We start from the raw sequence: 144,179 nt of genomic DNA, 5'->3' as shown, positions 1-144,179 counted from the left end.
CTGGACCAGTTCTCAGTCTCACCTTTATGAAAACAGCGTCCCCTCCTTGCTCTGGGTACGCAGCCTCTCTGCACCCAGCTACCCTGGAGAAGCCAAGGCCAGACCGAAAGTCCGTACCCAGGAAAACCAGTTAAGAGCCCCAGCTCAGCTCCCAGGTGCAAGTCATCATGGATGCTCTGACCCAGTTGAGTCCCCAGGTGACTCCAGCCTCAGCTGACATCACATGGAGTAAAGAAACTGCCCAGCTGAGCCCAGTCAACTCAGGCCGGTGGGAGAGTAAAATGACTTGTTTTAAGCCACTACGTTTTGGGTGGTTTCTTTTTCTTTTTTGGCCATGCTGCAAAGCTTGCTGGATCTCAGTTCCCTGATCAGGGATTGAACCCGGGCCCTCGGCAGTGAAAGTGCTGAGTCCTAACCACTGGACTGCCAGGGAAGTCCTGGGGTGGTTTCTTCACTCAGTAATATACAGTAAAAATGCTTCTCATCCACATTTCAATTCACTGCAGGCAGTCTTGCTTCAGCCACTCACACACCCACGAACCTGTTCTGGTAAAGTTCATAATTTAACAAATCATTGGGAAACACGATAGACACTTCCCATTCTCGCCTTACTGAAATTCCTGCTGCATTTCACTACTGACCACTCCTTGTTAAAAACAAACAAACAAAAAAAACGGGTAATACTTTCACGTGGCTCACAAACTAGAAAGTTTAAAATTGTCACCAGCAAGAAGTCTCCTCTCAGGTTGTTTCCACACCTGGCCAGTTCCACCCCCATCTCTGTCGCCAATGGGTAAAAACCATCTGTATTTTATTAGATATCTTTCTAGAGTTTCTGTATATACATACAAATATAAGATGTTTCTCCTCTTCCCACTTTTTAAACAAAACATGCACCTTACACACACTAGTCCACCCCCTTGCTTTTCCCCACATTAGCAAAATACCTTGGGGACTTTTACGTGGAGGGAACTCGATTTTTAAATCTTATTCTTTAAGAAAAAAGAAAATTTTCTACCATATGGCTATTTCCAGATTAAAATTCTGTTTGTCCCACTAAAGGATTTCTAGACCGCCTACACAAAGGTAAGAGATTTTAGAACCTAGGTGGCTCTTTCCTCTCTAGATGCATAAATGGCCCCCCAAAACACCATTTCTAACAGAGGCCTGCCCTTACAAGGGGAAAAAATAAGCAAAATCAGATCATAATGGATTTTTCCTATTTCATCTTGTAGGGTACGGCGTTTTTGATTGTCATGTAGGTACCTGACCTTAAGCTTCTGATAGCTGAAGCATCTACTTCAAAGTCATCTATCTTGAATATACACAGTGCCAGAAACACGACTGGATGAAGTCAGGCCCCCCTGCATCCGTGAAGTTCCCCTTTTCGAAAGCCCTGGGTGACCTAGATAACTGAGCACTTGAGTGACCTCGCTTTTCCACCCGTAAAGGCAGAACCCAAGTTTGCTCTCTTTCTCTCCCCACGACCTTGCCGTGTGGCCCTGGGATGTGTCCTTGTGACCCTCCAGGACCTGTGAGTCATGAATCTTGTTTTGCCAAAGTTCCCTGATGGCTGTTGAGGTGCCTTTGGTAACCATAACGAGAACCACGAGGGTTGGGCTGGCCACGCCATCACAAGATGGGCTGCAGCCAATGGAGTGTCTGTGGGGCTCCCACAGGTGGCACGGGACAAGGTGAGTGCCCCGGGCATTTCTGGGCCACAGCACCGTCACTGATGGGCTGAGACACGAAACACACCTCCGCCAAACACATATTCCAATCTCAGAGTGAAAACAGACCCATGCTTGTACTGGAAGAGACACGGAGACAAAAATAGAGGAAAGAATGGGAACCGCAACACACAAATCACCTCCACGTGTGACGAGGCCAAGAGTCTCTTCCTCTGTCTCACGACAGTATCGTAGACTCAGATCACGCGGAAATGAAACGTTCCCCTGACACTGACGCAGGCCGCACCCCGCTTCGGTGAGAAGAAGGAAGGTCCTGTTCAGTGAATGCTGTTACAAGTTGAGGTTCATGCGGGTAAAAGCACAATTATTAGATTCTTACCCTACCCTACAGCAGAACACTCAAAATTTCAAATGGAAAGGAAGTTACACAGGCCGTAGAAGAATAAGAAATTGTACTTAAGGTTTTGAGATGTCTAGGTCTTTTTAAGCAAAACATAAAACCAGGGAAAATATTGGCAGATTTTGTACATAAAAACTGAAATCTCCTATAAGACAGAAGCCATCATAAACAAGTTAATTATGAGCACACCATAGACAGAAACACATGTGACAAAGAAGGCGTGTACATAACATACATGCTGTTCCATAGCAATAAAAAAGACTACCAATTCAAAAGAAGAGTGGGCAAACAATATGGAAGGACAATTCACAGAAAAAAATACAAATAACCAATAAAGATCTGAAGATACGTTCAACTGAAATAATCAAGTAAATATAAAAGGGAAAAAAATGAAAAGATTTACACTGTTTAGTGTAAGAATATGAAGAAATATGTGCTCCCATACCTTGCTGTTGGGATTAAACTGACACAGGTTTTTTGGAACACGATTCAGTAGTATCCATCAGAATTTAAAACGGGTGTCCTCTTTAACCTAACAGTTTTACACCTAGGAATCTCTCTTACATGTGTACATCCGTAAAAAGGTCTAAAAGTACTTGGGGCTGTTCCTTAACCTCTCTGAGCCTGATCCTTCGATGGTAAAATATTTATTATAATATGTGTACCTCATTTGGTTGTTAAGTGAGATAAATCAACACATGGCCTGGTACACAATAAATGTCAGTAAATGTTATATATTGATACTACGATTGTCAGCATTACCGTCTCATGTTATTTTCGTGTACCTATCAATGATTACAGATTATCGACAAAAATGTCCATCAATGGAGAAATACATATTAAGAAGTAGCATGCACACATACATATGTACACACATGAAATCTCCAAGACATGCAAGCAAAATAATACATGTTTAGATTATTTCCATTTATGTAACAATTTGTGTGTGTGTGTGTGTGTGTGTGTGTGTGTGTGTGTGTGTGTGTAAAGGGGAAGAGAAAGAATAAATGTGTGTTTTTTAAGGGTCTAAAAAGATACGAAACTGTTATTAATGCCTGAAGTATTGGAACAAAGGGAAAAAGTGAAGAGACACTTACACTTTTTTACTCTAGGTCATTCTGTATTGTTTGAATTTTGACCTTTCTCAACAGCCAGTAGAAGCTGCAATGTTCCCTCCAAAACCCGTGAACTTGAGTCATCTGAAACCGTTAACAGCTGGACCATATGCCTTCGGTCAACTCTGACCAATGTGGTCACCTAGCTCTTCAGATTAGACACGAGAGAAGATGATTTACCATCTAGATTTTGCACACCATTCTAGCTCTTCAGATTAGGCACGAGAGAAGATGATTTACCATCTAGATTTTGCACACCATTCTAGCTCTTCAGATTAGACACGAGAGAAGATGATTTACCATCTAGATTTTGCACACCATTTAGGATGTCAGAGATTTATATCTAATTTTTTAAAATGGGGACTTATGATGAGCTTAAGGTTTTTGGAGAATCATCTTATTGCTAACAATGGCAGATTAACGAGGCTTTTCGGAGCAAAATTATTTCATCCCACTCTGATCAAGGAACTCTTCATTTGAGAAACCTGTAACACTTTTATATTCTTCTATTAATACAAGTTATTAATAATACGCTGACATAATAGAATTCTCTTAAAAGATCTTCTGTTGTAAAGATAGTTCTTTCAGCCCAGGGACTCCTGTCAGTGAATCAAAGCCCGCGCCCCACTCCTGTGAGCACTGCCAGGGGGCCAGGCTGGCTGGAAAATATCTCACTACAGCTTCTGCCTTATTTGAAATATTCACTATCAAAAGTCTTGTCAATCGGGATACCACTTACATCCTAAAAGAGACCAACGCCTAGGTAGCTCCTCTCCACTGTTCCCCTACTAAATGAAATTATAGCTTTCTCCTTCTAATTCAAGATAAGAAAAATAGCTAAATCGAAGCCATCGTTCAAATTGATAAAAACAGAAAAAGTATAGGAAAAGAAAATTCCACCAAAACAATTCTCTGGAAGTGATATTAAATTCTACCCCAGAAGTAAATGGGTTTGATATGACTTCAGAAATTTCACCTGGCACAATATAGATGTTACAAAACCATTAAAAGCAAATTGTCATTAATTGATTACGTCTATTTGCCAAGCTCTGTGCTACACGGTTATAGATATCTCATTTGCAACTCAGACAATTCCTTACCCCATTTTATGGATGAGGACTCAGAATCTTCAGAAAATTAAGTACTTCCCCCAAAATCTAGCACAGGTCTCACTCCCAGGTCCCAGTTCTTAGCTGTTACAAGTGTCACCATTCTTTCACTGAAAGTGGCTGATGAATTTAAAAACACCTGCCATCAGAATCTAGTAAAAATAACCTACAGTATTGTTTATAATTTTATTTTGTTAATATTTGTCAAGAAATAAATCTATGTACATTTTACCCCTAAAGAAATATTTATAGCTTTAAATTAATCCATTTCATTCACTACAAGGCTAGAATTAGTACTAAAACAACTCAGCCTTAATTTCATAAAAGTTTAAAATGAATGTGGCAATGACTTCTTTTCTTCTTTTAATGTTTACTGAATGAAACACGTATTTTAAAATAAGCAAACTCTGCTACTATATATAAAATAGATAACCAACAAGGACCTACTGTACAGCACAGGGAACTATACTCAATACTTTGTAATAACCTATAAGGGAAAAGAATCTGACAGATATATATATCTGAATCACTGTGCTATACACCTGAAACTAATACAACATTGTAAATCAACTATACTTCAATAAAAAATTAATTAAAAAATTTTTTAATTAAAAAAAATAAGCAAACTCGAGTGTTCACAAGGTATATATGCATCTAAAATATTTTTAAACACTTCTTCAGGGCTTCCCTGGTGGCGCAGCGGTTGGAAGTCTGCCTGCCGATGCAGGGGATACGGGTTCGTGCCCCGGTCCGGGAAGATCCCACATGCCGCAGAGCGGCTAGGCCCGTGAGCCATGGCTGCTGAGCCTGCGCGTCCGGAGCCTATGCTCCGCAACGGGAGAGGCCACAGCAGTGAGAGGCCCGCGTACCGCAAAAAAAAAAAAAAAAACCCACTTCTTCAAAAACTATCTGAATGCATTTACATAAAGCAGATCAATTCCATAAGCATAATAATAATTAGGAACTTTTCAGAGCCAAAAATGCTTTGTAACTATGAACATGTACAGCCTATGAGGTAACCAACGTTTTTAAAACCTGTTTTTAAAAACATTTTTCACTAGCTATGCTCATACCTAACTTTTGCTATCACACTGTTAGTTCATACTACCTAGTACAGATAGTATGAACTCTTCTGCAAAAAAAAAAAAAAAATCCTCAAATTTTGAACTTTCTGAAATTTTAATTTCCATTTTTAAAATGTGATACATTTTTAAAAATTTTATTTATTTATTTGTTTTTAGTTTTGGCTGTATTGGGTCTTCGTTGCTGTGCGAGGGCTTTCTCTAGTTCCGGAGAGCGGGGGCCACTCCTTGTTGTGGTGCATGGGCTTCTCATTGCGGTAGCTTCTCTTGTTGTGGAGCACGGGCTCTAGGCACACGGGCTCAGTAGCTGTGGTACTCGGGCTCAGTAGTTGCGGCTTGCTCTAGAGCACAGGCTCAGTAGTTGTGGCGCAAGGGCCCAGTTGCTCTGCGGCATGTGGGATCTCCCCGGACCAGGGCTCGAACCCATGTCCCCTGCACTGGCAGAAGGATTCTTAACCACTGCACCACTAGGGAAGCCCCTAAAATGTGATACATCTTTAATGCTACAAAATCAGTTTCTATATAAATTATCCCATATATGTTGATTTTGGAACTGAAACAAAAAAGTAATACCTAATCTTAGAGCAAATCCTTATGCATACAAGTCACAAAGTTGTAGCTTTGAAAAAAAAATTTGATGCTCAAATATCAACATTCTCCCAGATGAAAACTAAGTCATTTTTTTCTTCTTGAGTACATTTAATGTAAATTAATCTTTCCATTTCCTCAGTTCTTAAGATTAATTTCTGTTGTAAAGGTTTTAATAAAGTTCAGTTAGAGTATACTCAATAAAACTAGCTTCTGAACGTACACATCTAGCCACAAATCTATTTTAGTCAACTGATGATTAAGTCATAAATCACTCAGGCAAATTATAATTACTTTCTGTTGTGCATATTTCTCAAAAACAGAAACATATACGTTTTTCACAATCCTGAATATATTCCTAAGAGGCGTGTGTGTGTGTGTGTGTGTGTGTGTGTGTGTGTGTTTAGGTTATTGACCAAAAAACAAAAGACTAGAAGTTCTGTTCAATGAACAATACTATTGAACTAAAATCATTTAGCATAGTTTTTTTGTTTTTTTTTTTTTTTTTTTGCGGTACGCGGGCCTCTCACTTCTGTGGCCTCTCCCGTTGCAGAGCACAGGCTCTGGACGCACAGGCTCAGCGGCCATGGCTCACGGGTCCAGCGGCTCCGCGGCATGTGGGATCTTCCCGGACCGGGGCACGAATCCGTGTCCCCTGCATCAGCAGGCGGACTCTCAACCACTGCGCCACCAGGGAAGCCCTAGCATAGTTTTTTTTTTTTTTTTTTTTTTTTTTTTTTTTTTTTTAAACATCTTTATTGGGGTATAATTGCTTTACAATGGTGTGTTAGTTTCTGATTTACAACAAAGTGAATCAGCTATACATATACATATGTTCCCATATGTCTTCCCTCTTGCGTCTCCCTCCCTCCCACTCTCCCCATCCCACCCTTCAGGCTGTCACAAAGCACCGAGCTAATATCCCTGTGCCTTGCGGCTGCTTCCCCCCAGCTATCTACCTTACTACGTTTGTTAGTGTGTATATGTCCATGACTCTCTCTCGCCCTGTCAAAACTCACCCTTCCACCTCCCCATATCCTTAAGTCCGTTCTCCAGTAGGTCTGCGTCTTTATTCCTATCTTACCCTAGGTTCTTCATGACATTTTTTTCCCTTAAATTCCATAATATATGTGTTAGCATACGGTATTTGTCTTTTTCTTTCTGACTTACTTCACTCTGTAATGACAGATTCTAGGTCTATCCATCTCATTACAAATAGCTCAATTTCATTTCTTTTTAAGGCTGAGTATATTCCATTGTTATATGTGCCACATCTTCTTTAATCCATTCATCCGATGATGGGCGCTTAGGTTGTTTCCATGTCCTGGCTATTGTAAATAGAGCTGCAATGAACATTTTGGTACATGACTCTCTTTGAATTTTGGTTTTCCTCAGGGTATATGCCAAGTAGTGGGATTGCTGGGTCATATGGTAATTCTATTTGTAGTTTTTTAAGGAACCTCCATAATGTTCTCCACAGTGGCTGAACCAATTCACATTCCCACAGCAGTGCAAGAGTGTCCCCTTTTCTCCACACCCTCTCCAGCATTTATTGTTTCTTGATTTTTTGATGATGGCCATTCTGACTGGTGTGAGATGATATCTCATTGTAGTTTTGATTTGCATTTCTCTAATGATTAATGATGTTGAGCATTCTTTCATGTGTTTGTTGGCATTCTGTATATCTTCTTTGGAGAAATGTCTATTTAGGTCTTCTGCCCATTTTTGGATGGGTGTTTGTTTGTATTTTTGTTATTGAGCTGCATGAGCTGCTTGTAAATTTGGAGATTAATCCTTTGTCAGTTGCTTCATTTGCAAATGTTTTCTCCCATTCTGAGGGTTGTCTTTTGGTCTTGGTTATGGTTTCCTTTGCTGTGCAAAAGCTTTGAAGTTTCATTAGGTCCCATTTGTTTATTTTTGTTTTTATTTCCATTACTCTAGGAGGTGGGTCAGAAAGGATCTTGCTGTGATTTATGTCATAGAGTGTTCTTCCTATGTTTTCTTCTAAGAGTTTGATAGTTTCTGGCCTTACATTTAGGTCTTTAATCCATTTTGAGCTTATTTTTGTGTATGGTGTTAGGGAGTGATCTAATCTCATACTTTTACATGTACCTGTCCAGTTTTCCCAGCACCATTTATTGAAGAGGCTGTCCTTTCTCCACTGTACATTCCTGCCTCCTTTATCAAAGATAAGGTGTCCATATGTGCGTGTGTTTATCTCTGGGCTTTCTATCCTGTTCCACTGATCTATCTTTCTGTTTTTGTGCCAGTACCATACTGTCTTGATTACTGTTGCTTTGTAATATAGTCTGAAGTCAGGGAGCCTTATTCCTCCAGCTCCTTTTTTCGTTCTAAAGATTGCTTTGGCTATTCGGGGTCTTTTGTGTTTCCATACAAATTGCGAAATTTTTTGTTCTAGTTCTGTGAAAAATGCCAGTGGTAGTTTGATAGGGATTGCATTGAATCTGTAGATTGCTTTGGGTAGTAGAGTCATTTTCACAATGTTGATTCTTCCCATCCAAGAACATGGTATATCTCTCCATCTATTTGTATCATCTTTAATTTCTTTCATCAGTGTCTTATAATTTTCTGCATACAGGTCTTTCGTATCCTTAGGTAGGTTTATTCCTAGATATTTTATTCTTTTGTTGCAATGGTAAATGGGAGTGTTTTCTTGATTTCACTTTCAGATTTTTCATCATTAGTATATAGGAATGCCAGAGATTTCTGTGCATTAATTTTGTATCCTGCTACTTTACCAAATTCATTGATTAGCTCTAGTAGTTTTCTGGTAGCATCTTTAGGATTCTCTATGTATAGTATCATGTCATCTGCAAACAGTGACAGCTTTACTTCTTCTTTTCCGATTTGGATTCCTTTTATTTCCTTTTCTTCTCTGATTGCTGTGGCTAAAACTTCCAAAACTATGTTGAATAAGAGTGGTGAGAGTGGGCAACCTTGTCTTGTTCCTGATTTTAGTGGAAATGCTTTCAGTTTTTCACCATTGAGGATGATGTTTGCTGTGGGCTTGTCATATATGGCTTTTATTATGTTTAGGAAAGTTCCCTCTATGCCTACTTTCTGGAGGGTTTTTATCATAAATGGGTGTTGAATTTTGTCGAAAGCTTTCTCTGCATCTATTGAGATGATCATATGGTTTTTCTCCTTCAATTTGTTAATATAGTTTATCACATTGATAGATTTGCGTATATTGAAGAATCCTTGCATTCCTGGAATAAACCCCACTTGATCATGGTGTATGACCCTTTTAATGTGCTGTTGGATTCTGTTTGCTAGTATTTTGTTGAGGATTTTTGCATCTATGTTCATCAGTGATATTGGCCTGTAGTTTTCTTTCTTTGTGACATCCTTGTCTGGTTTTGGTATCAAGGTGATGGTGGCTTCGTAGAAGGAATTTGGGAGTGTTCCTCCCTCTGCTATATTTTGGAAGAGTTTGAGAAGGATAGGTGTTAGCTCTTCTCTAAACGTTTGATAGAATTCACCTGTGAAGCCATCTGGTCCTGGGCTTTTGTTTGTTGGAAGGTTTTTAATCACAGTTTCAATTTCAGTGCTTGTGATTGGTCTGTTCATATTTTCTATTTCTTCCTGATTCAGTCTTGGCAGGTTGTGCATTTCTAAGAATTTGTCCATTTCTTCCAGATTGTCCATTTTATTGGCATAGAGTTGCTTGTAGTAATCTCTCATGATTTTTTTTATTTCTGCAGTGTCAGTTGTTACTTCTCCTTTTTCATTTCTAATTCTATTGATTTGAGTCTTCTCCCTTTTTTTCTTGATGAGTCTGGCTAGTGGTTTATCTATTTTGTTTATCTTCTCAAAGAACCAGCTTTTAGTTTTATTGATCTTTGCTATTGTTTCCTTCATTTCTTTTTCATTTATTTCTGATCTGATTTTTATGATTTCTTTCCTTCTGCTAGCTTTGGGGTTTTTTTGTTCTTCTTTCTCTAATTGCTTGAGGTGCAAGGTTAGGTTGTTTATTCGAGATGTTTCCTGCTTCTTAAGGTGGGCTTGTATTGCTATAAACTTCCCCCTTAGAACTGCTTTTGCTGCATCCCATAGGTTTTGGGTCGTTGTGTCTCCATTGTCATTTGTTTCTAGGTATTTTTTTATTTCCTCTTTGATTTCTTCAGTGATCACTTCATTATTAAGTAGTGTATTGTTTAGCCTCCATGTGTTTGTATTTTTTACAGATCTTTTCCTGTAATTGATATCTAGTCTCATGGCGTTGTGGTCGGAAAAGATACTTGATACAATTTCAGTTTTCTTAAATTTACCAAGGCTTGATTTGTGACCCAAGATATGATCTATCCTGGAGAATGTTCCATGAGCACTTGAGAAAAATGTGTATTCTGTTGTTTTTGGATGGAGTGTCCTATAAATATCAATTAAGTCCATCTTGTTTAATGTATCATTTAAAGCTTGTGTTTCCTTATTTATTTTCATTTTGGATGATCTGTCCATGGGTGAAAGTGGGGTGTTAAAGTCCCCTACTATGAATGTGTTACTGTTGATCTCCCCTTTTATGGTTGTTAGTATTTGCCTTATGTATTGAGGTGCTCCTATGTTGGGTGCATAAATATTTACAATTGTTATATCTTCTTCTTGGATCGATCCCTTGATCATTATGTAGTGTCCTTCTTTGTCCCTTTTAATAGTCCTTATTTTAAAGTCTATTTTGTCTGATATGAGAATTGCTACTCCAGCTTTCTTTTGGTTTCCATTTGCATGGAATATCTTTTTCCATCCCCTTACTTTCAGTCTGTATGTGTCTCTAGTTCTGAAGTGGGTCTCTTGTAGACAGCATATATAAGGGTCTTGTTTTTGTATCCATTCAGCCAATCTGTGTCTTTGGTGGGAGCATTTAGTCCATTTACATTTAAGGTAATTATTGATATGTATGTTCCTATTTCCATTTTATATATTGTTTTGGGTTCGCTACTATAGGTCATTTCCTTCTCTTGTGTTTCGTGTCTAGAGAAGTTCCTTTAGCATTTGTTGTAAAGCTGGTTTGGTGGTGCTGAACTCTCTCAGCTTTTGCTTGTCTGTAAAGGTTTTAATTTCTCCATCAAATGTGAATGAGATCCTTGCTGGGTAGAGTAGTCTTGGTTTCAGGCTATTCTCCTTCATCACTTTCAGTATGTCCTGCCACTCCCTTCTGGCTTGTAGGGTTTCTGCTGAGAGGTCCGCTGTTAACCTTATGGGGATTCCCTTGTGTGTTATTTGTTGTTTTTCCCTTGCTGCTTTTAATATGCTTTCTTTGTATTTAATTTTTGACAGTTTGATTAATATGTGTCTTGGCGTGTTTCTCCTTGTATTTATCCTGTATGGGACCCTCTGTGCTTCCTGGACTTGATTAACTATTTCCTTTCCCATATTAGGGAAGTTTTCAACTATAATCTCTTCAAATATTTTCTCAGTCCCTTTCTTTCTTTCTTCTTCTTCTGGAACCCCTATAATTCGAATGTTGGTGCGTTTCATGTTGTCCCAGAGGTCTCTGAGACTGTCCTCAGTTCTTTTCATTCTTTTTTCTTTATTCTGCTCTGCAGTAGTTATTTCCACTACTTTATCTTCCAGGTCACTTATCCGTTCTTCTGCCTCAGTTATTCTGCTATTGATCCTATCTAGAGTGATTTTAATTTCATTTATTGCATTGTTCATCGTTGCTTGTTTCATCTTTAGTTCTTGTAGGTCCTTGTTAACTGTTTCTTGCATTTTGTCCATTCTACTTCCAAGATTTCGGATCATCCTTACTATCATTATTCTGAATTCTTTTTCAGGTAGATTGCCTATTTCCTCTTCATTTGTTAGGTCTGGTGGGTTTTTATCTTGCTCCTTCATCTGCTGTGTGTTTTTCTGTCTTCTCATTTTGCTTATCTTACTGTGTTTGGGGTCTCCTTTTTGCAGGCTGCAGGTTCGTAGTTCCCGTTGTTTTTGATGTCTGTCTCCAGTGGCTAAGGTTGTTTCAGTGGGTTGTGTAGGCTTCCTGGTGGAGGGGACTAGTGCCTGTGTTGTGCTGGATGAGGCTGGATCTTGTCTCTCTAGTGGGCAGGTTCACGTCTGGTGGTGTGTTTTGGGGTGTCTGTGGCCTTATTATGATTTTAGGCAGCCTCTCTGCTAATGGGTGGGGTTGTGTTCCTGTTTTGCTAGTTGTTTGGCATAGGTTGTCCAGCACTGTGGCTTGCTGGTCGTTGAGTGAAGCTGGGTGCTGGTGTTAAGATGGAGGTCTCTGGGAGATTTCCGCTGTTTAATATTATGTGGAGCTGGGAGGTCTCTTGTTGACCAGTGACCTGAAGTTGGCTCTCCTACCTCAGAGGCAGAGCCCTGACTCCTGGCTGGAGCACCAAGAGCCTTTCATCCACACGGCTCAGAATAAAAGGGAGAAAAAGTAGAGAGAATTAGTAGAAGTATGAGTAAAGAAAGAAGGAAAGGAGGAAAGGAAGGAAGGAAGAAAGAAGCAAAGAAGGAAAGAAAGGAGGGAGGGAGGGAGGGAGGGAGGAAGGAAGGAAGGATGGAAAGAAGGAAAAAAAGACAGAAAGAAAGATGATACAGTAAAAATAAAATAAAGTATAATATAGTTATTGAATTAAAAAATATTTAGAAAAAAAAAAAGGGACGGATAGAACCTTAGGACAAATGTTGGAAGCAAAGCTATACAGAGAAAATCTTACACAGAAGCATACACATACACCTTCACAAAAAGAGGTAAAGGGGGAAAAATCATAAATCCTGCTCCCTGAGACCACCTCCTCAATTTGGGGTGATTCGTTGTCTAAAGGAGGGAGGGAAGGAAGGAAAGAAAGAAAGAACGAAGGTAAAGTATAATAAAGTTATTACAATTAAACTTAATTATTAAGAAAAAGAATTTTTAAAAAAAAGTCATGGACGGATAGAGCCCTAGGACAAATGGTGGAAGCAAGAGTATACAGACTAGATGTCACACAGGAGCATACACGTACACCTTCACAAAAAGAGGAAAAGGGAAAAAAATCATAGATCTCGCTCCTAAATTCCACCTCTTCAATTTGGGATCATTCCTTGTCTATTCAGGTATTCCACAGATGCAGGGTATATCAAGTTGATTGTGGAGCTTTAATCCGCTGCTTCTGTGGCTGCTGGGAGAGATTTCCCTTTCTCTTCTTTGTTTTCACAGCTCACAGGAGCTCAGCTTTGGATTTGGCCCTGCCTCTGCGTGTAGGTCGCTGGAGGGCGTCTGTTTTTTCGCTCAGCCAGGACGGGGTTAAAGGAGCCGCTGATTCGGGGCCTCCGGCTCACTCAGGCCGGGGGTTGGGGGATGGGGGTAGGAGGGGCACTACGTGCGGGGCGGGCCTGCAGCTGCAGAGGCAGCGTGACGTTGCGGCAGAGGCCGGCGTGACGTTGCACCAGCCTGAGACCCGCCGTGCGTACTCCCGGGGAAGTTGTCCCTGGATCCCGGGAACCTGGCAGTGGCGGGCTGCACAGGCTCCGCGGAAGAGGGGTGTGGAGAGTGACCTGTGCTCGCACACAGGCCCCTTGGTGGCGGCAGCAGCAGCCTTAGCGTCTCCCGCCCGTCTCTGGGGTCCGCGGTTTTAGCCGCGGCTCGCGCCCGTCTCTGGGGTTCGCGCTTCCCGCCGCGGCTCGCGCCCGTCTCGGGGGCTCGCGCCCTCAGCCGCGGCTCGCGCCCGTCTCTGGGGTTTGCGCTCTCAGCCGCGGCTCGCGCCCGTCTCGGGGGCTCGCGCCCTCAGCCGCGGCTCGCGCCCGTCTCTGGGGTTTGCGCTCTCAGCCGCGGCTCGCGCCCGTCTCGGGGGCTCGCGCCCTCAGCTGCGGCTCGCGCCCGTCTCTGGGGTTCGCGCTTTTAGCCGCGGCTCGCGCCCGTCTCTGGAGTTCCTTTAAGCAGCGCTCTTAGACCCCTCTCCTCGCGCACCAGGAGACAAAGAGGGAAGAAAAAGTCTCTTGCCTCTTCGGCCGGTGCAGGCTTTTCCCCGAACTCCCTCCCGGCTAGTCGTGGTGCACTAACCCCTTCAGGCTATGTTCAAGCCGCCAACCCCAGTCCTCTCCCTGAGCTCCGTCCAAAACCAAAACCCGAGCCTCAGCTCGCAGCCCCGCCCGCCCCGGTGGGTGAGCAGCAAGCCTTCGGGCTGGTGAGTGCCGGTCGGCACCGATCGTCTGTTCAGGAATCTCCCCGCTTTGCCCTCCGCACCCGTCGCTGTGCACTACTCCGCGGTCCCGAAACTCCCCCCTCTGCCTCCCGCAGTCTCCGCCCGCGGAGGGGCTTCCTAGTGTGTGGAAACTTTTCCTCCTTCACAGCTCCCTCCCACTGGTGCAGGTGCCGTCCTTATTCTTTTGTCTCTGTTTTTTCTTTTGCCCTACCCAGTTACGTGGGGAGTTTCTTGCCTTTTGGGAGGTCTGAGGTCTTCTGCCAGCCTTCAGTAGGAGTTCTGTAGGAGTTGTTCCACGTGTGGATGTATTTCTGGTGTATCCGTGGGGAGGAAGGCGATCTCCGCGTCTTACTCTTCCGCCATCTTCCCCATTTCAATCCCTAGCATAGTTTTTAACTACTGAAACTATGATGTCCATTTATTTCATATCATTAAATTCAGTACAAGAAAAAAACCTGATTATTGCTCTGGATTTTACTACTGTTCTCTGTCTTATTGCCCTACACTACTTAAGTGAATGGACAGATCAATTACATGGCTATAAAATAACATATGCTTTAAAGAGCACATACAAAATGTCTTACTACTTCACCCTATGCAAATATCGAGTTTTTCATTTGTATAAACTTAAAGCTATGGTGTTCATTTTGGTTAGAGACAATAGAACATGGAATGCTGATTTTTTTCTGTTTTATTAAGTACACGGAATATGGCATTTGTAAGAAGTCACCTCCCTCCGCCCCCTGATATTTCTCTGTGGCAGTGTTTCTTAAAGGGGTGGTGGAAACTCAACTGCCTGCATCAAACTACCTAGCACCTTGCTAGAAATGTAGATTCCTCAGCCCTACAGCCACTGATGCAAAGCCTCCAAGGGAGAGACTCTGGGGTCCTAGGATCACTCTTATAAAAGCTGTGATCTGAAATCCATTTGTCTAGTCGTTATCCTAAAAAGTAAAACCCACAAAGTGTTAAGTGGATTTAAGAACAACTGCATTTAAAAATATAGGGGTAAGACACTATCCTAAATCAAAAAATAAAATGTATTTTTATTTTTCTATTGGAGTATAGTTGATTTACAGTGTTGTGTTAGTTTCAGGTGTACAGCAAAGTGATGCAGTTATACATACACATATATCCACTTTTTTAGATTCTTTTCCCATATAGGCATTACAGGGTATCGGGTCTTCATTGCTGCGCGCAGGTTTTCTCTAGTTGCGTCGAGTGGGGGCTACTCTTCGTTGCGGTGCGTGGGCTTCTCACTGCGGTGGCTTCTCTTGTTGCGGAGCACAGGCTCCAGGCGTGCGGGCTTCAGTAGTTGTGGCACACGAGTTTAGCTGCTCCGCGGCATGTGGGATCCTCCTGGACCAGGGCTCGAACCCGTGTCCCCTGCACCAGCAGGAGATTCTTTAACCACTGCACCACCAGGGAAGCCCTCAAGGTCTATTTGATTCAAGCCTGACTTGCCTACGCAAAGGAACGCTTTTGGGAGATTTTCAAAAGAAAATGTTGTCACAGCAGACAAGTGCAAAGGACTTCCAAATACTCTCTTTTTAAAATGAAACTACCATTTAAGCACTTTATTTTCTACACAAAAGACAGCTTAGAATTTGTTGAAATAAAAGATCCTGAAGATAAGCTAAATCTAGGGGCTTCCCTGGTGGCGCAGCGGTTGAGAATCTGCCTGCTAATGCAGAGGACACGGGTTCGAGCCCTGGTCTGGGAGGATCCCACATGCCGCAGAGCAACTAGGCCCGTGAGCCACAACTACTGAGCCTGCGCGTCTGAAGCCTGTGCTCCGCAACAAGACGTCATGATAGTGAGAGGCCCGCGCACCGCGACGAAGAGTGGCCCCTGCTTGCCACAACTAGAGAAAGCCTTCGCACAGAAACGAAGACCCAATACAGCAAAAATAAATTAGTTAATAAACTCCGACCCCCAACATCTTCTTTAAAAAAAAAGAAAAAAGATAAACTAAGTCTAAAGTTTCGGCATGCACTGAGTATATTAATATAGTCCCTGAATAGTTTGACGTATTTCATTTTTATTAAAGTTGATCACAATTCCTACTTCAAGATATTCCATCACTTAAGGGAAAAGAAAAGAATTACAGCTGCTGGTAGGGAGTACAAGTTGAATTAATGCAAATTTTAGGGAAAGGATTGAAAATATTTTTCATAAGACAGGTATCTAACAAGATAAATATGTGAGCTTCTTATACTATGTTACCAAAAGGAAAAAGTCCCTGAAAATTTCTTCCGTATAAGAATTCAAGATGAAAACGATCAAAGCCATGTAAATGCAGAATGAACATCAGCGTTTTTGAGAATCCGTAATCTAATCCTGCAAAGGAAATATTAAAAATGTAACATAATAAGAGAAATAGCACCTTTTTAAAAATCAAGTTATCTAAAATGTAAGTTTGCAAAACTATGCTGCACTACAAATCTCCACATGAAATCATTTGAAAAGGAGGTAGTAACACAAAACAAGCAATTCTGAAAAGTGTAAAGTTACATGCTGATTGTAAAGGCAAAGAATACAGAACAATTAAAGCCAAAATCACACCTACATATCTATAGCAGGCCAAAAGTTCCTTTTCTTTTAAAGGCACACATTTAATAGTGTCTCTAAAACAGGCCAGGAAAGCAGCATACCTTAATATAAGGGGGAAATTTTTTAAGGACATTTTTAAGAGTTAAAACATTTTTAGAACTAAAGCATTATTAGATTTTCTTCAGTGTATCTTTCTATTCAACCCGTGGACAGAAGCTTTACCGTAAGATTTTTGCTATTCAGTGGAATTCAGAATAAAATGAAGTCTATTTCAGATCATACCCTAAAACATTTTGTTACCTAAGTACCACAAAGGGATTGTCACAAGATGATTTTTTATTAGATGATTCCACGGTATAGAGCAGCCTTTTTCAGCCAGAGTTCTGAATGTAACAGACACAGTGTTACCATCAGATTCAACGTTATTATGTTTTTTTTACAAGTGAGGCCAAGTATATACATACATTCTTTCTTTCTAATCCCTTAAAATCCTTACAATTGAAAAGCTTGACCTTGAGTAGTTAATTCAAATAAAAATAAACTTGCTTAGGAGTATAATTTCAGTGGCCTAAACATATTTCCAAAGAATATTTTCCAACTGTGACACCTACTTGAATATTTTGGGCTTTTTATATGACTACTTTATCTAGATCAAAAGATTTACCATAGCAAACTATGTCTATGCTTCCAAAAACTGTTATTAATCAAAAATGCTACCTTATAACTTGAGAGAAATAGACCTTGGGTTCAAGAAATGCTAATACATTATTAACAGTTATTATAATTCTGTATTTAGTTTCATTTATAAATATCACGTAAATATCACTGGCAGGCATCATAATATTAAATCATTAAACTAATTTCTAAATATTGATTTCAAGAGCTTTGAACATATGCTGCAAAAAAAATTTAGTAAAACTTATTTTTAGTTCAAAAACTAACAAAAGTTTTTTTTTCCAGGTAATACACCCAATTATTTTTTTTTATGATCATCACCTACCCAGGAGTCGATAATAAATACTTGCATAGTTCTTGGAGAAAACGGACCTGGCACAATCTGAAGACAAATATTGGCAAATACCACGTGTCCCAAGTTATAGTTTAAGAAATAACACAATCCTCAGTATTTCATGAAGCTGTTTATTCTTATTATTAAAACTTGGACTCAAGTAATCCTGGTTATTCTGGAAAAGGCACCTTGTTGTAGGGATCATTTAATCATCCTTTTCGACAATCACCTCTCCGTGAAGCACCTTTCTTCTCTGACGTAACATATGAAAGTAGAGTTGTGGAAACACTTAATTGAAAAAAGAAAACAGAGAAGGTAAGCTATGGTTGGAAATCTTTTATACTTGAAACCTCTTAAACATGGCGGCCTTTGAAAGCAAGCACATCATATACAGTTGCTACTACCCCCCTAGTATTTACAGGGCTCAGGGCCACATACCATATGCCTAAATATTTTAATGCCATCAACTGTCAGTCTTTTCAGCAAACTTAAATATTTTGATAAATATCTCTTCATAATGACCTGGAAGGCCATGTCTGAATTTAGAATTCTATAACTCTTCGGAACACCGTGCCGGAACAGTGCTGCACAAGGAAAGCTGCCCCACCTGGCCCCTTCTCTCCATTCCATCGGCTGTCCTGTACCATGAGGGGTCTCGTGAACATCTGTGTGGATGTCCAAGGCCACACAGCCCAGCTGCATCCACCCCCCTCACAAACAGCTGCCCCCTGATCTCAGGGATGTGTACACAGGTAACGGTGCTATAACCCCCAGGAGAACAGACTGGGCAAGAGAGCTATGCAGTCTAGATGCGCGCTCAGTGCCCTCTGGGTTGCAAATTCCATGGTCCCGGGTTTCCAGGATGTGATCTGAAGGACGGGGGTCCTGTGTGGAGTGGTGACCAGCAGTGAGCCAGGACACAGCCCTCTATCTAAAACTGGGCCCAGAGCAAAAGCCCCTCTTGGCTGGGCGTAAGGGTAGTCTGGTACACACACACAAATATATATGTATTGGGTCAGTTAGACAAATGGTCATCCACCCTGTCAAATCTGGAGAATTATTTTGAGCCAATCTGAACCAGTACTTTAAATTATAGGGTAAACGTTGGTGCACAAACAAATTAACATCAGCTACAAACAGTACAAGTATACAAATATCTCTGAAAACGATGAACAGAACAGCCACAACTAAAGAACCTAATGACAAAACAAGCTTTGAATATCTTGCTTAGGCAACTGTGGGTAACTACTTCTTGAACTTAGCTCAAATGGAGCCAACATGCATAAAAGATTTTATTTTTTTATTTAGGTATCCAACCTTCATTAATGTAACCATCATATTATACCTAAGGGCCTAAATATATTCAGGCCATATAGACTTAAAGCTAACTGACCGATTTTTGCAAATACTTCTATAACATCTTGAGTAGTTTAGTAGAAGTATGGGCTTGAGTTCAAACCTTGATCTTATTCACTAGCTGAGCGATTTTTAAAGCAATTCTCTTAACCTCTCTAATCTCTAATGGCCCCATTGATAAATGGGAACTAAAAGGACTTCTTTTGAGCACTAAGTGCTCAAAATGTATGTTTATACTTGTAATTAGCAAAGGATTTAATAAGCAAAGTATAATTAGTTGCTATTACTACTAATACTAATAATGAGGTGGAAAACACCCCCCTGGCTGGCTGATCCTCCAGCAGTTGGGGCTCTCAGGTAACCGACAGCCTCCTAAACTGAGAAGCAGCTACTGGCAAAGGCTGGTCTTCACAGGACACCTGAAAATGCAGTCACAAGTTACTGGTTTGATGGTTTCAAACCATGATCTCTTGGGCCCTGGGTTTCCACAGAGATGCCTCAGTGGCTGTGAGGAAAAAAAGGCAACCCAAGACCTGAACCTGTAACTATGATAGGACAGGTCTGGCTCTGCTCCAGACCTCCAACATTCACTAGATGTTGCGCAAAGCAGGGGAAGAAACAAGTGTCATAGGCACACCACCCGCGAGCCCTCCTGAACTGGCCCTGGTGGATAATCGGAGGAGAGTCAGGCTGAGATGGGAGAAGATAAGGGGAATAAAATCACTATATGACCATCAAGGCAATTTTGATTTTGGAAAAACTTAAAAGTTGGAGGTCCCAAGGAAGTGGCCACATTTTATGTTCATCCTCTTTAGATGAAATATTTCATATTACGTCAATGTCGATTTTAGATTCTATAAACATTTCTCATTTCTCTTTCCGCCCCGCGCTGACCCGGAGTCTCTAACTTTATTGAGGGGGGCAAACAACACCTTTGCTTTATCTTCATATTTCCTGCTAGTGATTATCAAAATCTGACCTAAAAATATACCACTTTGTATTTAAATGAAATGAATAGAGTCTCACCAATGCATTGCACCTATTGAAAGGTAAGGAGAAATTAGTGGAAAGACTGAGTTATTCAAAATATTTTAAGAAAAGCAGCTTTTTTATTATTTTCTAGTACACAGGGCAACACACAGAAGGCTAACAAGTACTCCTGGATGATCTTTCCAAGTATGTGTTTAATGAATAGAAATGACCTCAGATTTTCTTGGATAAAATGTTCATGTTCAGATACATAATTTCTAAATGCTTTCAAAGAGTTCACTGCAGGCTTTATCTTTTCTTTAAAAACATAAATCATACTAAGCTTATTTTTAAGTGATTTTGAGAAGGCAATCATTTGTGTGTTAATTTACTTACCTTTTTTTCTCACAACTCACCCTTCAGTTATTTCACATTATGAATACATGTGGCACTGAACGGAGGTTTTGATGCATTTTTAAGACACTAATTTTCCTTGTTTATTAATCTGGCATCTCATGACATCTTTTGAAAAACTTTGACAGCATATGCTAAATCAAAGTATACTACTAATAGAGACATACTTACATGGTATATACGAGGCCATGGTTATAAGAAGAAAATAATAGTAGTCAAAAGAGACATTGTATTTATTGGGAAGTCTTATTGAGAACATTCCTGTTTTCTTCACATATGGTAATGCAGCGTATATTGTAAGAAGTTCACCAGCAACTCCAACAGGATATAAGATGATAAAAAAATTGTATCTGGAGAAAGAAAAACCTGACAATTATTTTCTAGAATAATTATTGGATTTTATATCATGATTCTTTTGCTACTACTTTATTTAAGCTTAAAAGTTCTCCTTTCTATACATACTTATATTAACCTCACGTAACAAGGTTAAGTTTTTTTCACTTTAATCATTTGCTTATTAATTATCATCTTTTTTTTTCTTATAGTAGTTTCCATTTTCATGGCAAGATCTTAATAAAGTAAGAAGTCAACTTACTTTACAGGACTGAAATAACAATACATTTTAAAGTCAGTGACTGATTGATGCAGTTTTTTAAGTATAATAAAGTATACAAGTACTATAACTATTATAGTGTATTGTAAAGTAAATGTAAGCATTGTAAAAGTAACTGCTTTGACATCTGGAATCATACTGATTTTTTTTCCCCTGCAGTTAGTCATTTGTTGATCAAATGCTGTGTTTTTTTAAAAAGACCAGTTATGATCCTAATTTTATATCTAAATCTTGAAATTGCCAAAGTCGTTGTTTGGAGACATTTGGAAAACGCTTTGTGGTTACTAATTAAAAGAATGACTATTTTAGAAAACTGATAAAACCACCTGAAGCGTCAGTAACTACTAACAAACATACTGCCTAAAACTGTTTTCAAGACAAAACAAGGAAGACAGGCCGTTTCCTGAATTTGCACATTAAAGGAACAGTCAGCTTGCTTAAAAGAGAGCTGAGAGAGTTCTAGTCAAAATCCAAGTCACAGTTTGTTCATTTGGATTGCGGAGCATCCTCCAACACAGAGCGGGCCCAGCATCACTTCCGCCTACAGTTAGAGGAACACTGCACAAGTGTCCACTAGTGCACCCGCAGGACAGCCTCAAGCGCCCAAGGTAATGACATTTCTTAAGAGTTTCCTTATTCCTATGTGCCAAGGATATGCAAGGACAAGAGGGGACAGAGGGGGGCAGAATTATTTGCCAAAATAGACGAACTGGTAAAGAAAGAAAATGATCCTTCTACTGTCCCTCTGTGTCCCCTCCTTGCCTTGTGCATGCCACCTGCTTCCTCACCAGCCTGGGGTAGTTATGTGTGTATCATTTAAATCAATTTTTTCCAACCTCGATTTTCTACCTCAATTTAAAAGTACATAACTGAGCATTTTATATTCCTTTCTTGAGTAAGACATTCAAGCCTCTTAAATTTTTTTTTTAACTTTATGTGACTCTCAGATAATTTTTTTGGGGGGTAAGATTGTTCTTTATTTTATTTATTTATTTTTTTTTTGCTGTACGCGGGCCTCTCGCTGTTGCAGCCTCTCCCATTGCGGAGCACAGGCTCCGGACGCGCAGGCTCAGCGGCCATGGCTCACGGGCCCAGCCGCTCCGCGGCATGTGGGATCTTCCCGGACCGGGGCACGAACCCGTGTCCCCTGAATCAGCAGGCGGACTCCCAACCACTGCACCACCAGGGAAGCCCAAGATTGTTCTTTAACTGAAAAAATATCACACTAAGTATAAACTAGGTTAAAGCCTTAAAGACGTGATTGTTTTTAATGAAATGGGAAAAAATTACACAATTTGACTTTACTTGCACTTTGAAAAGGCTCTATGTCACCAACTCTCTAAGTTCTGATGGCAGCATGACAGATTTAACTGCTTATTCAGAAAGAGACATGATGTTTCCTTACAGATTCCCAATTGTCATCAAAAATTTTCTGAAGGAACTGCATTTTTGAAATTAAAATGGAAATCAATATGAAAACATAACATTATGCATTTATCTATTCAGTGGGTTTTTCTAGGAACATGTCTGACAGATAAATAGAATCAAAGTATATTCAAACCATCACAGCAGGGCAACTCTATAAATAAGAAGCCATTTTTAAGCTTTACTTGAGAATAGCTTCAACACTGGAACATAAATATAAATGTTATTTTAGGTTATTTAATGGGGTTGGCAAATATACAGCTGGTTGGGATCTTTAAGATTTTTGACATGAAACATAATTATTCACGATTATGCTTAACTGACGTGATGTGTTATGTTAACATGTGCATTTCAAAGTTGAAAGATTTTATAGTAACCTGTTTAACATTAAGGCAATTGACAAAGGATTTCTAACAGCAAATTTAAACATGCAATGGTAGAGTTTGGAACTTTTCCAGAAATTCAAGACATGCAAATGCATTCTAAAAGGCGGGCAAAGCATTAGAGACCATTATCTCCCGCAAACAAATTTTATAAATACAGCAAATAAAAAGAGACTATATTATGAATTAGTATTTTCAAAGGTGCTAGAAGTCTGAAAGACGGAGGTCATTCAAAATGGCATGAGATGCATTCTGGGATTAGAATCCAGCTACATTCCAAACTGCCAATTTTGCCAAACGCTTATAAATGGTAGTGCAACCTTCTTATGACAGACGAAACGTTTAAGCTCCAACTATAATTTTGAAGTATTTTGTCATATTCAAAATGGTAAGCCACAAATATCTAAAAAAGAGCTAGAGAATATAAAAACGTTTGAAAGGGTATATAGTATAATTAAGAGTGATAATCCTTTGTGGGGGAATATAGACAATTTAAAAGGTTTTTATTCTTTTAGGTTATTTATATATACTAATTTATTATATTTGAACATGTATAATATGAGTTATTAAAAAAGGAGTAATTAATAAAAAATGTTAGGCCTTTTGTATAAGGGGAGCAAAAACAAGTCTGACACTAGTTATGAATTACCTTTATAAGCTAGCTATGGATTAATACAAATATCAGAGTTTTAAAAAATAATGGAAATATGGATATTACATTGTTTTTAATATCACAAAGCATATTTATAGCATCAGAAAACTGGGAATAATCTAAATTCTAGCAATATAGAACCGAGTCAGTCATACTATGGAATATTATGCAGCATTAAGAGTTAGAGAGCTAGATCTAAATGGATCTGTACTGACTTAAAAAAAGATCTCCAATATGTAAACAAAAATCAAGTATCGTATCCTATTTATGTTTTGTTTGTTTTTTTTAAAGAAGATGTTGGGGGTAGGAGTTTATTAATTAATTTATTTATTTTTGCTGTTGTTGGGTCTTTGTTTCTGTGCGAGGGCTTTCTCTAGTTGTGGCAAGCGGGGGCCACTCTTCATCGCGGTGCGCAGGCCTCTATCGCGGCCTCTCTTGTTGCGGAGCACAGGCTCCAGACGCGCAGGCTCAGTAGTTGTGGCTCACGGGCCTAGTTGCTCCGCGGCATGTGGGATCCTCCCAGACCAGGGCTCGAACCCATGTCCCCTGCATTAGCAGGCAGATTCTCAACCACTGCGCCACCAGGGAAGCCCCTATTTATGTTTTTAAAAACTCACATCTGTGTGTTCACATTGCTGTTATTAAGAAAAAGTCTGATGGTAAACTCCCAACTTTCTCTCTCCAAGGAAAGCGAGTGGGGCTCACGTAGGAGTACAAACAGGAACTTTCCATGTTTATTCTATATACTAAAACTATTTGAGAGTTTTTCACAGTGAAAGCATATTACTTTTGTAGCTTAATAAAAATTTTAACGAATGAAAATACTGTCAAATTCTTGTATTCTACCTATGTGGGATACATATCTATCTCCCTATCTCCCTATCTTATCTATCTATCTTATCTATCGTATCTATCTATCTAATTTACCTATCTACATAGACATATATGGGATAGACGTTTCTTAACCCAACTGCTCCCCTGCATTTCTTACCACCTGGCATTTCTCACACCTGTTAGTTGTTGTATTTTCTGTTCCTTCCATCTTGAGAGGACAGAGATTTTGTTGCACTCACACCTGCACCTCAGGTATGCAGAAGGTACACAGCATATGTTATTGTTATTATTGTTATTTCAACTCTAAGTGCAACATGGAGAATGAAATGAACAAATCTATGCTGGTTTGTGATTTGTTCTCCAAAGGGCACAAATAATAAGTTGTTTTTATAATAACTTTGTAAAATACCAGCTGCTCAAAGAACGCATACTTTAAAAAGGACGGAACATCTTCTGCTTTAAAAACTGTTGCTTTGGGAGGGCTATGTTTAGAACCCTTGAAATATAAATTTTGTCCTCATAACAAACAATACAATTTCAAATAAGGGTGACTTTTTTGTTTGTTTGTTTGTTGTTGTTCTGGCCGTGCCATGCAGCATGTAGGATCTGATCTTAGTTCCCCGAGTTCCCTGACTGGGGATCAAACCCGTGCCCCCTGCAATGGAAGCAAGGAGTCTTAACCACTGGACCGCCAGGGAAGTCTCTAAGGGTGACTTTTTAAAATGTCTGTCTACTTTATACACACACAAAATGTCTGTCTACTTTATACACACACAAAAAAGTTGACATTGTATATATAAGATACTAAAACTTGTGGATACTAGGTGGACTATTAAAGTAATTTAAATCAATAACTGATTGATGTAAGGGCCACTTTTAGCAATTACAAGAACAGTATGTATTTAATTCAATGAAAGTCTGTCGTGTTAAAATAATTTCTATGCACTGGAGGTTTCAAATAATTTCTTTAATATGCATCTTGTTACTAAAGCTTGCCTATTTTTAAAGTTTATTTTTAGTGTTTTAGCTTATTTTCCTAACTTTGTTTTGTAGAATAAAAACTTTGTGAGTTGTCAAAAAAAAATTTAAGTCAATCAAACAAAATGCCATATTTTTGGCCAAGAGTTGATTTAATGTAATTCCAAAGATGTATATCTTGCTTTCAAGGAAAAATGAAAGACCGATTCAGAGGCTAAGGACACTAACGTAGTTTGTCTGGCATTGCTTTCACTCAAGATATATGTTAATATGATTGTTGCCCGGTCATTAAATTAAGCCTTTAGAATGCAAGTTGTAACACTGCTGATTTCAAAAGCAGCAGCCTCCTGGCAACACAGGGCTAAGACACACATTTTAATTCTCTGTTAGCTCAGCACACAAAACACGCATGCGCAGGACCGAGAGCAACTAAACTGCAAGACATCGTCGCCACCTGGCCCATTTAACGAAGTATGGCAAGTGGTCGAGAAGACTGAATGTGTAGAAGGAATAGCGAGTGATCTCTGTCACCGTCCACGCGACCAGAAAAAGCACCACACTCTCCTCATTCTGGATCTGCAGAATTACAGAGAAAGCCACAGCGTTGTTTAACCTTGAACTTCTTTCTCCACGAAGATATTTTCTGTTTATTATTTAGTACGTGCCTTTTATTATAACGGAGAGCTAGGGTTAGACAGATGCAATACAGAAAATGCAATGCAGTCACCATTAATAAGTCTTTACAGACACACGATTTAAATGTGCTCTAAGCACAGGAATGGTCAAATTTCTATTGGGTTCTCTGTCTCACCCTTCTACTCCAGCCAATAACTCAACCATCCCAGGACAACATCAGCCCCTCAAAACCAGTATGGAACAATCTGACCCTCGGACTTTCTGTTGGTCGTCAAATCACACCCATCCTACTGCAGCACTAACTCCCGAATCTGCCCACTCACTGCAGCCCTGCTACCACGGTGTCAAGTTAGGACCTGATCACCTCTCATGCAGAATGCTGTCACAGCCCCCTATGCAGTGTCCACTTCAGAGGTGGACGTTTTCTCTTAAAAGCAAAACACAGAAGCAAACCAACAGAAACAAAATTGGAAGGTGCTAGTCCTGGGATCTAAAAGCTTCATGGCTTCCCCACTGCTTAACAGGAGGAAAGGGTAAAACCCCTCCCACCTGAGCGTGATGTTCAAGGATCTTTACAGCTGGAGCTCAGAAATCTCGACTTCTTGTGCAACGACTCAACCCCACCCCCAGCTCTCTCTGGGGACACAAAATTTGTATTATTTCCAGAAAATGCTCTGAATGTGTCTTAACATGCGCCATTCCCTCTAATTATCAATAGGATGCTCCTCCCTTTTCATTTTTTTATAAATGTATTTATTTATTTTTGGCTGCGTTGGGTCTTCGTTGCGGTGTGCGGGCTTCTCATCGCGGTGGCCTCTCTTGTTTGCAGAGCACGGGCTCTAGGTGCACGGGCTTCAGTTAGTTGTGGCCCACAGGCTCCAGAGCGCAGGCTCAGTAAGTTGTGGGCCCACGCGCTCAGTAGTTGTGGCCCGCGGGCTCCAGAGCGCAGGCTCAGTAGTTGTGGCGCACGGGCTTAGTTGCTCCGCGGCATGTGGGATCTTCCCAGACCAGGGTTCGAACCCGTGTCCCCTGCATTGGCAGGCGGATTCTTAACCACTGTGCCACCAGGGAAGTCCCTGAATGCTCCTCCCTTTATCAATACTTCCCATGGAAAACCCTTTCTCACCTTTAAGATCCAGCTAACCACCACGGCCTCTGGAAAACTTGTCCCAAACCCCTCCTCTCACCCTGAGCAGTTACATGCTCCCCTTCCTTGTTCTCACAGTACTGTGTTCATATCTGTATTATAACACTTGCCAATTTCTATCAGGATTTGTCTGCCAAACGCTTGTATATCTACAGCACTCAGCTGATACACTCCTTCCTCGGGGAAGCCTTCCTTCACTCCTTAAGTCAGGCCAAGTCTGCCGGTTACTGCAATCCACACTGGCCTCTTGTTTCAAAGCACTAACACTAGTAAAATCAAACAATTATTTCTGCAACAACTTGTGTACCATCTCTCCCAATTCCAGGCTCCATGAGGCGGGAACCATACGTGTATTGTAAATAGCCAGATTCCCGGCACAGAGTCAGGAACAGAATAGGCACGTAATTCATACTTGTTGAATGACTCAACATCTGTAGGGCTGCCCCCTACTCCCCGATGGTCAGTACCCCTGACAGCTGAGACTGACTTATTCATTTCTGTAAATCCCGAAGTAAGCACAGTGCCAGGGGTACAGAATGCACTCAATACACGCTGGTTGAATTAGTTAAAGATGGGTGGAAAGATGCCCATGGGATACCACTGTAGGAGAAGATTAAATAGTAAAATCAAGGAAGAGATTTTCTGCAGTATAAAAAAGAGGCGGAAGAGATAAATTGGAAGACTGGGATGGACACATACATACCACTATATATAAAATAGATAACTAATAAGGATCTACTGTATAGCACAGGGAACTCTACCCAATACTCTGTAATGGCCTATATGGGAAAAGAATCTTAAAAAAAAAAGAGTGGATAGGGACTTCCCTGCTGGTGCAGTGGTTAAGAATCGTCTGCCAATGCAGGGGACATGGGTTGCAGCCCTGGTCCGGGAAGATTCCACATGCCATGAAGCAACTAAGCCCATGCACCACAACTACTGAGCCGGCGCTCTAGAGCCTGCGAGCCACAACTACTGAGCCCATGCGCCACAACTACTGAAGCCTGCGCTTCTAGAGCCTGTGCTCTGTAACAAGAGAAGTCACCGCAATGAGAAGCCCGTGCACTGCAACAAAGAGTAGCCCCCACTTGCTGCAACTAGAGAAAGCCCGCGCGCAGCAACGAAGACACAACGCAGCCTAAAATAAAAAAAATTTTTTTAATTGGAAAACCCCAATTTATATGGCTATAAAAATGCCAATTTTTGGTTTTGCTGGTGTTTCAAAGCCATTCTACGAACACACTAAGTCAATGTACAATCACACTTACATCCAAACCCAACCTTTCTTTGGCCAAGGGTTCTGCTTCCTGAAATACAGTTAATACTTTGGATTCCTATTAATAAGAAAGCTTTCCTGCAGGCTCAAGTAGACGAAGTGTTGTGTCACTTACTGGTTTTATACTGTGAGTAACGAGCCACACCATAAAGATTCTTGAACTCACTTGGACCCCAGCCACAAGCACAGAAGTAGGCACAATTCCTTAAAGAAAAAAACAAGTCAACCACTGCCCGAAATGCAATCTATGTCAAACATAAAAATTAAATCAAAAACTCACCAATTAAACAGTGGACTATCTGTAAGCAAACACACAAAAAAATCACATGTCAATAACATACAACATAAAATAAATTCCTGTCATCGTTAATTTTAAATGCATCTGTAGGGAGTAAATAATCAGCAAAATAAGACTAATTTTGCTCAACTGATGTATTTTCAAATAAATATGGCAGTGATAGATAAACAGCGACATTGAAAACTTACCTCAAGCAAGGCAAATGTCTGGAAAAATTTAAGTGTCTTCTGAATACTTCTATATAAACCTTTGTGTGTTCCTTTTTCCATATAAAAACGTACCATGGCAATAGCTAGTACCAGCCACCTAGAGAAAGTAAAAGCATTTTATAAAATTCTATCACAACGAATTCCACTGAATCCTTAAGGAAATGTCATAATTTATACAGTAATAACATGTATGTGTTATTATGCTCTCAGTTCATTATTCTATTTTAAAAACCCATAGGAAGAAATGACAAACATCGTTTTTACATTGACTCTTCAAGGGAATAAAGAGAACATACTCGAAATCAACTACATACAAATGTCAAACACTGTGCATTGTATTTTTGGTCTCAGCAGATAAACTGACGGACGGAAGGAATAGGTTTCTGTACCAAAAATGAAGTTATTATAAAGCATTTAATAATTATATAAAAATTTGAGGTAAAAAGCTGTGTGTGTATAAATATGTATTTTATACAAATATATAGTATATATTTATATGTAATTATACGTAAAAATCTTGATTGAGGGGCTTCCCTGGTGGCGCAGTGGTTGAGAGTCCACCTGCCGATGCAGGGGACATGGGTTCGTGCCCCGGTCTGGGAGGATCCCACATGCCGCGGAGCGGCTGGGCCCGTGAGCGTTGGCCGCTGGGCCTGCGTGTCCGGAGCCTGTGCTCCGCAACGGGAGAGGCCACAGCAGTGAGAGGCCCGCATACCACAAAAAAAAAAAAAAAAAAAAAAAAAAAAAAAAAATCTTGATTGAGAATCATTAATTAACATTTTTATCATTTTCTCTAAATAAAAACAATTGTGGTGCCACAGAAGGGACACATATAGAAGGTCAGACATAAGCCTGCTTTTAAACAGTGTGTTTTAAAACTAGTGGTTACCAAGGGGGAGAGAGCAGGGGTAGGGGCAAGACAGGAGTTAAGAGATACAAACTAGTATGTATAAAATCAATAAGCAACTAGGATATATTGTACAGCACAGGGAAATATAGCCATTGTTTCCTAATAACTTCAAATAGAGTATATTCTACAAAAATACTGAATCTCTATGTTGCACACCTGAATCAAACTATACTTCAATTGAAGAAAAAGTTTGTTTTCGAAAAAGAAAAAATACATATGTCCCCTTCCCCCTTTTAACTTACACTTGTACATTAAATATAGTTGCTGTGAATTAATGGCACTTAAAAACACAAGCTACACCTGTGGAGACCGGCTTTGCCACCCGGGTACTCAATCTCCAAGAGTCACTGATGAGAGGTAATGTTTTTTTCCAGTTTCCTTTGCAATTACAAAAGCACTTTGAAGTTTAAAAAAGTTGCGTCACCTGTAACTTTTAAAAATCCTTAATAATACACCCATGGAAATGAATCGCTACCCCAGGCTTTTGAAAACAGTGGTCTCCAAACTGTCTAGTTAAATGGATTTATGAACTATAAAATTTATAATAATTTTATACAGTTTTAACTTTTTAATTAAAGAGAACTCAATAAAATAGACAAATGGCTTAAAGGTGCCTGCAAAGAAACGACGGACTGAGTGGGGTGAAAATGGAGACTCAATCAAACAGCAAGAAAATGGCAGAGAGGCATTTCAGCCCCGGGAATCTCTTCTCCTCAGCGCACAATGAGGTTAAAAACGATGACCTTGGGCTTCCCTGGTGGCGCAGTGGTGGAGAGTCCGCCTGCTGATGCAGGGGACACGGGTTCGTGCCCCGGTCCGGGAGGATCCCACATGCCGCGGAGCAGCTGGGCTCGTGAGCCATGGCCGCTGAGCCTGCGCGTCCGGAGCCTGTGCTCCGCAACGGGAGAGGCCACAACAGTGAGAGGCCCGCGTACCGAAAAAAAAAAAAGAAAGAAAAAAACAATGACCTTTAGTGAGATATGACAAGGAATCAGGCAAGTGCCAGAAACTACCACAAAGACTTTTGAAATGTACAAGTATTAAGGATAATAACAACAATGATAATAAGTACACTTTCAGAGTGCTTTCAATGTTCCAGACACTGTCCTTATATGCATATTTAATATATTAATATTCATCCTCACATACCCCATGAGGTAGCGACTACTACTATCCCATTTCACTGCTGTGGAAAATAGGCAGAAAGGGCCCTACAGCCAGTCAGCTGGACCTCAACTCACCATTCATCTCACAGTCTATGCTCTTGAACTACTCTGCTGTACTGGTCTGGCTCTAAGCATATACTGTGCCTTGGGATATTAGCTAATCATAATAATTCATGTATTTAAATTGTAAGTAATTTTTAAAGTTATACAGAATGTTATGCTCAAATATTTTAACTGATAGTAGTACGCGATCAAGAAAGTTTGAAAGCCACTCTTTTATACGAAACAATCACCATGCATGAGATATCTTGCGGACTTACCCTAAGGCTCAGAGGTAAGTTAATGGTGGAGGTCTCCTAACCCTCACTGCTCTTCCCTTTCTACTGCACCATGGCTTTACTGGATTCACCTCACGCTTCCATCCCGCATTAGAGCCAACACTCAACCCTGTGCTGGGCTAATCTGAGTGTGCTTAATCTGGATAAGTGTTTTAGGTAACCTTCCAGGTTTAAAACATTCTGATTTCATTATCCTCAATTCCAAGTGCTTACTTACACTACTTCTAACAAGAAAACAAAAAGCTTAATGTTTTCATTCACATTTTCCCATATACTTGTCTTTTAGACAAATCCATATCAGATTTTTACCAAAGACCGATTTAAGAGGTAACTGTTAACCTATCAAAGAATTCATCAAAAGATTAATTTAGATGGCAAGTTTTCTACATTTTTAAAGGCATGATATAAAAATCCATGCTTTTTAACAGTATAACAAATTTTACTGTTGTCCCATAGGTGGCAGTATTGTACCAAGTAGCACAGTATAACAATACTATCCCCACTCACCTGTTGGAAATAAAAGAAATTAACACTCCGGGGTTAGAAAGGACCATGGAACTATCTATACTAACCTCTCATCTGTTTTTTGGTAAATATGGCCAGGAACTCATCTGAACTAACCCGTGCTCACTTCCTAAGTGCCCCCCCCGCCAATCACAAAGGGTGAGACTCAAAGTCTCTCTTGAGGGCCCTACATTCAGCTAACGTTGGGCTTTCCTATATCTGTCAGTTTAGTAAACTGTAATTTTAAAAAATTCCCAAAGCAACAGGAAGTGTCTACAATTAGGAATTCTTTTTTGGGCAGGTTTTTTAAAAAATCATGCTACAGCTAATGATTGCCTAAATATGAACCCAAATAGACACTTTCAGTCCTTGACAAAACACTCTCTTTGGAAAATATAAACATGTGTTTCCGCATGTAGAAGGTTTCTCACTTGCTTAATTCATTTATTTCATTCATTCATCTTCAGGATCAATACAGGACAGGTACTGTGCTAGGTGCTGGGGAATTGGGATAACAGGACATAGTTCTGGCCTCAAGGAAACCTTAAGTTACTAAGTGGAGACAGAACACTGCAAGCAACGAAAGGAGATGTGGCATAACTTCCTAAACACCTTCTAACACTCACTAAATGCCTTCTTCTCATGCCACTATGGCTACAATTACCCTGAAAAATCTTACTGAAGGTGGGGCTCTTTCTTCTAGCTGCCTCCTGGTGCTTCTTTTTCTCCTCAGATTTCTTGGAGACCACCTGCTTTTTGAAGAACTTGGTTATCTACACCTATACTTTTTTTTCTTAATTTCAACACTGCTTTAAAATTTTTTTACAACTTCAAACATATACAAAGGTATAGAGAATGAGTGGTACGATGAACCCCCATTTGCCCACTGCCCTGCTTCAATCAGTATCATCTTATTGACAGTCTTGTTTCATCCAAACCTCTATTCACTTCTTTCCCCACAAGCCTTCCTCCCTGATTATTGTGAATCAAATCTCATACATCCTATAATATGACTCATAAATGCTTAATTATGTATCTCTAAAAGGTTTATTTTTCATAAACATAACCAAAACACCACTACCCATGTGAAGAATTGAACAATAACTTCTTCTATCACAAAACTTAGAGTCAAGATACAAATGTCCTTAACTGTCTTATAATTTTTTAAAATCATGATTGAAATAAGATTCATACATTGCAATTAGTTGCTATGTGTTTTATGACTTTTAAATCTATAGGTTTCACCTCCTTCCATCCATCCTCATCTCTCCTCCCCTCTTTCTCGTGAAATTTATCTGTTGAAGACCCTGAGTGGTTCCTTCAGAGTTACCCGCAGTCTGGGTTTTGCTAACTGGATACCCCCATGTCATTTATTATGTTCTTCTGGCCTCCGTATTTCCTGTGAGTGCATAGTTAGTTCTAAAGGATTGATCAGACAGATTCACGTTCAAGGTTAATTTCTCCGTTGTGTTGTGTACTTCCCCAGGGAGCCCAAAATTTCTGGCTGTCCCTCTTCGTTGTGATGTTAGCACCGATGGTCATTATCCACATCCATTATCTCGGCAGTTACTGAGAAAGGATGATGTTCTGATTTTACCGCGTCTTCTTTTGCGGTACGCGGGCCTCTCACTGTTGTGGCCTCTCCCGTTGCGGAGCACAGGCTCTGGACGCGCAGGCTCAGCGGCCACGGCTCACGGGCCCGGCCGCTGCGCGGCATGTGGGATCTTCCCGGACCGGGGCACGAACCCGTGTCCCTGGCATCGGCAGGCGGACTCTCAACCACTGCGCCACCAGGGAAGCCCCGAAGATGATCTTTGACGTTCATACAATCCATACTTCTGTGTGGTGTTCACTGACAACTCTAAACTTCCTTTCCTAGACTACATGCAGACTCGTTTAGTAGCCAACATGTGTTTCAATTTATCACACATAAGGCTCTCATGCCAACAGAGTTAAGCTGAAAGGTTCATAAAAGAAAAAAAACCAGATAAACTGGACTTCGGTACGATTAGGACCTTCTGCTCTTTGAGAGACATTGTGAAGAGAATGAAAAAGCAAGCCATACCTGATAGAAAATATTTACAAATCACATATCTGATAAAGGACTTGTATCCAGACTATATAAAGAACTTGCAAAATTCAATACCTGAACATCTAACAACAAACCCATAAAAAATGGGCAAAAGATTTAAACAGACCCTATACCAAAAAAAGGTACACAACTGGTAAGTAAACCCATGAAAAGATGCTCAGGGTCATTAGTCACTAGGGAAATGCAAATTAAAATCACAGTAACACAATACACCACTTAGAAGGTATAAAATTATGACGACTGACCACACCAAGTGCCGATGAGGATGTGTGGCAACTGGAAAGCTCATTCACTGCCCGTGGGGATGTACTGTACAACCACTCTGAAAAAAGCTTGGCAGTTTTATAAGAAATCAGCAGTGTGACTACCCTATGACCCAGCCATGCTACTCATAGGTATTTACCCAAGGACAATGAAAGTGTGTCCACACAAGACTTGCATACAGATGCTCACCACGTCATCTGTCATAGCCCCAAACTGCAAAGAACCCAAACGTCCATCCACAGATGAAGGATAAACAAGTTGTGGCAGGTTCATACATGGATCCACCTACCTCAGGAATAAAATATATGTCTATTACTCAACACTTCAAGAAATGTACGTGCCTGAACCTTGGGTTTGGTGCTCTGCTAATGCAGACTATGTACACTGTGAGGATATCTTAAATAGCTTCTTTCTGCATGACGTGCATTTTTAAATTCACCACTAGGGGTAGGAATTATCCTTTCTAAACACCCACTGTGTGTCCAGCACCCTGCCGATCACTTCATATCCACTATTTCTTAATTCCTTGTAATAACCTAGCAAAGTAGTTGCTTTGCTACCCTGACCGATGAGAAAACCCAGGGTCAGAGAGGTTATGGAACTTACCTAAGGTCACCCAGCTAAAAAGGAGTGAAAACATAACCTTCAATGAACACCTTCCTGTACTGTTTACAGGTGAAAATCCAAACATGTTAGCGAGGCATGTAAGGCCTGTGCAGTGAGCCAGGCTCCCCATCCATCTTCCTTTCCCAGCCTACATTGCAGGCCTGCTTGCTGTCACCCCAACCGCACGTCAGCATGAATTGTTCCCTAACTCCTGCTCTTTCCTCATCCCCGCCGCTCAGTTGGAATGTGATGGTCCCCCTCCTCCGCCCAAAGCTTCCTCTGATCCTCCCTACCTGTCTGACTTGACACCTCTGCGGAACACTTACTTCATCCTGTCTTTTATTGCAATCTACAAATGCCCCAGGTAGCACTTCTACAAGGACAGGGCCTAAAATATTTAGCTTTTGTCTCTCGCTTGACCTAGGATAATGCACTAACACATGTGGGCTTCAAAAGTGTTTGTAGCAAAGCAAAAGAATTAAAAGAGAGAGAGAGAGAAACGCTCACTTTCCTAGTCAAGCATCTGTTGTGAGCAAGTACAATAAAAATCCTCACACCCTTTAAATTACATTATTACTTAATTAATTACATCCTGTAGTTCTACTCCAGGAATTCATCTTAAACAACTAATTCAAGAGAAACAAATTAAAGTAAAACATCATTAGAGGCATGATTTAGTCCATTACTGTACCTTAACTCTATTCCCTCTTATGTAACCACGAAAGAGTGTAATTATGAAAACTACGTAGAAATATTTGGTGAAACAGTGAGTGAAAACAGAATGTCCTACACAGCAGATACTGTAACTACAATACCCTCTAATGTGCATTCAGTCACTCAACAAATATTTCTTGAGTGCTTCACGGAGCTGACACTGTTACAGGACGACACAGACAATAAGCAACAGGACCAATCAGTAGAATTCATTGTACAGTTATACGGTAATAAGTACGATAGAGAAAAATTAAGTAGGCAAGGGGGATAAGGAGTGTTTGTGTGCGGTTTTTGCTATTTGAACGAAGATAGCCACGAAGGCCTCCCTGAGAATGGAGATTTGAGTAAAAATCTGAAGGAAGTAACTCACGTGAGCGTTAACAAGGAAAAATGAAAGGCCATGCTACGCTTATAGAATTAGGCAAGTTCTTTCCTACATTTATGTAAAATTTTATTTCTTAAATATTATTTTGATTGTTTTCAAGACGATTACAAAAAAATTAATAAACCCTCCAAAGTTCTGCTAAAAGAGGAAAACAGAACAAGCAAATGAACAAAAAGAACCTTTGCATTAGCAGATGTAAACTAGTATATATAGAGGATGGATAAACAACAGGGTCCCTCTGCCCCAGCCCTCCAATTAAATCGGGAGGCTTTCTTGCATCTCATGCCTATTTCCAGAATTAAGCTCACTTGGAATATCTACCCTCTACATATGCAAATCCTATCCCTTCTTCAAATCTCAACACCTTTAGAAAGCCTCCAAAGGGTTAATTATATGGATTATTCCATTTCCGTTCCCCTTGCCTTTTTTTTTTTTTACATCTTTATTGGAGTATAATTGCTTTACAATGGTGTGTTAGTTTCTGCTTTATAACAAAGTGAATCAGTTATACATATACATATGTTCCCGTATCTCTTCCCTCTTGCATCTCCCTCCCTCCCACCCTCCCTATCCCACCCTTTGGCAAGGGACCTTCTCAACACAGGCAGGGAGACAAACAAGTTTTGGGGAAGCAGTAATTTGCTGAGCCAGGGGGGAAGGTTAGGAATGAAGTGTGAGAACACAGCTGAGAGAACATTTAATTCTACTGCAGGTCGGGTAAGAGACCCAGAAAACTGCAGAGGTGGCTTGGCTAGAAGTCACAGCAGAAACACGGGGATTATTACCCAAAGAATGAGCAGCCTGAGCAAAGATGGAGAGAGCCATGAAAATAAAACTGCATGGTGTCTGAGGGCATAGTTACAGTAGACTTCAAAAGCAATAAAACTGGAAAGAGGAAATCAGGGAGATATTGCAAAGGGCCTTGAACGACAGACAGCCTAAATCCCTCCCACAACAGTAGAGGCAATGGTGGGGGGGGTGGTCACCGAAGGCTTTAAACTGGAGTTATGCATTGAGTTTCATTTTTTGAAAAGGTAACTCAGCCTTCAAAAGGGAGAGTGGCCTGGAAAGGAAAGGGACAAGACCAGTTAATAAATGGTAGGCATCCCCGGAGTGTTTACTAACTGGATGAGACTAGCACAGAGGACAGAGGATATTTTCAGCCTCCAGGGTATCTAAAGGCTGCAGCACACAGTGGGTACTCCATTGTTCTACAGTAGCTTTGATTCTATTAGTTTTCCCTTTCAAGATTATAAAATTTAGTAAAGTGGAAAGAAGTAGCACAGCTCTGGATTCAGACTGTGCCGAAATCCAAGTCTGACACTTGCTGGTTTGGGGAACTTGAGCAAGCGACTTCACCTATTTGTGCCTCGGTTTTCTAGTCTATCAAATGTAATATCATGCACCCCTCACAGGACTGCAGAGGACCGGAAATGACATACTACACCTAGAGTGACCGACACAGTGCCTAGCGCACAGCGAATCCTCAATAGATAGCAATATTTTCATTAACTGTATTTGGTATTAAGCACATAATAAGTACTCAGTACTGTGTCAAATCATTTATTAAATCTTTATCAATCACATTTTTCTATAAGCCCTAGAGAAAGTTAAAGGTGTTAAACGTTTCCCCAGATTTGTATAGATTAATAATACTTCATGTAATAACGGGAAAATAACTTTTTTAAACGGCAACGCCATTGAGAAACGCAAGAGCATTTTCCCAGCCGGTTTTGAAAAGCGGTCGACACAAGTCACTGTGACAGCTCTTTGCAGAGAGACAGTCATTGTGTAACCTTAATTTGTAAGTCGTACTGAAAGCCACAAATAAAAGTACGGGTATCAGTCATGGAGCCAACAAGATGCTGGACACGAGTGCTATGCTCCGATCCGGCAGGGTTTTTAGAAAACCGTCCCAAGTAAGAAGCTCTCGGGAGCACTATTACTTAAAAAACAAAACAAAACAACAGCAAAAAACCCCGTAGCGACACGAACAGTTAGGAACACTCTGCCCAACCATCGGCGGCACGAGGACGCACTCCAGGGGCTGGCGGCCGAGGACTCAGGTCTGGGCCTCCGGCCAGACGGCTCCGGGCTCCGGGGTGGCGGGACCCCGGCGTTTCTCCAGCTGCAGCAGCAGCGGCGCCCGCGGCGGCCGGGCCGGAGCCGCCTCCCCGGCGGGGCGGCCCCGCATTCCTGCCCGGGTCTATACTTAACCTCCGGCCCGCGCCCCGCGGCCGCAGCGCACGCCGTGCACCGTATTAGGCAATGCCCCGCGAGCAGGGCCCCGGCGCCCCTGGCCCCCCCGACCACGCTCCATTCAAGCCCGGCGGCGGCTGCAACGCCCCTCCCCCACGGCCCCGCGCTGCGCGCCGCCCCCGCGCCGCGACCACCCCGCCTCCGGGCGCGCCCCGCGGCCCGCCGGCACCCGGAGCGCGGAACGCCAAGGGGCGGCGGCGCGAGGAGGGCCCCTCGGGGCGCACGTACCCCGCGGTCATGGCGATGTTGTAGAAGGTGAGCCAAGCGGTGGCCAGCAAGCCCCGGCGCGTCCTCTTGCCCGCGGTCTCCCTCTCCTCGCCGGCCTCCGAGGCGCCGCCGTTGGTGCCGTCCTCCTCGCTGGACGCCATGGCGGCCGCGCAGCCGGGGGACGTGGACGAGAGGGGCAGGGGAGCGGGAGGGGTCCGGCCGAGCGCGCCGCTGAAGCGCCGCCGCCCGCTGCCGCCGCCGCCTCCGTCAGGCGCCCCATGTGCCGCGCGCAGGAGCCTCGGCGCCGCCAGCCCGGCCGCCCGCAGGGGGAGGAGAGGGCGTCCCGGGCCACCGCCCCGCCCCCGGCCCGCGGGAGCGCGCGCCGCGCGGGGACCCGGCCGCCGGTCCTGGGCGAGGGGGCGCGCGGGGGTCCCGGGAGCCCCTGGGTGCGAGCTCAAGCTCTGCTCTCGGGGAAACCCATCCGCCTCGCCAGCTGGGGGAGCCTCCTCTTGGAGACAGCCCGAGCGTCTTGGCGCAGACTACGGGCGCCTTGCTAGTTAGTGCCTTGAGCCGAAACGCACCTGGACTTGGCGTGGCCCTGCCCCGCCCAGACTTCTGTAAGATTGTTTCTGGAGGTGGAGAGAGGCCGTGGGATCCTCCCGCCAAAGACTCATTCTTCAGAGCTTCTGGGGAGGAAGCGCCCACTTTTCACCCTGTTTCACTTTTCCCAGCCGGCGGAGCAGGCATGGGGCGGGGGGTGGAATAGGAGTGCCCCACCTGCGTGGATTCCACTGGAGCCAGCGTTCTGTGGGCGTTCATTGCACTGCAGCGCGGGATGCTGGATGTTAGAGGGAAACTGGAGGAAATAGGACGTGACAAGATACGAAAGGAGAAAAGTTTGCGCAGACAGAGGCAACCTACGGATGGAAAGCTAGCAAGAGCCCTTCCCTCAAGAAACGTAGTATCCCACTGTTATGCGCTCTGTGTCTCCTTTTTTAAAAATCTTCTTCCAGATACACATGCTTTCTCCTAACAGTTATTTCCTCTTTCCCCTTAAAGCACACACTTAGAAGGCAGGCTCTGGAGTCAGATGACTGGAATTCAAACCGCAAATTCCAGGCTCCACCAGTCTTATTAGATGTGTGAACTTGGGCAACTAAATCTCTCTATGCCTCAATTTCCTCAATGGGAATAATTTTAAAACCTACCTCGTGGGGTTGTTGTGAGATTTAAGTGAAATCCATGTAAACCACTTACAGGCCTGAAACAGTTTGAGTCACCCCAAATCAGTGTGTGAGCGCCATTCGGGCAACTCGGATCTCTGGTGATCCAGTGAAAGAAATTCTGTGCAGAACAAGGGAAGCGATCTTCTTGTTAGGTCGTCCTCCGGGAACCTGATTCTGGCCCTGGGCTGGAGACCACCCCCGAAAGACCACGGAGACGAAAGTTGGACCTGGTCCACGCGGATCCTGATCTGGGCTCTGGGCATCACCCCCAGACGGCACTACCAGCCTGATCTGAGAAACTTAGATAATTTTGAGGAGTGTGTTAACAATGGGAGATGGGGAAGTCTGAGGTGTGCCTGGGGAAGGAATACTGGCTGAAAAGTGTTCAAATTTCATGAAAACTATGAACTACTGTTTTTAAAGACATTTACATTGGAAAAAGAAGTACAACTATTTGCAAGTGACAACATTGTGTTATTAGAAAAGCCTAATGAATCCACAAAAAAGCTACTGGAACTAGTTGCAGGATACAAGGCCAATGTAACAAAAAATCAATCCTTTCATACATTCGAGAAATGAACAACTGGAAATTGAAATTTAGAGTAAAACTATCTCATGCTTATCAGCATCCCAAACCATGAAATATAGAGGGATAAATTTAACAAAACGTGCAAGACCCGTACACTGAACACTATAAATCACTGTCAAGAGAAAGTGAAGACCTAAGTAAATAGCTATTCTGTGTTCGTGAATTGGAAGACTCAAGTTGTTCAACTGTTAGTTCTCTCCAAATCCCAGCAGAATATTTTTTAATTTGACAAGATAACTCTAAAATTGACACAGAAATGTGTAGTAAGAATGACGTTGGAACACATACATATCTGTTTTCAACAGTATAAAACTACAGTTTACAGGACAGTGGGGTAGGCATAAGTATAGACATATAGATCAGTGAATCGAGTCCAGACCCCCATACATATGGTCAACTGGTTTTCAACAAAGATGCGAAGTTTAAAGTCTTTTCAACAAAAGGTGCTGAAACAACTAGATATCCACATTAAAAGAAAAAAAAAAGAAACTTGATCCTTACCTTACACTATAGACAAGTATTAATTTGATATGGATCATAGACCTAAATATAAAAGCTAAAACTCTAAAACTTCTAGAAGAAAACAGCAGAATCTTTGTGACCTTGGGGAAGGCAAAGCTTTCTTAGATACAGTGACCTAGAACAAAGCATTTATCATAAAAGTAAAGACAGATGGAACTTCATCAAAATGTAAAACTTCTGTTATCCAAAGACACCATTAAAAAAGTGAAAATATTCACAATACATATATCTAACAAGGAACTTGTATCCAGGATATATAAAGAATTCTTATAACTCAATAATATAATAATTTTTTTAAAAAAAGAGCAAAAAATTTGAATAGACATGTCACAAAGAAGATATGGAAATAGTAGTGCATGGAAAGATGCTCGATCTTTTTAGTCATTAGGGAAATGCAAATTAAACCCACAATGAGACATCACTACATCTAATATTTTTAAATGTTGGCAAGGATGTGGAGCAATTGGCATTCTCATACATGGCTCAAGAGAATACTACTTAGGACAAAAATTCGGCAGTTTCTTAAAAAGATCAACATACACCTGCTTACCGTATGACCCAGTAACTTCATTCCTAGGTATTTAACCAAGAGAACGAAAATAGGTCCATACAAAGACTTGGACACCAACGTTCATAGCAGTTTTATTTTATTTTATTTTTGCGGTATGCGGGCCTCTCACTGCTGTGGCCTCTCCCGTTGCGGAGCACGGGCTCAGCGGCCATGGCTCACGAGCCCAGCGGCTCTGCGGCATATGGGATCTTCTCGGACCGGGGCACAAACCCGTGTCCCCTGTATCGGCAGGCGGACTCTCAACCACTGCGCCACCAGGGAAGCCCATAGCGGTTTTATTCATAGTCGCCCCAAACTGAAAATAATCCATGTCCATCAACATGTGAATGGATAAACAAATGGTAGTATGTTCATACAATGGAATATGACTCAGCAATGAAAAGGAACAAACTACTGAACATGTAACATGAATGAATCTAATAAACTCTATGATGAGCAAAAGCAGAAAGATTACGTAGTATATGATTTCATTTATATGAAACTAGAAAAGGAAAATCTAATATACAGTGACAAGAAACAGTAAAGTTGTTGCCTGGTGCTGGGGATGTGTGCAAAGAGAACAGGCTGGGAATAGACACAGGAATCCTTGCAGAATAATGTAAGTGTTCTATTTGTTGATTGTGGTGTTACACAGGTGAATACACCTGTCAAAGTTCACCACACTAAACACATAAAGCAGATGCATTTTATGTATATAAATTATTAGAGTCAATTTTAGTGTCATGCATAATAAATATTTTAAAGTGTAAAATTTACAATATTGATTTGTTTAGCATAAAACCCAAATTTTGTGGCAGAATGGGTTTGTATATTACAGTTAATAGTTTCTCCTCCAATTATTTCTTTAAAACATTGAATATGACATGAGATGTAACATTTTCAGAGTGGCTATATTTTTTAACAACGTTGAATATAACATTTTGGGGAAAAAACTTTGAAATATCCTAAGAGTAAATTACATGGCAACAGACTTCTAAAACTGTCCCTTTAAAAAGTAAATAATTTACTGTATACTACGTACCAATAGGGGGAACCAAAATGAAAAATGGGGCCTGTCCTCAAAAGACCCACAGTGCTTTTTAGTGGATAAGAAACTCACACAAATGTATTCCAAGATAATGTCAGAAACATACCACCTTTCATATGCCAGGCACTTCCACTGATTTAATCCATACAACAATCTTTACAGATAGGTATTATTATCCACATTTTCAAATGAGGCAGTTGAACTCTGGAGGGATTAAGAAACTTGCCTGAGGTCAGAAGCTAATAAGTAGAGATTTTGATGCTCTTCCTGACACCGAAGTCCGTCTTCTATCATCAGATGCAGAGTAAAAGAAATTTGAAAAGTGAATCGCAGAGTGCTATGGGAATAACTTGTCTGGGGGCTCAAAATCACTTTTGAATACTTGAAGAATGAGTATGATTCCAACAGACAGATTGCAGGAGGATCTTACCGGCTGAGGGCTCACCATGAACATGGGGGTGGGAAAAACAAAGAAGCTTGAGGATAAGTGAGTTGTGCACTTTGACTAAATCTTAAAAGTATCAAGCGAGACTAGAAACACGTTGAGAACCACTCTATTTTGAAAGGCAGGAGTGAATTTCTGAAGACTTGAGAGAAGGAAAATCATACTGAAGAAGCCTCTTTCCCAAGGTTAATCTGGCAGCAGTGAACTGAATGCAGAAGGCATGAGGGATGCAGGAAATGAGATGAGTTTCAGTCTGAGAGAGAAATGATATAGCCCAGAGCTAGGTTGGTGGTCAACTTCAGCATGAAGAGGGGAATGAATAAGGAAATAGCTTGAGACACAGCAGAGTCCCAAAAAAAAGGGTTTCATTTGCTTATTTGTTGAAGCGAAGGGGCAATAAGATATGAAGAGGCTGATTGTCTGTGAAATAGGCTATTTCATGAAGCAAGATCTCTGTGGTTGTGAGAGGGTTAGCGATTAAGAACACAGATGGAACAGTTAGGTTTCAAAAAGAGAAAGGACCCTTCTTTCTCAGACAGGCATGAAGGAAGTGGAGATGGAGGTATTTTGAGGCAGGGAAAAGAAAGTTGAGGTGGGAGCCTGCTTGAAAGCAAGGTGTCCCCAAAGCAAAAAAGATTTGGAATAGCTTTCTACATATAACATTGTTTCACTTTTCAAAACATCTTTTATCAATCTACAGATTAGCCCTTGTCTTTAGGGTAAAAATGGATTAGTTAGCTTGGCTTCAGAGCTGTCTACTATAACCTGAACCCAGGGGAGCCAATCAAACATTTATCTCTTAGGAAGTGCCTGTCACCAAAATACTCTGACCCAGCTAAGAAGGTCTGTCCATTGTCTGTAAACTGATCTGGCTAACTTTTAATCCAAACTTCCGTTCTTTTCTCCCTACCCAAACTGCTATTTTCCCATTCCTGTTTGTGTAAGTCTCATTCACTCTTCAAGGCTACATTCAGTACCAGTGTTTTCAAGTGGCTTTCACTGATTGCTTCAGCTCATACTGGATCCTTATTCTTCCACAGAATTAGTTTGTACTGATAATGTGTCATTCATTTTAGCAGCTAATTATATATTGTCTTCTGCTTTTACTTAACACACTTGTGTGTGTTTTGGCTGTGGGGAAGAATTGCATACCACTGATCATGAACTGTATTTTTTTTTTTTTTTTGCGGTATGCGGGCCTCTCACTGCCGTGGCCTCTCCCGTTGAGGAGCACAGGCTCTGGATGCGCAGGCTCAGCGGCCATGGCTCACGGGCCCAGCCGCTCCGCGGCATGTGGGATCTTCCCGGACCGGGGCATGAACCCGTGTCCCCTGCATCGGCAGGCGGACTCTCAACCACTGCGCCACCAGGGAAGCCCCAGTAATTCACTCTTTTATTGCTGGGAAGTATTCTATTGTATGGATATACCACAGTTTGTTTATCCGTTCACCACATAATTTATCTACTCATGCTTAGATATTTGTTTTTTTTTCCAGTTACAAATAAAGCATCTATGAACATTTGTTGACAAGTCTTTGTTCGGATCTATGCTTTCATTTTTCTTAGGTAAATACTTAGGAGTGGAATGACTGGCTTGCGTGGTTGGTATATGCCTAACTTTTTAAGAAACTGCCAAAATGGGCTTCCCTGGTGGTGCAGTGGTTAAGTATCCACCTGCCAATGCAGGGGACACGGGTTCGAGCCCTGGTCCGGGAAGATCCCACATGCCGCAGAGCAACTAGGCCTGTGAGCCACAACTACTCAGCCTGCGCGTCTGGAGCCTGTGTTTCCAACAAGAGAGGCCGCGATAGTGAGAGGCCCGCGTACCACGACGGAGAGTGGCCCCCGCTTGCCGCAACTAGAGAAAGCTCTTGCACAGAAACGAAGACCCAGCACAGCCAAAAATAAATTAATTAATTTAAAAAATAAATAAATAATAATAAAAACTGCCAAAGTGTTTTCCAAAGGGGTTGTACCATTCTACATTCCCACCAGCCATGTAGGAGACTTTCAGTGGCTCTGCATCCTGGCCAACACTTGGTGTGGTCAGTCTTTGAAATTTTATATTAATGTATTCTAATTGCTGTGTTGTGCTATCTCATTGTGGTTTTAATTTTCATTTCCCTAATGACTAATGGGCTGATCTTCTTTTCATGTGCTTGTTTGTCAATTGGGTATTTTCTTTGCTTTAGAGACTATTCAGATCTCTTGCCCATTTTCTTAGTGGTACAATCGTGTTCTTATTGTTTCGAGAGTACTTTATATATTCTGGATACAAGTCCTTTATCAGATATATCATGGGCACATATTTTCTCCCAGTTTGTGAGTTGCTTTTGTTTTGATGAAGTCCTATTTACTAATTTTTTTCTTTGATAGATTATGTCTTTGATGTCATATCTAAAACTCTTGCCTAACCCAAGGTCACAAAATATTTTGTGCAGTTTTCTTGTGGAAGATTAATAGTTTGGAGTTCTACATTCAGGCCTATAATCCATTTTGAGTTAATTTTTGTGTATGGTATGAAATATAGATTGAAATTCATATTTTTGCTTATAGATATCCAAGTGTTCCAGTATCATTTGTTGAAAACCTATCCTTTTTCTGCTGAATTGCCTTTGTATGTTTGTCAAAAATCAGATGTCCATATATGTATGGATGTATTTCTCAAATGTCTGTTTTGTTCCATTGATTGATTTGTCTGTCCTTATACCAATACCATACTGTCTTGATTATCATAGCTTTAAAACAAATCTTGAAATCAGAGTTAATGATTTGTGTTGGTGACAGTGTTAGTGACCGTGTTAGTAATGTTAGTGATATAATGTGATATGTAATGCGTGTTTTTAAGCATATAGTGATAAAACTTAACTAGGCTTCATGTGGTTATTTCAACAGGATAAGAACAATGATATAATTAATGGGAAGTGATGTCAGTAACTGAAGAGAAAAAAACAATTAAAAATTTTAACCAGTTTTTCTATTTGTAAGTATCACAATAGGAATGAATATGAGAGAGAAGAAAGCTGGTAGATTCAAGAAGAGAGTATTTATAAAATGCAGCTGAAGTGAATAAGGGAGGCTGAAAGCAAATACAAAGAGAACGAGAACTGAAACGTTAAGAGTGAGAAACCTCTAAACACAGAGGTACTAATCTAGAAAATGATAAACTGAGCACTGTATTTTGGGAGGAATGTTGGATTAATTTAATTTTTTATTGATGTGAAAACTGAGGCACAGTGATGTCATTACCTAGAGCTTACTAGCATCTCCTCTAAAATAGAATCAATCCTACAAATGTGGTTCTAGGCAGAAAGTTGAAGGTCCAACCTTTGTGAGTAAAATCCTTCTGTTCTATAGTCATATTATTATAAGTAAGAAATTCATTCTCGAAGAACAATTTCATACCTTACAAAATTGATAATGAAAACGAAATGAAAGATACACATATGCTATTATAAACATTAATTATGTTAGACTAAACACAATATAAAAAGTGTATTTTAAGTGCTCCTTTGTGGAACATTTGCTACATAGGCATAGGCACAGATATAGCAAGGAAGCTTTAGAATGAAGCTGCCTTTTTCCTTCTTACATATTTCCTTACAGTAAGCGCATTCATTTTTCACTGTGCCCAGAAATTTTGAGCTACCTTCATAATTGGAGTCATCTGTTTTGAAAATCTGTGGCTTCTTTTAACATACCTGGAAGCCTCTGTAAAGTCTTTGAATGCTAAATGCTGGGGAGAAGCAGATTCCTTGGTGACGTCTTCATTTTCAAAGATCCTTCATGATACACCAGCTGCAAACTGAGTCAGTGGAATCACCATAAACCCTCACCAACTGTTGAGTATTGCTAATCCAGTTACCCAGTCATTAGCAGTTATTAGGTTAAAGAAGATGTATAATCTTTATAATAAGCAAGGGGTCAAAAGTGGAAGTCAAGAGTTGAGCTATAATAAATCAAGGGAGTTTATATTTATTATAAAACTATCTTTTGTTGTGAAAAGGCTATTTATAGACCCTTGCATTTTACAGATTGGTCTGACCTGCTCAAAAAAAAACCATGTTAAACCATGTTAGTCAGAAGAAGCAGTTGTTTTAGAATTATTTATTAGGAGAGCCTGGGGAGGTGGGGCAAGCTTTCTGTGGAACGACCTGAGGGTGTGGTTTTCAAACATTTTTACCTTCACTCATATTTTTAAGTGATTGTCTAAAAATATTTCATCAAAACTATAAATTGTTGCAAAGGATATTCTTGTTGGTGATTTTTAAACTGCTTTATTGAGGTATAATTGACATAAACTAATCTGTACATATTTAAAATGTACAATTTGATAAGCATTGACATATATATATCCATGAAACTACTACCACCACTATCAAAATAATGAAGATATACCATCAACCCATCCCTTCCCAATTTCCTCATGCCCCTTGGTCATCTCCAGTGAATCCATCTAGACCCAAAGTTAATTTTGTTAAAGGATTTCAACAAGAAATCACATATCTTTAATAGAAATAGAGCTATTCAAGTTAACTGTTTCTGTCCTGAGCTTCAGTAGTTTGTGCAGTTGAAGGAGTTTGCCATTTCCTTTAAGTTATCTAATTTATAGTTATAGAGTTGGCCATAATACTCCCTTATTATCTTTTTAATATCTGTAGCATCTGTAGTGATGTCACTTCTCTCATTCCTGAAATTTGTAATTTGTATCTTTTCTCTCTTTTTTCCCTCATCAGTCCGACTAAGTTTTATCAATTTTATTTATTGCCTTTTATTTTCCCCTATTGTTTTTCTGTTTCCTTTTTCATTGCTTTCCTCTCTGATGTTTACTGCTTCCCTTCTTCTGCTTTCTTTGGGTTTCATTTGCAATTTTTTCTAGATTCTTAAAACAAAAGCTGAGACAATTGATTTGAGACCTTTTTTTTCCAGTATATATGCTATATTATAAATATCCCTCTAAATACTGCTATAACTGCTTCGCATAAATTCTGATATGTTGTATTTTCAATATCATTCCATTCACAATACTTCTTATTTTTCATTTTTATTTCTCTTCTGACCAATGGGTTATTTAGAAGTGGTACTTAGTTTCCAAATATTTGGGGACTTTTAAATATTCTTCTGTAATTTATTTTAATTCTATTGTACTCAGAAAGCATACTTTGTATGACTTGAATCCTTTTAAATTTATTGAGATTTGTTTTATGGCCTGGAATATTCTCTATCTTGATAAGTATGTTATGTGCACTTAAAAAGAATACGTAATCAAGGGGCTTCCCTGGTGGCGCAGTGGTTGAGAGTCCGCCTGCCGATGCAGGGGACACAGGTTTGTGCCCCGGTCTGGGAAGATCCCACATGCTGCGGAGCGGCTAGGCCCATGAGCCATGGCCGCTGAGCCTGTGCGTCTGGAGCCTGTGCTCCGCAACAGGAGAGGCCACAAGAGTGAGAGGCCCACGTACCGCAAAAAAAAAAAAAAAAAAAAGAATACGTAATCAGCTTTCATCAGATGTAGTGTTCTGTCAGTTTCAATTAAGACAAGCTGGTTGATAGTTTTATTCAAGCTTCTACAGCCTTACTGACTTCTATCACTATTGAGACAGGGGAGTTGAAATTTCCAACTATAATCATGGAGTTGTCTATTTTTCCTTGAAGTTCTGTCAGTTTTTGTTTTATGTTCTTTGAAGTTGTCACTATATGCAAAACTATATAGTTTTCTCATATTCTCTTGATTATTGGACTCTCTTTTCATTAAAAAGTGATGTTCTATATTTCTGGTAATAGTCTTTGATCTGAAACCAACTTTGGCATTAATATAACTGTCCAAGTTTTCTTTTTGTTAGTGTTAGCATAGTATGACATAGTCGTGTATTTAAAATAGGTTTCTTGTAGATAGCCTGGTAATTTTTTTTTTTTTTTTTTTTTTGCGGTACGCGGGCCTCTCACTGCTGCGGCCTCCCCCGTTGCGGAGCACAGGCTCCGGACGCGCAGGCTCAGCGGCCATGGCTCACCGGCCCAGCCGCTCCGCGGCATGCGGGATCCTCCCGGGCCGGGGCACGAACCCGCGTTCCCCGCATCGGCAGGCGGACTCTCAACCACTGCGCCACCAGGGAAGCCCCTAGCCTGGTAATTTTTGATTAGATGTCAGACGTTGTGTATTTTATCTTGTCAGGTGATGCATATTTTTGGGTTCCAGCATGTCTCCAGTGCTCTGCCCTGTAAACCGTAACAACCTTGGCCCCTCTGGACCTGCAGCTCTGTTTTCTCATCTCAAGGAGACTGAGCTCTATACCATGGTCTGGATACTCTATCCAGGCAGTAAACAAGGGCAATCATAAGGCTCCCTTTATTTGTGTCCCACCTCTCAGGGATAACTCTCTTTTTTGCCTGATGTCCAGGGTCACTGACAACTGTTGTTCATATATTTTGTCTGTTTTTTCAGTTGTTTCCAGCAAGATGATAAATCCAGTCTCTGTTATTCCATCTTGGCCAAAGGCAAAGTCTGAAACCTATATTGCTCTAATGTTTTTTCTTGACTTTAGCACTAAGACCATCATTATAATATTAAGTAGTAGTGTGAAAATGGGCATTCTTGTATGGCTTCTTTTTATAGAAAAATCATTCTCTTTCACCACTGAGTGCGATGTTAGGTCTAAGTTTTTTGAAGATGCCTTTTGTCAGGTTGAGAAATGTTTCTTCTATTCTTAGTTTGTTGTTTTTATCACAAAGGCTTTTGAATTATGTCAAATGGTATTTTTCTATACCTATTGAGATTTTCATATGATTTTTCTCTTACGTTCTGTTAGTATTGTCAACTGCGTTGATTTTCAAATGCTAAAGTAACTTTATATTCCTGGGATACTCTCTCCTTAGTCATGATGTATTCTCTTTATATTCCTGTAAATTTCTTTTTTAAAGGATTATTATTATTTCTGTTAATGAGGGATATTGTTTAATGCTTTGTTATAATGTCTTTGTTTGATTTTAGTGTCAGGGTAATGTCGGCCTCAGAAAATAATTAAGAAATTGTTCCCCACTGAGGTATTTTCTAAAAGATTTTGTAGATATTTGATATTATTTCTTCCTTACAAGTTTGATAGAATTAACTATTGAATTCATGGGTCTAGAGATTTTTGTGGAGTGTAACTAGGAATTTAATTTCTGTTATTGATATATATATATGTTTTCAGGTTTTGTTTCTTCTTGACCCAGTTGTGATCATTTACATCTTTCAAGGATTTTTTTCCCCTTTTGCCTATGTTGTCAAATTTATTGGTGTAAAGGTTTTTAAAAGAATATTTCTTCATGAATGTTTTGGTTTAATATTATTTAATTTCTGTAATGTCTTAATTATGGGATCTATAGTCATGTTGCTTCTTTAATTCCTGATACTGGCAGTTTATGTGTTTCCTCTTTATCTTTTGATCTAGGTAGAGTGTTACCAATTTTATTGATTTTTAAAAAATATTAAATTTTGGTTTTATTGATTTTCTCTATCATTTGTGTTTTATTTCACTGATTTCTGGTTTTATCTTCATTATTTCTCTTTTACACTTGAGTTTTTTTTCTATCTTCTTAAGGTAGAAGCTTAGCTCGTTGATATTAGATGTTTCTTTTCTAATATCTAATGCTTAAACTATTCCTCTAAGGATCACTTTAATTGCATCTCACAAATTTTGATTTTTCACTTTGATCCAGTTCAAAATATTTTCTGATTTTTCTTTGACACATAGGTTATTTAGAACTGTTCTGTTTAATTTTTACATAAATTGAAAATTTTCAGATATCTTTGTTATCTTTCTAAGTTAATTCTGTTTTAGTCAAGGAACAAAATCTATTTAATTTTATCCTTTAAATTATTTTGAGTCATTATAAGGTCCTGCATATTGTCTGCCTTTGTTACTGTTCTGTGTCTACTTGGCAAGAATGTTATCTTGCAGAGTTTGGGTGGGCCATCATAAACATCAATTTGATCAAGTTGGTTGAGAGAGTTCTTCGAGTCTTCTAAGTAATTACTGATTTTCTATTTGTTCTATCTTTACCTGAGAGAGGAGTATTAAAACAGCTAACAAAACTATGGATGTATCTATTTCTCCTATCAGTTCTGTAAATCTTGCTTCCTTTTTTCCAGTTCTGTCTTTAGGTTGATACACAATTGATATTATTATGTCTTCTTGGCGAATTTATGCCTTTATCACTGTAAAATGTCATTTATTATCCCTTTTGGTAATTTTGGGGTTTCCGCTCCCTGTGGCACAGTCCAGAAACTGACCGTGGACAGAAAGCTGTGGCGATCATAGGGTTCACTGCTTGTTCCCTTTCTCCTTGGGATCCCAGTCTGTTGGTTTAGGTCTGAAATCATTTGTTCCACATACTTCATCCAGCTTTCTCTTGGTTATGGTGAAAGGTAAGTCCAGATCCTGTTACTCTCCCATGGCTGGTAACAGAAGTGTGCCAATTTAATCGTGACATATTTTATTACTACATTTAACAGATATTTATGGAACACTTAGTGGAAAGTCTGGAAATATCAAGATAAGAGAGTCACAGACCAATGCTATACAAACAAGTAAAAAGTTATAATATTGTGGCAGCTTTCAGATATGGCCCCCAAATTCTTTTATACTCCTTCCATCGAAGGTTGGATTTTATTTCCTTTCCCCGTCAGTGCAAATGCTGCCACAGCTTGTCCAGTAGAATATGACTGAAACCCTGCTGTGCCCGCCTCCTAGCTCAGGTCTTAGAAACTGGAGGTTTTCTCTTCCTGCCTCTTGCAATGCGCAGTCCGATATGCTGACACATAGGAGGTTCCCTGTAGGTGTTCTGGGCTGCAGCCCCAATGACCCCACGGACTGCCAGTATCAGTGGCCAGACAGGTAAGTGTGCAAGCTTTCGAATGACTGCAGCCCCAGGTGTAAAGTCATCCCAGCCTTGAGCCACCCCTGCTGACACTGTGTGGAAGAAAGTCAAGCTGTGCCTGCAGAGCTCTGTCAACTTTTTTGATTTGCAAGCAAAGGAAATGATTATTGTTGTCCTAAGTCGCTAAGGTTGGGTGGTTTTTATGTAGTAAAAGACACTTGGAACAAATATAATACCATTAAGTGCTATGATAGAAACGGCCAATAATCAACTAACAAATACTTATTACATGCCTAGTACAGGTCAGGTGCTGAGTTAGGAAAGGCTTTTGGGAATTGAAATTGAGTGGAGGTTTAGAGAGGGTACGGAATCAGAGCAGGAAAGGCAGAACGAATTGCTTGTTTGAAGACATGGAAAGTATGGGGGCATCAGAAAGACTAAAGTAGAGGGGATGAAAAAAGACTTTAAAAAAATGAGGGACTTCCCTGGCAGTCCAGTGATTAAGACTCTGCGCTTCCTGCAGGGGCCATGGGTTCGATCCCACATGCCACTCAGTGTGGCCATAAATAAATAAATAAATAAAATTTAAAAATGAGATTTTCAGGGGCCAGTTCTGTAAGGATGTAATGCTAAGGAATTAGAATTTAATTATTTCTTTAATGACTGTATTTCCCATAAGCTATACTCCATAAAAGAGCTTTTATCCCTATGATATTTCCAGCATCTAGTATGGTACTTCGTACACATAAGGAGTTAATAAATATTTATTAAACGACTGAGTGACTGAAGAACCATATGAGAATTTTAAAGGAATAACATAATCAGATTTGTGTTTTAGAAAAATCATTCCAGCAGGGGTGTGGAGAATGGTTTGGAGACAGGTAGGTGTATTAACTCAGCTGCCATGAGAAAATACCATAGACTGGGTGGCTTAAACAACAGAAATTTATTTATTTTTTACCATTCTAGAGGCTGGAGTTTGAGATTAGGGTGCCAGCATGGTTGGGTTCTGGGGAGCTCTCTCTTCCTGGCTTGCAGATACAGGTGCCTTTTCATTGTGTCCTCACATGGCAGAGAAAAGAGAAAAAGGAAGGTCTCTGGTGTCTGTTCTTATAATGGCACTAATCCCACCATGAGGGCTCCAACCTCATGTCCTCATATAAACCTAATTACCTAATTATCTACCAAAGGCTCCACTTCTAAATGTCATCACGTTAGGGGTTAGGACTTCAACATATGAATTCTGTGGGGACACGATTCAGTCCATAGCAGTAGGAAAGGAGAAAAACATAGTAGGAAATGAATGTAATAATTCATCCAAAGGATGATAAGAGTGTGAACTAGAGTAATGTTAGTAACGTTCTTAGGGCATTTCTTTTCCTAAACTTTAGAATTATAGTTTTTTCCTGGAGTAACTCCACTTGCATGTTGCTGTCTTGTTTTTAAAGACAGAAGAATTTTCAAAGTCAAACAAACAAAAAAAAGGGATTTAACATTTTTAAATTAACCATAGAATTTCATAAACACATATTACAGAAATACTTGAAAGTGTCTCTACAACGTTTAAAAAACTATGGTAAAACTAAAAGTGAAACTCATGTAGTTTTAATGTTTCAAGGGATAATAATGGAAAGCCAACCTCAAAATACAAACCACTTGCACTTTTTCTATTTGGTTTTATGTTAAATAATATTTAAAATGTTTATTATTTATAGCATATTAATGATAAAAGCCCCAAAGAGTAATAACCATTCTTCTAGGTCAGAATACATAGATAATGCTATCAAGACTAATAGTCATGTTATTACTTCACTATTTCCAGTGCTCACATATTGATGATCACCGCTTGAACAGTTTGATCACTAGCTTATCGCTGGCAACAGAATTATTCAGCGAAGCACAAAGCACATCCAAATGCATCTTCATAAATATTTGGATCTGATACATGGTGATTATGATAATGTGCCCCAGACACTAATGCCCGGGAACTTGAGGTAGACACCTGTTTCTGTCAGCCCAGTAATCAAGAACCGGTTTTTGAGAGAGAATGCTCTGCTTCACATACCAAGAGTGATATTTTGGAAGAATTGTATACTCATCATAATGAAACACAAGCAAGTTTTGGTACTGGCTCCTTAAAATATTAAGAACCGGTGGCACTAATGTACCACATTTTTTACATTGCTGTGTTAACTTTTTTTCTGCTCTTGAAAGACATATAGAATCATCACTAAAATAGCTGGAAAATATAAAGTGCCTAAAGAGCAAAATATCACAAGTCTTACCGTTCAGAGATAATCTGAATATTCTCACCTATTTCCTGTCAGAATTTAAAAGTTGGGGGTATTTTGTAATCTCATATGGTTTTGTAAGCTGCTTTTACAAACTCATGTATTTAGATGTCTGTCTATGTAAATATAGATCTATATTATCACCTTTAATAGCCGGGGAGTTTTTACATTGTGTGTACTATGATTTACTGAATGAATACTAGTTAAAACGATTACTTACATTTATTTAGCACTTGCTGTATGCTGGGCCCCTAAGGGCTTCGTTTGTGTGAATCCATTTGATTCTCACAACCTGATTATTACTCCTGTTTCATACCGATGAGGAAACTGAGGCACCAAGAGGGAAGTAGTGTGTCCAATCCCTAAATGTCGGGCATTTTCGTGTTTAACAATGCTCTGATATTATAAACAAGGTTGCCATGAATATATTTGTTCACGTTCTTAAAGAACGTCTTTAGGATGAATTGAAAAAAGTAGAATTGTTGGGTCCAAAGGTATTCACGGTTTTAAAAGCTTGTGTTACAAACTTCCAGATATTTCTTGTAGGGAGACTGTAATAATTTCATCCAACATTGTGAGTGTACGATTCCCCACATCCCTGACTCTTTTTCATCTTTGTCTCAATGAGAAACACGTAACTAAATGCTACTCTAATCGTCATTTTTCACTTTGAGAAATGGGGCTTCATTCTTAATGGATGTTTCTAAGCCCTCCTCATATTCCACAATACCAATCCTGTTGTCCACACGTTGTAAACGTTTACATGCTACATTCGGAAGTGCTCTAATTTTGGTAGACTTACATAACTTCAATTTACATGCAAGATGCTCTAAGTTCCTTCCAAGAGGGATGCAAAAATCTCAAGAAGATGCTGCTTAACATTTCTACAGGATATAATTTTTTTTGTAAAGTTATAAATAAAATGACGAAATAGTCTAAGTTATTACGAATCACTAATCAATCGCTAGCTCCATTTTTCGGTTTTCTCTTTTTGCTCGGTTTGGGGCGGGGGGGCGGGTATCGTAGACCTTCTTGCGCTGTGCCACTGCTTTGCCAATCACCGTAATCGCTTAGTGAGTGCACAGTCAGTCAGTAGGTGCCAACGCCCAGCCAGAAGTGCTTTTGACCAAGCCTCCAAAGCAGGCGTTCGGGGCCTCTCGGGAAGGTGCCAGCGCAGCCTCAGCCACCGCGAGCAGCCGCGCGCCCGACACTCCCCTCGTGGGGAGTCTGGCCAAGCCGCCCCGCTCACATGACTTCACCGAGCAAGTTCCTTGCCACCGCAGGCAGAGAATTAAACTCACAGCCCTTTTACTTAGATGCCCCCGAGTGAAGGGGCTTCCATCCCCCTCCCCAGGGACCACAAAGTTGTGACAACCGACGGAACGGGCGGGAGAAAGGGATCTCCCCTCTCCCCATCCTCGACCCCTTTTCTTTCTACTCAGCCTCTGATTCACGCCTGGGCTCGCTAGTCGGCTTCGGCGCGCCCGGAGGACCCCCGTCCTCCGGAGGTTCCCGACTAAGGCCAAAGCAGGAAGCGCAGGCATCACGGCCACTCTCCCGTGTGGCTAATCAAAGCGGAGCCGGGCGGAGGGGTCGCTGGGGTTGGGCCGGTTTGGGCGGGGCAGGTTCCGGGCAGGTTCTGGGCAGGCGGCGCCGAGGGCGCCCAGATTCCCGACAGGCTCCGCGCCGGGGGCCTTCGCGGCTCCTTCGCTCCTGTCGCCGCCGCCGCCGCCGCCGCCGCGGTAGCTTGGGGTCGGTGAGAGGAGGAGCTGTCGCGGAGCCCTGGGGGTCCGTCTCGGTCGCTGTTTTTGTCTGAGGAGCCTTCCTTCCTCGGTCGTACCCTGACTCCCGCGGTGTCGAGGGGGAGTCCCTGCGGACATCTCAGCACGCAGTGGAGATGCCTCTCTTTGCCACCAATCCCTTCGATCAGGACGTCGGTAGGTGCTTCTGCCGCCCCCTGTCCACCTCCGGCGGACCGCTAGCCCGCTGTGCCCGCACCTGGCGGACGGTCTGGACCCCCGGGCCGGGCGAGTCCTGCCCCTTCCCTGAGGCTCTTTCTGTAAGAGTTTGGAGGAGGTTGGGGGCTCGGCACATCCTCTTGGAAAGAAGGGGGACTGTGAGAGCCTGGGAAACGGGCCTTGATGTGGGGCTGTGGGTTCCGAAAGAACTGCTGGAGAGGTGGGTGACGAAGGCCGCGGAGGAACAGCTGGGGCGGGAGCTGGTGCTGGGACGGTGCTTCTGGGAGGACAGAGTCGAGAGCTAGGGAATCTTCGCTAGCGTAGTATGATAAGCCCTATGATAGAGTGTTTCCCGGGACACATGTCAGACATCTAGAACTAGGGGAATGTTTTAGGTTGGCTTCCTTAGGGGACTTTAAAATCTGTGATAGAACTGTAGCGGGAGGACAGAGCTTCTGGTTCAGGGTGGACTGTCAGAGATCTTGGGAGAGAGTGATGAAGATGGAATACTTGGCAACAGTGTAGACGTCATTGAGAGCCGGAGACACTGGGCTGCCTTCCTTGGGTAGGTCTCAGTACTTTAAGTGTGGAAGAGGACCTGGGATCCGAAAATGCTAATTTGTTCTGAATTTGAAATGGTCTATTTTTGGTTTTCTGAGTCATCGGTTTTAAGTACTGATCATACCAATTCAACAGGTTAGTTTGTGTGTGTGTGTGTGTGTGTGTGTGTGTGTTTTCCTGGTCTGAGGGTAATAATTACAGGAGTTTTGAGTTTTCAGGGAGAGAATTTTGGGGTGATTTGAATGCTCCTAGCATTTGGGGCACACACGTGTGGAGTGAAAGCAAGTTAAATACCGTGCCTAATTGCTAGAGTAAAGAAGAATGAGGACACCCTAATGGAGCTGCTGTTCATGTCTTTGTATATCTTAATGATAAAAGGTTTGAATCTTCTTTTTAACTCTAACTTACAGCCTGCCACTGAAGCTTGAAGGTTTGGGTTAAGACTAGAAAAAGGTTCAGTCCCATCCCTGCCGCTGCCTAGCTCAGAGTGGAATCATGGGCAAGTTACTGGAGCCCTTTGAGTCCCAACGTCCTCGTCTTTAAAGAGAGGGAAGACGCATTTTGTTTGTGGTTCAGTGGAATAGTATGTGTAGCGGGGCCTCTTACAGTGCCTTTATATGGTGGGCACCGACTAAATGATAGCTTTCTTCGGTTCCAGTTTAAATGAATGTCCTGAATCGTAGCAGTGGATGGAACTTTAGAGATGACCAGTAATAGCTAATAAATAAATAACTGGGAAATTACATTTAATTTCATAAGCAGTTAGCACACACTGTTTACAGGACACTGCTCGGTGACATAAGACAGTGATGAGTACAGCATGCTGCTGCCGTCAAGCAGGTTTATAATTCACCACATCGATTTCCAAGGCAAGGGCTTAAAATAAAACAATTTCTCAATACCTTCTTCTGTTTCCAGCACCTTGATCTAGTTTTCATGTTCGTACGTAATCTAGCTTCCGACTACCCAATCACCTTTATATCCTGTTGCCTTTTGAACCCACATTTCCATTGGATTCTTAATGTCACACCTTTCCCAATACCTACACCACCCAGTTCAGACACAGGCTCCTTCTTGCTTTTATACTTTTGCTTGTATTATTTCTTCTACCTTTCTTCACCTACTTACGATTAAAAGTCAACTCAGAATCCAACTCATACCTGAATCATTTCCTTATGACTCTAACCTAGGGTTTCTTATCAGCGTCACTGCGGATGGTTTGGACCAGATAAATGTCTTTTGTCGTGGGCGTCTGTCCTCTGCAATGTAGGCTGTTTAGCAGCATCCCTGACCTCTCCCCACTAGATGCCAGTGGCACCTCTCCCCACCGAAACCCCGGTTATCATTTAAAACATCTCCAGACATAGCTAGATGTCCCCTGGGGGCACAAAATAGTTTCCAGTTAAGAAACACTGCACTAGCCTTCTGTAATCTCCACCCTTTTCAAAACTCCTGCGACACTTTTTGTCTTTACCAAATTATTTCGCATTAAAGATAGTTATATCTTGTATTAAGCCCCTGAACTCTTTTATTGGTTGCCACAGAGTAGGTGCTTAATAAAAGTTTGTTGAATTGAGAACGTGTCCATTGAGCCTGTAGACGGTAAGCTTCTTGAGTGTAGGAACATTGTTTTGCTCCAGAAAAGCTTACTTTTTGTTTGCTTGTTTTGCTTTTGTTTGTTTGTTTGTTTTTGGCCACGCTGCTGTGTGGCTTGCGGGATCTTAGTTCCCCATTGAACCCACACGCACCCTCAGTAGTGAAAGCGTGGAGTCTTAACCACTGGACCGCCAGGGAACTCCCAGAAAAGCTTACTTCTTAAAGTTAGGTTTTAGTGTTTGGATCAATTCTCTCCTCATGATCCATGTATCAAAATATCGTGAAAGTTTATCTAAGAAGACCTGCCGGGGACCCCAGCAAATCATCCTTGGACAGAGTCCAATAGACTCCCATTTAAACTTTTTCACTAGCATGTAGAATATAGTATGTAGAATACATTTAACAATATTTCTTCTTACTTTGTCAGTGAGTATGTCAGTGATATTAAAGTACTCCCACTAACTCACTTGATATATTTATCACTTAACATTAGCATATATTTTTACTACTGCAAAATTAATTGCCTTTAGCTTTATTCATCAATAAACTGAAATGGTAAATCGGAAATTTACATACTGATATATACCACATAACATTTCATATAAAGAGATAAAATACTGGTGATCACTTTTCCTTTGAAGAAGCGCCTAAATATGTTATTAGAATGTGAGCTCCATGAGGACAGGCATTTTTGTTTGGTTTGTTCACTACTGTATCCCTAACACGTAGACCAGTCTCTGGCACTAATAATCGTTTAGTAAACACTTACTGAATACATGAATCTCATTTTGGATGTTATATTTCTTGCTAAGTTCAACTCTTAAATTATGAAGATAACTCATTCCATCAAGCTTTTATTTCAGAGTCCATGGTGACTTGTCTTGCCAAACCCATCAGTCAATTCCTAGTTCATTTCTTTGTTGATCTCTTAGCATTCCTCTTTGATGTACTTTATTCACTTGGTTTCCAGGACACCAAACTTTTTCTGATTTTCTGCTTAGCTCTTTTTTAGTCTTTTTGGCTTCTCCTTTTTGTGACTTCCAAGTGTTCAGTTCTAGAACTTCTTTTTTGAGACTTTTTTTCCCCTTGGAGTCTTAGGAGGCAATTTAGCTTTGCACTAAGAATTCAGACTCTGGAGCTACACTGCCTGAACTCAATTACCAGGTTTGCTGCTTACCAGCAGTGTGACTCTTTGGGTTAGTTGCTTAGATATTCTGTGCCTCAGTTTCTTTATCTTTAATATGGGATATAGAGATGATAATCGTTTTTGCTTTCTTCCCCAAACCTGCTCATTCCTTCATCCTTGCCTATTTCAGTAGATGGCACCGTTGATATTTATTGTCACTCATCTCTAATGTCTAGGAGTCATCACTGATTCTTCTTTTTCCTTCACACTTCATATCCATGCTATCAGCAAGATCTTCTGGCTCTACTTTAAAAATATATCCAGAATCTCATCACTTCTCCTTCTCACATCACTATTATCTTACTGCAGCCATCGTTCTCTCTTTCATAGACTGTGGCAGGAGATTTCTAGAAGGCTTCTTTGCTACTACTCTTGCCCCTTACAATCAGTTCTCATTTACAAAGGTCAGTGATCTTTTAAAAATCTTAGGTACTGTCATTTACCTGCTCAGAACCTTCCAGGAGCTTCCCATCCCACTTACAGGGAAATGCAAGTTCCTTAGTGTGGCCCATAGTCTGGCCTTTCCTATGTCTCTGATATGATGACAGTCTCCAAACACTCTCTCTCATTCTAAGCTTCTTGGGTCTGAATATGCCAAGCTCACTCCTGCCTCTCTATCTATATTGTGCTGTTTTCTTTGCCTAGGTTATTTTTCCCCCAGGTATATTTGAAGGTCTTGATGTCCATCACATCATTCAAGACTCTGTTCAGAAGAGTTTCTAAGAGAGGCTTTCCCTGATTACCTTTTGTAAAAAATATCCATCTTTACCCTCTCTGTGTCCTTGTTCCATTTTGTTTCTTTATAGTACTCAACTACCTCACATTGACTGATTGGTTGGTTGGTTGATTGCCACCTGTGTAGAATGTAAACTCCGTAAGGACAAGAACTTTTCATTTCTATTCCTAGTACTTCAGGGACAGTGCCTGGTACATAGTAAGCACTCAATAAGTATTTATTAAAGGATGAGTTATTGATATCTTGCTGTCTTTCCGGTCTTGCATATCTATTTGGTGTTCCAGTATCACCTAAAAAATCAATCTATCAGAAAACTGAACTTATCTTTCCAGTCTAGTTCTTCCTTCATTGTGCGGTTATTTTATAATGTTCTAGTTATCTTGATTTGAAACCAAAGAGGCATCTTTGAATCATTACCCTGCCTCTACCAAATCATCATGTCTTTGTTTTTATGCTACATTGCATTCCTAGTCACACTACTTTGGACCGGCTCGTAGCCTACAGAATTGGACATGTTTTTAGTCTGTGTTGCTAGCCCAGTCAATATCAAACCACAACCAGTTTCATCTTCGTAAATGTCAGCGTCACATTCTTCTCCTGCAGTTTAGTGTGATGGAAAAATCTTGCTTGGGCTTTGGGTTTAAATTGCAGGCGCAGCATTTGCTCTTAGTAAGTGGGCAAACTATGGACATAGGCAAGTACAGAACCCCTCTGAGTTTTCCTTCCACTTGTGTGAATAGGGATAAAAATATCTACCTCAAGGAGTTGCTATGAGGAACACTTAAAAAGCACAGGACGTTCTAACTCTTTACTGGAGTTGAATATTCCAATTCAGCATGTTCAAACTCATATTCAGATTTCTCTTCTCAAGTTTGCCTTTCCTCTATTCTCATGACTGGTACTTCAGTTTACTTAGTCAGATATGTCAAGAACCTGGGAGTCATTCTTAAATTCTGTAGTTGTAATTTTCTACATCCCCATGGCAAATATATACTGTCTACTGTGTCCCAGCCACCCTGAACTTGCCCTCCAGGATTCTGGTGCTGCCGTAGTCTGTGTGCTTCTCTTCCTGATAGCTCTTGAGTCCATTCATCTGTCCGTCTGTTCAGGCCTCCCATCCTTTCTGTTCTCATCGCCACTGCCCAGCAAGTTTAGCTTGCTCTCTTAGGAGAGTCCGGTAGCTCTGTTATCCGTGCCTCCAGTCTGTCCCCAGTCATTTTCCAGGTGACAGTGATATTTCTAAAATGTAAATGTAATCATATGCTCCTCTGATTAAAATAGTTCAGTGAATCTACAGCTTTTCACAGGAATTTGAACTTTTCAACATAGCATGTAAGACCTTGTAGCATGTGGCTCCTTTTTTTACCTCTTCAGTCTCCACTCTTTTCCTCAAGGCATATTTCCTTGTTGGTTTTACACCACGGCTTTTTCATCTGTGGATCCTCTGAGCTGCCATACCTTTCTCTTCATTAGTCCCCATTAAGGTCGTTTTGAGGAGATGATGCACGTAAAGCACTTAGCCCAGTATCTGCCGTGTAGTATGTTCGGAACCTTTAGAGACTTCTCAGATTCTAAGGGCTGGAATCAGTTACTGTAAAAACATACTCAGGAGAAAAATGTAAAAATCTAGAATACACGTCTGTTAAAGGTCTGATGTCCACCGGGTTAAGAAATTTTGTGCTCATTGTTTCTTCTGTACCTATTTTACTTCTCCTGTAAGCTCTTCTTTCTGATGCTTCTAGATTTTCATTTCTATTTTGTGCTCTTTTCTGAGATGCTTTCGTGCTGTTCCTTTGACACCTACTTCCCTTTCTGGTTAGAAGAGCTTCAGATTGCTCTTCCAGTGGAATTTCCAGTGGTCAGGAAGGATAGGGATATTTGGTGAAACAAACGTTTTTGAAAAATTGATTCCGATCTCAAAAAGAGGGTAATTTCTTTAAGACTTGCTTTTTCCATTGGCCATTTTTGATGAACTTTTATGTCTCCAAACTGATTGAATGACAGTCTTTTTCCTATAGCCGGAATGTGATGGGCAGTCCTCCTCTCAGCATTTCTTACCTCCCCAAATCTTTGGCAGTCATAAATTTTGAGAAAATCAAAAGTAGCTGCTTATCAGAAAAAAGTGCTTCAATCCATTGAGAAGACTACTGAAATTCAAATGAGACTCAGTGTGTGATTTTTCTGGGTACTGCTAGGCAAATTTCTCAATCTCCTCTTTTTGGGTAGAAGGAAAAGGATAATCTGAGGGTAAAATGAGATCATTATGAAGCTTCGAATTCTTTAGAAGCAAGTGTGTGTTATTTTCCCACATACCATGTTTTTGTCTTAGAAAATAAATAGTTTTGAATTCATTTGCTATTCACAAAGCCATGTTGGACTGCTACTGGTAGTTTATATTTTTCTGATTTAAAAAGTATTTGTTGTTTTACAATGTAGAAGAACTGCTATAGCTCTTGATCTTGAGGCAGCATCAATAAATAATGTGAACAATTTTAGCGTTCTGAAATGGGTTGCATTTCTGATCTGTGTATATAAGTCTGAGTCAGATCCTAATCCTGTTTGTGCATGGGAGAATGTTTAGCATAATATCTATTAATGACTGTACCAGACACTCCTGGGTTTGCCTTAATTCAGATCATCCTTAGTTATGATAATAGACAATTTGTATTTTAACAGACATAAGCTTGTCATTTCTAGTTAGCTATTTACTTTTTAATAAGTTAAGTTTTAATAAGCTTAACTATTTTTAAACAGAGTGATAGGTTTTAAGATTTAAGTGTGTTCTTTTTAAAGAATGCACTAAGCTTTTAAAAAATCTGCTTGGCTGCCAGTAGTGAGGATGATGAATTAAGCGCACTACCAGATCAAAGTGATAACTTGCTTTCCTTTTTCTAAGATGAAGTACAGTCATCCCTCAATATTTGCAGGACTCCCGTGGACACCAAAACTGCAGATGTTCAAGTCCCTTATATAAAATGGCATAATGTTTTCATATAACCTATGTACCTCCTCAAATGTACTTTTATTTTTTTAAACTTTATTTTATTTGTTTATTTATTTAGGCTGTGTCGCAGCATGTGGGATCTTAGTTCCCTGACCAGGGATCAAACTTGCGGCCCCTGCAGCAGAAGCACGGAGTCCTAACCGCTGGGCTGCCAGGGAATTCCCCTCTCATATACTTTTTAATTTTTTTTAATTTTTAATTTTTGGCTGCGTTGTGTCTTCGTTGCTGCATGTGGGCTTTCTGTAGTTGTGGCGAGCGGGGGCTACTCTTCATTGCGGTGCGCGGGCTTCTCATAGTGGTGGCTTCTCTTGTTGTGGAGCACGAGCTCTAGGCATGCAGGCTTCAGTAGTTGTGGCTCGTGGGCTCAGTAGTTGTGGCTCACGGGCTCTCGAGCGCAGGCTCAGTAGTTGTGGTGCACGGGCTTATTTGCTCCGCGACGTGGGATCTTCCTGGACCAGGGCTCGAACCCATGTCCCCTGCATTGGCAGGTGGATTCTTCTTAACCACTGCACCACCAGGGAAGTCCCCACCCCTCCCATATACTTTAAATCATCTCTAGAATACTTGTAACCCCTAATAAAATGTAAATGTTATATAAATAATTGTAAATACAATGTAAATGCTATGTGAATAGTTGCCCACACACAGCAAATTCAAGTTTTGCTTTTTGGAACTTTTTGGAATTTTTTTTCTGACTATTTTTGACCTGTGGATGCTGAATCTGTGGACTGTAAGTGTTAGACTGGAGGATATTGTTCAGGATGACTCACTCAGTCTTCTTGGGCTTCAGAGGTATTGGGAGTTTATGGGGTAGGGCTCTGGGATTCCTCAATTAGAGCAATTCCACTTGAATTTACTTCACATATTGGTTTCCTTTAAGACAAATATTTTATATAAAAGAGATTGTTGAATAATAAAGAATTTTACTAATCTTTGTCCCTGTTTTCTGGAAGGGAACCTGTAAATCGTTGGAATTTCCTGAGTGATAGGAGCGTCTTTCTAACTCATGGTGGGTTCCTGGGACAATACCTTGGTTTATGCTACAGAGATGACTCAGCATGGGGGCTGGTGGCTCCAAAAAGACTAACCTTTTGATAAAGATGGCTGGGTCTTTGAGTCACACGATATCAGCTAGACCTCCAGAAAGGGGGAGGAGGCCTGGAGATTGAGTTCTAGGAGGTGGCCAGTCATTCAATAAACTATACCTTCATAATGAAACCCCAATAAAAACTCTGGACACTGAACCTCTGTTGAGCTTCCTGGTTGGTGATACACACTGATGTGCCAGGAGGATGGTGAGTCCTGAGGGCACAGAAGCTTTGCATTTGAGATCCTCCCAGACCTAGTCCCGTGTGTCTCTCTTCATTGGCTGGTTGTCATTTGTATCTTTTATAATAAAACTGTAATTATAAGTGCTTTTCTGAGTTCTGTGAATTATCGAACCTGAGGGGATAGTGGAAACCCCTGAATTTGTAGCCAGTTGGTCAGAAGTGCATGTGGCTGGAAACCCTGGAGCTTGTTTCTGTGTCTGAAGTGAGGGGAGACTTGGGGAGTTCTGTGCCCTCAACCTGTGAAGTGTGTGCTAACTTTGTGTAGTCAGCATCAGAATTACATTGTAGAGGGTTTCTGCATTGAAAAGTAAAATTTGAAAACCATTGAAGTAGATGCTATTAAAGGTCCATGTTTCTATGACGTTTATGGATTCATATTGCAGTTACGTGATTAGATTTCTTATTTATTGAGCATTTAGGCTGAAAGCATGAACATTGAAAGAATTACCCAAAATAGAAATTGTTATTTTCAAGGGATTTACAATTATGGAAGCTTGAACAGGTCAGTTTGACTCAGTTATCCTCTTGGCATACCTGCCAGCAAGAACAAATTAAACAGCTTTTAAACATTTGCTTTCAAAGTAACCCATTTAGTTTCCAGAGTAATGTTAAGTTTCTCATTATATTTTCTTCTTTTCCCTCTTCCTTCTTGGCAACAGATTCATTTTTTTCTTAAAAGTCCAGCTCTGATCAGATTGTTTCCTTGTTCAAGATTTTCTAGGCTTTCTGGTGTTTCTTGAATTAATACAGATGCCTCATTTTGTATTTTGGGTCTTAGAGTGCTTCCTGCCTTTCACAAAGCAGTCTCTGTTTCAGCCAGCCTACATTCTTCTTTATATTCCTCTTCTGTTTTCATAACTTTATTGTATTCACTTAAATAGAAATAAGAGTTTATTATTAATCCTGTCCTCCTCTGTCTTAGTTTCTAAATATATTAAGAATCCTTTCCTGATACTCATTCTCTCTCCTCCCAGGTGTTTACCATTTTTTTCAGTTTGCTTTAGGCTTTGTATTTTTTTTTGTGTGATATTTTTTCTATATATATTCAGGTCTCTATCTGTTGGTTTCATTTTCCACTTTTAGAGTCTGAGCTACTTCAGATAGGGTCTGGCCTAGACTAGAAACTTATTCCATTTTGTTGAATATCTGTCCAGCTTTTGTAATTTCCTGCAAATAAGTCACCTTACCATGATCTCAGATGTTTTGGACATTTGTGTTAATTCTTAACAGGAATTAATTTGTGTGAATAATCTGCTTTTAGAAAATGGTAGGGTAATTGGACATAGGTACCCTATCTGCCACTACCCATTGGTTATCACCCACTGCCGCCTTATTATTTATTCTATGGATAGTTCTCCATGGCAGTGACTAATGGGTAGGTGTTGCTATAGCCTTTGGGACCATGATATGGCTCAGGTATTGCAAACCTACAAAGAATTTGGACAGAGTTGGCTGTTTGTATTTTCTGCTTTTAAACTGGCTAAGACTGACCTCCAGCTCTCAGTAATAAGTCAAAATGGGGAAGTAAATGTTGCCTGTTGAACGAGGTAGCAGGGCATTGAGGGGAATAGGGGATCAGGAATTTCGTTATCTCATCACCAAGACCTATCACTATAGGTAAGAATCTTGGTATGGATCAGGCTTTCTACCCCCAAACCATCTCAGGTTAAAAAACCTGTAAGTATTAGTGAAGATCTTGGAGGTGCTCTCTTCTAACGTATCTGTTCTTGACATTACAGTGCTCCAGTCAAGACAGGTTGCCTTCTGCTTTGGTGTAGTTTTTGTTTCAGAAGATAACAGTTACTTCTTTTTGAAGTTTTTTTTCCTCTTACATAGGGTCTTGTTTGTTCTAAGTTGCTTTCTTCTGCATTGGATTTGCTAATATTTTGTTGAGGATTTTTGCATCTATTGATATTTTCTTGAGAGATATTGGACTGTAGCTTTCTTTTCCACTAATGTCTTTGGTTTTAGTACTAGGGTAATACTGTCCTCATAGAATGAGTTACGAAGTATTTCTTCTGCTTCTATCTTCTAGATGAGATCGTAGAGAATTGGTATAATTTCTTCCTTAAATGTTTGGTAGAATGCACCATTAACCTATCTATGCCTGGTGCTTTCTATTTTGGAAGGTTACTGATTACTCGTTCAGTTTCTTTAATGGATATAGGCCTATACGGATTGTCCGTCTTTTCTTATTTGTGTTGGCAGATGTGTTTTTTGAGGACTTAGCCCATTTTTTCTAGGTTATCAAATTTGTGGGCATAGAGTTGTTGTGAATTACTACGTGCTTTTATTCAACACCACCAAGAAGTGTTTCAGTTTTCAGTGAACACTGACTGGATATCCCACATATTTAGCTCAATTCTGACACTATCTAGCTACCTAGGGAGAATATCAGATTCCACAGGTTAAGGGCTCAGTCGTACAAGACTGCCTTCACTCCCCACTTCAGGTGCCAGTCCAGGAGGTTACCTGTGCTTCTGACTGGCTGGCTGTAGATTGGAGGCTCCCATGATTCTCTCAGTGCTCTTCACCCATAGTAGTATTCATTTAATATCCTTTTTATGTCCATGAAATCTGTAGTGAGGTCCCCGCTTTCATTTCTGATGTTAATAATTTGTGTTTTCTCTCTCATTCTTTTTTTGGTTACCCTGTCTATCAATTTCATTGATCTTTCCAAACAACCAATTTTTGATTGCACTGATTTTTCTCTCTTTTCTGTTTTCAATTTCACTGATTTCTGCTCTAAATTTTTTCCTTTTGCTTACTTTGGATTTAATTTCCTCTTCTAGTTTCCTAAGGGGGAAGTTTATGTTAGAGATTTTAGATTCTCTTTTCTGATGTATAAATTCAGATTTCCACTAAGCACTGATATCAAATGCCTCCCACAAATTTTGATAGGTTGTACTTTCATTTTTGTTTAATTCATAATATTTTAATATTTCTCCGGTTTTTGACCTGTGTATTATTTACAAGTGTGTGTTATTTAATCTTCACATATTTGGGGATTTCCCAGCTCTTTTTGTTAATGATTTCTAGTTTAATTCCATTGTAGCCTGTTAGCAGACATTGTATGATTTCTAGTTTTTAAAATTTGTTATGGTGTGTTTTATGGCCCAGAATATGGTCTGTTTTGTTATGTTCCAGGTGAGCTTTAGCAGAATGTATTCTGCTGTTGTTGGACGAAATAGTCTACAGATGTTAATTATATCCAGTTGATTGATGGTGGTGTTGAGTTCAACTATGTCCTTAAACTGATTTTCTGTCTACTGGAAGTGTCCATTTCTGACAGAGGTGTTGAAGTCTCCAGCTATAATAGTGGCGTCATCTGTTTCTCTTTGCAGTGCCATTACTTTTTATTTCAGTTATTTTGACAGTCTGTAGTTAGGCACATGCATGTTAAGGATTGTTGTCTTCTCTGAGAATTGACCCCTTTACTATTATGTAATGCCTCTGTCCCTGATAATTTTCCTTGCTCCAGGGTTGGCTCTGTCAGAAATACAGCTACTCCCACTTCCTTGTGATTAGTGTTAGCATGGTATATCTTTCTCCATCCCTTTATTTTTAATCTATATGTATCTTTATATTTAAAGTGGGTTCTTGTAGATGACATATAATTGGATTTCATCTTTTGATCACTCTGACAATCTCTGTTTGTATTTAGACCATTAACATTTAAAATGATTATTGATATTGTTGAATTAATATCTACCATATCTGTTACAATTTTCTAGTTGTAGCCCTTGTTCTTTGTTCCTGTTTCTTACACTTTCCCCTCTGCCTTTTGTGGTTTTAACTGAGCATTTTATATGATTCCATTTTCTCTCTTTTTTTAGCATATCAGTTATCCTTTTTTTTTCTACTTTCAGAATTTACAATATACATTTACAACTAGTCCAAGTCCACTTTCAAATAACATTGTACCACTTCACTGGTAGTACAACTCACCTTCTAGTAGCAAACTATTCCTAATTTCTCTCTTTTGTTCCTGGTGTCCTTGCTGTGATTCATTTCACTTATACACATGCCTGCACACACACACACACACACACACACACACAAATACGTACACACACACGTGTATACATGTCTCCTATATCCTCTCCTTGGAGAACTTTTTAAAACATTTCTTGCAAAGCCAGTCTGCTATCAACGGGTTCCCTCAATGTTTCTTAGTATGAAAAAGTCTTTATTTCTCCTTTCCTTGTGAGTAATTTCACAGGGTGTATAATCCTAGGTTGGTGGTTATTTTCTCTCCACACTGTTTGATTCCATTCTCTCCTTGTTTGCATGGTTTCTGAGATGTCAGGTGTAACCATTATGTTTACTTCTGAATAGGAAAGGTGTTTTTTTCTGCTGGCTTCTTAATTTTTTCTTTATCTTTGATTTTCTGCAGTTTGAATGTGATATGCCTAGGTGTAGAGGTTGGTTTGTTTGACAGGTATTGTGCTTGGTGTTCCTGGAGCTTCCTGGACCTGTGGTTTGGTGTCTGACATTAATTTGGGGAAATTCTGAGTCATACTTGCTTCAAATATTTCTTCCATTTCTTTTTCTCCTTCTTCTCTGATATTCCAATTATGCCTTTGTTACAGCTTTTATAGTTTCCCACATTCTTGGATAATCTGTTCCAGTTTTTTCCCCCCCCGCCAGTCATTTTTTTCTCTTTGCTTTTCAGTTTTGGAAATTTATATTGACATATCCTCTGGCTCAGAGAGTCTTGCCTCAGTCGTGTCCAGACTGCTGATGAGCCCATCAAAGACATTCGTTTCTGTTATACTATTTTTGATCTCCAGTATTTCTTTTTGATTCTTTTTTAGAATTTCCATATCGCTGCTTACATTGTCCATCTGTTCTTGCATGTTACCTCCTTTTTCCATTAGAGCTCTTATTAGCATATTAATCATAGTCTTTAAAATTTCTGGTCTGATAATTCCAACATCCTTGTCATATCTGAGTCTGGTTCTGATGCTAGTCTGGTCTCTTCCAACGGTGGTCTTTGCATTATAGAATGTGGCTTGCTGGAAGCTGGAGACGATGTACTAGATGAAGGGACACCAGCCTTTAGTGGTGTGAGGATCAGGTACTGATAGTCCTGTGATTAGGGCTCAGTGAGCCTCTGCCCTGGGGAGTGAATTTTCATGTGCTGCTGCTCTCCCTTAAGTTGGGACGGGATGGCTACAGTGGGCTGGAGTTGGATATTCCTGCTCTAGAAGGCTAGAGCAGGCTAGCGTTGGGATTTCCCTTCCCCCAGGTGGGTTAATCTCTGATAAAACTCTAGTTAGTTAGGGGCTGGTAAAATTATTTCTCTTGAGAGTAGGCCTTGTTAAGAAGAGAATACTCTGGTGTATTTCAAAATTATCAGTTTCTCTCCCCCTGCTGGAAAAAATAGGAGAAATTTTCTGTGATATTCACCTTGAGAACTTGGGAGAACCCATGGAAGTAGAACTCACAAAAGGGCTTCCCTGGTAGTGCAGTGGTTAAGAATCTGCCTGCCGGTGTGGGGGACATGGGTTTGAGCCCTGGACCGGGAAGATCCCACGTGCTGTGGAGCACCTAAGCCCGTGCACCAGAACTACTGAGCCTGCGCTCTAGAGCCCGTGAGCCACAACTGCTGAGCCTGTGTGCCACAACTACTGAAGCCTGCACGCCTAGAGGCCTTGCTCCGCAACAAGAGAGGCCACCACAATGAGAAGCCCATACACAGCAACGAAGAGTAGCCCCTGCTCGTGGCAACTAGAGAAAGCCCGCGCGCAGCAACGAAGACCCAATGCAGCCAAAAATAAATGAATAAAACAAATAAATTTATTTTTAAAAAAAGCTCACAAAAGTGTGGGGGCTCCCCTAAGCCTAGGCTTCTCTGGAGTTTTAAGTCTCCGACTTGTGCACACTTCTCCTCTGGCAGTTCGTCAGTTTCAGTTTAGATTTTTGTGCCCTGGTACTGGTTCCTGGAGATGTTTCTGCTCAGGGGCTTCTGCTCTGTTAAGTTGTGATTCTGTGTATCCACCTATCTATTTGTCTCATTTTGGGGGCAGCAGTTTGCCCTGTGACCTCACTTCTGAGGCATCTAAGAAGAGTTGTTGACTCTTCACTTTGTTTACTGTTTTACTTGTTAGGATGAAGTGAATACTTCCAAGTTCCTTACATGCTGGACTGGAAAACGGAAGTAATTGCTTATTTTTGGTGCCTAAGTCTCAACTATACCTGGTATCTCCTTGTCTAGAAAAGAAATTTGCTTTACCTGCAGAAAGTAAACCATCGCTCATTTGCTCCGAGGGGGAGAGGTGATTGCTAGAGCCTGTAAGGAAGCAGAGTAGGGACTACCTACATTTCAAACAGCATTAACTGATTTTGCTAACTTGGAGGTCCTCTTTTTCTTCTTCATTCTCAATTGCAGACATTCTTTCTGCTATGAGTACTTGAATTTTCTGAGGATTCAACAGACTGGTTCTTTTTTTATTTTTTAATATTTATTTATTTAATAGATCTTTACTGGAGTATAATTGCTTTACAATACTGTGTTAGAGTGAATCAGCCATATGCATACATATATCCCCATATCCCCTCCATCTTGAGCCTCCCTCCCACCCTCCCTATCCCACCCCTCTAGGTTGTCCCAAAGCACCGAGCTGGTTCTTAAGCTTTTTTTTCTTACTGCCAATACAGGATTCACCTTTCTTGGGTCTTCTAAATAGTTTACCATGTATCAATGTTGTCCTATAGCTTTTGAGATATTGTTGCTGTTATTGCTTCTCATGTTTTCCTTATCCTTGTGTGTTTGTGTTAAAGAAGAAAAAAGTCCCTTTATTGTAATTAAGAAAGGGATCTAAATTAGGTGATTTGGTTCAATCTGCCATACCTCTGTTGTTGTTTTCAACTTGTCAATTTTTTATTTAAGGGAAAATATTCAGTTGAAGCTTGGTTTTCTTTTGCTCAGCACTGCCCCCGCCCCCCCACAACAACAGAATCAGCAAAACTAGATAGTTAATTAATTTAATTACCTGAAACATTTTGATAGAGATCTGTGCCTAGTCATGCTCTTTTGCTGGCGAGTAAAGCTAAGAATTATTTGAATGAAAGTATTCCTTATTTTAGTCTTTCTGTGTGCAGAAAGGGATAGATTTGTGCGCACGCGTGTGTGTGTGCGCCTGCGGGTGTATTTTTATAACAAAAAATCAGTGGCCTATTTTTTTTTGATACTAAGTAACAAACAAATGAAGTATAAATGGGGAAAATAATTATGATAGGTAATAAAGGTGCCCTACCTCCTTTTAAAGATGGACTTAAATATTTCATTAACCAGATGTTGACCACTATTGTGATTTGTTGATATTTGATTATACTACAATTTGGTAATTTGAATGCGATTATTTACCTCTTAAAGATTTTAAAAAAATAATGTGTCTGCGATTTCTTTTTATAATATACAGAGAAAGCAACCAGTGAGATGAATACTGCTGAGGATTGGGGCCTCATTTTGGATATTTGTGATAAAGTCGGTCAGTCTCGCACTGGGTAAGTGTTGCAAAGTTTCGAAGGATTTTTATTTATTCTTCCTGTTTATTAACATGAATGAAACAAGAGTTAGAAGGTAAAGCATACTACAATCACAATTTAGTTTAAAAAGAGAATGTTTTTGCTAGTGAGATTTGAGGAATCATCCCATTTAGGTTACTCCCTGTAACCAGGAGGGACAACATGACTGGTAACAATGTTGATACTTTAATTATTCTCCCTTGTCCATAATTGCCTTCTGAAATCTAACTTTTCCCACTGATTTTTCAAAAAAATTTTATTGAAGTATAGTTGATTTACAGTGTTGTGTTAATTCTTGCTGTACAGCAAAGTGATTCAGTTATACATATATTCTTTTTCATATTCTTTGCCATTGTGGTTTATCACAGGGTATTGACTATAGTTCCCTGTGTTCTACAGGAGGACCTTGTTGCTTATCCATTCTCTGTGTAATAGTTTACATCTGCTCATCCCTAACTCCTAGTCCTTCCCTCCCCCCACCCACCCTTGGCAACCTCAAGTCTGTGCTCTATGTCTGTGAGTCTGTTTCTGTTTCGTAGATATGTTAATTAGTGTTGTATTTTAGATTCCACATATAAGTGATATTGTATGGTATTTGTCTTTTTCTGACTTCGCTTAGTATGATAATCTCTAGGTCCATCCATGTTGCCGCAAATGGTGTTATTTCATTCTTTTTTATGGCTGAGTGGTGTTCCATTGTGTGTGTGTGTGTGTGTGTGTGTGTGTGTGTACACACACACAATGGATATATATATCCAATGGAATATTATATGTGTGTGTGTGTGTGTGTGTGTGTGTGTGTGTGTGTGTGTATTCCCCAAATCTTCTCTATCCATTCATCTGTTGATGGATATTTAGGTTGTTTTCATTCCCGCTGATTTTTAAAGTCATCAGTGATTTCTCAATTACCAAGTTTTTTGGTTATTTCTGTGTTCTTTTCTTCTCTGTCACATGTGCCCATTCGACCCAACTAATCAGTGACTGTTGAAAGAGAGACAGTTTTAGGGAAATAGAATTGTAAACTTTCTGGCATACAGACTTTTTGGTACTACAGGGCTTTCTCATCAGTGCCGCAAAGGGATGTACTGATGTACAGAGTAATGGTTTCCTTCATTCCTGGGCTAATAACGTCCAGTTATTAGTAGCCACATTTACCCCTTTGTGCCACACAAATATTGTTTTATTTACATACTTTCATGTGGAGAATGTTTGGGAGCACTGCTGGATTCTGCTTGATTCTTCTGGTGGTAATTTTAACTCTGATGGTGCCTTCTCTGGCTCTTCTTCCTTCCCTTCTAAATAGAGATAGTTCCTTAAACTTTCTTTGATCCATTTTTTTACCCGATACTTTTTCTTTTGAAATCTCCCAGCTTTCACATTTCTTTATGTGACATCTGTAGTTTTAGCTCTGAATCCCTAACTCAAGCGCTAATATTGCGGATGCAGCATAATTTCTGAACATCACACTACATAAGCCGCGGCCTCACATCTAGAATCCTGAGCTCATGTCTCCTTTTGCTTTACACCTACATTCCCTCCTTTGTCCCCTGTCTCTGTTAATGACAAGGTTATTCTTTCATTCACACCTAAAGCCTCAGACTCTCCTCTGCATTTAGCTTTTTACTAAATTCTGTCAGCACGCCTCCATAATATCTCTCACGATATTGATGTCATAGAGTCTCCTTAGTTAAGTCCTTGAACATTGGTCAAACCAGGTGGGGCAGTTTAAGTCCTTTCCACCCCGTCACTCAAGCCCTTTTTAGTACGTAATGTGCTCCCTCTGGCAGGTTCCGAAGATTATGGCCTCGACCATCCCCTTTGTTGTCTTTGCATCCTTTCCGGCCTGGTTAGTTCCTTAATTTAGTTGATGTTTGAGTAGTTACTGTGTGTTATGTGTCTGTTCCTTCTTCTCTACGTCTATTGACCCCACTTTACTTGAGCCATCCTTAACCACGCTTAGCCTAGTGAATTAACCTTCTGGCATTTCCTTCTGTTTCCATCTCTTTTCTATCCAGTTCTTATAGCCGGTGGCCAGATGACAACTCTGACCATGTTACTCCCCTGTCTTCCATACTGAGTTAAGCCTAGTAACCTCCTTAGGCCTCTGAATCATTTATTTTTCATTTACTTCTTTTGTAGTTACTGATCTTTTCAACTCAAATATTTGAGCTGCCAGTGCTTTTCTGCTTTATTGTAATGCTTTTGGTCATTGTGTTCCTTCAGTGTCGAATATTCTCTTCTCCCATCTCCTATCTCTGTGTCTCATATCCTTCCAGACCCACTATGGATATTATTTCTTCCACAAAGGCCTTCCTTATCCCTAGTACTGAAAATCATTATCGAAAACCTGAATCCTCAAAACACTCTATCAAAACCAATCTTATTTGTGTTTTGCCTTGTATAATAGTAATTTATATACATCTAGTAGACTTAGATTTGTAGGATGAAAGGTCTATGAATTTTTGTTGTGAGGAGGAAAGCAAATAGCTTAGTGGCTGAGAGCATGGCCTCTGGAGTGAGACTGCCTGGGTTCAGATCCTGGCTCTGACTGCTTAGCTGTGTCACTGGTGGGTAAATAGTAACTTTCTTTTCTAGTTTGCTACAAGAGAATAAAAATAGTATCTTTTTATAGGGGGCTTGTTGTGAGTGTTAGATTAGTTGATATATATAAAGTGTTTATAATAGTATCTGGTGCATGGTTAAGTGGGTACACCTCTGCCTCTTTGTTTTTTTTTTTAATGGCTTTACAATGTTGTGTTAGTTTCTGCTGTACAACGAAGTGAATCAGCTATATGTATACATACATCCCCTCCCATCCTGCCCATCTAGGTCATCACAAAGCACCGACCTGAGCTTCCTGTGCTATACTGCAGGTTCCCACTAGCTATCAGTTTTATACATAGTAGTGTATTTATGTCAAACCTGCCTCTTTTTGATTAAAATGATATTTTGTGACAGTTTGTCTGTTGAGGACTAGGTATCGACCTAGCTCCATCCCTGTGTATTTTGGAGATAAAACTTTTATCTAGCATTCCAGTTGCAAAGTCCCTCCTCTCTCTTTTCACTCCATCAGTTTTCTTTTTATCTTTAGTTTGGTAGTCTTCATTTTGTAGATACTTTTTATAATAATTTGATTAATTGCTTGAAATGAAAGGACAAACTCCCTTTCATTACTAGAAATATTCCATATTTTTCTAGTTAAAAAATAAAGTTGTAACCCACCTAAAAATCCTGTATGATGTGTCATGGAGATTTAAAGAGATCAATTTGTTTTTTTTCATGTTAACATTATTATACTAGAAATGATAATCTGTTATTTTTTTCCTGTCTTTTCCTGTGATGAGAACTGTTCAGATCTACTCTCTCAGCAACTTTCAAATGTGCAGCAAAGTATTGTAACTGTACTCTCCATGCTGTACATTACAGCCTCAGAACTTACGTATAACTGGAAGTTTGTACCTTTTGACCCATTTTATTCATTTTGCCCACCCCTCTGCCCGTCTGACAACCACCAGTCTGTTCTCTGTTTCTGTGAGTTTGATTTTATTAGATTCCATATATAAGTGAGATCATATAGTATTTGTCTTTCTCTGTCTGACTGATTTCACTTAGCATAATGCCTTCAAGGTTCCATCCATGTTGTCCTTGTGTACTTAAAATGTACTAATTTATAGCTTTAAGTAATTGTTTTCCATTTGCTTTTAGTTGTTATCTAGTATCAGTAGGTTTAGATACATACTCATTCTTTAATTTTTTCAAATTTACTTTAGACAACATATTCTCTCTCAGTATTTTTCCTTAGTATTTCATTATACTTTGGAGATTTAAATTGACATTATGCTAAATCTATGAATTTACTTAGGAAGTGTTTTCAGCTTTGCTAATTTAAATAATGAGAGGTAGTTCTGGTTTTTTTTTTTTTGCGGTATGCAGGCCCCTCACTGCTGTGGCCTCTCCCGCCGTAGAGCACAGGCTCCGGGCGCGCAGGCTCAGCGGCCATGGCTCACGGGCCCAGCCGCTCCACGGCATGTGGGATCCTCCCAGACCGGGGCACGAACCCGCGTCCCCTGCATCGGCAGGCGGACTTCCAACCCCTGAGCCACCGGGGAAGCCCTCTGTTTGTTTTTAATCAATATTTTTTCCTTTCCTCTTCCCTTCTTTTCCTTTTTTCTTTTTCACTTATTTTTTCTTCCTTAATACTTGCTCTCTAGTTCCTTTAAATTCTCATTAAGTTAATTTCCAAGGATTTATTTGTTTGTTTATGGAAATGTGATATCTCTTTATAGCTCTTATTAATAAAGAATTGTTTGAAAAGGATTGTGTAATAATTGAGATGCCATTCTAATATTACTAGGGTTTAAAAAAAATCAAACCCACAAAATTTGCTTATGTGTGTGATTTCTCTTTAAAAATAATGTTTTAGATTCATACCCAGTTGTATTTTCATTATTTTCACTTTCTTGCTGTACCTTGATGATTTCATAGTAGGAAATAAGCATCAGGGCCACATTTTGACTTTCATGGGCCGTCAGCACTTTTGTCTTCCTGGTTCCCTTTCTCCATAAAAAAGTAATAAAAATATTTTATGACTGCATTATTATAAAGGCAAGTGCATTATTATACATGAAAACATTTTCTTTGACCCAAGTTTGTGGCATTCAGCACATTCACATTGTTGTGGGATCATCACCACTGTCCATCTCCAGATCTTTTCATCATATCCCCAAGTGAGCTCTGCCTGTTAAACAACTTACCACTTCCCCCTTCCCCAGAACCTGGTAACCACTTACTGTTTGGTTTTAATTTTTAAAATCATTTCATAATTAGTTATATGGAAAACATGGAAATCTGGTTTATGTTGTCTAGGAATCTAGATACATATGTTTAGTATGGGTTGATGATGGTAGCGTGAGAATATTGAACCAGTATTGTAGGTTGTCAGTGAAGTATTCTAGGTACCTGGTGTGCTTTAGAAAAGACAGACATGTCATTGGTGTGAGAGGGAAAAGGGGACATGAGTTTTCCTGAGGCAAATGTAGATAGGGTAGGTTGAAGTAGAGGCACGTTATGGACGGGAATGCAGTTCATCAGGTTACTTGTATACTAGGCAACAGTCTAGGTTTTTTTTTTTAAAAAAAACATTGCCATATGGTATTAATCTGTAATTTTACAAAATGTACAGATCTATTTAAGAGGACAGATTTAGGGACAGTTGAGGGAACTTTAAGAAAAGCATTTCTACTTCAGTAAGATTCTTTTTTAAACAAAATGATTTGTAACCAGCAATATATTGTAGAATTATTTAGTGCATAAAGTAACTCATATTAAAGTCTTTCTTCCCTAAGAAAATAATAGTTAAAAATCCTTTTGGGCCCTTTTTAAAGAATTCCTTCCTTCCTTCCTCCCTCCCTCCCTCCCTCCCTCCCTTCCTCCCTCCCTTCCTTTCTTTATTTCGAGTCATCTGTTTTGGAGTTATGGTTGTTTGGGAAATAGTCTCAATTTTTAAGGGGAAATGAAGAGCCAATTATTGTGAAATTTCATTTGGTCAGAGAACTGTGACCCAGAAACATGGTTCCAGCAGTATTTCGCAAAACCCTCTTTAATTCTTCCTCTTTAAAAAAAACGTACTGTTTGAGCCACACATACGTGTGTATTTATGTTTGTTGATTTAAAGAAATACTTATGCTTATGAAATATGTACTTTTTTGTTTCAAAAATAGATACTCACATGGCTCAAAATTTAAAACAGTTTAAAAAGATGAACATTGACAAGTCTAACTTCTGTTCCTGTTTCCCTCCTCCATCCTCTATAGGTAACCACTTTTGTTTCTTTTGTACCTTTCCAGTGTTTCTTTACACAAATACGAATATCTTTTCCCTGCCATAATAGACAATAAGCATATTATACACTATTCTGCATTTGTAATTACTTAATTCCCTAATATATCCTGTCAGCCTGAAATGTTTGAATATGCTGGACTTAAAAATTCTGAAAATTTTTTTCTGATTTCCAGAGATATTCACGTGATTTTTAGTGTGCAGTTCCAATGTCTAAGTACTGAAAAATACTTAGCCAGTGATGTCATATGATGGACTGAAAAGTCTCTGTTCAGAATCAAGAGAACTTTCAGAATAATAGTAGCAGTTTTCTTTAACATAATACATAGCTTCCCATAATAAATAGCTTTTGTCTATTAGTTTTGATTGATTTGATTATAATTTCATATATAAAAAAATAGATGTGAGGGTGGGTGTTGATTATCCACAATAAAAAGTTAAAGTTAAAACTCTGTAATTGACATCCAGATTAATTTGTGCTATTATTTTATGTCTTAACTGTCTTTGTTTAGCTTTAGACAAAAATATAGTTGACTGAGAGTGGACAATGTGATAAACTTTTTTCTTTACTTGGGTAAGGGATCTATTTGGATAGTAAGTCTTTGATTTATTTGAACAGAATTGGAAGGAGAAAATGATAGTCATTACTGATATTTTGTGAAAAATATAAATATAAGCTTTTGGGAAAGAGTTTGTTAAAAATATTTTTCATTGGCTTTATGTTGTCTTGTCCTGGACCCGGGCTTTGACTACTTCTGACCTTTAGCTGGAGGTTGATAGAATATGTACTGATTTTTTAAGGGAAAAGTAATCTCTGACCTAGACTTCTTCAGGTTGGAAGGGCAGCATCAGTTCTAGAAACAGATTTCTTCCAACATATGTCTTGTAATAATCATAACCTCCATTTACCGGCCTTAGGCTTGAAAGTCTTTTCAGTGTCTGTTAAGGATAATAGCCAGCATTTACTGACTGCTTATTATCTGCCGGCTCTTGTTTAAGTGCCGTATAAACATTTTATTTAATCATCACAACAGCTGTAGGTACTCTAGTTTTTTCTAGTTAACAAATGACAATCTGATTCATATTTAGGATTTTTTAAAATGTAATTTAAACTAGGGGAAGAGTTATAGCAGGAATAAAATTAAAGGCTTTTTTGTAAAGCGTGATCTTGATTTCCTGCTCTCTTTCACTTTCTTAATGTCACAGAATTACTTCAGTTCATTTCATTCTTTTTGTATCAGTCATTTTTTCTTTTATTTGACAAACAGTGAATACTGGCGGGGTATCATGCTTTGGGTCTAGAGTGGTGAATAAAGCAGGTACAGCCTTTGTCATCAGCTATGGTAACAGTTTGCCAGTGGAAGATAGAAATAAACAGGTAATGGTCTAAGAAGATAGTGAGCAGAGGGCTTCAGTGGAGAATAAAAGGGAGACCTACTTAGGTTTTTCAGGGAGGCACAGGCGTGAGGGATAACATTTACACTATGATTTTAAAATTGAGAAGAAGCAAAGAGCTGCAAGCAGAGGTCCCAGGCAGAGGGAACAGCCTTCATGTGAATGCTGCAGGGTAGAGGACACTTGGCGCTTTCTAAGAACTTGAAAGGTACGGGCTAGCTGGAGCAGAGGTGAGTCACCCTGAGCAAGCACAGAGGTGGGTATAAAGAGAGTGAGTGGGTTAGAGAAATGGAAGATGATAGTTGGAATCCTTGAAATGGAGTTTGTAGACCTTGACGGTTATTAAAAGGGTGGAGTCAAAAAGCCAATGGTGTTGGAAGCATCACTTCCGTTAAGACAGAAGTAACATTAGAGAGAGTGGCAGTGAGCCAGGAGTTAAAATCATTGAAAGATGAGGGGGCAGTGAGGTTTTTTAAATGAGAAGATCTGAACTGGGCTGTTTTAGGAAAGAGGGAGGGAGAGTGGTTTTGAAGTAGCAAAGGGAGCGAAGAGGACCCTTCAAGAGCCGTGGGAAGACCGAAAGCTACCACTTGAGGTGGCTGCAGGAGAAGTGTTATCTTCCTTGGAGAGCCAGTTTTCTGTAGAGCAAAAGGACCAGCGGTAAGGCCTTTTGTTGATCATGGGCTGTGACTTCTAGAGGGTCCAGTGGAAAGATTGCAGAAGCTGGGGAATAATGGATATGCAGAGCTGTTTAATGATGGAGAGGATAGTCTGGAGCTTCTTGCAGGGACTTGTCTAAACAAGAATAACAGGCATATGTTCTCAAGTTCTCAATTATTGGATCGTAGAGAAAGTTGGGTGCCCAAGACTTGGTCTTGACTTCTGCAGAAGGAACCTTGGAGTCCTGGGAAGAAGTGGTCGGGGCTCCCTTTGACCCCTTTCCATAAAGGTGAAGAGGCTTGAGGTGGGTGGTCTTCCAGAGTCAAAGGTACATTCTTACCGTTTTCTGGGATGAACATCTTTTTCTGTATTTAAGAGCTGTTTGTGCTTCCTTTTCTGTGAACTGTCTGTATCTATCCTTTCCTCATTTCTAGGAGTCCTTGATGTGTTAGGGACATATCTTGTCTGTTTTATGAATTGCGTATATTTTTCCATTGTTTTTTGTTGTTTTGGCTGCGCCACACAGCTTGTGGGATCTTAGTTCCCGACCAGGGATCGAATCCAGGCCCTGGCAGTGAAAGCGCCAAGTCCTAACCACTGGACCGCCAGGGAACTCCTTCCATTATTCTTTTGACTTTGTTTTGTTGCTTTTTCCATTTAGAAAATTTTGATTTTTATATAGCTGAATTTATCAGTCTTACGGTGTTTAGAATTTTGAGTTATACGAGACTTGCCTTCTCCAGGGTTTTAGTAGAATTATCTCATGTTTTCTTTATGGTTTCATTTTTTGTTTTATAATTAATAGACTTTTTTTAATACAATTTTCGGTTTAGAAAAAAATTGAGCAGATAGTACGAAGAATTCCATAACCCACTCCCACCCTTATATGCAGTTTCCCCTATTATTAACATCTTGCATTAGTGTGGTATATGCTACAAGTAATGGACCAATATTGATACATTATTATTAACTAAAGTCTATAGTTTACATTGACTCACTCTATATTATACAGTTTTATGGGTTTTGACCAGCCCATAATGACTTATCCATTATTACAGTATCGCACAGAGTAGTTTCACCATCCTTAAAATGTCCTGCACTCCCCCAATTCATCCCCCTCCTTTCTCTCTCTGAACCCCTGACAACCATTCATTTCTTTTTTTTTTCTATTTCTATAATTTTGCCTTTTCCAAAATGTCATAGAATTAGGATCATATAGTGTGTATAGCCTTTTCAGAAGCCTGTGCACTGCAACGAAGAGCCCACGTGCCACAGTGAAAGATCCCTCGTGCTACAGCTGAGACCCGATGCAGCCAAAAAATAAATATTAAAAAAAATTTTTTTAAATTATGAGTCAAGACATACCAATTTTATTGTTTTTAGTGATTCCTCTCTCTCCCATATGTTATATTACATTGTGTTCTGTTTCACTGAAATATACTCCAGTTTTATATGATCTGGGAAACTCAAAATATCATACTAAATTTAAGTATTCAGTGACTGTTATCTATACTTCCATTAACCCTCAATATTTAGTATGTAGAAGTTTACCTCCTTTTCTGATGAAGTCCTTCGGGCACGTGAACTTGTTCTTTAAATAGCCAAATAACATAATTTGTAGACGATATTCATGTTCCATCAGCTGTCTCATAAGAAATACCTATTTAACAAGCTCAGAATCAGAATTTGGTATTTGTATTCAGTGTTTTGCCCTTTTCCCCCTTGTGCTCTGTAGACTGTGTTTTATGTAATTTATATTATGAATCAAATATGCACTTTGAATATGCCATTGAATATACAGTTATTCATTTCAGTTCTGATTTCTTTCGCGTTTTATAATATTAAGTTTATTTTATAGTTAATGTAATGCCTTTTTGCTTTTGAAAGCCACGCCCTATATTAGACTCCCTTTAGTGTTCAAGGAGGGTTTATATTCTCTGTTAATTAAAATTTTTTTTTTACTTTGTTCAACAAAGATTTGAGGTCCCATATCTTTTAGTGTGTGCCTGCTGGGTACTAAGACCTATAAAAGTTATGCAGACACATATCCCCTCCCCACTCCACAATACAGTTATACATATATCCCTGAATTGTGAGTTGTAGTAAAGCACTTTTTATAGCATGTAAAAAGAAAATGTAAAGTTTAAATCACTCTAAAATAGCTTTGAAAGCTAATGTTGTAAAAGTAACTTGATAGAAGAATATGTTTGTGCTTTCTAGAACTAACATTGAGCATCTCTAAGTCCCTGGCATGATTCTGGGAGTAATGTAATAACATACTGAACAGGAAGCATTAAAGTCCCCTTTTACAGATGAGGTCTGTCAAGCCTCAAATCTTTTTCTACTGAATCACAGTGCTGCTTTTGTCTAGCAGTAGGTCTCAGCCCAGTGGTGGTTTAGGGATGGTTTTGGTTGTCACAATGACAGGAGGTTACTACTGACATTGATTAGGTGGGGACTAGAGATGTGGTATGCCAGATAGTCTTACACTGCAAGAATTTTTCTGCCCCTATTTAGAAACATACTGTTAGTATCTTTGTACCTTTTCAGTCCTGCCTCACAGGTGAGGAGAGGTTAACCGTGCGAGCACATTCATGAACTGTGCTATACACTGTTATTTCTGTTACTTTTTTTTTATATTGCTTTTCTTTTATATTTACAATACTTTAAAGAAAATGTTCTATTGTTCTTCTGTCAGGCCCTGTGAGGGGGATAATAAAGAGGTGGTACCCTCTTTTTGAAAAGTTGATTGATCTAAAATCATTGGTTTAGTAATAGGTGCAATAAGTAGTATTTGAATTCACTGCCTTTTCAATGGTAATAATTTCCTCAAGCGTATAAAATCTCATCACAGTTTAACCTGTTATCTTTATAATACAAAAGTACTTTTCAATTAAGATGTAGAGATGAGACATATTTTTAAATAAGAGACTTTTAAAAACTTATACAAAGCATAAGATCTCACAAATTTTGACTCCTTTATTCAACTAAATCATTGAATATTTTTGGCTTTCTCCTTATATATTAATAGAAAGACCTTTTCAGGTAATCTCACTAACTGGTGACTAGAGATGAATGCTGAGCTATTTATCTGTCATACTGTACAACAACATACCTACAAGTAGATAGACATTTGTAAATAATGTGGTGACAGTTTTGGAAATGTACTCAGGGCTATTCAAAGAGATTTGAAATTTCATTTTTCTTTGAAAAGAGAACTGTAGGAATGCAAAATTAGTTTTAGTTTTCTTTGGTCCTCTTAACTCTAGATCTGAGCTACATCCTATGCATGTTTAATTTACTGAATTTAACTGTATTCTTTTGCAGCCCCCTCAATTTTATTTTTCTTCAAAACTTGTTCTTCTGTCCATTTAGTGAGCTCTACGTGCTGTCTTAAATTCCAGTTCCCCTTTCTCTTACAGAGTGTGTATATCTCCCTGCACTGAGTATGACTCTTGCTCAGAGTATACATGTTTTAAACAACATGGCCCTGAATATACAAGCCATCTTCTTCACCTGGTGCTCAACATAACAGTTTTGCTTCAGTAATTGAGGAGAAATTGCCTGTATTGAGCATATTTGAGAGATGGCAGAATATGTTCTGCAACAGTAACTCCCTAATCAAAGAAAATTGATTAACTGCCATTTTTGCCTTATTATCCTTACTTTGGAAACTCAGGAAACAGTACAATTCCATTACATTTTACAGTGGTGTGATTTGTGGTATGGTCATTTATCACATAGTAAGTTAAGAGAGTTATTTTGGGGTTGGAAAACTGGGAAGGGTGAGAGAGAGTTCTTTCCTTGTTCTTGTCTGTATCCTTGACCTCTCCTATCTTTTTGTTTTCCAATCTCAAGATAAGGCAGAGAGAGGATGAGTCTTACAAAATGTTTTAAAATACCAAAATGGAGTTTTGGGAAGGGTTTTGAGAGAGATCAGGATTTGACTACCCTTTACAAAAGGTTGGTGGTGGAAACTGTTGGTAGACTCCTCTAAATGCACATGCAGATTTTATCTTAGCAGGTAATTTTACAAAATGCTTCATTAGTATGTATCAACAGTCCCATTCCTCACATCCTGTGCTCCTCCCAGCACTCCTTACTATGCATTTTCCCCTCATCACGTAATTTTTCAGAAATAGATTTTGCGAGTGCATGTACATTTTCCACATAGAAAGCAAACTCAGTGGAAGATGCAGAAGTTGGTAGCTTTATAATGACGATTATTCAGTTATTCTAAATACTAATTATTGTACAACAGTGAAAATTCGTGTCTTTCCCATTTAGTTCAATGACTTCTTGAGCATTGGCCATGTTGAAGACATAGAACCTGAAAGATGGAGAGTGGTGTGGAGAGAGGGGAGCTGGAGTGAGAGGGTCTAGTGGAGTAGAGCCCCCTCCAAAAGCTTTCTTTCCATGGAAGCCCACAGTACAGTGTATTGAGGTGGCCTGGAGTAATGTTCTGAATAATGAAACGGACTTTGATGCTTTAGTTCATCAGAGCTGACATATGCCGAGGCAGCTGTGTCCATTCATGAAAAGCCTGTTTTCTTGTCTGGTCTAGGAGTCAAGGAAAAGACAGTAGAAGCGACAACTAGATGGAAGTACTGCCTTTTTTTCTCTTGTATTAACTACGTGTTCAAGATCTATGCATAAAAGGATAATGTTTGGATGAACATAGTTTTGGCTGGGCTGACCATGCTTCCAATTTCCCTTGGATAGTTTCACTCTATGCCTGCTGTTCTTGTATTACGCCTGGTTAGCACCCCCTTTCACTCTCAAAGGGGCACTCGTATAGATGATAAATTATACAGACACTGTATTTGTAGTCCATTTTCATTTGTCATTGAGAGGATAATAGCCATAGGACACCTACTTTAAATTATAACTCGTAAACCTTTTTAAAAAGAATATTTTAGCTATAATTTTTTGTTGAATTGTAAGATTTATAATGAAATGTATATAAATATACTTTCACTTCTGTATTTTACTTATCGTTTTGTGGAAATACTGAAAAGCTGAATTGAAAAAAAACACGGAACAGAATGAGGTCGTTAAATACTGGATTTTTGTGGGTCGCTTCTGTTGTTCAATAGCACCAGTTTTATACTCAGTTCTGAAGGGATTTTTTTTTTTTTAGCTTATTATACCTAAAAAGATATTGCTTTGTTGGCATACATAAAGTGTTTGTCAGGACTTATAAACATTCTAGTTGGCTTTTTTGGGCATTATCCTTTTTATGGACGCAATAGCCAACTTTGCTTTGGTTCCAGACATGTCCTTGCCTTGGTTTTTAAAATTGGCTGTGGTTAAACATTTCAACAGTATAGAAATTAGTGAAATAAAAAGTAAAAAGTTCCATTTCAAAGCCCCTTTCTCCATCCTCTTTTCCAAAAGTCACCACAGTTTAGATTTCTTTCTTTAAAAAAAAACAAAAGTGTGGTTTATGAACAATACATCAGAAATTTCATTTAAAATTTGGTGGTAAAGCAAGTATTGAGGATTATTTTCTAAAATGTTTTATTCACTGAGCTGAATCATCTTTGGATCATTATTTTTAAATGATTTGAATTTCGGTATTTAGATAATTTGGCCTCTGCCAGTGCTTTGAAATGATAATTTTGTATTTGTCAACATGCTTTTCACAACTGCAAAAATTAGCACGAGGTCACAGATTCTGGCTCCTAAAATAAGTCCAACTGTAAAAAAGGCAGAATCTAAATAATGCTATATTATTTCTTCAGTCTAATGATGATGCTTTTAGACACTTTTAATACAAAATCAGTAGAATAAGAGCTGCAGAATCGTGAGTTGAATGCTTGACATATAATAGGTATGCCATAAATACAATTTTCCCCCTCTTTTTTCCATGCTCTTTAGGTGGAAAGCTTCCCAACAGGCAGTGAAACAGCCTTAGAAACAGAAATTTTATTTTTTATTCTAATATCTCCCTATTAAAAATGACTTTTTTTCTGTTTATCATTAGTAATTGCATTTTCAATTCTTAAAGAAATTTTTTAGGACAATTATTCTTACTGGCCAATTTTCCCAGGGCTCAGTGTTGTTCAGATCACTTGATACTGTTTTTTCTTTTGTATGTGTGTGTCCAACTGTCCATTTCCTAAACTTCCATCCCAAGTGGAAGCTCTGTATGTCTGCAGTTAAATAGTAACTGTCCATTTCCCCCTTCTCTTAGCCACTGGTGACTTCTATTCTACTTGTATCTCCATGAATTCGCCTGTTTTGAGTACCACGTATAAGTGGAACCGTATAATATTTCTCCTTTTGTGTCTGGCTTATTTCATTAAGTATGTCTTCAAGGTCCATCCATGTAGCATGTGTCAGAATTTCGTTCTTTTAGGCTGAATAGTATTCCATTGTATTTTTTTTTTAATTAATTAATTTATTTTTTTAAACATCTTTATTGGGGTATAATTGCTTTACAATGGTGTGTTAGTTTCTGCTTTATAACAAAGTGAATCAGCTATACATATACATATGTTCCCATATGTCTTCCCTCTTGTGTCTCCCTCCCTCCCACTCTCCCCATCCCACCCTTCCAGGCTGTCACAAAGCACCGAGCTAATATCCCTGTGCCTTGCGGCTGCTTCCCCCAGCTATCTACCTTACTACATTTGTTAGTGTGTATATGTCCATTGTATTTTGTTAATCCGTTTGTCTGTTGGTGATTTGGCTGTTGTGAATAATGCTGCTCTGAGCATGGATGTACAGATGTCTGCTTCAATCCCTGCTTTCAGTTCTTTTATGTGCGTATTCAGCACATAGTGGTGGAGTTCCTGTGTCACGGGGCAGTTTTATGTCTGACTTTGTGAGAAGCTGTCAGACTTGTCCACAGTCGCTACGTTGTTTCGTTTCGCATCGCCGTGGGCACCGCTGTGCATAAGGGTTACCATTTCCCCACATCCCCAGCTGGTTGCCTCTTCCTTTTTAATGTGAAATCGTGTCTCACTGTGATTTCATGTGCAGCTCCCTAATGATGCTGAGCGGTTTTTCATGTGCTTTCTGGCCATTTATATATCTTCTTTGGAGAAATGTCTGTTTTGAGTCTTTTGCCCATTTTTGAATTGGATTATCAATTTTTTTGTTGTTGAGAGGTAGGACCCCATTGTATATTCTGGATATTAATCCCTTATTAGATACGTCCTTCCGTTTCTATCAGGTTAATTTCATCCAATTAGTTAATTAGTTAATTTTATATATTTTTCTTCTCTGGAAGTTTTATTGGGTTCTTTTTTGTATACCACTTCTTTCCTTTGCTATGTTGATGATTCCTTGTACATCCTTGATCATACTTAAAATAGCTTATATAATTTCCACATTTTCATTTGACTGAGTTTTCTCCTAGTTAAGTGTCACTTCTTCCTGCTTCGTGTCACATCTGGTAATTTTTGATTGAATGCTTAGTATTATGAATTTTATATTGTTGAATGCCAGGTTTTGTCATACTCCTGTTAAAGAATATTGGGCTTGATTCTGTTAGAGGTTAGGCCTGGATCAATTTTATTCTTCTGTGGCTTGTTTTTTAAGCTGTTATTGGATGGATTTAGGATAGTCTTTTGGGATGGTGTAGCCCCATCACCAAGGCCTAAACGCTCTGCTGCAAGGACTGTCCACTTTGGTATGAGCTCTGGCAGCTGTGTGAGTTTTGGGAACCCTTCAAAGTAGAGCTCTCAGTCACTTTTTGTCCAGCCTGGTGGGCAGCAGACCTCAGTGGACCTCATGCAGGTATCTAGCACTCTTTCTTCATATAGCTCCTCTACTCTGTCCTGCAAATTCTAGCTCCCACAGCCTGCCGGAATTCTGATTTCTGTCCCCTCAGTTTCAGTAAGATCACCACCATCTTCCTGGGATCAGCTTCTCTGTGCTGAGATCCAGAAACTGCCTTTAGACAGAAAGCCTATTTCGCTACCTGGAAAGTGCCCCTGGGTAGAAAGTTGAGGCAGATGTCTGTTTATCTAATTTGTGTTCTTTCTTAGAGATCATCATTCAGCGCTACCTGTGGCCTGATGTCCCAAATGTATTTTAAATATATTTTTCCAGTTTTCTAATTATTTACAACAGGAGTGTAAGTCTGGTTCCAGTTATTCCATCGTGACTGGAAGTGGAAGTCTTGGTCTGTCATTTTATTTTCAAAACTTTCCATCTAGAATTAGCCCAGAATGCCTTATCTATGATCGTTAAGGAAGAGAGCCTGTTAATTTTGTTTGAAAAATTTAAAGGAACTTTTTAGTGTACAGTTTTTCAATTGTGTCATTAGTAAGAATTAAACTTCTCTACCATATTCTCCCTTTTGTATCATAGTCTATTGCCTTTTATAGTTAAGGGGGAAAAAAGTAGAATGTATTACTAATTGTTACGTTTCTTATTTTTTAGACCTAAAGATTGTCTTCGGTCTATTATGAGGAGGGTGAACCATAAAGATCCTCATGTTGCTATGCAGGCTCTGACTGTGAGTGGTTTCATTTCAAGATCTACTGCAAAATTGTCTACCGAAACTGAGCCCTTTTAACTCCCTATTTTATACTTTTAGCTTCTAGGAGCGTGTGTATCAAATTGTGGCAAAATTTTTCACTTAGAAGTATGTTCAAGAGATTTTGCTAGTGAAGTAAGCAACGTATTAAACAAGGTAAGGCACATTATTTCTAGAAATGAATTAGCACTGTCTTCTTTCTTCATATATTTTATTGTTCAGTTCTTCACATTTTAAATCACAAAGGACTAGTCTGTGCTTTTTTTTTTTTTTTTAACTCTTTCTAGGCTATGTCTATCCCATGTATAAGTCCATGTTAGGTTTTGCTGAAGAGACTACACATTTATATAACTTGGAGATTTGGTTTTGGTCAAGCCAAATTAGAATATATTTAACCTCTTTTCTTCACCATTCCTTTCTTCTGATGAAAAATATGTGTATTTCTCTGAATAAGAGGTACCAGTTTACTTTAGGCACAGTTTTTATAACCATTTTTTTTTTTTTTAGTCACAGAGGTCATCTACTTAACTGAATGTAGAGTTAAAAATTCAAATCCAGCAATTTAAGGAATTAAAAAAATTTAATTTACTAAGTAATATGTGAGTTTTCTCAGTAAAAATTCATGCATTCTAAAGGTAATTATTTCTGGCCTTTTTTGGGGGGGATAATTATATATAAAAATGTTTTAAGTGTTAAAAGGGAAAATGCTTCATGTTTTTTGGAAAAAATGAGTATTTCCAGATTTTAGTAGGAAATAGTACATAAATAAGAATTTAAAATTCTGTACTCCTTTTAGAACATGGTTATGTGATAATTTTTTCCTGTTCTGCTTTATTCAGTTATTCAGTTATATTTAGGTATTTTGTGCTAATTACTTACCATTCTTTTGATGTCCTGAATGGCCATCAAAATGTACAACGGTTTATGAAGAGATTCTAATGTAATATTTTCCTTAATTGAAGATTTGTACTCAGTATTTAGTAACGTGAACAACTTTAAAAAGCAAACAGTTGGGCTTCCCTGGTGGCGCAGTGGTTGAGAGTCCGCCTGCCGATGCAGGGGACACGGGTTCGTGCCCCGGTCTGGGAGGATCCCACATGCCGCGGAGCGGCTGGGCCCGTGAGCCATGGCCGCTGAGCCTGCGCGTCCGGAGCCTGTCCTCCGCAACGGGGGAGGCCACAACAGTGAGAGGCCCGCGTAACGCATAAAAAAAAAAAAAAAAAAAAAGCAAACAGTTGCGTATAGGAGAAAGAACTCTTTATTTTTCAAATATTTTACAGTGAACATATTGGTTTTATACTTAAGGGGGAAATGTTATTTTGAAGAAATGAAGTTTCCAGGAATATCGGCATATAGTAGACCTCATGCCAGGCCTCAGATAATTAAGTAACTGGGTAAAAACACAGCCATGCACATTAAAAGTCAGGAATTAGGAATAAGGGAATTGTACTATTTATTCTCTCTTTCCAACTTATTTTTCATTGGTCTGCAAAAAAGAAAACAAACTTTTCTATGTCTTCCTCATAGACAACACTTGCTTAGTTGCAAAATACTCTGAAAAGTCCTGTCTTTCTGACCTCCAGAATAAGTTACTATATATCTAATGTCTTAATATGTTATGAGGTATGTGATGGTATCATCTATTTTTTTTCATAGTGTGGAAATAAAACGAGTTTATTTCTAGTAACTATCTGTATTTTCTTATGTGTCATCTATAGCTAGGGATAATTTATGATTTAAAAAGAGATCTGCAACACTTTATAGGTTTTATATTTATGGTATCTGTATTAAATCATTTGCCAGGAAATTAGTGCCTTTTTATTAATTTATTTTCTCTATTTTTAAGGGTCATCCTAAAGTATGTGAAAAATTAAAGGCTCTTATGGTTGAATGGACGGATGAGTTTAAGAATGATCCACAACTTAGTCTAATATCAGCAATGATTAAGAACCTCAAGGAACAAGGTGTTACGTTTCCAGCTATTGGCTCTCAGGTATTTTATATAAATTTGTGTGTGTGCTACAGTTCGTTTCTCTAAAGTAGCTATGTTTATTTGAGTTTTTCTTTTTTTCCTCCAAACCCAGGTAGTTTTTAATACTCCAGAGGAATTTTTGTTAATAATAATAATCTTGCATATAAAGTTGCCAGAAAAATATAGTGGAATGTTAATGTGTTCCAACTTCTATTTCCCCACTGTTTCTCCTTCTTTATTAATGAATTCACTTAACGTTTTTGCAATTAAAAAAATTTTAATATAATTTTAATACTACAGACAAAATTGCTTTATTAGGTAATACTGACATTCTTGTTAAATGCTCTTTGTGCTGTAATTTTATCTACAAAGAATGACAGCTCAAAAATCAGGTTTCCTTAAAATTTAAGGATGTGTTTAGAGGTTCTTTGGATTATGAAATTTATGAGCACCTGTATTAAAAAATGGTAGGGAGATAAAAGGGGGTCATTGGGAAGAAAAATTCCCCTTAAGAGCTGGCCAGCACCTACGTGTCTTCTTTCTTTTTCCTAATAAATATGATTGACTGAAAGACTTAACTTGCCTTAAAAAAAATTATTTATGTAATGAGCTCAATCTCTAATTTACGTCATATAGGAGAAAAATGGAAGATTATCTCTTTTATTCCTTTTCTATTCCGGTAACCATCCTTTAGGATGCCCAGCTAACTAAGTAGGCGTAAAGTGTGTGGTAACTTACTGCACTGTCTTTCCTCACTGTATGGCTTGGGGTAGAATATAATGAGTGATGTGCAAGCATGAGCAGAAAACTCTTAGTTGTAGAGGGCTCCCATTCAGGGTTTTGACCATTTCAAGGGAATTATGAAGTGGTTCATCCAGACTTATCTAGACTTTCTTCCCAAGGCACTTCTAATTTATGTAGGTACTCTTGAGATGTGAAAACCTAGAAATATATTTTGGAGATAAAGGAAGAGAGGATATTTTTCTTCTTATTTGAAAATATTTGGCTTATGAATAGTTTTACAATGATAAATTACATCTTTGAGAAGTAGTCATTCATAATTGATAGCTCATTTTTACTACCTCAGAATAATTTCGAATCTGTATAATTAAGGAATAATTTTATGCAGAATAATCCAAGATATCTTATAATAAGATATCCTTGACAATAGAAGCAATGTTTAATTATCGAAGAGTAGACTCACTATGGAGAACCAAAGAGTGTAGTTGCTTAGTGGAATGGCAGGTTCTGTATTCTGAGAACCTGTTCCAGAGCTTGTGACTCACAATGTGGTTGGTTGGCCATCATCATCACCACCTGGAAGCTTGTGAGAACTGTAACATCTCATTCACGGGTGGAAATGCGCCTCCATAGCAGTGGATTCATTGTGTCCATTTTAACAGGCCCCCCGATGACTCTGTTTTGAGCAGCACGACTCTTGAGGACAGCTTTCAGTGCAGGTGAAAACTGCATTTCAGTCCACAAAGGAACAAAACTGCATTTCAGTCCCTGTAAGAGAAGGAAGAAGAGTCACTGATCCATTTGATACGTAGCTTTGTTTGGTTAACCTAGAATCTCAGATAGTTGTGGGAACAGCTCTAGTGATCCTCTAATCTAATCCCCTCATTTTACAGATGAGGATACTGAGACCCAGAATGGTTAAGTGACTTGCCCAGGGCCACAGCTAGTAGTTGACAGAGCTGGAACTAGGACACAGGCCTCCTGACTCTCAGTCCAGTGTTCCTTCCACTACACGATCCTGCCTTCCGTTTGATATTGAGGTTAGTAGATATGTGTCTGTCCGGACTAGGCTTCGAAGGACAAGAAGTGGAGTGAACACTGGCAAGAGCGTTTACGTACTAATTGGTGTAGATGTGAGACTCCTCTCCTGTTCAAAAGATTCAGGGTGTAGATCAGCAATAGTAAAGTTAAGAGTTACTTTTCTTTTTTGCATCTAGATCTTATAAAATATGTGAAAGCTCATTTTGTTATAGTTGCTGTCTTTCAACCACAAGAAATATGTAAAATGCGTATAAAGTAACCTATGATGAGGTAGAATGGTGATTTTTTTAATAGTAGTTTCTGAAGAGGTTTTCGTTGAAAACCATGTTTGTAAAGAGCTTCATGTTTAATTAAAAATAAATCTATCATCTGGGATCAACTGCAGAAGTCCCTCCAAATCTTACAGTCACTTAGTTGCTTAAGCTGTTACTACATTTTAATCAGACTAGACCTTTGTTAGCATACTTTTTAAAAAGGTTCTGGAAACGAGAATTTTTTAAAGTATATTTTTTCATCCAAGTACAGAAGAAAATAATATAAAAATATTAAGAAAAGTGATACTTGAGTCACCTAACTCTTGCTGCTGTGGTTCTCTTAGCACTGACTTTGGACACTGAGGTTGAAGTGATGCTGGCACTGCTACTGTGTATGACTGGTTAATCAGACAAGTAGCGTTGCTATACTTGGAACCTGATGATAGAAAGGAACTTTGAAAAGAGAGCAGTTCAGGAATGTAGGGCTTAATATAGCTTGTTTCTGCACTTCCTACTTGACCAGTAGAGATCCCTTCTCAGACCACAAAAGATCAATATGTCTATTTTGTGAAGTTCACAAATTGTGAAAAAAAATTCATATATAACAATAAAGGTTGTCTCTGATGAAGCATACGTTCAATTTTCAGAAGTGTATGATGATTAAAACATTTTTATTTAAGGAAGATTACAACTAGAGGTGGGTCAGATTGAGAGTGCTTGAAGTTCTATTCACTGAATACAAAAGCTCTCTTCTAATCAGCTTTTCTAAAAATAAATGCCTTGTGTATTTGTTTGACATTATAAATATATTAAGTGAAGACTATTGCACGGTATTTACTATAATGTTGAATATTTTGCCTTTCATTTACTCAACAATCATTTATGAGCTCTTGTAATATTTAGCTCCATATACCCTCAAGGAACATGCAGCCTGGTTATGGAGACAGACATGTAAGCAGAGAATTATAATAGGAGCTGAGATTTATTGCCTGTTACTATGTACTGGGCAGTGATCTAAGTGCTATGCATTTGGTAATTTGAATATTTTTTAGAATTTCATTTTTCTTAATTGATGGCTTTGGAAATTACAGTATACATTTGTAACTTGTCACAGTCTATTTTGAGTTAATAGCGAATTATTTCATGTAAAATGTAGAAACCTTGCAACTGTAGAGAGTTTATTTACTCCCTACTTCAGCACCCTTTGTGCTGTAGTTATCACATGTATGGCATGTATCACCTCTGCATACATTTTAAGCCCAGGAGACAACGTTATATACTTGTGATTTAAACCCTGAATGACCTTCATTGCATCTGACTTTGGAAGCTACGTGTGCTGATTTAATCCTCATGACAGCCCGTGGTGTGTGGGCCATTGTTGTCCTCATTTCGTAGATGAGGAACTTGAGGCCAGAGGAGGCTTTTAGGCGCTCAGGGTTCATGTGTTAGAAGGTGGTGCATCTGGGGTTTGAACCGCATTGGCCTGACTCCCCATTAGCCTGATTCCCCAGCTTGCGTCCTTAACTGTCCTTAACGACCCGAATCATACAATACCTTGTTTAAAAGTGTTACCAGAGGGGCACAGAGGAGGGAAGGCTTAATGAGAGGGTTTAGGAACGTTTCACTGAGAAAGTGATTTTCAGCTGTTCACTGACTGGTGGGTTGAATCACCCAATGTGGATGGAGTACAGTGAGCCAGAGGGGAGGACGTCATGAGTAGAAGCAAACGTGTGTCACAGCGTGTGTGTGTGTGTGTGTGTGTGTGTGTGTGTGTGCGCGCGCGCCAACAGTTTCTGGTAACTGATAGAATGGTTGAAAAATGAGGCTGGAGTCTCTCATTGGCCTCGATGGCCACACAAAAACTCAGCAGCCATTAAGACTTTAGAAGCTTGTAATTCTGTAAGTGTGAATCAATGTATGTATTTATTTACTTGTACACTACCTTATATACAAAATATGTTTAAGAGGGACAGTAATATATTGTCAAAATTAACTGCTAGTATTTTGATTTAGAAAATAGTATAATTTTTTTTCTTTTTTGCGGTACGTGGGCCTCTCACTGTTGTGGCCTCTCCCATTGCGGAGCACAGGCTCCGGACGTGCAGGCTCAGCGGCCATGGCTCATGGGCCCAGCCGCTCCACGGCACGTGGGATCATTCCCGGACCGGGACACGAACCCGCGTCCCTTACATCGGCAGGCGGACTCTCAACCACTGCGCCACCAGGGAAGCCCGAAAATAGTATAATTTTATGAGCATTTGTATTGCTGTATATCACTCTGGATTCCTAAAGATAATATCCTGACTTTTGATCTGGAAGGAAACAGTAAAACTCTTGAATAGATATTTTTAAAAATTTTAAACTGCTTGTTTTTAAAGTAGTCATCTCCTTCCCACTCTCAACCCCTTTTTGTTGAAATCTCCTCTAGTCTGTCTTCTCTGGTTTGCATAGTGTCTGCTTCTAGTTTAACCTCTTCACACAAACCTGGGAGAGTGTGGCTAGGTTGTTAACCCTAAGAAAACAAACTCTCTCAGTCTGTTTTCTCCAGTTCTACCTGTTCTCTGGCTCCTTTCAAAGAGGAGGCTGCTCAGGTTCAGATTTCTTTCTTGTTCAGAAGTCTGTGGTGGATTGATGGGAAGGGTCTTGTGAGTTCTTAGATTAGTTGGGGGTAGGAAAATTTGAGAACAACTTTCAAATATCATTTTCCTTTTTTGTGTGTTAGGCTGCAGAACAAGCAAAAGCAAGCCCAGCTCTGGTAGCCAAGGATCCTGGTACTGTGGCTAACAAAAAAGAAGAAGAAGATTTAGCGAAAGGTACATTTTTAAGTCCCTGATCATGGAAAGAAGATAGGTCTTTTACTCGATGTTTATTTTCCCCCAAGATATTTAAAAATAAAAGAAATAGGAGTTCACAGCTAAAGTTGAAATCTACTTGTTCTCCTTTATTCCTCTCTTCAGTGTCACTTTTTTCCTCTCCTCTTCCGAGGCAACTGCTATCATGTATGTATGTTCAGTCTATGTTTCTATAATGTTTTTACTACACTATCTATGTGTCCATAAACAATACCAAATACTTTTTTGTGTCCAACAAATTCTTTTTCATAAATAGTGTACTCTAGGTATCATCTACAACTTGTTTTTTTCATGCAACAGTATGTTTGAGATCTGTTCATAATGAGACATGTATATCAAGCTCATCTGTTTTAACTTCTGCGTAATATTCCAGTGAACTAATAAATATCTGCTGTAATTTATCCTCCTACTGATGGACAGCTGGGTTTTCTGATTTTTTTTTCACTATAACAAGTAAGCTGCACTGAGTATCCTCGTCCACCTTGTGTGTGTGTGTGTGTGTGTGTGTGTGTGTGTGTGTGAGAGAGAGATTTTGTTTTGTGGTATTGTTGGCTTATGGAGTAGGTACATCTTTAACTTTGCTAAATAGTTATAGTATTTTCTTTTCCATCAGCAGTGTATGAAGGCTTTTATTATTCACTTATTCTTTTTAGACTCATGACATTTTCTGTTGTCAGAGTTTAATTTTTGTGAATCTGATGAGTTTGAAATGATACCTAATTGTTTTTAATTTTTATTTTCTTGATTGCTAGTGAGGTTCAGTCCTTTTTTGAACGTTTATTAGCTGTTCTGATTGTCTCTCTTTCTATTTTTTTTTCTAATAATGATGTATAGAACATCTTTATTTTGGATATTAATCTTTTGCCTGTTATATCTGTTATAGATATCTACTCTTGGGTTTTGGCTTACAATTTAAACTTTGATAATGACATGTTTTTTTAAACAGGTTTTAAATTTTCATGTAGTCAAAATTTTTCCTTTTCTTTTATGATTTTGGGTTTTTTTTTTTAATGTCTTAAGATATTTTCCTCTCCCCCAGGATCCTGAAAGATATTTTTCTATGATAATTTTAAAGTTTTGTTTTCCCATCTGGTCTTTTATTCATCTAGAACAGAGATGGAAGGGAAGACGGGGTTATGTGTTGCACTGAAAGCAGGGTAGTCAATTCATTAAGATTATGTTACAGAGCCTGTGTGACACATGGTGATGGCCTGTATTAGGGGAGGAGATAGAGCAGACACATTTGAAATCTATTTTGGGGGATTTGTTAGGTGAGACTTTACTGTAGTTATTTCCAAATTCCAGTTCTTAGACTAATTACCTGAGAATGACCTTTGGAACAATAAAATGTAGGTTCTCAGATACTTCCTTTGAGACTCCTATTTAGTAAGCCCCCAGTGAAGGACTCAAGCTTGGGACTCTGGACTTCCCAAGTGATTTTGATTATTATTTGGTAAACTTAAGCTACAGAAATACATTGAAAAGATGAAAGAAAATATACAATATCTGCAGCTGAATTAAGCAAAATTGATTTATGTCTTTTTATTACCCAGAATATTTAAAATTGTACCTGTTCAGTAAAAATAGTCATCATGCTGTTCGGTTTTTGTTTTTAGTTTATTTATTTTTTAAGCTCTCAGTGTGAATGAATGAATAAAATTGATGACATTATTTTTGTTCAATATATTATATCAGGATATGTCGTAGTTTCCCTCCACATTATTAGAAGAAGAATACTTTTTACCTTCAGATATCTTTTTGTACTTCTTAGGATTGCTGGATATATTAACATCTGGGGTCTTTTTAAACCCATTATTTTCCAGCCATTGAGTTGTCGCTGAAGGAACAAAGGCAGCAGTCAACCACCCTTTCCAGTTTGTATCCAAGCACATCGAATCTCTTAACTAACCACCAACACGAAGGCCGAAAAGTTCGTGCTATATACGACTTCGAAGCTGCTGAAGATAACGAACTTACTTTTAAAGCTGGAGAAATTATTACAGTTCTTGATGACAGGTGATGGTTACTATTAAGTTGAACATTCATGTGAAAATATATAACATATTCTGTGTTTCATATTATTCTTGCTGAATGCCTTATCAAACGTAATAAAAGCAAATACTGACGCAGGTAGTTTTTCTGTAGGACGGTCGGTTGCTTTGCTTGTGTCATACTGTCTGGATTCGTATTTTGTAGCTTAAGTTTTCCTCGTCTATCATTTAAATGGGTTTTATATGTCTTGGAGGCCTAGTTTACTCTATTCATTTTTGGTTCCATCTTATAATTTAGATTGTTAAATTAGTAAAAAAAAAAGGTTAAGATTTTAGAAAATACACCAAATATATATATATGTATATATATGGAATTTATAAGAAATACAAAATATATTGAATTAATTTATTTGCACAGAATGGTGTATCAGTGTGGAACAAATTCATTTTACATGGTGTTATATACGTTATATCATAGGGGAGGTGGTACAGTGCATCTGTTTTTTTACTACAGCTTTATGTTTACTTGAAAATTAGTTGTTACTGATGATTATGACTCATAATGAAGTGCTAAAATTCGCAAGTTTTTTTTTTTAAGTCTTTATTTTTTTTAAAGGGAGAGCTGACCTGGCAGTTTTTTTTTTAATAATTTTTTATTTATTTTGTTTATTTTTATTTTTGGCTGCATTGGGTCTTTGTTGCTGCATGCGGGCTTTCTCTAGTTGTGGCGAGCGGGGGCTGCTCTTCATTGCGGTGCGCGGGCTTCTCATTGCGGTGGCTTCTCTTGTTGCGGAGCATGGGCTCTAGGTGCACAGGCTTCAGTAATTGTGGCACGCGGGCTCAGTAGCTGTGTCTCATGGGCTCTAGCGCGTGGGCTCAGTACTTGTGGTGCACGGGCTTAGTTGCTGTGCGGCATGTGGGATCTTCCCAGACCAGGGCTCGAACCTGTCTCTCCTGCCTTGGCAGGCGGATTCTTAACCGCTGCACCACCAGGGAAGCCTAAATCTTTGTTTTTGAGGTCGGATAAATGCATTAGGTTTTTTTGTTTGTTTCGTTTTAATATTTATGTATTTATTTGGTCTCACCGGGTCTTAGTTGCAGCAGGCGGGCTCCTCAGTGTGGCTCACTGGCTCCTTAGTTGCAGCACGTGGGCTCCTTAGTTGTGGCAGGTGGGCTCCTTAGTTGTGGCTCCAGGCCGCCTTAGTTGCGGCACATGGGCTCCTTAGTTGTGGTGTGTGAACTCTTGGTTGTGGCATGCGTGTGGAATCTAGTTCCCTGACCAGGGATTGAACCTGGGCCCCCTGCATTGGGAGCATGGAGTCTTATCCACTGTGCCACCAGGGAAGTACCTGCATGTGGTTTTTAAAGATCAATTCAAATACATTTAAGATTTTTCTTATAGTATCACACTTACATACTAATATGTTTTCTTGAATGGAAGAAAATGAAGTAAAGTTTGAGCTGGTTGCTGGAAGTTGCACAAAACCTTGATCATTCATTCATTCAAAAAGTATTTATTGAGCACTTGCTAGCTTTCCTTATCCTAGGTGCTGGGGATCCAGTGGTTAGCGTGGGTACGCACCCGGGAGTGTGTTCCTTGTGAACATTTTGTGCTGTAAATGGTGTTACTGTCATGTGTCTTCTCTTGTGGGGGGGAAAGTTTCCTAATGTGTGCTAGAAAGAGCACTGATAAGGAATGGAGGTCTGGATTCAGAGCCTACCGTCTATCTTATTATAAAGGATTCTCACACGGGAGCCTATGAACCATTCGAAGTTGACAGTTTTCAAGTGTGGGGACCTCTGTTTGAGGGAGAGAGTTCAGAGCCTTGTACTAGATCCTCGAAGCGTTCGCCAGCCTTCCAGAATATGAGAAAGAACTGTGTGTTTAATAGCATCTTATCTTCTCTGAGGTCTCATCTCTAATTTGTAATAATGATACATTCACTTCCTCCATTGGATTGTTGTGAGCTTCAGATCTGGTAATAATATAGGTTAAACACTATAAAAGGTAAAGATACATAGAAATAAAAGTTCTTTGTTATAGTAAAGCATTCTTTCTTGTTTCTCTTAGTGACCCCAACTGGTGGAAGGGTGAAACCCATCAAGGCATGGGGTTATTCCCCTCTAATTTTGTGACTGCGGATCTCACTGCTGAACCAGAAATGAGTAAGTATTTTCCAGCCTGTCAATGGATGATGATCCACAATTCTCTCTAAAATTCAGCTTTCTGGAGCAGAGACTCTCCAAAGTTAGTGCCTCCAAGGTGTTTATTAAAAATGCAGCTCCCCAGTCAGATTATTTATGAGGAGTCATCTAATCATCTAAGAATTGAAATCACCTGTCTACCAAGATTAACTTAAGACAGACTATGGACTTTTCTTTAAGAAAAAAAAAAATATATGTATATATATACACACATAGATATGTATGTATGTATACATATGTCATTGTAAAAATGCAGATTAAGAAGTGTTATAGAATTTATGCATTATGTATTTTTGGTATCATCAGTTGATGAAAGGGTGACAAATGCAGTGTAACCTTATAGAGAGTTCTTCCTATTCAAAGGTTAGCTCATTTCTCTAGTGTCCAGCCCCAAATTTGGAAGCAGTGGCCTCTTAGCAACTTAATAGCTTTCCTAAGCCACCATGTCAGATATTCAGAAGGAGCCATAACGAATCATGTCAATAACTTTTTGAGTTTCAAACCTTTGCTGACCAGGAGAAACAGACTAGAAAGTGGGGCGAAGGAGGAAAAGTGATATTACTGGCAGGCGTAATCATTGCAGGACGTGTAACTGCCAGCAGTCTATCGGAATGTTGGTAGGCAGTTCACTGTACTTCTAGGCAATACGGTAATGAATCTTCATAATGATGATTTTGTGGCATCGAGATTAAGTCACAACCTTCCTCTTTTTAAGGAAACAGAAATATGTTCTAATCTATAAAGATTTCTGTAGCGACTGAAATGGTTAGAATTTTAAGAGTTTTTTTGTAAGTAAGTTAGTAAGCTACAGTTATCTTGGCAAAATATCTCATCTTTCTATAATGCCAGGTAGAAGAGATCAAAGAAAGTTATAACTCACGATCTGCTTTGGTCAGTTTTAGTTTACAGGAATTTTAAGAAAAGATCTTTGTCTCAGTTGTCTTTTTATTTCCAACAGTTCTTGGTACTGAATCTTATCCAGAATACAGAATATATAAATGTTTATACAATAAATGAAGCGCAAGTGTCTGTGTATTAACAGTAAAGATACACTTTTCTTTGAAAACATAAAAATGCTTCTCTTTCAAGAGAAGGCTTTAATAACAGACCAGATGTTACAGATCTTTGATAAAGTAATGCCCTCTCCTAGTTATTGTTGGGATGTCTTGTGTCACTTTTATAGAGACAGATTGTGATACCCATTCCTTTAATAAAGTTCTCTTTGGTAAACTCAGAAAACGTCCTGTGGAACCTTGTTTAGATGGCGGTGCATAACGTGCTAACTTTTTAATCTGGGCTGATGGTGGTGGGGGATTTTTGCTTGATTTTTGGGCTTGTGTTTTTTTTTTTTTTTTTAATCTTGAAATAGCTGTTGGAAAGGATGGAATTGTCTTGGACTTCCATTCAAGAGGAGATCCAAGATCTCAGGTAGATAAAGTAGCCATCTCGTCTTTTTTTTCCCATTATATAGAAATGTAACCTTAAAATGAATATTCTAGTTATTTTCATGTGTTCACTCTGGACCATGTAAAAGAGAAACCAGAGCATCAGAGCTTATACGTGGAGTTACAGTTCTCAGGCTTGGAAAATGAGTGTTAGCAAGATCCTTGTAGCATCGTTCTTTATGAGCAAACACAAGCCCATTTCACTGAATGTGTCAATTAGAAGTGCCTGACCTCCTTAGCTTGTTTTCGTTTTGGAGAGGCAGTAAGATTTCGTGCAAGCACTGTATTTTATATATGTATATGCATAAACACATCTGTGTGTGTGTGTAAAATATTATTTATACACACATACACATAATATACACACAAACATACACATACATACAAAGTAATAGTATTAGTCCCTGAGAGAAAAAGCACTGCAAACTTGTGCATGGTCAGCTGTTAGGATGTGAAGTCTACCATGTGTTTTCTTATGGGTAGCAGCCAATGCAGTGCTGTCCCAGCTTTCTACTTGTTAATAGCTCAAGATATGAAAGGAAAAATATGTATAGCATATGGCTCTTTTTCTTCCATGGGAAAGTGAAATCAGCTGAAACTGGTTTTGTATGTAGAGTTTTACTTTATGGTGACTTGTGTGGGATGACTGTATTCCTTATATTGGAAATTAACCTATTTTCCATTTATATTCTATAGCATAGAATACATAAGTAATATGACTTCTTGTTCTCGGAGTAAAATCACAGGCCAGATTCCAGTAGTGTGGGCTAATAGAGCTAGAATGATTGGCGTTCAAATCCAGGCTTTGCCATTTATTAGCTTTCTCCTACGCAAGCGTTCTTAATCTTCCTAAGCCACTGCTAACCTCATTTACAAGATGGGCATATCTCATAGGATTGTATTGGAGATTCATTGGGGGAAATGCAGTATTCCATTAAGCATATTTAATAGTTTAATTAATATTATTTCCCTTCCTTAATTCTGCCCCTTTCCCATCCCCCTGATTCTTAATTTTTATGAATACTGATTGACTACATTGATATCAGGATGAAAGAATCCAAAAAGGAAGTTCATTCCTTTAAAGCTGTATGTGTTTCTCAGTATTACTTTGGATGAGATTAATTACTATGTTAATCATAACCTTATATTTGCTGGTTAATGTTACATTGAATCTTTTTAAAGGTTGCTTTGTTGAGCAAGAGAAATACGTGCTTCTGGTTTGCAGATTCCTTAATAACCACCTTTTCAGTTGCAAGAATAATGTAACTAAAAAATGCAGACTGATTTAGTTGAAAATTCAGATCCCTGCCAAGGCCACTTGTAAAGCTCTCCACTGGCCTGGGTGTCATTCCCTTAGTTTAAAAAAAAAGACTGAGTGGCGTGAGGGGAATATATAGCTAACTTCCCAATTCATTACATTGAAAGAGCGTGGCCTGTGGAAAAGTGTGGAGATTTTTCTTTGAAAGGACTGGTAATTTGAAAAGAGGATTTATTTTCAATAGCAGAATTCATTTATGCCATTGTAAAACTTTGCTTTCTGTTCAGCAGTTTACTAAACTCTCATATGTAATAGGTGATCAATCTTTGTTCCAGAAATACAGTTCTTATTTTTAGTGAAGTATCTGTTATGGGAAACATAAAATCTTTAGAAGAAAAAATTAAGAAGTCTTCACAGAATTTCATAATGTCATGTTCTGTCATGGTTGCCTAAATCTGCAACCAAATTATCCCTTAAACTGAGTTTCTCAGATTGAAGGGAATACAAGAAAAATCCAAGTTCTCTCCTTAAAGTGCTTTTAAATAAAAATTTAAATTTATAAGGAAACGATAAATGTTACATGTCTTACAGTTAAAACGGAGAAGAAGACGGTACAATTTAGTGACGATGTTCAGGTAGAAACGATAGAACCAGAGCCGGAACAAGCCTACATTGATGAAGTGAGTGATTTCCTGCCTGAGAGCATCATACTGAATTCACTATTGAAGTTGCAATGGTTTTCTTCTCTTATTTAAAAAAAATTCAGTACTTGATTAATGCATGTGTTTTGTTGTTACACAACTTCAAACAGTACAGACGAAGCAAAGATTCTCCTGGAAAGTTCCTCCCTAGTCCCATTCTTACCATGTCAGTGCTTATAGTTGTACCTCATTATTTTAATTCCTGCTTCATATTCCATAGAATGGACTTATCATGACTTCATTATTCTGTTGTTGGATGGTTAGGTTGTTTTCAGTTCTTTGTGTGTTTTTTGCTATTACAAACACTATTATAATGAGACTTTTTGGGTATATTCAAAAGAATGTGTGACTTTTTTTTTACATCTTTATCAGATTATAATTGCTTTACAATGTTGTGTTAGTTTCTGCTGTATAACAAAGTGAATCAGCTATACGTATACATATATCCCCATATCCCCTCCCTCTTGAGCCTTCCTCCCACCCTCCCCATCCCACCCCTCTAGGTCGTGTGTGACTTTTATTTTTAAATGCTCTGGAAATTATATTCTTTGTAACATTTTAAACTAATGATGAAAAATGAGATGTCATCTTTAAACTATGTGAGGGGATTTGTAGGTTTTTAGCCTGTTTTTAGAGGAGCCAGAAGCAGAAAGTTTGAAGAGCGCTGTTTTAGCGAAACGGGTTGTAGAAGCTGTGCTGAGAGCCCCCAGAGAATGTACTGGCGTCAGGGAAAGTTAGGTTTGGCTGTAGCATTCCATCGGAAAATGCATGCTAGCGGTCTGTCTAGAAACCTCATTTCTCTGATAGTAGACAATTTCCAATAGGTTGTAGAATTCTGTAAACAAAGAGAAGAGAAATTATCCACGTGTTAGTTGACTCTCACTCTCATTTTACTCCCCTCTCCTTCTTTTGGCTGTAGGCAAGCTTTTCTGACATGTGCCTTCTTTTTCAGACTACGTAAAATGAAAATTGTGAATCTTTTACGTTGAAAAATAATATCCATTTCTAATATGGAATTCTTTTGACTTCAGAAGAGTGTTTTAATATACGTGTGTCGTTTTCACTCTCTAGTGATTAATTCATCTCTCAAGCTGTTATCCTTCTGTACAGAGTATAGAGTTTTGTTTTGGTATAAATAACTACTTTGCTTAGAATTGGTACTCTTTAAATTATTTACCTAAGTAACTATACTCAGTAGCATAACCATGTAAAAACCATGAATGGAGAAAAGTTTGTAATTATTACAGTAATATTCTTTGGTACATGAGATCTATATTTTGGTTTTTTAAAACTTACGTACAGATACATCTCTACTAATGTAATGCATAGATGTATTTATGTAATGATGCCTTCATTAGTTCTGTTGGTCTTACAGCAAAAGATTCTGAAATAGATCTGAGTCTTTGCTTTGAGATGCCTTCCAGCCTTTCACATAGGAGAATAGAGAAGCCATAAATCTTCTTCCTTTTTTTGATGACAAAGTGAAGCATTGGTGGAAAGAGAATGTAGAGTAAATCCTTCTGGTGCTACTTAGAAGAACAGCTGTACCAGAGCTGAGCTGTGCCTTACTGAAACAGCTGCTGTATTCTCCCTTGTAGAGAAGTAGTAACGGAGCTGTTAGTCACAAGTACTGCCAGCTTGAGAGAGAGGTTACACCTGTCAGCATGGCAAGACTACAGCTGCCCCTAAACAAAGTGCCACAGAAGTCCACTAGCATGACTTAAGAGATTAAAGAACTCACATGTTGTAAGTTTAAATGTTGCTCTATTTCTTCTCATCTAAGAATTTCTGGTAGCCGTTTCAAAAGGGCTCTGACTTCACATGATAGTAAAGAGAATACACGGACAGTAAATACATAGAAGCGAAATTGAAGTCTTCATATCTGTGCATTACAGGATTAGCCACTATCTAACTAATGAAGTGAGAAGGTATTGTTGCATAATGATTTGTTACCTTTTATAGTAACAGTTTAATTTCTGTAGGATAAAATGGACCAACTGCTACAGATGTTGCAAAGTACGGATCCCAGTGATGATCAACCAGATCTTCCCGAGTTACTTCATCTTGAAGGTAAACCTTGTTTTCCATTTCCCTTGCAAATAAAGAATAATTAGGATTAAATCTAGTGTTCTGTTACAGAGTGGTTTTATATTTAAATAAAATTGAAAATGGTATAAACAATGTTAACATTTCTGACTCTTCTGTGACCAGTCTCACGTTTATATGCAGTTTAATTGAACATTTGGTAGAATTCAAATTTGTATACTTTTCTACCCAAATTATTTTATTCAACGTTTAAAATGTTATAAAATGAAAATTGGTATTAAAAGTTTCTGAGATCAATACAGTCAATCTAAAGTATTGATTTTATAAATAGCTAGGAAAATCAGTCTTGGGTTCTGTGGGCTAAGATTAATTAATAGAATTTTTATTATTCCAAATTAGATCTTTTATTCCTTAAACTACATGAATATCCATCAGAGAGTTGCTTTCTTTTGCTGCATTTTCTTATATTTCTTTAAATCTTGTCATCTTAGCCATGTGTCACCAGATGGGGCCTCTCATTGATGAGAAGCTGGAAGATATTGACAGGTAAAAGAACATGCGCTCCGTCTGTACCGTGTACCTTCTTCTCCACAGATCTCTCTAAACTGCATATTGGAATACAGCTGCCTTGTATTTTATTTTATTTTCATTTTAAAGATATGGCCATTCTCATTCACTTGTTTTCTACTTGATGTGGGAATTAAAATTAGACCCATCTGCCCCCACTCCCGCTTTTAAATGAGGATTTACTTGACTTTCATTATGTTAGTCTGTTTTAAAAATAAGGGTTAACTATTATAATCATATTTGCTGTAAGTGGCATCATCAGGGCCCACACACGACCTATCTGTTATTAATGAGGGAAACCTGGATATTTGAGGTAAAGTCAAGTACAATAAGCTAGAGTCCTTCCAGTACAGCACCTAAATCTGAAACAGTTTTGGTTGCTTTGGAGCTAGGCTATAGGATTTTTTTTTTTTCATTACAAGGTTAAATTTTTAATAATGTCTACTTACACCACTCTTTGCCATTTTTGCTATTTTGATGCATCTTATTATTTAGAACATTATATCATTTAAATAGCAGTTATGTGTCACATTATTGTATAATATTTCAGAAAACATTCAGAACTCTCAGAGCTCAATGTTAAAGTGATGGAGGCCCTGTCCTTGTATACCAAGTTAATGAATGAAGATCCAATGTATTCCATGTATGCGAAATTACAGAATCAGCAGTATTATATTCAGTCATCTGGTGTTTCTGGTTCTCAGGTAAGCTTTTAAAAATGCAAGTATTTCATTTTAAATTCTCAAGTATATTTGAGATTATTTGGAGTAGCTGTGTTTTTGTAGAAAGTGAAACTTTCTAAAAGTGATGTTTGTAGTAAAAATAAAGTTAAAAAGATTTTTTCACTTGACAAATACAATGTGTAGTATGCTAGCTATAATGATAGTTCTTGTTCTAAAAAAATTATTTTTCTGCAGGGGTGCACGTCAATCACTGTCAAGCTTTAAAAAAAAAAAAAAAAAACAGATACTTTGACTCTACCCAGACCTATTGAATCCAGGCATGAGGCCCAAACATCTGTATATTTTTAAAGCTTCATATCTAATTATCTAGTTAAGAACTACAATTTTTGTCTGTCTGAGTAAAATTTCTAATTATTACTAAATTCTTGTATCTACCATTTTCAGTTTTATAGTGACTTTCTTTAATCTGCATTTTTTCCATTCCTTTACATGAGAATGTGTGTAATGCAACAGAGAGCGCTTTTTCCTCTCGTCATGCCCAGCAACTATTTCAAGAGCCCATTTCCCACAAACTCACTCAGTTCAGGGTATAGGGAGTAGTTAGTCAGACACAGCATTTCATCCATGTAGGGTAGCATAAACTTTGTGCAGATGAATTTTTTTTTGACGCAGTCCACTTCTGGAGTGAGGGGCCAGAACCCTGGAGAAGAGCAGCCAGGCCTGAGAAACGTGAGGCTGGATGACACCTACCCATGAGTCTTGATGCCAGTGTGAGCCAGCAGACAAAGAGAAACCCTTCATGTTCAATTCGCAAAGTACAAACAGTTGTATTTGTGAGGACTGGACTAGCTGCGTCCATAATGAAGACCTTTTGGATTCTGTGTGTAGTGAGTCTCGTGTGGCTTAACACAGCCTTCAGATGATTGTTAATTTTGTTTCCTGATGAGTGTGTTACTGTCCTAACAGCTGCTACAAGTCTCACTCCCTGGACAGTGGAGTTCTGTTTTCAAACATGTGAAATGGAAGGATCTAATGGATACTACAGAAAATGAGAATATTATGTGTGTTTACGATTCGGGGGGCACTTAAGACTAATCTCTTTAGCTTAAAACAAGTATAGTTTTTAGGTGCAGGGGTACGCAAACAATGGCCCAAGGGCAAAGTCCAGCCTCGCACCTCTTTTTTAAAATCAATTTTTACTGGAACACAGCCGTTCTCATTCGTTTCTCCATCGTTGCTGGCTGCTTTCTCTATGGGCAGAGCCCAGTAGTTTCAACAGAGCGCACATGGCCCACAAAGCCTGCCCCATTTACTGTCTGGGCCCTGGACAAAGAAGTCTGCTGACCTTGCTTTAGGAGGATAGCTTGCTCTATGTTCAGTAAGCTGTAACTTAGGAGATATATCTCTGTGTAGATGCCTGGAAACAAATGCAGACTGTTGCTGTAATGCAGTGAATTCAAACACACTTCTTCAGCATTTGGGGGTTCATTTTAGGGAGATACAGTATCAACGTGGAAAGAGGGATTATATTAGTATAAAATTTCAAGGTAAGTTTCTTTACTGCTTCTGTACGGAGACAGACACGAGTTTAGCTAATGTTTCCCTGAAAACAAAAATCATCAGAAGCCCACTTCACTGAAAAGCACTTTTTAAAACACCTGTCGTAAAGCAACTGTACCCCAATTAAAAATAAATAAATAAATAAAATCTACATAAAAAAATAAAATGCCTGTCACCAGAAGGAACTCAGAAAACCATTTCAGAGATGTAATCGTTGCTCTTTTGTAAGTGAACGCATGGCTGTTGAAATCCGAGGGACCCTAATGTGTTTTGTCTCTGACTGTCCTAGGTGTACCCGGGCCCTCCTCAAAGCGGTGCCTACCTGGTCGCAGGGAGCGCGCAGCTGAGCCAGCCCCAGAGCTACAGCCTTCCCCCAGAGCAGCTGTCTTCTCTCAGCCAAGGAGCCGTGCTGCCTGCCAGCCCAGCCCTTCCTAGTCAGCAGGCTCAGGCTTCCTACCCCAAGTAATGTGATCATTGGCTCTTGTTTGCTTTTAGTGCTGTTAAAACTCTCAGGTGCCCTTGGTCGTCTGTAATCATAAAAAATGGATAAGAAAAATCCAGGGTAGGTGTCATCACTGATGCCAGATGGTCAGCCCCGTCTGTGGTGGCAGGTGGGTTCTGTAGGAGCCCCCTGCAGTGCTGCAGTCCTAGCCAGCATGCCAGCCCTCTGTCCTATTGAGTCCTTTAACTGCTGTATTCTGGTTTTAGCTTTGTGTGTTTTATATTCCTTCCATCATAATTTCTTTTGTTTTAATCCGAGTCTGTGATAATATTTGTTAAGAACTTCAATGTAACTTAAATTTATTTTGATAACTATAATTTAATGCTTTACACAAATTTCACATAAAAGCTGAATGTTCCTGTGGTTATTATTTTAGAATTTATAGTTCTGGGCTGTCTCTTAAAGACAAATATTCCCTTCTTTTTACCCTGTGTGGGAATTTAGTATATATCACAGCATGATAAACCACATGAAAAGAGACAGTACAAGAAGCTGTACACCCCTGTGGTTCATGGGGCGAGTAGCTGAATATGAAATGACAGGCCCATTGATCTGGTCATTTATTTAGAATGCCCCTATCATGTAAATGATTATATTTATACATTATATTATTCATAATTTATAAATGCCTTTTCTACTTCAGTGGGCATCTAAGCTGAAGTCATCACTTTGGATCGAATAGGTAGGCTTAAGAATTCAGTAGTGTGTAACTCCAGAGGTCATGATGTTCTGACTCACAACAGGAGTTTCTTGGTGGCACAGGTACAATTTCTAGGGACCTTTCCATCAATGTTGGAGTTGCCCAGAATGCTCCTATACTGCCCTCACTATTGTATTGTTCATCCTCCAAAGAGTCACACTCTAGGGATGCTTGGGGATTGTCAAACATGATTTTGTGGTCACAACTCGTATTCTGAAGTGACCTTAAGAAGGATGGTGATGCTGAAGCCTGTTACAGGCATCAAACAGCAGCGACAAGAAAACAGCGCCCCCTACTGGGTCATGTAGCTTAGGAAAAAGTTAGCTCTAACTCTGTTTGTCCAAGGACTTCCGTTTCTTTTCTTTTCTTTTTAAGTCTCAGTTTGGTAAAAAGCGAATACCCTTACATAGAAATTGGTAGGGAGCAACTATTAGGAGAGTAACATGCTGCTTTAAAATTAGATCAAAGTGAGTAGAGGTAGGTATTGCTGAGAAGTTAGCCAGTGTACTCAAGTAGTATATATAGGAACCTCTCAGATGCTTTAGTATTAGCCAGAAGTGCCGCCTCTGTCCCAGCTAGTCCTCTGTTACCATGTCACATGCTGCTCTGGATGTCTCATTACTGGAGATTACTTGGGATACATTCTTAGTTCAGAGCCTTGAGGAATTATCCTTGGAAGTGAGATTCTCTGTTGGGAGGTTCTTAAACCATGACGTGCTGTAGAGCCAGAGCACCTTGCCGCTGTTTGCTGGGGGCTGCTCTGTCCTCTTCTGCCATTTGGATGCGAGACCCCCGTGCAGGACCCGCGCTGTGTTCCAGGGCCTGGCTACTGACGTGCTGTAGCTGTAAATGTCGCCTCTCCAGAAACACAAGTACATTTCAGTAGGTGCTTTTTGCAGAGCATATCCTTGAAACGTTTAGCCCTCTTCGCCGGGCTAATTGCTGCTTATCCTTCAGCTCTTAGCTTAGCTTCATCTTTACTAGAAGCTTGTCTTGCCTTCGCACCTCGTCAGCACTGTTCCTCCTCTGATGCTGTCTCAGGCCCCCAGCGCCTCGTGTTATCGTGTTGTCCTCTGTATCCCCATTAAACTGTCATATCTTGAGAGCTGGAGCGGCATCTTTCACCTTTAGAGCCATACTATGTAGCACAGAGTTTTACAACTGGTAGGAACTCAGTAAATATTTGATAAGTAAATGTTTTGATGGTAATTTCAAGGGCTGTGTTAGGCCAGTGAGGTATATGTTTCAATACCTTGAAAAGGCTTCACACAGGCTTTGAGGCAATTTTTTTTTTTTTTTTTTGCGGTACGCGGGCCTCTCACCGTTGTGGCCTCTCCCGTTGTGGAGCACAGGCTCTGGACGCTCAGGCTCAGCGGCCACGGCTCACGGGCCCAGCCGCTCCGCAGCATGTGGGATCTTCCCAGACCGGGGTATGAACCCGTGTCCCCTGCATCAGCAGGCAGACTCTCAACCACTGCGCCACCAGGGAAGCCCAAGGAGGAATTCTTTCCCCACCCCGTTTTTGGTAGGCAGGTTTTTTCATGTCCCTCAGTTTGTATCTAGGAGGCAATTTCTTATTCTTTTACATAGAATTTTGGCTTTAGGGTGGTCACTCTTCCAGACTTCTGTCACCCTAGGGTGATATTACTGATAACTGGGGATGGTGGTACTGATACAGTTTTCTAGACCTACCTGAGTGATGGTGGCCACGATGATACTAAGGTGACCAAAGCTACGTACTTACTTGTCGGTTATTTCATTTTACATCTGTTAAACAGATGTTTTCTGTGTCTGAGTTTGACGTTGTAGGTATAAGTGAGATCATACGGTATTTGTCCTTCTCTGTCACAGGGGCAAGGTTTCCTTCTTTCTCACGGCTGAATACTATTCATGTGTGTGTGTATCTCTATCTCTGCCTCACACCTTCTTTACCCATTTATCCCTTGACGGACCCTTAACTTTTCCCATTTCTTGGCTATTGTGAGTAATGCTGCAATGAACATAGGAATGCAGATACCTCTTTGAGATCCTGATTTCAGTTCCTTTGGATATATGCCCAGAAGCAGCATTGCTGGATCATATCGTAGCTCTATTTTTAATTTTTTGAGGAACCTCCATACTCTTTTCCATACTGACTGTACCAACACTGCATAGATGTTCTCTTTTCTCTACATCTTCGCCAGCAGTCCTTACTTCTGGTGTTTTTGATCATAGCCAGTGCAACAGGTGTGAGGTGATACCGTGTGGTTTTGATTTTATTTTTCTGGTGGATAGTGATGTTGAGCGCCTTTTCATGTGCCTGTTGGCCATTTGTATGTCTTCTTTGGAAAAATGTTTATTCAGGTCCTCTGCCCATTCTTTAATCAGGTTGTTAGGGTGTTTTTTTTTTAACATCTTTATTGGAGTATAATTGCTTTACGTTGTTATGTTAGTTGCTGCTGTATAACAAAGTGAATCAGCTATAAGTATACATCTATCCCCATATCCCCTCCCTCTTGTGTCTCCCTCCCACTGTCCCTATTCCACACCTCTGGGTGGTCACAAAGCACCGAGCTGATCTCCCTGTGCTATGCGGCTGCTTCCCACTAGCTATCTATTTTACATTTGGTAGTGAATATATGTCCATGCAACTCTCTCACTTCGTCCCAGCTTACCCTTCCCCCACCCCGTGTCCTTAAGTGCATTCTCTACGTCTGAGTCTTTATTCCTGTCCTGCCCCTAGGTTCTTCAGAACCTTTTTTTTTTTTTTCAGGGTTCCACATATATGTGTTAGCATACGGTATTTGTTTTTCTCTTTCTGACTTCACTCTGTGTGACAGACTCTAGGTCCATCCACCTCACTACAAATAACTCAATTTCATCTATTTTTATGGCTGAGCAATATTCCATTGTATATATGTGCCACATCTTCTTTATCCATTCATCTGTCAATGGGCACTTAGGTTGCTTCCATGTCCTGGCTATTGTAAATAGTGCTGCAATGAACATTGTGATACACGGCTGTTTTTGAATTATGGTTTTCTCACGGTATATTCCCAGGAGTGGGATTGCTGGATCATATGGTAGTTCTACTTTTAGTTTTCTACGGAACCTCCATACTGTTCTCCATAGTGGCTGTATCAATTTACGTTCCCACCAAGAGTGCAAGAGGGTTCCCTTTACACCCTCTCCAGCATTTATTGTTTGCAGACTTTTTGATGATGGCCATTCTGACCGGTGTGAGGTGATACCTCATTGTAGTTTTGATTTGCATTTCTCTAATGATTAGTGACGTTGAGCATCCTTTCATGTGTTTGTTGGCAATCTGTATATCTTCTTCGGAGAAATGTCTATTTAGGTCTCCTGCCCATATTTGGACTGGGTTGTTTGTTTTTTTGATATTGAGCTGCATGAGCTGCTTGAATATTTTAGAGATTAATTCTTTGTCAGTTGCTTCACTGGCAAATATTTTCTCCCATTCTGAGGGTTGTCTTTTTGTCTTGGTTATGGTTTCCTTTCCTGTGCAAAAGCTTTTAAGTTTCATTCGGTCCCACTTGTTTATTTTTGTTTTTATTTCCATTTCTCTACGAGGTGGGTCAAAAAGGATCTTGCTGTGATTTATGTCATAGAGTGTTCTGCCTATGTTTTCCTCTAAGAGTCTTATAGTGTCTGGCCTTATATTTAGGTCTTTAATCCATTTTGAGTTTATTTTTGTGTATGGTGTTAAGGAGTGTTCTACTTTCATTCTTTTACATGTAGCTGTCCAGTTTTCCCAGCACTACTTATTGAAGAGGCTGTCTTTTCTCCATTGTATATTTTTGCCTCCTTTATCAAAGATAAGGTGACCATATGTGCATGGGTTTATCTCTGGGCTTTACTTTCTGTTCCATTGATTTATATTGTGCCAGTACCATACTGCCTTGATTACTGTAGCTTTGCAGTATAGTTTGAAGTCGGGGAGCCTGATACCTGCAGCTCCGTTTTTCTTTCTCAAGGTTGCTTTGGCTCTTCGGGGCCTTTTGTGTTTCCATACAAATTGTGAAATTTTTGTTCTAGTTCTGTGAAAAATGCCATTGGTAGTTTGATAGGGATTGCATTGAATCTGTAGGTTGCTTTGGTTAGTATACTCATTTTCACAATGTTGATTCTTCCAATCCAAGAACATGCTATATCTCTCCATCTGTTTGTATCATCTTTAATTTCTTTCATCAGTGTCTTATACTTTTCTGAGTACAGGTCTTTTGTCTCCTTTGGTAGGTTTATTCCTAGGTATTATATTCTTTTTATTGCAATGGTAAATGGGAGTGTTTCCTTAATTTCCCTTCAGATTTTTCATCATTAGTGTATAGCAGTGCAAGAGATTTCTGTGCATTAATTTTGTATTCTGCTTTTCTGCCAAATTCATTGATTAGCTCTAGTAGTTTTCTGGTAGCATCTTTAGGATTCTCTATATATACTACCATCTCATTTGAAAACAGTGACAGTTTTACTTCTTTTCCAGTTTGGATTCCTTTTATTTCTTTTTTGTGTCTGATTGCTGTGGCTAAAACTTCCAAAACTATGTTGAATAATAGTGGTGAGAGTGGGCAACCTTGTCTTGTTCCTAATCTTAGTGGAAATGGTTTCAGTTTTTCACCACTGAGAATGATGTTGACTGTGGGTTTGTCATATATGCCTTTATTATGTTGAGGTACGTTCCCTACATGCCTACTTTCTGCAGAGTTTTTATCATAAATAGGTATTGCATTTTGTCGAAAGCTTCTTCTGCATCTATTGAGATGATCATATGGTTTCTATCCTTCAGTTTGTTAATATGGTGTATCACATTGATTGATTTGCATATACTAAAGAACCGTTGCATTCCTGGGGTAAACCCCACTTGATCATGGTGTATGATCCTTTTAATGTGCTGCTGGATTCTGTTTGCTAGTATGTTCTTTAGGATTTTTGCATCTATGTTCATCAGTGATATTGGCCTATCGTTTTCTTTATTTTTGACATCTTTGTCTGGTTTTGGTATCAGGGTGATGGTGGCCTTGTAGAATGAGTTTGGGAATGTTCCTTCCTCTGCTATATTTTGGAAGAGTTTGAGATGGATAGCTGTTAGCTGTTCTCTAAATGTTTGATAGAATTCGCCTGTGAAGCCATCTGGTCCTGGGCTTTAGTTGGAAGATTTTTAATCACAGTTTCAATTTCAGTGGTTGTGATTGGTCTGCTTATATTTTCTCTTTTTTCCTGGTTCGGTCTCGGAAGGTTGTGCTTTACTAAGAATTTGTCCATTTCTTCCAGGTTGTCTGTTTTATTGGCATATAGTTGCTTGTAGTAAGCTCTTATAATCCTTTCTATTTCTGCAGTGTCAGTTGTTATTTCTCCATTTTGATTTCTAATTCTGTTGATTTGAGTCTTCTGCCCTTTTATCTTGGTAGTCTGGCTAATGGTTTATCAATTTTGTTTATCTTCTCAAAAACCAGCTTTTAGTTTTATTGATCTTTGCTATCGTTTTCTTCATTTGTTTTACATTGTTTTCTGATCTGATCTTTGTGATTTCTTTCCTTCTTCTGACTTTGGGTTTTTTTTGTTCTTCTTTTCTAATTGCTTTAGGTGTAAGGTTAGATTGTTTATTTGAGATGTTTCTTGTTTCTTGAGGTAGGATTGTATTGCTATAAATATCCCTCATAGAACTGCTTTTGCTGCATCCCATAGGTTTTGGACCGTCGTGTTTTCATTATCATTTGTTTCTAGGTATATTTTGATTTCCTCTTGGATTTCTTCAGTGTTTTCTTGCTTATTTAGTCATGTATTGTTTAGCCTCCATGTGTTTGTGTTTTTTACAGATTTTTTCCTGTAATTGATATCTAAGTTCATAGCATTGTGGTCAGAAATAATACTTGATACGGTTTCACTTTTCTTAAATTTACCAAGGCTTGATTTGTGACCCAAGCTATGATCTATCCTGAAGAGTGTTCTGTGAGCATTTGAGAAGGAAGTGTATTCTGTTAGTTTTTGGATGGAATGTCCTATAAATATCAATTAAGTCCATCTTGTTTAATGTATCATTTAAATCTTGTGTTTCCTTATTTATTTTCATTTTGTTTGATCTGTCCCTTGGTGAAAGTGGGGTGTTAAAGTCCCGTACTATGATTGTGTTACTGTCGATTTCCCCTTTTATGGCTGTTAGCATTTGCCTTATGTATTGAGGTGCTCCTATGTTGGGTGCATAAATATTTACAATTGTTATATCTTCTTGCATTGATCCCTTGATCATTATGTAGTGTCCTTTTCTGTCTCTTGTAATAGTTTTTATTTTAAAATCTATTTTGTCTGATATGAGAATTGCTACTGCAGCTTTCTTTTGATTTCCATTTGCATGGAATATCTTTTTCCATCCCCTCACTTTCAGTCTGTATGTGTCCCTAGGTCTGAAGTGGGTCTCTTGTAGACAGCATATATATGGGTCTTATTTTTGGATCCATTCAGCCAGTCTATGTCTTTTGGTTGGAGTATGTAATCCATTTACATTTAAGGTAATTATCGATATGTTTTCTTCCTATTACTGTTTTCTTAATTGTTTTGGGTTTGTTATTGTAGGTCTTTTCCTTCTCTTGTGTTTCCTGCCTAGAGAAGTTCCTTTAGATTTGTTTTAAAGCTGGTTTGGTGGTGCTGAATTCTCTTCTTTTGTTTGTCTGTAAAGGTTTTAATTTCTCCATCGAATCTGAATGAGATCCTTGCTGGGTAGAGTAATCTTGGTGTAGGTTCTTTCCTTTCATCACTGTAAGTATGCCCTGCCACTCCCTTCTGGCTTGCAGAGTTTCTGCTGAAACATCAGCTGTTAACCTTATGGGGATTCCCTTATATGTTGTTGTTTTTCCCTTGCTGCTTTTAATATTTTTTCTTTGCATTTAATTCTTGATAGTTTGATTAATATGTGTCTTGGTGTGTTTCTCCTTGGATTTATCCTGTATGGGACTCTCTGCACTTCCTGGACTTGATTGACTATTTCCTCTCCCATATTAGGGTAGTTTTCAACTATAATGTTTTCAAATATTTTCTCAGTCCCTTTCTCTTTCTCTTCTTCTTTTGAGACCCCTGTAATTTGAATGTTGGTGCATTTAATGTTGTTCCAGAGGTCTCTGAGACTGTCCTTAATTCTTTTCATTCTTTTTTCTTTATTCTGCTCCGTGGTAGTGTTATTTCCACTATTTTATCTTCCAGGTCACTTATCTGTCCTTCTGCCTCAGTTATTCTGCTATTGATTCCTTGTAGAGGATTTTTAATTTCATTTATTGTGTTATTCATCATTGTTTGCTCTTTCGTTCTCCTATGTCCTTGTTAAATGCTTCTTGTACTTTCTCTATTCTATTTCCAAGATTTTGGATCATATTTACTGTCATTATTCTGAATTCTTTTTCAGGTAGACTGCATATTCCCTCTTCATTTGTTTGGTCTGGTGGTTTTTTACCTTGGTCCTTCATCTGCTTCATATTTCTTGTCTCCCCATTTTGCTTAACTTACTGTGTTTGGGGTCTCCTTTTTGCAGGCTGCAGGTTCGTAGTTCCTATTGTTTTTGGTGTCTGCCCCCAGTGGCTAAGGTTGATTCAGTGGCTTGTGTAGGCTTCCTGGTGGAGGGGACTGGTGCCTGTGTTCTGCAGGATGAGGCTGATATTGTCTTTCTGGTGGGCAGGTCCATGTCTGGTGGCGTGTTTTGGGGTGTCTATGAACTCAGTATGGTTTAAGGCAGCCTCTCTGCTAATGGATGGGGTTGTGTTCCTGTCTTGCTAGTTGTTTGGCATAGGGGTGTCCAGCACTGAAGCTTGCTGGTCCTTGAGTGCATCTGGGTCTTAACGTTGAGATGGAGATCTCTGGGAGAGCTCTCACTGGTTGACATTACGGGGGGCTGGGAGGTCTCTGGTGGACCAATCTCCTGAACTCAGCTCTGCCACCTCAGAGGCTCAGACCTGACACCCGGCTGGAGCACCAAGACCCTGTCAGCCACATGGCTCAGAAGAAAAGGGAGAAAAAAAAAGAAAGAAGGAAAAAAAATTACAATAAATTAAGTTATTAAAATAAAAAAAATTAAAATAAAGAAATTAATAAAAAAGAAAGGAAGAGAGCCCCCAAACCAATAAACAAGTCCACCAATCATAATAAGCGCTAAAAACGAAACTAAAATAAACATATAAATCAGAAACTAGTCAGTTGCATACAGCAAACCCCAAGTCTGCAGTTTCTCCCAAAGTCCATTGCCTCTATTTGGGATGGTTCGTTGTCTATTCAGGTATTCCACAGATGCAGGTACATCAGGTTGATCGTGGAGATTTAATCCGCTGCTCCTGAGGCTGCTGGGAGAGATTTCCCTTTCTCTTCTTTGTTCGCACAGCTCCTGGGATTCAGCTTTGAATTTTGTCCCACCTCTGCGTCTGGGTTGCCGGAGGGCATCTGTTCTTCGCTCAGACAGGACGGGGTTAAAGGAGCCGCTGATTTGGGGGCTCTGGCTCACTCAGGCCGGGGTGAGGGAGGGGCACGGCGTGCGGGGCGAGCCTGCGGCGGCAGAGGCCGGCGTGACGTTGCACCAGCCTAAGGCGCGCCGTGTGTTCTCCCGGGGGAGTTGTCCCTGGATCCCGGGACCCTGGCAGTGGCGGGCTGCACAGGCTGGGAGGGAGGTGTGGGAGGGAGGGAGGGAGGTGTGGATACTGACCTGTGCTCGCAGGCAGGCTTTTTGGTGGCGGCAGCAGCAGCCTCAGTGTCTCATGCCCGTCTCTGGGGTCTGTGCTGATCGCCGCGGCTCGCGCTCATCTCTGGAGCTCGTTTAGGCGGTGCTCTGAATCCCCTCCCCTTGCACACCCCGAAACAATGGTCTCTTGCCTCTTAGTCAGTTCCAGACTTTTTCCTAGAGTCCCTCCCTGCTAGCTGTGGCACACTAGCCCCTTTCAGCCTGTGTTCACGCAGCCAACCCCAGTCCTCTCCCTGAGATCTGCCCTCCGAAGCTGGAGCCTCAGCTCCCGGCCCCGCCCGTCTCGGCGGGTGAGCAGACAAGCCTCTTGGGCTGGTGAGTGCTGGTCGGCACCGATCCTCTGTGCGGGTCCCGCACCCCTGTGGCTGTGCTCTCCTCCGCGGCTCCGAAGCTTCCTCCCTCCCCATCCCGCATCTCCACCAGAGAAGGGGCTTCTAGTGTGTGGAAACTGTTCCTCCTTCACAGCTCCCTCCCAGCGGTGCAGGTCCCGTCCCTATTCTTTCGTCTCTGTTTATTCTTTTTTCTTTTGCCCTACCCAGGTATGTGGGGAGTTGGTTGCCTTTTGGGAGGTCTGAGGTCTTCTACCAGCGTTCAGTAGGTGTTCTGTAGGAGTTGTTTCACATGTAGGTGTATTTCTGATGTATTTGTGGGGAGGAAGGTGATGTCCACGTCTTAGTTCTCCGCCATCTTGAAGGTCCTCCTGAATTCTCCTGGATGGCTCCAACAAGGATGGTTCCCAGGGTAGTTTCTTGTGGCAGAAAGAATTCAGAGACAGAGGGGGAGGTCAAGAAAACAAAGTGATGATTTATTTAAGCGATGGATTTTTGGGTTTTTTGCCATTGAATTGTATGAGTTCTTTATGTATTTTGGATATTTACTCCTTACCAGATAATGTGATTTGCACATATTTTCTCCCATTTCATAGGTTGCCTTTTGGTTTTGTTGATGGTTTTCTTTGCTGTGCAGAAGCGTTTTAGTTTGATGCAGTCCCACTTACTGATTTTTGCTTTTGTTGCTTGTGTTTTTGCTGTATATTCAGGAAACCGCAGCCGAGACCAGTCTCAACAACCTTTTTCCCCTGTCTTTTCTTCTAGGAGTTTTACAGTTTCAGGTCTTAAATTTAAGTTTTTACTCCATTTCAAGTTCATTTTCGTGTGCGGTGTAAGACAGGGGACCTTTTTCTTCCTCGGCATGTGGTTATCCGGTTCTCCCAGCACCGTTTGTTGGGGAGGCTATCCTTTCCTCATTGAGTATTCTTGGCTCCCTTGGCAGATACTAGCTGACCATTGATTTGGAGTTTCCGAGCCTCAAGGTTGTTAGGGGCCAATGGAGGCAAACACACACAAAGTATGTTGTTACAACACAAATTACAAATAAAGGTATATGCAGAGTGCTTGAGGAGCCTCAGGGTTTAGGGAAGATTTCCAAGAAAAATACGCTCTTAAGACTGGAGGAAAAAGTAAGAATGATTGTCTGTCATGGACAGAGATGTGGGTCTCATGCTTTTGTTTACCTGACATGCTGTGAAATGTATGGTACCCATGGAATGGATGAAATGGGGAGCAGTGAAAATGCACGGTGCATGTTGGGCATTACCAGTGGTGCAGTGTTACTAAAGGGTTAAAGTCTCTGGGGGGAGAGGTGAGAGAGACACTTGGACTTATTGACAAGGGTAATGGATGGTCCGAGATACCATGTTAAGGAGCTTGGGTCTTGTCTGGGAAAGCCCGTAAAGAGCTTCAGGTGGTGATAGTGTTGATGGATTCATAAGGACTAGGTTAGTAGCTGGTGGGCTAGTATATTAGGCAAGAAATGCTGAGTGTCTAACTACAAGATAGGGATGAGAAAAGGGTTATTTAGAGATGAGCAAATGATTGGCTATGGGTAACACAGTGGGGAGATAGTGCAGAGCAGAGATATAAGAGAATTGCTGGGTTTTAACCTTTGAACAACTGGGTGGATGGTAGAACTTTTAAGTTGAGACAAGGAATATAGTACAGAGTGGGAATGGTTACAGTGATAGCTAACATTCGTGGGGTAGTAAGCACTAGGTGTTGTGCTGTGTGCTTTATGTGTATTAACTCATGGACGGTAATAACCCATGAAGTAGGTACAGTATTATCCCCATTTTACAGATGAGAAAACTGAGGCAGGGAGCAACGGCTCAGGTCCCATTTAGCTAAGATACAAACTAGGCATTCTGGCGCCAGAGCTTAGCACTTAGTCTCAACGTGATACGGTAGCATTGTGACCCTTATCGATGTGACCAATAGCATGAAACCTGAGTGCTTGTAATGCTTTGTATTTCACAACACAACACTTGTGGAATGATAATGGGTGCTGCCTTTAAGCATGACTTACGTGGTTACATTAGTTGGTGGACTATAGTAGCAAATGACTATCTGTTATAATAGTGAATTGGTTTAATTTGTGCAAAGTACAAGAGTATTGAATTTACCAACATTGATTTATAAACAATCTAGGAATTGAAGAAAAGTTTAAAAATAGGCAGTATTTTGAAAATTTTAGGCAATTGCCCATTGTGTAGCTTGTTTTACATTTTTCACAGAGAGGTGGGGGGAAATCTGCTTGTTAAAGCTCTTCGTATTTCTCTTTGTATCCTGGTGTCTTACACATAGTGGAAAGTCGACTGTCAGGTTGGGGATGGGAAGAGAGGAAGCCGAGACATGAATCAGCTCGAGGGAGTTCTGGTCGGTGGATGGGATCCGTGCACAGAGGGGGCACCTTGCACTGGAGCACACTGGCAGGTGGCCGGTCCCAGCAGGAGGCGAGGCGGGATGTAGCTGTGGGTGTGGGTGCAGACAGTGGGTAAATGTGTTAGTGGGAGTAGATGGGAGGTCTCTGTTGTTTGCTTCTCTGTTTTCAGGGAATAAGACAAAGGAGGATATCAGGTCCTCATCTCCCCTAGTCTTCCAGCAGTGCTCGTAGGGACCAGCCATTTCCGTGTGGCCAGACCCAGTGGTCACTTCCTTTTTGAAATACTTTCTTCACTTGGCCGTGACCGTGCTCTCCTAGTTTTCCTTCTGCCTTATTGCCACTCTTCAGCCTTCTTTGCCAGTGCCTCTTTATCTCCCTGACTTCTAGCTCTAGAGCTCAAAACACGGAGTGGTTTTTCCTCTGTCTGCAGTCGCTCCCTGGGGGATGTCATTCAGGTCCCTGACCTGAACGCTGCTTGTGTGTGCCGACGACCCCCGAATTCGAGCTCTGAGCCCTGACCTCTCTGCTGGGCTCCAGACCCGCATAGCTGACCACCTGCTCACTGTCATTTCTTGGCAGTCTCCTAGGTATCTCACTTGACATGTCCAAAACTGTGCTTGATTCTCCCTCCCCAAATCTGCCGTGGCCCTTATCTGTAGTCTTTTCCCTTTCAGTGAATGGCTACTATACCAGAGTAGAGTAGGACTTAGTTCTAAGATTTTACCTCAGACGTGATGTAAACTTCCTTTGATGGAAGTTCCTTCAAAATCGGACCCTTCCCTCCCCTTTCCTCCATGGCTCTCGCCAGCCGCCCGACGGGCTTTCACAGGGACGATTCCAGCAGCCCCCAGCCAGGTCACCTGGCTTCTGTCCTGGGCCCGGTGAGCCTGTTAAAGCCAAGTCACATCGCATCGCTCTTGTGTCCACAAGCAGCCAGTGTGTCTCCGTCCCACTCCAGTACACGCCAGAGTCTGCACGGCCCTGCACTCTGCGGCTCCTCCTCCCTGCTTCTGCCGCGTCGCTCCGGCTGCCCAGGCCTCCTTGCAGCTCCTTGAACATGCCGGGCCTTTTCTCTTCTCAAGGGCCTGCTTTTCTCCTTGGCTGAAAGCCTGTTTTCCTAGCTAATCGGTGTCACTCCCTCCCCCTCTTTCCAGGTCTCTGCTTCAGTGTAGCTGTGTCTGAGCAGCCTCCGGGACCACCCTGGATACCCAGGAATCTCTTGTCCCAGGAACTCGGGGCTTCTCCCACGATGCTTTACGTTTCTTTATACCACCTCTTGTTACTACCTCTTGACATATTATACATTTTTTTATCATCTTTTTTATCCTGTTAGAATGTAAGCTCCATGATGATAGGGACGTTTCCCCTTCCTTCTTGATGATATCCCAGTGCCTCAAATAACAGTGTTTGGCACGTTATAGCTATTTACTAAGTATTTATTGAATGCGTTGCATGAATGAGTAACTGTTTCATGAACAGCTTTCCTGTTCATCTCTAAACAGCTGGGTAAGTCAGTGTTGATCTAACCAAGTGTTCTTTCCCTTCCACAGCACGATGGGCACTTCCGTTCAAGGAGGCACGTATCCCAGCCAGGCCTCAGTGTATAGTCCTCCTCCTGCTGCCCCCGACGTCACCATATACCAGAACGCAGGGAGCAGCCTGTCCCAGGTGCCGAACTATACTTTAACATCGGCGCTGCCCCAGCCGCCTCCGCCCCAGCAGCCGTACTCTCCGAAGGCCCTGCTGTAGGGCTGGGACTCCTCTTTGTGGCAAATACCTGCTAAACGCCCATGACAATGTTATGAGATTCTTTGATATCTTAAGATTTGTTTATCCTCAGCTTATAGGAATCGTATCTTGGTCAGCAAGTTCCAATATTCAAGAAGGGAGACCTCTCTTCAATTTGCACTGACTTTTTAGAGGTCCTCCCCTCCCCCTCCCCCAGAGGAATGAAACTACTTACAACATCTAATTCCTTTCGTAATATGAAAGAATCAGTGCAAGATTATTTGTCTCGTAAAATTACCTGGTCTGCAGCAAGCACCGTTGTGGCAGATGTGTGCATAGATCGCTGTGTAACTTCACTCGTGGCCACTTTGAACCACCGTGGTGATCATGTGAATGTATTTAACACTGTTAACTTAATTGACATTGCTGTTTAATTTTAATCATGAGCAACTACCATGTTTCATAATGTTTTGTGTAAATTTAAGAGAATTACACTGTCCTTTTGAACTGCAAGAGAACAATGCTGTAGCGTATGTACATGAAGGCATTATGTTGTCCATGTTTCAGTTTCCCATTAAACTGAACCTTCCTTGGAGTAATTGTGCGCTGAACACACGTATGTTATGTCGTTGTGTGGCCTCTGCATACTACTAGCTGTCATCACACCAGCGTACAGTAGCTAAATTTTTGGTGCATTTATAGGAAATGATGATGTTCCCTTTTAAACTTTTACATTTTGGCATGATATTTCAGAATACTGTGGGACCATGAGACAAAATTAAGTTGGACCACATTCTTTATATCTTACTTTTAAAGAAATAATGTTAATTTACTTTTTCCTAGTTGAAGATAGTAATTAGGTTTCTAAGCTGTATACTGTGTTTATTGGTGGCAGTGACACCAAAGATAGAGGCAATGGACAGAAGCTTTGAAACTGGAAAGAAAACCTGAATTACACTACGTTTTCAAAGTCTCTTGTAATTATTTAGGCTATAACAAAATTTGATTCATCTGTCTTATTCCACTGCTAGTCTTTTAAATATGTCTTTAACACAGTGTATCCTTCAATTCTTCATTAAAATGGATGTAAGTGGATGTTTCAAAGTCATCTAGATTCCTGGCTTTGCTTAACGGTTTATTTATTCTTGTCTTTCAAACGGGATTTATGGGCTGCTCTCTCTCTTAAAGTTCTAGATGGAATTATTTTGGCTTCTTATTCAGGAGTAGTTTGAATGAATGCTTTTCTTTTAATCCATATGTAATACGTTTTCTACTGACATTTTAATCTCCTTAAATATTTATAATTTCCCTAGTTTTGTGCTATTATTTAAACAACTGAAAAATTGAGTTGAGCATCGTAGTAAATGAATTGATTTAGTAACAGGTGTCACACCATAAATGAAGATTTAATTTATATTTTCTGAGACTATTATGATCAGGTACTTGCTTTCCTTTTGGCAAATGATTCCATCTTTGGCAAGGTAGGTTCAAACTTAAATCCTCATCTTCAACTTAGGGTTTTTCACCCTAGTGTTGTGTTTTCCTGAATTTAGAGTATGTTGCCCTCAAATAGTAATTTTAAAATTTGAATTCAAACTTTACATTAAAATTTTTTTAATGCGTTGTTTTTTGATGAACATTGTCAAAACATTGTACTCTTTCTCATTCCAATTTGAATACTCTAGTTTAAGTGATACACTTCGTCTCAAGTCATATTGTATTTTTTTTCTCTTTGTCTTTTGATGAATTCCTGTTTACCAATGGCAAATGTATCATTTTTCCCATTTTATTTTGATATGCTTCATGATGTAAAATTAATGATATGTTCTCTAGTATGTGTTTTGCCCTGTAAAAGTCAAAGAATGGTGAAATGAAAAAAGGCTCCCTTTATTACAATGCATATGCAAGTTTCTTTACCTTTATAAAGATTTAAATGGTGAATACTTAAAACTGATACTATATTAGTTTGCATTTTTCACTTATTAGGTATAAAAATAGCAGGCGGAAAAAATTCCACTGAAAAGGAACCACTGTATTTTCCATGTTTCAGATGACATGGCAAGGACGGAAATAGGAAAGGACCAGTTAGGAGCACAGTGATTTTGTTCTGCAACCAGTGTATGTGTTGCACTTCCGTAAAATCTTTCTTTAAAAGATAGCTGTCCCTTTTTAAAGGCAATAGGATTATTTATAAAAAGAACTAACTATAATATGAATTTCTGTGAAGCAAATTTTACTTCTCAGTTTATTTCCTTTATAAAGTTTGTGTATCCATAAGCCAGTGACATTTGAATGGAAAAATTCAGCCCAGTTATATACTATCTAGCTTGAGTAGCCAACAAACCCCACAGTCAGTTGGATGGACAATATATCCAGTGCCCTAAACCTACCTAGTAGGAATAATATGTAGTATGTCCTTACCATGATTTTACAGTCTTTTCTAACTCCCTGGTCCTGCTTCACCGTAACCTGTCTCTCCTACTCAGTGATGAACCTTTTCCTGTGCCCAGAGATTCCCTTCTTTATATTAAAAACTTCTGGACCTTGTTTCTATACCTCTTAATTTTTGTAATTAGAATGCTTAATAGACCCTTAACATTCTTTTCTGATAGATACAATTTTCATATATGACATGTGTATAATTCAGCATGAAACTATCTTTAGTCCCAAGCCTCAAGTTTATACAAGATAAATTAGTGTCCTATATGATAAACCATGCAACTGCAAAAACTATATAATTATTTTCTAAAATGAGGTCCACTGGTATAATTGGTCAAATTTTTATTTCTTTAATACATTAAAATTAGTTTTCTTTTTCTCATCTTACCAATTGTATTAACAATTATATAGCATCCTGTTATGTAACTCTTTAAATATTTAATAACAAAATTATAGTTTAAATTCTTCACTCATACCATTTTCTAATTCAAAAATTTTTTTTCTTTGTCGATGAATCCTTGTACCCTTTAGAATAAATATATAAAAGAAACTTACCTAAATATTTTCTCAAAGACATTATGTTCAGTTATCTTTTATTTTAGAATCATGGTTCGATTAAGTGTTCTAGTCAAATATCTAGATTATTTTCTATGCTGTTTATAATTACATGCCCCCCTGGTTTTTAAGCAAAGCCGCCTTGAGTTTTATGTATTCTTTTTTAGTGTGGTCTTCCTTTGAAATTATAATACTTAGTAATTTTTTTCCCTGAAGTTTTTCTAGCTTCAGCAATATTTTTTCCTTATAATATTCTAGAGCATTTTAAATCTCAGTGTTTAAAATATTAGGTTTCCTTATTGAACAAAACCTAACATTTTATTGGTGATAACTTGTGGTCATACTGTTTGTTCTTTGTTGATTTTTCAATTCCCTAGCTTTATGTTAATACTTCCCTCTGCCATTATTCTCTGTTTCCTGCTTCTTTTAGAGTCAAGAGTTTCTGATAAAGATTGCAGATTAAATTATCGTGTCGGTAAGCCCTTGTATAAATGCAAAAGCAACTGATTCTAATAATCGTTTGATGTTCAGAGACTTAAAAAAAAAAGTTATATCTATTTTAGAAAAGAGTATATACAAATTCATTGATCTGCTGCCCTCATAAGAGTATATACAAATTCGTTGATCCGCTGCCCTCATCAGTAACAAATACCTTTTGAGTTTATAGCCTCAAAATGTGTCTATGTATTTACAAATTATAAAAGTTCTCCTGTAGTAGAACTAATACATATAGTACTAATATAGTACTAATAGTATTAGTATATAGTATATATATAGTATATACTATATGTATTAGTACTGTAATAATATATACTACTAATACATATAGCACATTATGAAACACACCAAAAATAGAAATCTTACAGGGCCAGAGATAAATTATTAATAGAAATTCTAATATTTTCTTCCCGTATCTCTGGTTCATTTAGTCTGTGCCCTAGGATGTATATGTCCGATTTGGAGACCACTGTTTCAGAGGTTAAGATTAAGCAGAGGGGAGTACGATGTTACTAAGTTGGCCCTTTGAAGTCAGTATCTGATACTACAGGTGGTGCTTTTCCCAGCAACTCTTACGTTGAGAATTTTCAGACTTACAGAAAGATTGAAATAATGTATTGAACACCTGAGTACACTTCGTCCTGATTGACTAATCATTAACATTTTGTCACATTTGCTTTATCTCTTTATGTATGTTTATATATACGTGTGTGTGTGTGTATCCATGTTTGTGCATAGGTGTGTCTGTATGTGCATATGCATGTATACTTTATCGTGTGAATAGACAAAGTTACAGACTTCGCACTAAACTATACACCTAAACATTTCATCATGTATTTTGTAAGGATAAGTACATATTCCTTCATAACCTAAATCTTTGTCACATCTAAGAAAATTAACAGTAATTCTGTAATATTATTCTTACCAAACATCCCCAAACTGTTTTATAGGGACAGTTTTTTAAAAATGCAGGAAATATATCACATTTTTAATGTCCATTTATTCTCTGTTAATCTGGATTGATCTTTCTTTATGATGTTATTTAATTAACTTGATGCACTGTTCTCTTTGTAGTGCTCTTTATTGTTAATTACCCCCAAATCGCAGTCAGAACTATGTGACTTATGGTTACAGGGGATGAATCTAAAGTTTTAAAGCTCGTGTCAGAAAACTGTACATATCAATGAACATTGTTAGCCTAAAGTATGGTTATTCTGTATAAGAGGCGGTGTGCTCAGGCCATTGATGCTACCATGGCTCAGTACAGTTTTGTGTTCTCCCTTTCAAATTGCGTTCAGAGTACCTGAAGAAAATTTGTGCCCTTGAAAAAAAATAATTGGCTCCCCTTCTCCACCATTCAAAACCAAATGAGCTTTTCTCAAGCTTGTGCATGTACCTGATTGGCTCCGGATGGCTTTTAGGTATTTTAGAAATGTCATCAACAATTGTAGGACTTTGTTTTGGGATGTATACATTTTGGCATGTTTGTTTAAAAAGACTTCTCTTTACCTTTTGGTCATATCTTCTATTAAGATACTGAAATCACTTCAGAGGAAGGGAAATCCTTTCTTTTTAAAAGTTCTAGTTTTTACTTATTTTCCTCGAGTTGGTTGCCAAATTGGAATCAGGCCAACTAAAATTTATACCCACAGTCAAGTTAGAAACACATGCAAGTTACAATAATGTACACTCTCAGGTTGTGAAATAGCTTGTTTAAGCCCTTACATTATTTCAGTTGGTTAATGGCTTTTAAAAAAAATAGAATAAATGTTTGGAATCCATTGTTTCTGTGGCAGGATATATGAAGTTTCTTAAGTGCAGGATAATTAAATATCTTGTTACTTTAAAAAGATATATGTAAACAATTGAGAATGTTTTTGATTAATTATGTGTAATATTATGTTAGGCATTTAAGATGCCAAATGTGAAACGTCCATACGGTATGATTATTTTCCTCAGAACTAAAAACACACAAAAAATACCTATATACTGGTTTTGGATTTTGTTCCTTTTCCCTCAGAGAAAAATAAGTTTCAATTTAATATCTTTGATATTCTGTAATTTAAAAATACAGTGATAACACTTAGTTGTGAAACATGACTGAAGAAGTTGTCGTGCAGAATACAGGTAAATTCATTTAATAATTACCAGAGAAGCTTCATTATAACAAGTCCATTTCTATAAATGGCAGACGGCACAGGATAAAACGAAAGATTTCAGTATTTGCATTGTAAAATGTCCGTTTTGACCACATGGGTTTTTTGTAAAGGATGTGGTCATACTTTTGGTTGAAGAAAAGAATAAGAACTAAATTATGTTATGGGAGTTTATTGGAGTTCTATTCTGCTATGAAGTGGAAATTTCAGTTCATTGCCCTAGGAATTTAGATTTTAACCCAGATATATCTTTTCTCAAAAGAATATCTTGCTAGATATGTGATCCTGGGCAGTTCCATCAATCTCGTGGGCCTTCTACTTATTTATAAATTGTAGTGTTAGTGTAACTGTTACATGATCCTTTGAAGCTTGCAGAAATTTTGTGCTTCAGATCCTCAGCCTCCCTGCCATTCAGCCTGAATAACTCATCTGTGCCACTGCGGTTACCTCATAGCTCAGAAAAGGAAAAGGTACTGAAACTCGGGAACATGTTTCCAGCACACGGTCATAACAGTATACTCCCTGTGAGTAATCTGGGGATACCTGATGTTCATTAGTAAACTCCTGAGCTTTTTGTTGATGTTTGAGTGACCCCACCAGGAACATCTGCGCTTTGAGTAGAAGCACTTTCATTTGATAGTACTTTCACTTTCATTGGGGGAAGAATTAAATAATTAACGACTAAAGCTTATACTGTTTTCATATCTTCAAGCTAAAGGAGAGAGGTAGCATTGGACTATATGAAATTTTACCATTTTTGATGTTCTTGTAGGCAGAGTTGGGTTTATTGACGTGAAAATGATGATGAAGCCAACATACTATATACTTGGCATCCTTTGGCTCTTTTATTTACTAAGTAAGCAGATGACCTGAAATGTTAGAGAACTATGGAAAGTAGCAGTTTCCATCTTTGAGGCTGGCCAAGTGAGTCTTTTTCTAATATTCCAAATAAGGTACACAATCAGCAACGGCATTTTTTTACATCACAAATATTTGGCCTAGAAAAATGTCGTTATACATTGTTACAAGTTATTAATGTTAATACACATAAACATTAGCCGTTAAAGGTTTTTTTTTCTAGTCAACTTTTTTCTTTTATGTCAATCAGTTACATGTGTCTGTTATTTTATATAGTTATAAAAAACAATTCCAAGGGTAAAATACATATTTTTTAGTTTTCTCATTCGCACTTTAGGCAATTACATACCCTGCTGGCATTAAAGAAAATTCTTTCCTAAATTAGTTTATGCTGAATCTGATAAAAAAAGGCTTATATCAAGTATTCAGTAAGGTAGATAAGCTTTTTCAGAGGGGGGGAAAGACAAAATTTCCAATTGTTATCACTGGTTGTGTCATATTCTCCCTTTGTAAGCAGGAATAGTCACTGACTTTTCAGAATCTTTTTTGCTGTCTCATGCTAATTTTTTCAAGAATAATTCCCGGAGTTTATTTTATTGTTTATTTTAACTCTTTTCCAGCACTTGTATATATTTAACCATGAGGACCTATTTGAAAAGCAAAAAAACACTCCCAAATTTTATTTTATTTGCAACATGACTCTGTTTATGCTTTCAGTGGGGAACGTTAACATTGGGTAAGTGTCCAGTTTATACTAAATGTTTGTTTTATGTATGTTATAATTCACAATGGTCAGGGAAATTGTTCTCAAAAATTAAGCAGAGAAGGATAGATTAATAGCTAAAGGAGCTGAGTTTAGGAATAAAACATACTTGTTTTTAACAGTTTTGTCAAAAACACTTTAAGATTAAAAACTTTGAAGTATTATTTTCCATTTTTGACGAAGAGGTAAGCGTCATTAAATTAAAATTGACTAGCATGATCTAAATTACTGTGTGTAGTATGTTTTGAAAGTCATATTTCTAAATATTCTTTTTATCTAGTAATTCACAGCTTATTAATCAAATGCTGTGTATAACTCATTTTTTTTCTGGGTATTTACAGCAAGAGCTATTGTCTGAGAAATGTAAAATTCTACACATAATGTTTGAAATCAATTCAAGGGCAACCTTAACGTTGTCTAGCAGATAACTCCTGTATATTGGACTTGAATGGTTGTAATTTTGGTGACCTGGAGCTCATAATAGAATACAGGAGATTCTGCTGTCATTCGCATATGTGCTCTAAAAATCACTGTGCTGTGCATAGCTGCAAACTGAAAAAGCCTTAGGTTTTGTGGGGAGAACTGGTTAAACTTCAGCAGTGACATAAAGAGTAAAAATAAGTACCTAATTTAGGGATTTCCCTGGTGGTCCAGTGGTTTGAACTCTGAGCCTCCACTGCAGGGGACACGGGTTCGATCCCTGGTTGGGGAACCAGGCAATGCAGCATGGCCCCCCAAAAAAAAAAAGAAAAATCTAATATAAACAGTATTAACTGTTTTACATGTTAAATGGTTTCTAGATACATGAATATTACAATAAATACGGCACTTTACCTTGAAAAAGACCTGAGGCATGCCTATGGGAGTGGGTGTGGGAAGGGTTGTATCTGTGGATTGACTGAAGGTGGGCGGAGGGCCCGCTGGTGGCGGAGGGCAGGTTGCGACACCAGACCTGGGTGAGCTGAGGGCGCTGGTGGTGTGAGGTGTGCACGCGTGTGTGTTTTGCCTATTCCTGCGTGTGTTTTGTGCGTGCCTGTGCTGCTCAGTTTAGCCGGGTGCAGTTTTCCGCACTTCACCCACCATTTCTCCTGGACGAAGCCACGCAAACTAGAATTTGCACTTTGCTCACATTGTTCCTCAGTGTTCTCTCCTGCAGCGAGCTTTGTTTTCCAAACAGTCATTATATCAAAACTGACTCTCAGAGTCATTTAGAGATGGAGAATGAGTGGCTAGTCACTATTAATTTCTAACTTAAAAAAATACCTTTTATACTTTTAAGCGATTGATAAGACTTATGGATATCTAGGATACAAAGCTTTCTTTCCCCCTACTAGATCAGAAAGGATCCCGGTTGAGCATGTGAGCACATTCAAATTCAAAGAATTATGCGTTTTGCTTTATTATAGTGAGAATATATGCCCTACAACCTTGCCCTCTCCTTCCAAAAAAGAAAGGAAAATTAAGGAAAACCATTATATTCTGAGTTAAGTGGGCATAGCCATCATGCCATTATTTCCATTGATTTTTAAAAATTAACTATTAATTTGTCCTTCAGTTGGCTGGCTTTTGAACGTGTACCAGGTTTTCAAGGTTTACTAACTGATTTCTAAATTTTTACCTATTTCGCAGCACTAAATATAGTAGAAGTACTTTTACAAATCAGAACATATGAATACAGGTTATTTACATGTTCATTTTGACATCAACAGATTTTTGTTTTGTTGGACAAAATTCCTCCATTTATTTCTAAAGCATACTGTGTAAATGAGCGAGTCTTCCTAGGGGTGAGGTTATCCGTGTTGGTCACATCTACACTGGCTTATTGCGTTCACTTTTCCTGGTCCTCAGTTTAATCATCTATAGAGTGAGTTATGTCTCTTAAGTTCTGTTCCAGCTGCACTTCCTCCAGGTGATGTGAAAAACAGCATCGCTTTAATTTTATTTATTTAACAAGCACTTGTGTCGTTCTTACTGTGGGATGGGTACCACTCTAAGTGCTTTTCAGATAACTCATTTAAACTAGGGTGACGTTGGAGGTGAGGAAACTGAGGCAGAGAGTTTGGTAATTTGCTCAAGGTCACCCAGCCAGATGAAGGCGAAGCGGGGGCTCAAACCTAGGTAAAGGTTGCACTCTTGTCCATCAGTTTGTCATTGAAACGTTGATTCACTCTGTACCGTGTGGAAACTCTGGATGCAGCTGTGGAGAATGAGGCAGGCCCCTGCTCTCCAGAATCTTCTCACTAAGGGAGGATTTTGTACTCGTGTGTGTGTGAGTGTGTGTATCCCACATAAGGACTCCAAGGTAGATATCTGTGAGACTACCACATTAGAATGTAAAAATATACATTTTCAGGTTAAGTAATTGGTTCCATGTTTCTAACTGGTTTATTTAAGATGGCTTAAATAAACCACAGGGTTCTAATCTGATGGTGGTAAACTAGGTGAGATTATTTCAGGGGACTATGGAGACACGATAGTCAAAAGGCCTACTTAATTGATACCTAAGATTAATGATATGTGTAGAAATTAAAATAGCTTTGCTGAATCATTTACCTTAAAAGTTCTTAGTCAAACCGAATCCCCTGTATGTATGTTAATATGAGCTTCTTGAGGGCCGGAGTGGAATCTTTTTCATCTTTTTCTCTGTATTGTACCTAGAATAATATTTTTCCTACTGTACTCACCTAAGTTTTGAGTGAGTGACCAGTTCAGGTTTACAGTGTGCAAGATGATTCCGCAGAGAGCGCGGTGTCTGTCAGGGACCTGCCAGGAAGTCGAATTCCACTCAGGAAGAACTACTTCCTGAAGACTAAGGGAACGAGCGAGGGAAGTTGAGGCATCCTCTACCGTCAGGACCCCTGAGTCAAAAGGGGTAAGTGCTCCATAGCAATGCACGGAGCCCAGTGAGAGCTGGACTCATTGGAGGAGGGACAGACGGACAGAGCTGTGACTGGCACAGCAGCAGGAAAGAGGCGCAAGGGGAGTGAATACCCTAGTGTCCCCTGCTGCCCTCGGATCTCCTGCTGGGCCGCTCATTGGCTGAACCCAACTGGAATACAGAATGATGGGGACGTCCATGTGAGGGGACAAATGGAGAACAGCCAGCATGGGAGAAACATATCTGGATGTGTCTCAGTCCTTTCAGGCTGCTATCACAGAATGCCATAGACCAGGTGCCTTATAAGTAACAGAAATTTATTTCTCACAGTTCTGGAAGCTGGGAAGTCCAAGGTCAAGACGCTGGCAGATTCAGTTTATGAGGGCCTGCTTCCTGGTTCATAGCTGTCTTCTCACTATAACCTCTAACGGCAGAAGGAAGGAGGTAGGCAGCTCCTTGGGGTCTCTCTTATGAGGGCACTAATCGCATTCATGAGAGCTCTGCCCTCATGACCTAATCGCCCCCCAAAGACCCCCCCTCCAGACACCATCACACTGGGGCTTCGAATTTCAACATGAATTTTGCTGGGACATAAGTATTCGATCTATAGCATGATTGAAGCGTGCATTGTCATTGAATGCAATTTGATTCACTGCTTGCAAAAATATTAAAAATTTTCCTCTATCAATTGTATTATCACATATTTTATGAAAAGCCAGACATGTTCTAGGTGTTTTCCAGTTAATCGTTTAATATTCACATTGCTAAGAGTTTACATAAAGTACTGAATTTAAATTATCAGTAGGTGGGCTTCCCTGGTGGTGCAATGGTTAGGAATCTGCCTGCCAACGCAGGGGACACGGGTTTGAGCCCTGGTCCGGGAAGATCCCACATGCCGCGGAGCAGCTAAGCCCATGCGCCACAACTACTGAGCCTGCACTCTAGAGCCCACGAGCCACAGCTACTGAGCCAGCGTGCCACAGCTACTGAGCCCGTGTGCCACAACTACTGAAGCCCGCGCACCTAGAGCCCGTGCTCCACAACAAGAGAAGCCACCGCAGTGAGAAGCTTGCGCACCGCAACAAAGAGTAGCCCCCGTTCGCCCTGCTTGCTGCAACTGGAAAAAGCCCACACGCAGCAACAAAGACCCAATGCAGCCATAAATAAATAAAATAAATTATCAGTAGGTGGTGCTGCTGAGATTGAATCCAGAAAAATCTATAACACACTGAACTGAAAGATTAGGATTCAGACAGGTTATGTGGGAACGAATGTGACAGAGCCGTCAATTTCTGATTTATTGTTTTTCATGACATCTGAAAAGCACGGATTTTTAGAATTTTGATTTACTTAATATGTGGAATATTCTGGATTTGCCCAACAAAGGAGCAGCAGTGGATGTGTCTCCACAGAATCTGAAGGATAGGCATGTTATAGATCATTTTCTGACATGCTACACTGGGGATTAACTACTGCCTTCTTGATTCATTGCTTTGAGATATAAGCAATGAATCAAAATGTGCATCAAGATTTTTTAAATGGTTCGATTTTAATTTCCTGGAGAAGAGAATTACATGCAGTTTAACAAGTGCCCCCAGCAATCCTTGTGGTCACACTGGTTTGGAAAATGCTGACAACATGCAGCCTTCTTCTTCTGGCCTACGTTTCCTTATACACTCGGCCTGAGTTTTCACAAACATTCTGGGGTCACAGTCACCTTTGAAAAGGTGAAGAAAGCTGTGGATCTTCGCCCCAGAAAAATTCTCCCACCTAGAGTGTTACATATAATTTCAGGTGTTTCAGAGATATTTACGTATTTATTTATTTATATTTATTTATTTGACGTGGACTTTTTTTTTGAAGTCTCTTTTGAATCTATTACAATATTGCTTCTGTTTTATGTTTTGGTTTTTTGGCCGCGAGGCATGTGGGATTTTAGCTCCCTGAACAGGGATCAAACCTGCACCCCCTGCATCGGAAGGCAAGTCTTAACCGCTGGACCGCCAGGGAAGTCCTTCATAGATATTTATAGTCCATCTATATAGGCTATTTTATGAACCCCTGTCCTATAGAATAAGTTTAAAACTCCTCAGTCTAGATATCGAGGCTTCCCCTAACCTCGGCCCACCCCACTGATGGACCCTTTTGCCCCATTATTTCCATCATAACTCAGGAGGTGTGAAGATGAAAAGATTTTATAGATTATGTTCTTGACCGTAATGGAAAAATTGAAATCAAAGAACCCGTATGGTTTCTGTACAGCCTATGTGAGTTCTTCATACTACAGAATACAGTCTGTTGAGGAAATGATGTAGGCAGGATTTCATATTTTGCATCATTGACATCTTCCAGGAAAAAAAAATGGTAAAGGAGATTGCGTTGACCTGTTAAGCCACTTTTTTCTAGACTCAAAGACAAGCCTTTTATTTCGAGCATAATTTTAGGGCCATGGCGTACCACAGGGAAATGTGTTCTGGCAGCACTGTGGTGAAGCATGAGGGTTCACGTCAGGCTTCTTCAGTCTTTTTCCAAAACTTCCTTTGGCATCACCAGGCCTGGATTCTACCAGCAGAGCTGTCAAGTCACTCAAAGTTTTCTTTTTATTATTGAGACTAATAGGTTTGTTACTAGTCTGAATCAACTTAGCAGTTTGCTACTGACTGTAATATAAGTTCAAAGTATTATTATCAATACAGAGGAAGGTCTGTAGACTAATTCCAATATCTTAGGTCAGATCCCCAATAGATATTAAAAATAGAAATCATATCTGGGCCATTACCTCTGTGATGGTGATTTAACCACTACATTGTGTTCACTTCTATATTTATTATAATGATTAGCTAGCTGTTTATGTAAAATTCGTTTATCCAAGCTTAAGTAATATAGGGAAAAAAAACCCATAACTCATGTTGAGTGGCAAGACAAAGTTTTTAAAAACACATGCAGAGTTTTAAAATGTAAACTTAGTTCTTTGTATATATGAGATTTTCATTTATTTATTTCCCATGATCTCTTTTTAACAATAGTGTAAAGTTGAAGATGGAATTAAGCAGATGTTTGAGCACCAGGGGAATCTAACAACTACTAAGTGGACAGAAGAAAAGTTGGCATAGCAGGCCTGACTGCCATTTTTTTGAAAGTCCTGTTTCCAAGGTTGGCCCTTGGCTGGCATTTGGGAACTTGGATTTGAGGAGGGTTCCCACCATTCTCACAACTGACAAGAGTGGCTCACTGGGCCTGAGCTATTTACACAAATGGTGTGGTTTATGCTGAACACCTGCTTTCCTCTGGGAGGCTGGAATCTGGGGACATGTCAGGTAGAGAGTACCTACATGATCAGCCCCAGTAAAAACCCCAGGCACTGAGTCTAGAGAGCCTTCCTAGTTGGCAACATTTCACATGTGTTTTCACAGCTTGTTTCTGGGGGAATTAAACTCATCCTGTGTGACTCTGGACCAAGGACTCTTAGAAGCTTGTACCTGGTTTCCCTGGACATCCCCCTACGTGCCTTTTCCCCTTGCTGGTTTTGCTTCAAGTCCGTTCAGTGCAATAAATTACAGCCATGGGTACAGTACGCTGAGCTCCGAGAGGCCTCCCAGTGAATCATCAAAACTGCGGGTGGCATTGGGATCCCTACAACACAACAAGATCCCGTCACTGCCTTAAAGGAGGTCATGAATGTGTAAGGAAAGAAAACATGTACTTTAAAACTACAGCACGAGGTAGAATTTAGTAAGGCATTCAGTACTATAAGAAGAGATAAGGGCTAATATTGCAACTCGGGAGTTAGATACAGGCTTTAGTCATTTCAGTGTTTTGGAGCAAAAGTTTTTCTTCAATTTTATTGTGGTAATAATCGGTACACAAAAAAACCCACGTAATTAACGTGCACCCTTTTGTGAGTTTGGATGTATGTATATATACTCGTGTTACCATCACCACGATCAAGGTGATAACCATATCCATCATCTCCAAATTGTCCTTGTGTCCCTTGGTTTTGTTTTTGTGGTGAGAACACTTAATATGAGATTTACCCTCTTAAACTTTTAAGTGCATAATACTTTGATATTAACTACTGGCACAATGTTTTAGAGCCCATCGCTGGGACTTACCCATCTCATATAACTAGCTTTATGCCCATTGAACAGCAACTTCCCATTTCTCCATCTCCTGGTACCACCATTATATTGTCTACTTCTATGTGTCTGGCTATTTTAGATGCCTCATATAAAAGGAATCACGCAGCATTTGTCCTTCTGTGACTGACTGATTTCACTTATCATGTCTTCAGTGTTGTTGCAAAGAGTAGGGTTCCCTTCCTTTTTTTAAGGCAGAATAGTATTCTGTTGTATGTACATACCACAATTTCCATATCCATTCGTGCTAGTGGACACTTGGGTTATTTTCATTTCTTGGCTGTTATGAATAAGGCTGCAATGAATGCAGGAGTGAAGATACCTCTTCAAGATCCTGATTTCAGTTCCATCCCAGAAGTGGGATTGCTGGATCATCTGGTAGATGTATTTTTAATATTTTGAGGATGCTCCATACTATTTTCCATAGCAACTGTACCGTTTTACATTCCCACCAACAGTGTACAACAAAGATTCCAATTTTTCCATATCTCTCCTCGCCAACCCTTATTTTTTTTTTTTTTTGGATAATAGCTATCTCAACAGGTGTTGTCTTGTTCCAGATTTGAGAGGAAAAATTTTGCTTTTTCACACTGAGTATGATGTTAGCTGTGGGCTTTTCATATATGGCCTCTATTGTGTTGAAGTAAGTTCTTCTATACTTGATATAATTTTTAGAGTGCCATGAAAAAGTGTTGAATATTGTCATATACTTTTTTCTGCACGTATTGAAATAATCACATTATTTTTTGGTCCTTCATTCTGTTAATGTGATGTTGTCACATCGATTTGCATATGTTGAACTATCCTTACATCCTAAGGGATAAGTCCCACTTGGTCATGGTTTATGATCCTTTTAATGTGTTGTTGAACTAAGTTTGCTAATGTTTTGTTGAGGATTTTTTATATCCATGTTCACCAGGAATATTAGCCTGTAGTTTTTTGTTTTTTTCTTGTGGTGTTTTTGTCTGGCTCTCCTATTAAGATGATGCTGGCCTAGTGAAAGGAGTTTGGATGTGTTCTCTCTTCTATTTTTAGAAGAGTTTGAGAAGGATTGGTATTAATTCTTCTTAAATTTCGATGATAGAATTTACCTATGAAGCCCTCTGGTACTGGGCTTTTTTTTTGGTTGTTGGGAGATTCTTGATTATTGATCCAATCTCATTATTTGTTATTGATCTGTTCAGTCTTTCTGTTTCTTCTTGACACGGTTGTGGTAGTTTTTAACATTTCTTCTAAGTTATCCAATTTGTTGATATATCATTGTTCATAATGGTCCCTTATTTTTTTTTTTTAAATTTCTGTGGCATCAGTTGTAATGCCTCCTCTTTTATTTCTGATTTTGAATTTTCTCTCACTTTTTTTCAGTTAGTTCAGCTAATGGTTTGTTGATATGTTTATCTTTTCAAAAAATGAACTAGTTTTATCTGTTTTTTGTATTGTTTTCTATTCTTTATTTCATTTCATCAGTTTCTGCTCTAGTCCTTATTATCTCCTTCTTTATGCTAATTTTGAGCTTAGTTTGTTCTTCTTCTGTTTACTTGAGGTGTAAAGTTAGGTTGCATGAGATCTTTCTTAATGTAGGTGTTTATCACTAAAAGCTTCCTTCTCAGTACTGCTTTTGCTGTATCCCCTAAGCTTTGGTATATTTTGTTCTTTTTTTTCATTTGTGTCAAGATATTTTTAAATTTCCCTTTTGACTTCTTCTTTGACCCAGTGGTTGTTCAAGAGTGTGTTGTTTAATTTCCTTGTATTTGTGTGTTTTCCTGATTTCCTTTTGTTACTGATTTCTAGTTTTATTTCATGGAAGAATGCAATAAAATAAAGTAAAAAAGATTTCAGTCTTCTTAAATTTGCAGTGACTTGTTTTGTGACTTAGCATGTGATCTATCCCAGAAAATGTTCCACGTATGCTTCAAAAGAGTATATATTCCACTGCTCTTGGTTTGGAATATTGCGTATAGACTGTTAAGTCAAATTGGTTTATCGTGTTGTGCAAATTTGCTGTTTAATTATTCATCTGCCATCTGAAAGGTACATCCATTGTTGAAAATGCAGACTATGTATCATAGTCTCCTACTCTTATTGTTTTGCTGTCATGATATGTCTTGATGTATTTCTTTGTGAACTGATGATTTTCCATAGTGGTATGCTTTGATTTCCCTCCTCTTTATCTTTCTTGTATCTACTGTTATATTTTGCTTTGTGGTTACCATGAGGTAAAACATCTTAAAAATATAAAAGTCTATTTTAAGCTGCTAAGTTTGATCACTTACAGAAATTCTACCCTTTTACTTCCCCCCACTTTATGTTTTTGATGTCACTGTTTATCTCTTTTAATATTGTGTATACATTAACAAATTATTGTGTCTACAGTATTTTTGTTTTTTTTTTTTTTGGCCATGCCATGCAGCTTGCGGGATCTTAGTTCCTGACGAGGGATCAAACCCGGGCCATGGCAGTGAAAGCGCAGCGTCCTAACCACTGGACTGCCAGGGAATTCTCTGTCTTTTTAATACTTTTGTACTTTAACCTTTATACTAGCATAAATGATTAACACACTACCATATTACAGTATTAGAGTATTTCAAATTTGACTATATACTTTACCAGTGTTTTATCTTTTCATGTTTTCAAGTTACTGATTAGCATCCTTTCCTTGATGAAAAAAAAACTTGGAAGAACTACTTTTAGTATTTCTTATAGGGCAGATCTAATGGTGATGGAATCTTTCAGATTTTGTTTTTTGAGAAAGTCTGGATCTTTCCTTCATTTCTGAAAGACAACCTTGTTGGGTAAAGTGTTCTTGTTTGGCAGGGTTTTTGTGTTCGTGTGTTTGTTTCCCCAACACACTGAATATATCATCTGACCCTGTCTTGGCTGGCAAGGTTTCTGCTGAGAAATCTGCTGATGGACTTATGTCGGCCCTTATATGTGAGGAATTTATTTATCTTTTTTCTTTAATTGTCTCTTTGTCTTTGATCTTAGGCTGTTTTATTATAATGTATCTTGGAGAAAATCTTTTTGAATTGAAATTTCGGGACGACCTGTTAGCTTCATGAACTTGGGTGTCCAAGTCTCCCTCCAGATTGAGAAGTTCTCAGCCATTATTTCTTTCAATGAGCTTTCTGCCATGTCTCCCTCTTTTCTTCTGCGACTCCAATAATGTGTAGATCGTTTCTCTCAATGGTGTCCCACAGTTCTTGGAGGATTTGTTGACTCTTTTTCATTCTTTTTTCTTATGCTGCTCGGACTGAAGGATTTCATATGACCTATATCCTAGTTTACTAATTTTTTCTATTGTGTGGTCAAGTCTGCTATCAAAGCTCTCTATTGCGGTATTCAGTTCATTTTATTCTTCAACTCTAGGATTTTTTTTAATAGTTTCTGTTTCTTTGTTGAACTTCTTATATTGTTCATGCATTGTTTTCCTAGTGTCCTTTAGTTGTCCCTGCTTTAAGAGGGTTATTTTGAATTCTTTGTGAGACAGTTCATAGATCTCCCTTTCTTTAGGGTCAGTCACTGGAGCTAATCATGTTACCTTGATTATTCGTGATCCTGTGGCTTTGTGTTGGTTTCTGTGCATTTGAGGAAGTAGGCACCTCTTCCGGTTTTTACAGATTGGCTTCAGCAGGGAAAGCCCTTTACTAGTGAGACATTCCAGGTGAACCATCTGGTGTTGTCTGTGGTTGGCCTTGCTGATGGAGGCCCTGGGCTGGCAGCTCTGGTGCCTGGATCAGCAGATGGGCAGGCTTGGTGCCTGAGTCCTTGTGGTCAAGACTGGATCCTGGCTCCACAGAGCCAGCTAAGTGCTGTGAACCTGGGGTGAGCCCAGTGTCTGGGTCTGCAAGTGTTGGCTTGCGGCTAGGCTGGGCACCTGGCTTCATGGAGCTAACATGGTGCTGGGGTGGGTTGGGAGCCTGGGTCTGTGATAGCAGACCTGGCACTGGGCCTGGCTGGGAGCCTGGGTTCATGGGGGCCAGTCTGGTGCCAGTGCTGGGATGGGCTGGGATCCTGGGTTTACAGGAGCCCACCGGAAGCCTGACACCACAGGAGCCACCTGGGGCTGTGGAGGCTGGCAGTGCTGGGTTCTGCAGTGAAGCTGGGTGCTCACTTCATTCTCCTGCCGCGGGAAGGATGTCTGTTTCCCCAGTGGGCTGCCCAGGTTTAGGTAACTTCACATAATGTGATTATCTTTCCTGCCATCTTCAATGGCTCTTTTCTTATTTCTGTGCTCCATCCAGGTGCTGTAATCCCTCACCTGGAGCTCTTAGCTCTTCTGAAGGTATTTTTACATGTGGATAGTTGTTCCAGCGGATGTTTCTGGGAAAGAATGGGCACTGGAAATTCTAATACTGCCATCTTGCTGATGTTACTCCATCCCATTTTGTTCCTGTGTTCTCCTGATTTTGCTTAGTTGTTTATCTGTGTTCTTTGTAGTTCATTGGGCTTTTTAAGATGATTAGTTTGAATTCTTTGTCCGTTTGTGGAACTCCATTTCTTTAGGGTCAGTAACTAGAAGTAAATGTTTCCTTTGGTGGTGTTATGTTTCCCTGATTCTTTGTGATGTTTGTATCCTTTGTTGGTGTCTGTGAATTTCAAGACCGTCTCAACAGGCTGGCTCCAGAAAGGAAAAGACTTCATCAGTGTGACTCAGCCTGGCCTGGGATCCTGGGATTCTGTATGTTGGTGGCATCCACAGGCAGGGGTGTTCACTTCCAGGGTCCTTGGGGTCTGTAGTTCAACAGTGCTTGTGGGGTTTGTGATGGGCAGGACTGGCTGGTGGGGTCTCTAGTTGAATGGGGCCGGCTGGTGGAGCTCTGTGGTCAGGTGGGGTCGTTTGTGCGGCTGCGGTGCCGTCTCTGAGATCTGTGTGTACTAGCCGCTGAAAACCCCTACCTCTTTTTAACTTCTTAACGGTCTCCAGGTGGTCTAGCTGTGCCAGTTTCTTCAGTTTTCTGCATGAGGTGAGACAGAAGTGGGCCTCCTGAGGAGTGCCCTGAAATGCTGGGAAAGTTGGATATGCACCTTGGTCTCTCTTTTCTCCACTAGAGAAATCATGGGCCAAAGGGGATCCTTCTTGGTGTTGATGTGCCGGCTTGGGGGGCGTTGGGGGGCAATGCAGACAAAGTGAAACTGTTCTTCTTATCCTTTTTTTTTTTTTTTTTTTTTTTTTTTTTGGCGGTACGCGGGCCTCTCACTGTTGTGGCCTCTCCCGTTGGGGAGCACAGGCTCCGGACGCGCAGGCTCAGCGGCCATGGCCCACGGGCCCAGCCGCTCCGCGGCACGCGGGATCCTCCCAGACCGGGGCACGAACCCGCGTCCCCCGCATCGGCAGGCGGACTCTCAACCACTGCGCCACCAGGGAAGCCCTCTTATCCTTTTAAATGTGATTTTTCTTAGTTTTCATGCTCTCCTGGGGCGCTGTAGCCTCTTCCCTGGGTTCTGGAATTCTCACAAAGGCATTCTTGTCCATGGATAGTTGCTAAACTGGTGTTTCTGTTGGGAGACTAGGACTGGGGACTTCCCATTCCACCATCTTGCAGATGTCACACCTTGGAGCAAACTTAAAAGTCTATTCTATTAAGACCTTTGAAGGAATCTTCTATTTCTCTAGCTAGACTAGTTTCTTGAGCTCGAGAATGTGCCTGCTTTTTTTCAGGAAACTTTACCTGAACCTCTGGGTTGACCATGTCCCCTTCGTCTCTGCACCGAAGATGCCTCGGACACGCATCTCTTCATTGCACTCGTACTGAAATGATTCATGGCTCTATCCGTCTCTTCAACCAGATCGTAAGCCTGTAAGGGCAGAGAGCATCATGTCTTGGTCATCTTTGTATCCTTGCATTAGCATAGTAGCTCGCATAGAGGGTCCACTCAGTTCATTTGTGAATTCATTGTGTCACTCATTCAATGAATAATTATTGAGATCTTACTATGTGCTAAGCACTAGCCTAGTATGAGTATCTAACAGAGAGCAAAATTGGTAAAAATTCCTGCCCTAAAGAAACTTACCTTCTAGTTGGGGGAACAGACAAGTAACGTAATAAATAAGTCAAATAAACATTATGCTATTAATAAGTAAAAGAAAAAGTGAGGAGAAGGATAAGAAATTGAAGAGGGAGAATATTGGAATTTTGGATAAGCCGTCTCACTGAGAAAGTGTCATTTAAGTAAAGACCTAAAGAAAATGAGGTCGTTGGCTCTTTGGATATCTGCAGGAGATAGCAGCAAGGAGGAGGCCTGGGGGAAGCCTTGACGCCTGGCATGTTTGAAGAATATTGAGAGAGAGTAATAGGAAATGAAGTCAGAGAGAAATGTGCTGAGTGGTAGGGCCTTGAAAATTCTGGTAAAGCCTTGGGCTTTTACTCTAAATGAGATGAGAAGCCAATGGGGGGCTTTTGACAGAGAAGAGATCAGCTGACTTACTTCATTTAATGTTTATCAAACTAAATAGTCCAAGAAGACATATTAATTATGTCCATTTATAGTCTAAACGGTAATTTAGGTCAGAAGATTCCAAACCCACAATATCTTTAAAACTATTCTCTTAAAACAAGCCAAAACAAACCTGCACCGTGCAGTGGAGTTAGGGAACGTTGCGTTTAGGCCAACCACTTAGAGATCTTGATCTAGCTAGATTAACCAAAATAACTGGATAATCGTCACTTCTGCATACTTTCTGAAGATATGGGTATATCTACTCACATTGTTCTCAAGTTATTTTATCTTAAGTAAGGAACAGTTGGAGTGCTGCAAACCTACCGTCATATCCTTAACCATGAAGATTTGGGAAATTTAGGTTAAATCATTCTTGTGAACTTTGGGATGAATGTGCGGTAGTTAATTAGGGCTGCATCTACACCCAAATGGATTTTATTTCTTTGCTTAAATTTGTCACTTTGGAATACTCAAAGGTGAACTAGATTATGGTAGTCCCTTAAAAAAAAAAAAGCTGAGAATTATTGTAAAGAATGAAGTGACTTCCTGCCCCTCTTTAATATTCTAATTCTTAGGTCCCATTTATATACCACTACACACAATTTGTGTTTATATAACAGGAGTGGGAAGTTTTAGTTCTTCCTTTCTTTCCTGCTTTCTTGAGATCTGGACAATTATGATAGAAAAAATTTTACAGGACAGCACCATTACTTTTCAAAAGTAAGGACATTCTAGGGCTTCCCTGGTGGTGCAGTGGTTAAGAATCCGCCTGCCAATGCAGGGGACATGGGTTCAAGCCCTGGTCCGGGAAGATCCCACATGCCGCAGAGCAACTAAGCCCATGCGCCACAACTACTGAGCCCACACCCCATAACTACTGAAGCCCGCATGCCTAGATCCCGTGCTCTGCCGCGATGAGAAGCCCACACACCGCAATGAAGAGCAGCCCCCATTCACCACAACTAGAGAAAGCCCGCGTGCAGCAACAAAGACCCAACGAAGCCAAAAATAAATAAATTTATTTAAAAAAAAGGACATTCTATACAATTTGTTAATTTGAAGAATAAAGTCACTAGATATTAAAAGGGTTACAAGAGTGAATACGCTGTCGTCTTTGCTCTTACAAAGTTGTTTATTTGTAAATAGCCAGAGAGATGAAATTAATCCTTTCCCTATAATATGAATTTGTATAGTCTGGACTATGACAGCATAACATTAGTAAAGGGGCTTCTATCACATGGTAACATAATCTTACTGAGTTTACTTCAGGTGATTTATTTGATGACACCATCTTATGAGGATCATTAATGTATTTTGGAAACACTCTTTGGAAATGATAAATAATCAGTAAATTAGGCGTAGGGACACACTTTTGCCTCTTCTCTGGGCTCTTCATAGATCCAGCTTGATCCCGAGAGCAGTTTCACTGCCACCAGACCCTGCCTTTTTGCATATCAACACCACATGATCACAGGAAACAAGCCACGGATATGCCAGAACATTCCTGGCAGCTTGTACATTTTGTTTCACAGAATGAAATGCCGAAAACAATGAGCAAAACCTGAGATTACAAATGATCTTACTAACAATTTAAGAGACTGTCAATTTTTGACTTCCTGCCTGCAGGAAGGAA

General features: G+C 39.5%; 2 protein-coding genes across 5 annotated transcripts; one reads left to right on the top strand and one right to left on the bottom strand.

Annotated features, from left to right (window-relative positions):
* Positions 1 to 16,162: 16,162 nt before the first annotated feature.
* HACD1 (3-hydroxyacyl-CoA dehydratase 1) lies at positions 16,163 to 39,057 on the bottom strand. Of its 2 annotated transcripts, XM_032624663.1 has the most exons (8): positions 38,357 to 38,629; positions 28,870 to 28,987; positions 28,664 to 28,682; positions 28,499 to 28,587; positions 25,779 to 25,900; positions 20,611 to 20,789; positions 17,930 to 17,988; positions 16,163 to 16,478 (listed from the first exon to the last, which is right to left on the bottom strand). In XM_032624663.1, exons 1-8 carry the CDS (start codon positions 38,494 to 38,496, stop codon positions 16,473 to 16,475), a joined length of 732 nt encoding a protein of 243 aa, XP_032480554.1. In that variant the 5' UTR covers positions 38,497 to 38,629; the 3' UTR covers positions 16,163 to 16,472. The 2 variants fall into 2 exon arrangements, with proteins under 2 accessions (XP_032480554.1, XP_032480555.1); XM_032624664.1 differs by lacking the exons at positions 16,163 to 16,478; positions 38,357 to 38,629 and adding an exon at positions 38,917 to 39,057 and having other exon boundaries at positions 17,818 to 17,988.
* A 16,516-nt stretch (positions 39,058 to 55,573) lies between these two features.
* Positions 55,574 to 122,933, top strand: STAM (signal transducing adaptor molecule). 3 transcript variants are annotated; one of them, XM_032623967.1, is made up of 15 exons: positions 55,574 to 55,799; positions 71,662 to 71,746; positions 88,055 to 88,130; positions 88,212 to 88,307; positions 88,659 to 88,786; positions 89,998 to 90,144; positions 94,882 to 94,972; positions 96,835 to 97,027; positions 99,074 to 99,168; positions 102,502 to 102,590; positions 104,594 to 104,681; positions 105,149 to 105,203; positions 105,775 to 105,928; positions 107,757 to 107,929; positions 121,648 to 122,933. In XM_032623967.1, the coding sequence occupies exons 6-15, from the start codon at positions 90,034 to 90,036 to the stop codon at positions 121,844 to 121,846; spliced, it is 1,248 nt and encodes a 415-aa protein (XP_032479858.1). In that variant the 5' UTR covers positions 55,574 to 55,799; positions 71,662 to 71,746; positions 88,055 to 88,130; positions 88,212 to 88,307; positions 88,659 to 88,786; positions 89,998 to 90,033; the 3' UTR covers positions 121,847 to 122,933. The 3 variants fall into 3 exon arrangements, with proteins under 3 accessions (XP_032479858.1, XP_032479855.1, XP_032479857.1); XM_032623964.1 differs by lacking the exon at positions 88,659 to 88,786; XM_032623966.1 differs by lacking the exons at positions 55,574 to 55,799; positions 88,659 to 88,786 and adding an exon at positions 77,488 to 77,580.
* Positions 122,934 to 144,179: the final 21,246 nt, after the last annotated feature.

This window comes from Phocoena sinus, chromosome 2 (genome assembly GCF_008692025.1).
Source record: "Phocoena sinus isolate mPhoSin1 chromosome 2, mPhoSin1.pri, whole genome shotgun sequence".
In the NCBI taxonomy this organism is placed as follows: Eukaryota; Metazoa; Chordata; class Mammalia; order Artiodactyla; family Phocoenidae; genus Phocoena; species Phocoena sinus.
Note: the sequence above shows the minus strand (reverse complement) of the source record. Positions and strands in the feature narration are given on the sequence as shown.

Excerpts from the sequence above, each read along its gene's own strand:
- HACD1 (XM_032624663.1), bottom strand. The coding sequence starts at position 38,496 with ATGGCGTCCAGCGAGGAGGACGGCACCAACGGCGGCGCCTCGGAGGCC. Across the intron at positions 28,988-38,356 it reads AACATCGCCATGACCGCGGG|GTGGCTGGTACTAGCTATTG; the intron begins GTACGTGCGCCC and ends TACTTTCTCTAG. Across the intron at positions 20,790-25,778 it reads TACTTCGTTAAATGGGCCAG|ATACAATTTTTTTATCATCT; the intron begins GTGGCGACGATG and ends TTCTTTCTCCAG.
- STAM (XM_032623964.1), top strand. The coding sequence starts at position 55,760 with ATGCCTCTCTTTGCCACCAATCCCTTCGATCAGGACGTCG. Across the intron at positions 105,204-105,774 it reads AAGCTGGAAGATATTGACAG|AAAACATTCAGAACTCTCAG; the intron begins GTAAAAGAACAT and ends ATAATATTTCAG. Across the intron at positions 107,930-121,647 it reads GCTCAGGCTTCCTACCCCAA|CACGATGGGCACTTCCGTTC; the intron begins GTAATGTGATCA and ends TCCCTTCCACAG.